At 32.7% G+C, this 144,179-nt stretch overlaps 12 protein-coding genes across 14 annotated transcripts in view; 7 read left to right on the top strand and 5 right to left on the bottom strand.

The window, feature by feature from the left end:
• Nucleotides 1-11,515, top strand: part of LOC123661746 (putative glycerol kinase 5) — a 21,045-nt gene extending 9,530 nt beyond the window's left edge. The window contains exons 7-11 of the mRNA XM_045596689.1: nt 45-276; nt 1,683-1,777; nt 2,638-2,801; nt 10,512-10,645; nt 10,749-11,515. Of these exons, the coding sequence (XP_045452645.1) occupies nt 45-276; nt 1,683-1,777; nt 2,638-2,801; nt 10,512-10,645; nt 10,749-11,002 (879 nt within the window). The 3' untranslated portion in view covers nt 11,003-11,515. The remainder of the gene's footprint in view (nt 1-44; nt 277-1,682; nt 1,778-2,637; nt 2,802-10,511; nt 10,646-10,748) is intronic.
• Nucleotides 11,516-22,312: 10,797 nt separating this feature from the next.
• On the top strand, nt 22,313-26,438 carry LOC123661850. Its single transcript, XM_045596790.1, has 2 exons — nt 22,313-22,615; nt 24,899-26,438. Exons 1-2 carry the CDS (start codon nt 22,313-22,315, stop codon nt 26,372-26,374), a joined length of 1,779 nt encoding a protein of 592 aa, XP_045452746.1. The 3' UTR covers nt 26,375-26,438.
• Nucleotides 26,439-53,144: 26,706 nt separating this feature from the next.
• LOC123661471 (glutamyl-tRNA(Gln) amidotransferase subunit B, mitochondrial) lies at nt 53,145-57,241 on the top strand. The gene is made up of 5 exons (XM_045596426.1): nt 53,145-53,564; nt 53,881-54,057; nt 54,585-54,737; nt 56,140-56,312; nt 56,570-57,241. Exons 1-5 carry the CDS (start codon nt 53,160-53,162, stop codon nt 57,222-57,224), a joined length of 1,563 nt encoding a protein of 520 aa, XP_045452382.1. The 5' UTR covers nt 53,145-53,159; the 3' UTR covers nt 57,225-57,241.
• Nucleotides 57,242-61,609: 4,368 nt separating this feature from the next.
• Nucleotides 61,610-62,599, bottom strand: LOC123661849. The gene is made up of 2 exons (XM_045596789.1): nt 62,215-62,599; nt 61,610-62,151 (listed from the first exon to the last, which is right to left on the bottom strand). The coding sequence occupies exons 1-2, from the start codon at nt 62,597-62,599 to the stop codon at nt 61,610-61,612; spliced, it is 927 nt and encodes a 308-aa protein (XP_045452745.1).
• An 8,023-nt stretch (nt 62,600-70,622) lies between these two features.
• LOC123661493 (ejaculatory bulb-specific protein 3-like) lies at nt 70,623-71,970 on the top strand. The gene is made up of 3 exons (XM_045596449.1): nt 70,623-71,005; nt 71,277-71,451; nt 71,595-71,970. The coding sequence occupies exons 1-2, from the start codon at nt 70,708-70,710 to the stop codon at nt 71,441-71,443; spliced, it is 465 nt and encodes a 154-aa protein (XP_045452405.1). The 5' UTR covers nt 70,623-70,707; the 3' UTR covers nt 71,444-71,451; nt 71,595-71,970.
• On the bottom strand, nt 71,851-75,089 carry LOC123661495 (ejaculatory bulb-specific protein 3-like). Its single transcript, XM_045596453.1, has 3 exons — nt 74,817-75,089; nt 73,634-73,760; nt 71,851-72,133 (listed from the first exon to the last, which is right to left on the bottom strand). Exons 1-3 carry the CDS (start codon nt 75,019-75,021, stop codon nt 71,974-71,976), a joined length of 492 nt encoding a protein of 163 aa, XP_045452409.1. The 5' UTR covers nt 75,022-75,089; the 3' UTR covers nt 71,851-71,973.
• Nucleotides 75,090-79,441: 4,352 nt separating this feature from the next.
• LOC123661494 (allergen Tha p 1-like) lies at nt 79,442-88,530 on the top strand. 3 transcript variants are annotated; one of them, XM_045596450.1, is made up of 3 exons: nt 79,442-79,510; nt 87,009-87,199; nt 87,931-88,530. In XM_045596450.1, the coding sequence occupies exons 2-3, from the start codon at nt 87,010-87,012 to the stop codon at nt 88,122-88,124; spliced, it is 384 nt and encodes a 127-aa protein (XP_045452406.1). In that variant the 5' UTR covers nt 79,442-79,510; nt 87,009; the 3' UTR covers nt 88,125-88,530. The 3 variants fall into 3 exon arrangements, with proteins under 3 accessions (XP_045452406.1, XP_045452407.1, XP_045452408.1); XM_045596451.1 differs by lacking the exon at nt 79,442-79,510 and adding an exon at nt 86,690-86,751; XM_045596452.1 differs by lacking the exon at nt 79,442-79,510 and having other exon boundaries at nt 86,991-87,199.
• A 7,532-nt stretch (nt 88,531-96,062) lies between these two features.
• On the top strand, nt 96,063-100,573 carry LOC123661672 (allergen Tha p 1-like). The gene is made up of 3 exons (XM_045596621.1): nt 96,063-96,127; nt 97,538-97,746; nt 100,306-100,573. The coding sequence occupies exons 2-3, from the start codon at nt 97,560-97,562 to the stop codon at nt 100,488-100,490; spliced, it is 372 nt and encodes a 123-aa protein (XP_045452577.1). The 5' UTR covers nt 96,063-96,127; nt 97,538-97,559; the 3' UTR covers nt 100,491-100,573.
• Nucleotides 100,574-103,696: 3,123 nt separating this feature from the next.
• On the top strand, nt 103,697-105,270 carry LOC123661651 (allergen Tha p 1-like). Its single transcript, XM_045596603.1, has 3 exons — nt 103,697-103,950; nt 104,193-104,386; nt 105,029-105,270. The coding sequence occupies exons 2-3, from the start codon at nt 104,194-104,196 to the stop codon at nt 105,220-105,222; spliced, it is 387 nt and encodes a 128-aa protein (XP_045452559.1). The 5' UTR covers nt 103,697-103,950; nt 104,193; the 3' UTR covers nt 105,223-105,270.
• A 727-nt stretch (nt 105,271-105,997) lies between these two features.
• On the bottom strand, nt 105,998-107,419 carry LOC123661650 (allergen Tha p 1-like). Its single transcript, XM_045596602.1, has 2 exons — nt 107,105-107,419; nt 105,998-106,227 (listed from the first exon to the last, which is right to left on the bottom strand). Exons 1-2 carry the CDS (start codon nt 107,286-107,288, stop codon nt 106,040-106,042), a joined length of 372 nt encoding a protein of 123 aa, XP_045452558.1. The 5' UTR covers nt 107,289-107,419; the 3' UTR covers nt 105,998-106,039.
• Nucleotides 107,420-110,512: 3,093 nt separating this feature from the next.
• LOC123661360 (allergen Tha p 1-like) lies at nt 110,513-112,534 on the bottom strand. The gene is made up of 3 exons (XM_045596329.1): nt 112,426-112,534; nt 112,131-112,323; nt 110,513-110,841 (listed from the first exon to the last, which is right to left on the bottom strand). The coding sequence occupies exons 2-3, from the start codon at nt 112,321-112,323 to the stop codon at nt 110,636-110,638; spliced, it is 399 nt and encodes a 132-aa protein (XP_045452285.1). The 5' UTR covers nt 112,426-112,534; the 3' UTR covers nt 110,513-110,635.
• An 8,431-nt stretch (nt 112,535-120,965) lies between these two features.
• On the bottom strand, nt 120,966-136,111 carry LOC123661848. Its single transcript, XM_045596788.1, has 6 exons — nt 136,002-136,111; nt 135,687-135,879; nt 134,624-134,828; nt 122,446-122,488; nt 122,131-122,323; nt 120,966-121,272 (listed from the first exon to the last, which is right to left on the bottom strand). The coding sequence occupies exons 2-6, from the start codon at nt 135,877-135,879 to the stop codon at nt 121,067-121,069; spliced, it is 840 nt and encodes a 279-aa protein (XP_045452744.1). The 5' UTR covers nt 136,002-136,111; the 3' UTR covers nt 120,966-121,066.
• Between the last annotated feature and the right edge of the window lie 8,068 nt (nt 136,112-144,179).

The following is a 144,179-nucleotide window of genomic DNA, read 5'->3' as shown; positions in this document are numbered from 1 at the left end:
GTATAAAAAAAGAATTGAATATAATTGTAGTTCTATATTTTTAGATAGCAGACCAAACAGCGTCAATGTGGGGTTCATGTTGTTTTAACGTTGGTGATGTGAAATTAACCATGGGTACCGGGACGTTTTTAAACATCAACACTGGATCAACACCACACGCGTCTGTGTCTGGACTATACCCTGTGGTCGGTTGGAGGCTGGGAGATGAGTTGATATATTCAGCGGAGGGAGGAAATAATGATACAGCTAGTATCATAAAATGGGCACAGAATTTAGGTATATACTAATTAATTTTATTAATATTTAATTAATTTTATATATATAATAAGGTCTTGTCTTGAATGAAACTTATATATAAACAGAAAAAGTCCACTATCATAACGATCAATTTAAAAAAATATTAAAATCTGCATTAGTAATATCACTCGGTCTTATTTTGAAACTTAGCAATAGCTTGCTTGCAGTCTCGAGATAAACATGTTTTTAATATTTGCCTACACGTCTAGAATCCGCTTTCAGTTAAAACAAGAATCCTCAAATCGTTTCACCAAGTAAAAAGTTGAGGTAAAACACCTCGTTTTTTTGAAGTCTGGTTAACAAAATGGTATCTAGAAGTTAAACCGGTAATTTTAACATCTATCACTATTGACTGTGAACGCAGTGTAGACATTTGATTATTATAGTATGCATTTTTAAGACTAGACTCAGTAATTTTTCATTGCAATATAATACATAAAGAATGATAAGTTGTCAAAGAAATAATACCATGACACGTATTCGATAACGAAAATGTAAACTTTATTTTTTACACCGTTTATAAACTTAAAACGAACTTATCGTAAACAAAAAGGAAACATTGATCATTATTACAGTTGACCCTTCACTTATAAATACGAAATCAGTTTTTTAATGTCACTTTACAATTTTTGAGCTAGTTACTACTTTATTGTTGATATATTATGTATTTTATCTGTCTCTCGAATGCACTACAATTTCGATAGAAGCCAATTTCTTTCTTTTTTCGTTTTGCTCATTCGTGATCATAACGAATCGTGTTTTTTTTATATAGAAATGGGGCTAGAATCAATTTAGCTAGGTCTCATGTTTGTAAAGATTCGTTTACTCTATGTATAGAACAAAAATTCGTTCACTTCACGTATAGAAAAATGGAAGAGGTAATTTTTTTAGTAAAAAATTAAAAAGTAACCATTCAAAAAAGATCTAAGTCTACATATCTCCCCTCTAGAAAATTATAGCGACACTGGACAGCTCGGATGTCCACGTAAGTTCTGAGGTAGGGCTTGAAATACCTGGCTCAAAAATCAGAACTGTTTGACTGGGGAAGTACGTCAACCTTAAAAAGGTTACAGAAAATAATCCCGCACTAAAGTAATGTTGTGTTCTGTGTTAAGTAAGGCGGTTAGAGCTCTTGAGAAGGGTAGAGCAAGGGTCAGCAACGCGTTTGCGATGCGTCTTGTGTTGCTGGCGTCTATAAACTACGGTAACTACTTACTATACAAAGTACCCAACGATTATTTACGACATTTGTAATATTAAAAAGTACCATTTACAATAAAAAAGTCAAAGGCTGTGATAAATAGTTTAGTTCTTTTCTAAAGTCAGAAATAGACATCCTTGCTGTAGACACGATTAATTTATTCTGTTTTTTTTTCAATTTGCAGGTTTATTTGACAACCCACAAGACACAGCTGAAATTGCTATGTCGGTGCCTGATACTGATGACGTGTTCTTTATACCCGCTTTCAGTGGTTTGGGAGTAAGAATTCTTGCATTTTTTATTTTATTTTGAAAATCGTTATATTTAATTATAAGGAAAAAAATGTAAAATTGCGTTTTTAGTGTTCTTTAAATGGAAATTTAATTTCACGAATTTTAAATTAACTTGAAATGAAATTTCGGCATTAAAAACCTGTATAAACTTTACTATTTAAGAAATTACTATCCATTAAAACCTTTTTTATCGTTTTTATATTTTCATTCGTATGAAATATAATATATATATATATAGATTATATATATATACCGTAGCGTGCATTCCATATAGGCAGAAAGGCACTGTCTACCCTGGCATGTTACTAAAAATGATATATAAAACATGAACATTACATATTTTTAATACATATTTTTGAAAAAGACATAAATTATAATTCAATTTAAATCCGCTTCAAAAAAACTCGACGTCATATACGCGATATCAGCGCTTCGTGCGCATCGACGACGGGCCTTTTATGAAACTTCTGCCTATAATGCAGTTGCTGTGCGTGTATTTGTATGCCTGCATTATTAGTATAAATGCACTTTACGTGTCCAATAATGTACTTATCTGTTCTTTTAATTATCTAAAAGCCTCTAGTCCCAACAAAATTAAAATAAATTAGGAAAAAATTGCGAGAAAGTAATTGCAGTGTGGCTGTTCAAATTTTTTTTGACTGCCTACATTGTCTAAAAACTTTATGCACGCCACTGTATATATACTTGATTATATTTCGTCTATTTACGTTGTATCACTCGTCTATGTAATTAAAGTCTGTTTCGTTTGCGAGCACACACAATTTTGACACTGGATATCACTGCCCAAAAGACACATTAGATATAAAACATGAACGTGTACCGCAGCCGCCGTACAACGACGGCACGGCGGCGTCGGGCTTCGTGGGCGTGAAGCCGTCGACGCGCGCGCCGCACCTCGTGCGCGCCGTGCTCGAGGCGCTCGCCTTCCGCACCGCGCAGCTGGCCGCCTGCGCGCGCCGAGAGACCGCCTTCGACTTCTCCGCGATCAGGTCGCCGCTCCTACGCCGCTCCTACGCCGCTCCTACGCCGCTCCTACGCCGCTCCTACGCCGCTCCTACGCCGCTCCTACGCCGCTCCTACGTCGCTCCTACGTCGCTCCTACGCCGCTCCTACGCCGCTCCGCAGGCGGGCACGGCCTACCCGGTGGCTACCGTGGATACGCCGGGAGGAGCTCTGGCTACCTTACTCACCACGGGAATACTCCACTAATATTACTTGAGAGCAGTATTAATTTGCTGTCTGTGTTTTGTGTTGTGTTGACGGTTACAGCCATGGATTGTAGCTGTTGCGCTGGCGGTTGTGGGTTCGATTCCCCGCACATGACAAACATTTGTATTTGCCATACAGGTGTTTGCCGTGGTCTGGGTGTTTGTGCAGTCCTTGTGGGTCTCCCCACCGTGCCTCGGAGAGCACGTTAAGCTGTCGGTCCCGGTCATTATCATGTACACCTGATAGCGGTCGTTACTCATAGTAAGGAATATATCCGCCAACCCGCAGTGGAGCAGCGTGGTGGATTAAGCTCTGATCCTTCTCCTACATGGGGTAAGCGGCCTATGCCCAGTAGTGGGATATTACAGGCTGAAGCGTTTTGTGTTTGTCTGGACCTCCGGTCGAAACGAAGTTCCCTTGATAAATACATGAATACAAGTGTGTACAAAAGGCGGGCTTAACGCTAATGCATTTTCTACCAGCCAACCTTCGTATGTGCAAGAAAGTGTAGTGTAGGTGTACAATAATAAAAAAACAAATAATATAATAAAACATTACATAATTATCATAACATAAATACTATATATATAGTGAAATTTCTAATATTTTTTTTTTTATTTCTATACAATGATTTAATGTGGAGTAAAGGGTAAAGGTGTACATGGAATAAATAAATAAAACAAAAAATAAAAAAATGTCGCAAGAAATGTCGAGAAAAAGTCTTGCAATTTTGAAACTTCGTTTCAAAATTATTGCTATAATGTTCTCGTTATAAAGATGAATAATTGTCTTTGCAGTCAAACGAAGAAAAACCGACTATGCTTATTAACATAATAACAACAACATTCAAATATGCGTCGTTAGATTACACGTTGTTACAGAATGCGTTGAAGAAATAAAGGTTCACTGCTCGTTCCCCGTAGGTGATAGCGTGATATTATGTAGCCTATATGTTGACCTGACTTCTTAATAATATTCGTGCCAAATTTGAAGTAAATCCATACCTACCCCACCCCAGCCTGCAAAATAATGATATTTGTAATCAAAAAAATACTAACTGATAGATTTTGAATAGCTTAATTCAACTACGTTGTCCATTTAAATTGCTCACCTTAAATTATATAATTAAAAATCATTTTTTTTAAATCAATTATTTTCAAACTCCTATATCTTTTGATGTATACAATATTTTAAATTGCTCAAAGTGTTAAAAAACTACTCAAGTTGCATTTATAATTGCTCAAGTATAGTTTGGAACAGATCCACTTCCCTTAATTTTTAAATAAATATAAATAGTTTGAACCAATAAAATATTGATATTTGTAAAAAAAAATACTAATCGATACATTTTCAATAGCTCATTTCAACTACGTTGTCCTATTAAATTGCTCACCTCAAATTATTTAATTATAAATCAAAAAAGTCGTTGAAAAATATTCTTTTATCAATATTTTCAAACTCCTATATCTTTTGATGTATACAATTTTTTAAATTGCTCAACGTGTTAAAACCCTGCTCAAGTTGCATTTATAATTGCTCAAGTACAGATTTGAACAGCTCCACTTTCCTTAATTTTTAAATAAATATATAAAGTTGGAACAAATTTAACGTTTATATCGATAAAGTGAGCGCTGCAGATGCGCATAGACAATGATGGGAAGCCAAAAAATTTGCAGATATTCGAAATAAAAAGATGCTAATCGTTCGATTTTCAATAGCTCAATTCAACTACGTTGGTCTTTTAAATTGCTCACTTCAAATTATTTAATTAAAAATCAAAAAAGTCGTTGAAAAATATTCTTTTATCAATATTTTTAAACTTCTACATCTTTTGATGTATAATAATAATAATAATAATAATATAAGCCTTTATTCAGACGTATACAGTTTCCAATAAAGTTTAACTTAATTTGACGACTGCTGAGTCGTCGACATCGACAGCACGGTCTGTCTGCCTTTTGGCAAAGGCCTCCTCCATTTCCTTCCACTCTGTTCTATTAAGTGCTCTTCTAGTCCATGTTTTTCCTGCCATATTTTTTATCTCATCTTCCCACCTCCTGAACTGTCTACCTCGATTTCTTTTCCCATTCCTCGGATACCAAAATATTGTGCTCTTATTCCATTTTTCGATCCCTCTTATTAGGTGACCAGTCCACCTCCACTTTAGCGATCTCACTTGTGTGGTTACACTCTTAATTTTTGTGCGTCTTCTGATATTTTTGTTTTGTGTTCTTTCAGACTTTCTTATACTTAGCATACTTCTTTCCATAGCAACTTGACACGTTTCTAGCCTTTTGTATTGCGCTTTAGTTAGGGCCCAAGTCTGACAGCCATACGTTAAGACGGGGAGTATACATGTATTATATAATTTTGTTTTGATAATGGTCTTAGTTTCTGTGTTCTTCATTATTTCTTTAAGCCCCCAGTAACGTTTCCATGCATTTCCGATTCTTGTGTCTATTTCCTTTGACATTATATCTGTGACTGAAATTTGTTGTCCTAGGTAAGTGTACTCTTTTACATACTCGACTGGCTCGCCATATACAAAGATAGGGTCTTCGATTGCGTTTGTCAAGGCTTTAGTTTTCGAAGTGTTCATGGTTAAGCCTATTTTACGACTTTCTTTGTCCAAGTCTATGAGCATGTGTTGTAGTTGCTCTTTCGTGTTGGCAAATAACACAATGTCATCGGCGAATCGCAAATGTGAAAGTTTCTCACCATTTATATTGATGCCATACTCGTCCCATTTTAGTTGTCGAAAGACCTCTTCCAATACGGATGTGAATAATTTTGGTGATAATGGGTCTCCTTGTCGTACTCCTCTGTTTATTTTTATTTCTTTTCCCTCTTTTTCTAGTTTTATTTTAGCTGTGCTATTAGTGTATATGTTCTTTAGAATCCTGATGTATTTATGTTCTATTCCTTGAATCTTTAAGCTGTGCCATATACTGTTATGCTCTATAGAATCGAATGCTTTATTATAGTCAATAAAACAACAGTAAAATGGTATCCTAAATTCCTTGCTCTTCTCTAAAATTTGTCTTACAGTAAATATGTGATCTAGTGTCGAATATCCCGCGCGGAAGCCAGCCTGTTCTTTGGGCTGATTTTCATCCAGAGTTCTTGTTATTCGTCGAAGAATAATTTTTGAAAATATTTTGTGGATATTCGACATTAAGCTAATTGGTCTATAATTATTAATGTCCATCTTGTCGCCTTTTTTGTGGATTAAGATAATTGTTGATGTGGTCCATTGAGTTGGAATTTCCTCAGTATGTAATATACAATCAAATATGCATTTTAACAATGGCGCGATCTCGTTTTTGCAGTTTATAAGTAACTCATTATTAATTTCGTCGGGGCCAGGAGCTTTATCCTTCTTTTGTGTTTCGATTGCCTTAATTATTTCTTCTATTAATATAGGTGGTACATTGTTCTTGTTGTTTAGGTCAGTGTCGCTTATTAGATTTTTGCTGGTGTAAAGATTTTCGTAGTAGTTTGTTGCTATTGATAGTATGTCGTACCTTTTTGTCTTTGTTTTGGAAAATTGGTCTTTCATGCTAGGTATCCAGTTTGTCTTTTCGGTAAGAAATCTAAGTGCCTTTTTTATACCTCCAGTCTGATTAATATGTTTTTCGAATGTATTTAGCCTAAATTTCTCTCTCTCTTTTTTTATTTGAGTTTTTATCTGTTTGCTTATTTCACCTATTTGATTTCTAATGTTTTTTGTTTTATTTGGCGTCTTAATTAGTTTTAGTCTTTTTTCCATAAGTTCAATAACTTGTTCTGATAAGTGTCCTTTGTCCTTTGAATTATTTTTAGTATTGGTGTCTGATCTTGCCGTTAGTATCTCATGAACTATGTTGTATTTTTGTTGATTGTCCAAGTTTTGAAGAGAGGATTCTGTCACTAATTTGAGATTTTTCTTAATGCTGTCTATTCTTTGTTTGTTGATTGGCATTGACTTTTTAACTTTGAAAGGACGATTTAATTTCCAATTAGTTGATGTGTTCATACGTGCTCTGAGCATTCTATGGTTACTATTAAAATTTAAATTTGCTACGGTGCCACATTCCTCAAATGACTTTGGTTTATTTGTCAAAAAGTAGTCGATTTCATTTTTATACCGGCCATCTGGCGATATCCATGTCCATCTCCTAGAAGCTCTTTTTTTAAACATGCTGTTCATTATTTTAAAGTTATTTTCAAACGCCATTTCCATCAGTCTTTGCCCGTTTCTTGTTCTTTTCCCACTGCAGTAGGGGCCCAGTATAACTTCTTCTCCCTTTCGTGGCGTTCCAATTCGTGCATTAAAATCACCCATCACAATGCAGTTTCTGTGCGTATATTCTTTTAAGGCATTGTTAAGGGATGAGTAAAATGCATCAATTTCTGAATTAGTTGCCTGTTCAGTTGGAGAATATATTTGCACTATAGACCACGTTTCTTTACCCGGAGGGATTTGAATATTCAATATAGCAATTCTGTCTGATATACCTATTATTTCAACGATAAAATTCCTGAGTTCTTTCTTAATCAAAAATCCTACTCCATTTCTCCCAGGAATTTCGCCTTTGTAATATAGTATGACTTGATTATACTCTTCTATAGCTTCGCCATTCCTTCTTACCTCACTCAAGCCAATGATGTCCCATTTGATATGTTCTAGGGAGTATAGAAGTTCTTGCAGGTTTTCATCGTTTCTTAATGAAAGTATGTTATATGTAGCTATATATATTTGTTTTGATTTTTTGTTTTCCTTTTTTTTTAATAATGTTTCCGTTTGCAGGAGTAGGGTAGTATTTGGAGGGTAGTGGTCGTCATTCCCCACGGAGACCAGCCGTCTTGGGGACAGAGTTTTGGCTGTTGCGTTGGATAGATGTTTCCTGTAGCTCCGGTTGAGTTCCATGTTGTCGATGTCTATTGAACGTTTTTTGATGTGGAGGGTGTTGAAAGCGACACGGATCTATTTCGTGCCACGTAGTCCAACATACTTGTTTTATTAATTTTTTTTGGTGCCAAAGTAGATGGTTGATTCGGAGTTCTTTTGATGTATACAATATTTTAAATTGCTCAACGTGTTAAACAACTGCTCAAGTTACATTTATAATTGCTCAAGTTCAGTTTGGAACAGCTCCACTTTCCTTAATTTTTAAATAAATATATAAAGTTCGAACAAATTTAACTTTTATATCATAAGACAAGGTGAGCGCTGCGGATGCGCATAGACAATGATGGGAAGCCAAAAATTGCGGATATTTTTAATAAAAAAGATGCTAATCGTTCAATTATCAATAGCTCAATTCAACCTCGTTATCCTTTTAAATTTCTCACCTCAAATTATATAATTAAAAATCAATTTTTTTTTTAAATCATATATTTTCAAACTCCTATATCTTTTGATGTATACAATATTTTAAATTGCTCAACGTGTTAAAGAACTGCTCAAGTTGCATTTATAATTGCTCAAGTACAGTTTGGAACAGCTCCACTTTCCTTAATTTTTAAATAAATATAAATTGTTTGAACAAATAAAATAATGATATTTGTAAAAAAAATACTAATCGATACATTTTCAATAGCTCAATTCAACTACGTTGTCCTTTTAAATTGGTCAACTCAAATTATTTAATTAAAAATCGAAAAGTCGTTGAAAAATATTCTTTTATCAATATTTTCAAACACCTATATCTTTTGATGTATACAATATTTTAAATTGTTCAACGTGTTAAAACCCTGCTGAAGTTGCATTTATAATTGCTCAAGTACAGTTTGGAACAGTTCCACTTTCCTTAATTTTTAAATAAATATAAATAGTTTAAACAAATTTAACGTTTATATTATAAGCCAGGTGTACGCTGCGCGTGCGCATAGACAATGATGCGAAGTAAAAAAATTGCGGATATTCGTAATAAAAAAGATACTAATCGATAGATTTTCAATAACTCAATTCAACTTCGTTGCCTTTTTAATTGCTCACCTCAAATTATTTAATTAAAAATCAAAAAACTCGTTGAAAAATATTCTTTTATCAATATTTTCAAACTCCATTTAAATAATTTAAGGTGAGCAATTTAAAAGGACAACGTATTTGAATTGAGCTATTGAAAATTGAACGATTAGCATCTTTTTTATTACGAATATCTGCAATTTTTTTGCTTCGCATCATTGTCTATGCGCACGCGCAGCGTTCACCTTGTCTTATGATATAAATGTTAAATTTGTTCAAACTATTTATATTTATTTAAAAATTAAGGAAAGTGGAGCTGTTCCAAACTGTACTTGAGCAATTATAAATGCAACTTGAGCAGTTCTTTAACACTTTGAGCAATTTAAAATGTTGTATACATCAAAAGATATAGGAGTTTGAAAATATTGATAAAAGAATATTTTCAACGACTTTTTTGTTTTTTAATTAAATAATTTCAAGTGAGCAATTTAAAAGGCCAACGTAGTTGAATTGAGCTATTGAAAATCGAACGATTAGCATCTTTTTATTACGAATATCTGCAATTTGTTTGGCTTCCCATCATTGTATATGCGCATCCGCAGCGCTCACCTTGTCTTATAATATAAACGTTAAATTTGTTTAAACTATTTATATTTATTTAAAAATTAAGGGAAGTGGATCTGTTCCAAACTATACTTGAGCAATTATAAATGCAACTTGAGCAGTTTTTTAACACTTTGAGCAATTTAAAATATTGTATACATCAAAAGATATAGAAGTTTGAAAATATTTGATTTTTTTAAAAAATATTTTGATTTTTAATTATGTAATTTGAGGTGAGCAATTTAAAAGGACAACGTAGTTGAATTGAGCAATTCAAAATCTATCAATTAGTATTTTTTTGATTACAAATATCATTATTTTGCAGGCTGGGGTGGGGTAGGTTAAATCCATGCGGTACTTTTTGAGTTTATCCAGGACATATATACAGACAAACAGACAAAAATTCTAAAGACTACATTTTTGGCTTCGGTATCGATTGTAGATCCCACCCCAAGTATTCTTTTAAAAAAATATTCAGTGTAGTTTTGACTTTCCTGCCATTTTATTATATGTATAGATAATGGCGCAGTATCATTTTTTTTGTATGGTTAATGCAACATGTTGCTAAGCTACTAGTAATTATTGCGTTATTATTCTAAGTATGCGATATTTGATAAAGACCAATTTAATTATAGGTACTTTACTGCAATTAGTGGAGTGCAAAAAGTTTACATGACGACATTTTGTCGGTTCTATTCATTCATAAATTGACTATATGCCCAAATGTCGTTAAAAGTGGTTTTCGTGAATTAGATGTTTCACTTGGCCTACAGTTTTTATTTTAGTTGCATTATTTAAGGCATACTATCTATTTTTTTTTTTGTATTGATACATTGATTGATTGATTGATTTGGTAATAACTACATAAATACAATAGGCAGAACCCATTTTTACCTGATTAATCAAAATTTCAATTATAAAATGTAATTTATTACAGGTTAGATGGTGGCGTGTCTAATAACGATTTCATAGTTCAATTAGTAGCGGACTTGACAGGCTTATGCGTTGAACGACCAGCACAAGTAGAAATGTCTTCCCTTGGGTGTGCTCATATCGTTGGTTTACATTTAGGTAAGTTCTTATCCTATTAAGTACCTTGATTATACTTTTGGATTTGTGGATCTATTTTGCCTTGATAATATTCCGCGAGTTGTACAAAGTGCTTTATTTTTAGGTATATTCTCATCAAAGGAAGAATTGAAATCTCTCCGTAAGGTAAGCACCGTTTTTACTCCTCGACCTCACGTCAAAAAGGCGTATGAAGGTACGATAGCTAGATGGGAGGATGCTATAAAGAGAATGCGTGGTTGGTATTTAGGAAATAAGTCCTCTCAGTCACAGAGCTCCGTACACGATTCGAATAACTCGATCAACTCGCAAAACAGTTTCAAGGTCACGTCATTGAAAAAAAACGGACGCTCTAAATAGCGGTGGCTTTTACATTTGCTTCTGTTCATCGCGTGCGTACCTGTATGCAGATGATATTTAGCATATCCAAATAGTTTTAAGACATTTTGTTATATTTATAAATATTTGATGAAATTTTAATTACTCATGTCGGGTTGTGGTTTTATACGGTTAGGACTGCATTGTCGTGGATGATTTTTGTAACTTGCAATTGTAAAAAGTAATATTTAGTTATAAGAAAAATGTTACTCGCCCAAAGTGTTACGTAGGTATGTAAAAATTTGTTAAAAAATTCTAGATTGGTAAACGATTCACTATGTTGTTCTAGAATTACGAATTAGAAAATTAAACGAGTTAAAACTAATTATTCCTAGACGTTTAAACTCGTTCCTTTTACTAATAATGGTGGATCGAAGCGTGTTCGAAGTAAGTTAATTGACTGCTAGTGTTTGTACCTAGTTTTGTTCCTATAAATGTGCATAGCTTAAATGTTTTTATTCTTCAGATATAGCAATAAAACCACCTGAAAAAGTATTTTGAAATATATTTGATTCTTCATATGACATCGTGCCATCGCCATATTGGTTGAACCCTATCTTTAAAAAAAATACATTTTATTTAAAATTCCATTTTAATGACTGTTTCTTACCGAAACGGATACCTTTTTAACATTATGATAAGCTATACTCTTCTATGATCAGGCAATCTCAGTCAAAGATCTTTAAAAAAAAAATGAAATTATTTATTGCATTTCAATCTATTTTTGTAGATTATAATGTACTATTTTATGTAACGTGCTTATAGCAAAATTTACTAAGTCACTAATGTTGCTAATATATAAGGTAAATGTTGAATAAAGCAATAAATTTGTTTTAATCCTATGTTTAGATTATTGTAAATGAGATATCATGTAAAATTTATTGTTTAAAATCTAAAAAAGATAGACATTGTTACAATATATAGACACATTAAAAAATCTATCACGATATTAATTTATGCTCTTTCATTCATAAACTTTTTGTAAGGTTTGAAATTTTGTTTTTCTTAAGTTTGTTATTTTATCTTTAAATAATAATTATAAATTATTTCAATGGTTTAAATTTCTATATAATATAATGATATTATCCTTATCCTTAGATAAAACTGAAGACTTATTAGTAGTATTAAAACACAGTAAGTAATTATTATATTCTGACGTAATCATATCACGTATACGTTTTATAATTAAATCTATGTATTGATTTTACGAGTATAATAGACTTCATGTATGAAAAAGACAGCTTGAGATGTTCTACGAGTGTTAAATGAAATATGTTATAATCTTCGTTATTTATTTTAATTTGAGTAATGGTTATTTTTAGATAATTTTGTGAAATAGCACATATATACCTTACTGTCACTATTATGAAGATAATTAACTTCTTATTATAATATTTTATTTTTATTAAAGACATATCAATATATTGTGTTCGATAAAAAATAATTTTAATATAATATTTACTTAAATGATGTGTAGTTTGATATATTTATAGTTATCATTTTAAATTTTTATTATGTTTTCAATTTTCAAATTATGATAAAGGTGTTTAAAAATATACCTAGTATAAGGAGTTTGGTAACAGTACGACACATACTTGAATAAGTTACGTCGTGTAGACGCTAATGTGCTCTAAGTTTTCCTTTGTAGTGAGCAACACATGACAATTTTTCATCATGTTAGAACGTGACAGATCAATATACAAGTCTGTTTAAACTAGAATTATTAAATTGTTTATTATTTGATCAATATATTTCCACACTTGTGAGCAAAATATATATATTACAATTATTTTTTTAAGATAAGCGTAGAACAGTCTGAAATGGCGAAGGGAATAGTGTTACTCATATTATTTTTGCTCATTAAAAATTTATATGGATTATTACGAGACGGGATGCTATTATATCCTGAATTTTTGAAGACAAGCGCTAATGTTTGGGAAGGCAATGATTATATTGATTATAATCCAGACCAAAATCATGGAATTGTTTTTGTCGAAGCCGCTGTGGGGAGTTAGAGTAATAGCGCCAAAAATGACATTGTAATCAATACATTTAAACCAATTTTATAATTTTTGTTATATATTATAATATGATTTTGTATTAATTTTTAAATGTATGTTGGGTTTCAAACCCACACTGAAGTATAAATCGCTCATGACTATTAAAAACGTCGGATGTAAAAAACAGAAACTTTACAGGAGAGCGATTCAAAGTGTAAATTTCGTGTATCTTTTTACTTATTTTAAGCAGGATCATGAAATTTTAAACTAATGCTGTACAGGCTATTTATGTTTAATATTATTACTAGCTGGCATTTAATGTGTAAATATTAGAAAAGTCACTTGTTACATTTTTAACAGATTAAGACTAATAGGTACTGATTTGTCAGAAGTACCAAAACTGAATAATATATGCATAAAATAAAAAAATTCTCGTCAGCTGATGATAGACTTGGTTATTTGGGAACGTTTTATGAAATAAACAAAAAAATGCAATTACGCAGTTCAGACGATGTTAATAGTCACTAGCGAAATACTCGATTATTTTATGTAATTCTATTGTTAATTAGTTGATTAAAATATTATTATTTAACATCTGATGATTATAATTCCTAATATAAAGTTCATTATAAAATATGGATTACGCAAAATTGTATTTCTTTGGTACAGATTGTTTTTATTTTATTGCAATGTATTATTATAATAAATGGATATTGGACGTACTTTATTAGCTGTATATAATTATATGTAAATATTTAAGAATTGATTAAATGCGAAGCTAATGATTATGAATATATAAAAAAATTGCAACTAATACCTAGTAAAAAATTAAAAACTATATAATTAATCATGAATAAATAGAATTAAATTTTTTAAGCTCGTTTTATGAATTTTTACATCCCTCACTGTAATATAATAAATTTCTAATATAGTCAAAAATAGTACCTACATTAATACTGAGGTAGGACACACCAGGATATATCCTACTCAAAATCTGGAGCAGCCAGTCTGTGAAAGTACCTCAACCTTACAGAATATAAATAGTAAGCACAGCTAAATAATACTGGTAATGTAGTGTTGTGTTCCTGTGGCAAGCGAGGTGGCCAGAGCTCGTGGGGAGGGACCGGGGTAAAGTCGGCAACGTTCTTGCGATGCTTCAGGTGTTGCAGACAATAATACCCCACGGTAGTCGGTAACTGCTTTCTAATAGATGGGTCGTACGCTTATTTGCCGATTAAAGTCGTATATAAAAAAAAATGAATAAAATGTTTTTCATGTCATCGATATAATACTACTGCGCTATCACAAGCTATGAGTACAAACTCATTTTAATACTAAAATTGATTTAAAAATTTTGCAATATTTATGAGTATCTAAAAATTCATTGCTAATTAATTCCTTTTCGTGTTTTGATGAGAAGAGTTAGACCGTTATTTTTGTACAACGCGTAATTCAAAAATGTTTATTCCGTAGAGTCTTCACTAAATTCCTGTTTCCCAACGATGATTCCATCGTAAAACACAAAAAAAAAAAAATAATAATTAATGATCATTTTAACACTTAGAAATTCAGCTGTGGTAGTTGAAACCGCGACCTTTCGTTTCAAATTAACGTTTTTTATCTGTCAGTGCTTCTCGTCTCACATGTCATAATTACATATTATCTGACATTACATTTTGACAACGTGATGGCGCAGCGATCACAGCACTGCATGTTGCGCTAGCGGTCGCGGGTTCGATCCGCGCACATGACAAACATTTGTATTGGCCATAAAGATGTTTGTCGTGGTCTGGACATTTGTGCTTGTGTATTGTCCGGACCGACACAGAAGAAAATCCAATTGAGAGCCGTTAAGTGCGAAGAGTTTATTTATTATTATTAATTAGATGTTAATTAATTAGTTATATATCTATTCTATTCAACTTATTTTTCACAAGCATTCGATACCATATTCTTCGTAAGATTAATTATTACTATACGCTTAAGATTTATCCCCTTTTTACATTATTAATCTTATCCTTATGACTTCAGTTACTATGATATGGATTAATCGTTTTGCGTATGACCTGTTTAAGATTCTGAACTCCAAAAAAATAATAAATTATTAACAAATAGTCTAACATTAAAATTTTACCTAGTCTTAGATAAATGAAAAATATACATTTAAAAAAATATTTATTAATAATAAATACACCACGGAGTAGTATACAATTGAATTTTAAGTAGTACCTAAATGTTTACTTCAGTTATTTTTATTAACATACAATATATAATTCGAGCTTTGGTTAGGAATTTCTTACACAATCGAAATACTTATTTGGTCTTACACTCACCCAACCCATGTCGGCAATGTTTTAATTCGCCGTTCCAGTCCTGTGAGTGAGTTTTCATAATGCGACCCTTCGAAATCTGCCAAAAGATCGTTGCTTGGATTGTCACCTCTCAAAGATCTTCTTTGAACGTTGTGAACGGATTCATTTTCTTGTATTTTTGATAAATCTTTCATGTCTTCTAGCGGAAGTACTACAGGAACAAAACCAACTAATCCCTCTTCAATAAGCGTTTGTACATCTGTCTTGTTTTTTTGATCACTTGAGATTGGTATCGCTTGAACCGTAGCGATGATTACGAAGAAAATAAAAATTTTGATGACCATTATATATTGGACAATATATATCTTTGCGATTGAAATGCGAAGTAGTATTAACTTGTTGACAATATTTTTCAGAATAAAAATACTCTGGCGTGTTAAGGTTTTATACAGAAATTGGAACTTGAAAATAAATGTGCTAACAAAGTTGTCTCCAAAATTGATGCATAAGCGCTGCGTATGCGTGTGTCACGTCCTAATATGATAAATACATAATTTCAATGATACAATGACCATGAATAAGATTTGTTGATTGTTATTTTTTTCTGGAAACTGCGTACAAATAACGTTCTATTATTTATTCAGTCAGATGATTTTTGTAGATTCAGTGATTCAAATATGGCGATTTGAAATTTAAATCTTATGATGTAACATATAGTTCAAATATTAATCCACTACGATAAATAACTAGTCAGTAAGTTTAGAGTAAACAATCAGTATAAGTAAAGTGACTAACACCGGTGGCTCTAATGACGACGTCGACGCGCGAAATAAAAAAACAAAAGGCGCCTTTGCCCAAATGAAACCGGTCTGGGATTCGAACGTGCTCACCCGGCGGATCAAGATTTCCCTCTTCGATTCCATAGTGAAGTTTGTTTTACTTTTCGGTTGTGAGACCTGGTAGGAGACAAAGGGTCTGACAAGCAAGCTACAGGTTTTCGTCAACAAATGCCTAAGATCCATCCTGCGCAGATTCTGGCCGAACACTATCAGCAACGAGGATCTGGTATCGATGCCACCAAATTCTGATCAAGCAAGAAATTGCCAAGCGGAAGTGGAAGTGGATAGGGCACATCCTCCGAAGACCAGAGGACAACACTGCCAGGGTCGCGTTCACGTGGCAGTGAACTGTCGACGCCGAACTATGAGCAGCTAAGGGCTTAGTTGGAGGAACGCGGAGCCTTCTGTTCCATCGGGGTACCATAGGAGATGAACAACAATAAGTGGAGTGTAACAACCGCTCTGGTGTAGTGGGACATGTGCCGTGTAGGCGCCTAAACACCTGCAGTTTGTGGGTTCACTTTCCGCTCGGGATGGATATTTGTTTTTGAACAAATATATTGTTACGAACACACAAAGAAACTAGCGCCATCTAGCGGTAACCATCGAAACCACACAAAGACAGCGATAACATGAAATTCTCTACTCAATACTAGATGGCGTTAGAGGTACTATTGTGGAACTATATAGAAGTATAGTCTCGAAAACCGGGTACATGCGCGAACTTTCCAGAATGGTCTGGGCCTCGTCTCGGCCGATATAAATAGCCGCAGCGAGGCGAGCGAGACAGTTCAGTTCAGTTTGAGCGATCTTCGAGGCGACTTCAAGAGTGAAAACTAGTGATCAAGAGTGGTACCAGTGAAACCTACGACATTGGCTACGACTGAGGATATCGTGAGTGCTTAGTGTTTGAACTTAGTGCTTAGTGTTTGAACCTAGTGCTTTGTGTTGGACCTAGTGCTTGTGAATAAAGTCTTGAAAAGAGTCAGCAGGTCTTTCTCTCCAAATCCTTCGAACCCTAACACGTAACAACTGGTGTCGGAAGTGAGATTTGGAGATGCCATTGACTCCGAGAGAAGACTCCAAGGACTTCAAGGGCGTCAGGACAAGGGCACAACGAGCTGCGGAGGCCACACCTACTGGGGACCAAGCTCCGCCCACTCGGGCTCAGGCCCCGCCCACTCGGGCTCAGGCCCCGCCCACTCAGGCTCAGGCCCCGCCCACTTTGTCTCAAGCTCCGCCCACTGGATCCGCCTACCTTACCACGTCCACCAGCGACACCGTAGCTTCTACAGACTCTCAAGTGGCTCTTCAATTAGGAAATTTAATTAAATTAATGGAGCTGCAAAGGGCTGAAATTCGTGCTTTGCAAGAATCACAAGAGCAGCAAAGGGTTGAAATTCGTAGTGCTTTGCAAGAATCACAAGAGCAAACAAGTTTCAAATTGCAAGAATCACAAGAGCAGCAAAGGGTTGAAATTCGTAGTGCTTTGCAAGAATCACAAGAGCAAACAAGTTTCAAATTGCAAGAATCACAAGAGCAGCAAAGGGTTGAAATTCGTAGTGCTTTGCAAGAATCACAAGAGCAAACAAATTTCAAATTGCAAGAATTACAAGAGCAACAAAAAGAGCTCCAAGAAAAAACGCTTTGGGCTGTAAAAGATGTTAGCGACGCGGTGACTAAGCTTCGAAAAGATGTCGACGTAGTGGAAGAACGAGTTGCCGGGTTAGGATTGGATCTTGAAAATGTGAAAACCGGCCTCACTGAACTACAGAAGAGAGTAGTACGCCTTGAAACCATGGTAATCGTGATGTCTAGCGGAACTACCGTAGTGGCGCAAGGACCAAAAGTGAAAGTGCCTCCATACGACGGCACTACTTCGTGGAACGCTTATCGTCGACAATTCCAGGCTGTTGCTATTGCCAACGGATGGACGGAAGAACAATGCCTGACCGCTCTCACTGTTGCGCTCAGAGGGCAGGCTTTATCGGTTCTGGAAGCACTGCCACATACAGGAAACGGGTTCCAAGACTTGATGGAGGCACTTGAATCCCGATACGGGGAGCGACACCTGGAGCACGTATTCCGTGCCCAACTGCGTGACAGAGTCCAACGCTCAGGGGAAGGGCTACAACAATGGGCGTTGGAAATTGAGAAACTCGTCAGAAAGGCATACCCAGGAGCAGACACCAAGATGGTAGACACGAATATTGTTCAAGCATTTGTCGACGGAATCAAAGACCTGGAGGTCAGAGCTGCAGTGAGGCTTCGTCACCACACCTCGTTAAAGGAAGCATTGGCGCATGCTTTAGAGGTCGAGGCTGTTCGCCATGACATACGGCAGACCCATAAGATCCACGAGGTTTCTGAGGAAGTCAAAGAGGCGAAGGCTCCCACGAAGAAAAGCTATGGAGTCATGTGCTACAAGTGCGGCGAGAGGGGCCATCTTCAGCTCAACTGTCCGCAGAAGAAGACCCAGATAGCAAGGATGAAGAGGATCGAGGAACAAATAGAGGAGCTGAAGAAGCAAGGGGCTTCGCCCCCTGCCCGGGATCAGGAGTATGACTTCAAGACGAAACACCGCAGCGGAAAAATGCATGGGAATGCCGACGCACTCTCACGAAGGCCGTGTTCGGAAGACTGCAAACATTGTGTTAAGCAAGAATCTAATGAAGTCACATTAAAGCTAACAAGAACAAGTCCTTTGGGTATCTGGGAGAGTGATGCTATGAGGGAAGCTCAAGAAAGAGATGACGACCTTCGGCACATCATCACATGGAAGAAACGGGGTGACGTAAAACCTATCTGGAGTGAGGTTGCACCCACTGGCGCTGTCACTAAGGCGTACTGGGCTCAATGGGACAGTCTGATACTTCAAAACGGAATACTCTACCGGAAATGGGAGAAGACTAACGGCAGAGAGTTCCACCTTCAGATAATTGTCCCAAGAAAGAGAGTACCAGATGTTCTCCGCGAAATACATGATGGCGTATCAGGAGGTCATCTAGGTGTCAAGAGGACGTTAATAAAAGTGCGAGAACGATTCTACTGGTTGCATTGTCGAGATGATGTACAGGATTGGTGCCGCAAATGTACTACATGCGCTGCTGTAAAAGGACCTCAGACCAGGAGCCGTGGGAACCTGCGGTTGTATAACGTCGGTGCACCGTGGGAACGAATTGCAGTTGACGTAGCGGGGCCATTTCCTGTAACGGAATCAGGAAACAAGTATTTTATGGTCGTCATGGACTACTTCACCAAATGGCCCGAAGTGTTCGCCATACCAAACCAAGAAGCTACAACAGTCGCTTCTAAGTTAGTCGAAGAAGTGATATGTCGCTTTGGTGTACCTCTAGAAATCCATTCTGATCAGGGCAGGAACTTCGAATCGCAAGTATTCCAGGAAGTGTGCAGAATTTTGGGTATGCATAAGACGAGGACCACCGCGTACCGTCCACAGTCTGATGGAATGGTTGAGAGATTTAACCAGACCCTTGAGAGGCATTTAGCGAAATTGGTAGACGACAAACAAAAAGATTGGGACAAGTATATACCGCTCTTCCTTCTGTCGTACCGAACCGCCGAGCATGAGAGCATAAAAGCTACCCCGGCGTATGTCAATTACGGTAGAGAATTACGAATACCAGTAGACCTATTGACTGGAGGGTCACCGGAGGAACCAAATACCGTACAAGACTATGTCAGCGATTTAAGGGAAAAAATGCGCTATATACACGCCTTGGTTCGGGAAAATGGTTTACAGTCAAGTGAGAACATGAAAACCCGATACGACCGGAAATCGAACACGAGCGGCTTCAAGGAAGGGTCACTGGTGTGGCTGCATAACCCGACCCGCCGGAAAGGGAAATCTCCAAAGTTGCAGACCAAGTGGGAGGGTCCATACAAAGTGGTTACCCGACTGAATGATGTGACTTACAGGATTCAAAAGCAACCAAGAGGGACATTCAAAGTGGTACACATAGACCGTCTGGCGCGTTACCATGGCAGTAACAACGATGCTCGGGACGAGCATCTCTAAGAGGGGAGTAGTGTTACGAACACACAAAGAAACTAGCGCCATCTAGCGGTAACCATCGAAACCACACAAAGACAGCGATAACATGAAATTCTCTACTCAATACTAGATGGCGTTAGAGGTACTATTGTGGAACTATATAGAAGTATAGTCTCGAAAACCGGGTACATGCACGAACTTTCCAGAATGGTCTGGGCCTCGTCTCGGCCGATATAAATAGCCGCAGCGAGGCGAGCGAGACAGTTCAGTTCAGTTTGAGCGATCTTCGAGGCGACTTCAAGAGTGAAAACTAGTGATCAAGAGTGGTACCAGTGAAACCTACGACATTGGCTACGACTGAGGATATCGTGAGTGCTTAGTGTTTGAACTTAGTGCTTAGTGTTTGAACCTAGTGCTTTGTGTTGGACCTAGTGCTTGTGAATAAAGTCTTGAAAAGAGTCAGCAGGTCTTTCTCTCCAAATCCTTCGAACCCTAACACGTAACAATATGTTTCCGGTTTGGATATCTGTTCATGTGGGTATCTTCACCGTGTCTTTGAGAGCACGTTAAGCTATTATTCCCGGTTGCTATTATATACACCTGATAGCGATCGTTACTTATAGTAGGAATATATCCGCTAATCCGCAGTGGAGTAGCGCGCTGGATTAAACTCTAATCCTTCTCCTACACGAAGAGGCAAATGCCCAGCAGTTATATTACAGGCTGAATCCTGATCGTGAAGTTTAAATTAATTAGTGCAAATATATTTTTGCATAACACTATATCGTTTTTAATATGAATATTTCATAAAGGGACAGATTTTTTTCTAAGATTTTTAATAATAATAATATTTTTTCGTCATCCAGTCTTCCTTCTCAGTACTGTTGGAGTCGGCTAACTCGAAAAAAAGAAGTCTGATACTGTTTAAGTAAAGTTAAATACGAGTTTTAACTACTCTTGCCCTAGGTCCTATTAGCCACCGTTGGGTGCGGTATACCCGAACGAGTGTACTGACTAAAATTATCCCAATTACGGCTTACCTCTTGGCTTCTTGGTCTGTGGTCAAGGTGTTTCGCACTTTTCTTTATCTGACAACGTCTTAACCATCTTCAGAGACAATATGTTGCTTTTTTGATTTCAGTTGCAAAGGCGTTTTCCAGACCCTATAGAGGCCGCTCAACATTGTCCACTCTGATAAACCAAAAACTGTCAGGAACGACAGAGGTAACGCATTCTCCTCCCTGCTATTAAATTTATGCGTTATCCATAGCATCAAAATGAAGAAATTAAATTGTTCCCATGAAATAACTACTCTAATTTTAACAAAACGTAGTCGTGCAGTAGGCATACCATAGCGTATTTAAATTATACAGAACAATACGTAAATTTAAATTACAATTTAGATTAATGTTTTACAAGCACCTAAAGCATATAAAACAGGCTGAACTGACTGTCTGACTGACTGAAGTACTTAAAGCAAGTTAATAAATGATGGTTGGATGGTTTTCATCATCATCATCATCGTCATCATCATCATTATATCAGTATTTTGCAGTCCACTGCTGGACGTACCTAGGCATCTCTAAGTTCGAGCCAAACATCCCGGTTTTCTACAATCCTCACCCAGTCTTCACCGGCAATCTTACGCAGATCCTCGGTCCAGCCAGCCGGAGGACGTTTTACACTGCGTTTCCCAACACGCGGTCTCCACTCTAGAACACGTCTGCTCCAGCGGGCCACTGGCATTTCAACTTATTGCTTATTTACAGACTATATCGGTTCTCTCACGGATAATCTCGATAGATAGATGATAATATTGTGCTTTGTTAATTGTTGTTTTTACGAACTTCATCAGCATCAAGGTTGTTAGTGTCCTATTAGCATCTTGCTGTGATTCAAGGTTCGTGCATCATTGATTACTTTACAATTTGTTTATTGAATTTATTTTCAAAGAATCGTGCGTCAATTCTAAGTTAACGTACTCACATAATATATTGTTTAAGTATACAATTTCAATGAACTTTAATATTTTCTGTCATCATGGGGAACTTTAAAAGGTTGATGGATTTATTTCCGATGCAGATTAGTATTAAGTGTTAAGCAGAGCAACATTGGATCCATTGGACATGCGTTCACTATTTTTCGCCGGCGCGTTACTAGCGTTACTGGCAATTTGCGTTTGCGCTCCAGAAGGGGATGCGATCCAGCGCATCCCTCCAAAAGCCGTCGCAACACCGTTAGCTACAAAAAAGGATGCTGCGGACTCTGGTGCTACGGCAAGCAATGTTGGTTCTTCTAAGCCTCTGACAGTAGCTCGAGTTCGCAGAGATATCAGCGGTCAAGAAAGCGATCTTCTACCTTCAGCTAACGATGTTGAAGTGTCACCTTTTGGAGAAAATTCAAACCTTCTTGGACGCGGTCGCATTAAGGTGCTCCCGGCCTACCTTGGCTAAAAAGATAAAATTTCGTACAAATTAACAATGAATAAGCGCAACGGATAAAGTTTCTTAAGCATAGTAGGTATCTTATTAATATTGTTAAACGTTTAGAGTATATTATCATTTATTTCTTGTTTATTACATAGGAATATACAAAGTTGTGTATTATTAAAAAAATTAAACCAGTATTATAATTATGTGACTAGCGATCGATGGCCTTTAAGTATTTATTTTTACGACGAATTTAAGTAGGTATTTGTTTAAGTAATTAATGTTTAGATTAAAAAAGACCCATATGTATTTTAATAGCATTTACATCAAATATATTTGTTAGTAAAAAAAAAATATATATTTTATTTCTTAAACCGACGAAGAAAAGTTAGCATAATTAGGTTCATCGGTAGGTATCTTTATACACAGAATCAAGCAAAATTTTTCGCTATGATTTTTATTTAGTAACTATTTATTTTTCATTAACGGTGTACACATAAAAAATAGTCGAACTTCTTTTAAAATCATTCCTGATTGTATTTACCTGATATAAAAAATCTGTAAATGAAATGTATTTAAAAAAAATGTAAATATTATTAAAGAAATTGTCTCCTTGGAACAATAATTGGAAGCCTTTAAACCAAATGAATGAATGAAAGAAAAAATTGTACCTATGTACTGATTGTGAATACATTAAATAAAACGCGGCATTACATCTATCAATCACAATAGTTTACAATAGCTTCCCATACAATCATCGTTTTTTATTTGGAACTTTCCACAGGGGTCCACGATTTAACGATCTAGTCAAATTTAGTTGGCCAATTCTCGAGCATTTCACGATGTGGCATACAATACCTATGGCCAGGACGTATACCTACATTACGAACTTTTTAACATACAGTATGTTACATATTAGACAAAAAACTCCAAAATTAAACAAAAAAATAAATTAATAAATTCTATGTTACATACTAGACAAAAAACTCCAAAATTAAACAAAAAAATAAATTAATAAATTCTTCTTAAAGCAAACCTGTTGTTTGTAAAGAAAAAACAGGTTAATTATTAAGATAAACTAAGATGTATAATTTTAGTAGACAAGCCTAAGAAAAACTTCAAGCAATCTTACCCTAAGAAAGAATGATTTGAAAGAAGTGAAAGAATGAACTATGTTTTTTTAATATATTTTTAACTTTGTTGTACATTCTTCAACATAATTGTGTTTACTCGCAAATGAAAAAAAATAACGACTGCAATATACATAGACATGTGTAATATAAAGAGTAATTGAAAAAAAAATGACAATTAAATACGAAATATTAAGGATTCATCAAATTTAAAAGTAAAAAAAAAAAATAGAATCGACATTAACATTCTCCTCTTTGAAGTAGATAAAATATTATTCGTTTGAAAGTAGTTTTTAAATATGTTAAAATATACAAAATAACCATGCCTCTACAATTATTTATATAGATATGCACTATTGTTTTTTGTAAAAGTTTTTTTCACAGTTTTTCTATAGGTACAATAATAGTTAGTGCGAATTAACTCTAATTAGTCAGCAACGTCTAATTGAAACCCGTACTTATAAATAGGGGAATTATTTATTTTGCGCATTTAGTCCTACTTTATTTAAACATGAAGGTATTAATAGTACTTTTAATTTCTTGCTACATTTACGGTATAAATTCCTCGCCAATTAATAATGACGGTAACTTTGGACAAGAGAATAGAGACTCTTTGAAGTCGAACAGTAACCGAAAGGAAGGAAATATGGATGAAAATTTAAAAGTCGATATTAAATTAAATAGTAAAGAATTATTATCTACTGCCGAAAGCAATGGTTATGTCTATCGACCTCTTTTTGTGTACAGAAGGATTGAACACAGTAAACGTAGAATTACTATGTACAACTCGTTTGCTGGATAGGTAGGTTAATTTTTTCTAGTTTTTGTAGCATGTTAATTAATTTTATCAGATTTAGCAATTGCAACTAACGACGGCAATAAAAAAATTCTCACCCAAATAACAGCTGTGTTATTATTGTTAGCTAAAGCTAATAACATTAATAGCCAATGAGAATTGCTTGGACTTCAGTTGAAAGTTGTTGTTTGTCCATTTAAGAAACATAAAGAAGTGTTCGATATTAATAAAATGCATGTTTACTTGCGAGATACCTATGTGTTATTTTCATTACTACATGTAAGTTTTTTCTTCAAAACTGTTATTTATTGATATTGTTACTATTAATTAATTTACTTTTTTTAATTTTCATTCTAGAACATTGTTGTGATGGCTGGTATATCACCATTTCATGATTTTACAAATAAGGTGAATTCTATCAATGACAGATTTGTTTTAAATTCTCCGCACAAAGTTCTTAAACACTTGGATAATTCAATTCTAAAAGCGACTAAAAATCTTACTCAAAATCCTGAAATGGAAGAAAATCTCTACCAAATTTCCAAAGATTTAGTTTCTTCTATTTTGACAAAACTGGAAATTCAAGATAAAATAACTAGAATTACCCGAGAAGCTCTTGATGCTCCCGGGAAAAGTAAGGGATTGACAGCTATAGAGACAAGACGTATATTGGATTACATATCACGAACCTTATCGGGCCATATTCTTACAATAACAAGAGCGTCTACGGAACCTGAACTACACCGTCTTGTATTTGGTCTAGCACAAATAGCGGCTGAAATATCAATTATCTCAGCATTAAAAGATATAACATATGCTACTTCATTATCTAGAAAACAATCAGTAGATTTGTCTCTTCGTAGAAAGAGATCTATTTCCTCTTTTGGTGAAAAACTTCATACAACACCAGCTCCAACCCATAATTTATTATCTACGGTATATATTGCAATATTAAATAAGTCAATTAGTTCTATTGGATCACAAAATATTATTTCCACTATTAATAGTAAAAATGTAGCAGCAGAACAAATAAGCCCATATTCGGTAATTTCAAAAAGTGATAGAAATATTCTTCATATATTGTCTAATAAGAAAAAAACATCGGCCTTAGTTCCAAAAGGTTTTTTAAATCAAACAGCTCTTGATATTGAAAATGACAGTACTAATGTTACTAAAAATGACGCAATTATTTTAGAAAATAATTTAAATGGAACTCATTTAGTAACAGTAGATAGTCACACTTTGGATACTCAAGAATCCAACGTACCCAGTCTTGTAGACGACTGGATAGACTCAAAAAATATATATGCTTTAAATCCCGATGTAATTGCTGAAATGGAAATAGATCAAACAGAAATAGATGACGAAAACTTAAATGAAAAAAAAGTAAAACAAAAACAAGAACGCCTAGAATTAAAAGCTAAAAAAGCAATTCTTTATGCTGGAGATGTTGCTTATTTGACAGCTGCTAGTGTAGTGGCCATGAGACGTGCACTTACCGCCTCTATAGAAGTTCGTATGTCTGTAAATTATGCCAAGAATGGTATGGCAAACCATCAAGACTTAATGATGAATTTAGCTAAAACAGCAGCACAACAAGCTGGAAAAGAGGCTAAAAGTGCCACTTCTAAATCACTTGCCTGTGAACGCGTTATTAAAGTAGCTTTAAAATACACTGCTCAATCAAAGGGAGCAAAGCTTAATCATGTAGCGAGTAGAATCGTTATGGATACATTATCTCTGTCAACGCTTGCCAAATCGATGGCGTTTGTTTCATCTGATATTGCTATTAATTCTTTATATCAAGCTACTGATGTTAAAGCACCTGCATAACTATTCGTGGAAAATTTGTATTAATATATAATATGTAATATTTTTTTATTAATATTATTAAGTAAAGAATGTGATAGTTCAGTCTTGTAATAATAAATTATTATTATTATTTATATTATATTATAACCCTTCAGCCTGTAATATCCCACTACTGGGCATAGGCCTCTTTCCCCATGTAGGAGAAGGATCAGAGCTTAATCCACCACGCTGCTCCAATGCGGGTTGGCGGATATATTCCCTACTATGAGTAACGATCGCTATCAGGTGTACATGATAACAACCGGGACCGAGCGTGCTCTCCGAGGCACGGTGGGGAGACCCACAAGGACTGCACAAACATCCAGACCACGGTAAACACCTGTATGGCCAATACAAATGTTTGTCATGTGCGGGGATCAAACCCGCAACCGCCAGCGCAACAGGTACAATCCATGGCTGTAACCGTTGCGCCAACGCGGCGTCTACATATTATATTATAATTATATTATTTTTTCTGAATGTTAAGTGTTGCTTATTGTTTAGCTCTTCAAATTGCACATAAACTGATAGTATGAAACGCCTGATAAATAAATATGGCTAGAGTACATTTCCACGTAAATAGATTTGATTTTTTATATCTGTCAGGCGTTAGGTACTACAAGTTAATATTGTTATTAATCACTTACACAAACTTCACAATAACATTTCTGAAGACTTGAATATAAACATAAATATTTATCTACTGTGTGGCTACGGTAGTAAAGAATATAGCGACGCCCTCTCTTCCCGAGGGTGTCGTAAGAGGCGACTAAGGGATAACACAGTTCCACTACCACCTTGGAACTTACAAAGCCGACCGATGGCGGGATAACCGTCCAACTGCTGGCTTTGAAATACACAGGCCGAAGAGCAGCGTTTTCGGTGCGACAAAGCCAGCCCTGCGGTCACCAACCCGCCTGCCCATCGTGGTGACTATGGGCAAAACACACGAGTTCACGCCATTTTTGGCGTAACTTATGGAGGCCTATGTCCAGCAGTGGACTGTGATCGGCTGAAATGATGATGATGATGATTATAAATATTTATAATTTGGTTATTTTTTAAGATTTACTGAAAATTTTTGAGAAACTGTTGTGTAGTGAATAAAGTTTTTATTTATCTATCTTTCTACCTATTAAAAACAAATATAATATGGTGCCTGAGGCTTTTTTTAGATCGATAAATGCCGAAATTTGGTTTTAATATTTTGTATGAATGTACAGCATATCATTATCTCAATATAAGCGGATACAGCGGGGCAGTAATGTTTTTTAAAACTTGTTTCAATACATTAAAATTTTTCGGACTGATATTTTCAATTATGATGAAAAATTGCAAGTACCTACTTACCTAACTACCAGTGGTCATATGCACAGCTGCCCAATTCCAAAACACAGTAAGTGACAAAAATTTAATTCTTTCAGAAAATCAATAAAACCTATTTCCTTTTAGCCGCAATAAATTTTGAAATGACAAATTAACCGTTTGTTATTGTAATAGAATGATGACGACATCTTAATATATATATATACTAGCTGACTCGGCAAACGTTGTCTTGTCGCTAAACGCTATTTAAAAATATAGGTTAGTGGTTAGAAGGGTGAAAATTTAGGGTTGTTTGTTTTTTTCAACACCTAATAATAATAAAATAAAAAATAATAATTTATCTAAAAGTTAACAAAAAAATTAGGGGAGGGACTACCCTTAACATTTAGGGGGACGAAAAATTGTTCGATTCTCAGACCTACCCAATGTGCACACAAAATTTCATGAGAATCGATTAAGCCGTTTCGGAGGAGTTTAACTGCAAATACCGCGACACTAGAATTTTATTATATATAGGTATATCATTTTTACTTTTATAGCGATGTTTATTGCACTTAAGCTGTCGAAACATAAAACAAAATTATATTTAACCAATTAAAAAATACAGTAAGTGCACTTACTTGGTTATTTATTTGAGATTAGTGCAGCAAATCAGTAGAACAAAGTTAGTGAATGAAAAAAAAGTACTTAGGACAATTTTTTATTTTATTTAAAAAAAACATCTGGTAATTAATAACTAATAACGGTTAAACAACGAACAGAAAATAAGAAACAAATTAATTCAAAATCATTGTTTTTCTAATTCAATTTTTTCTATTGACATCTGTCTCACACTAAAATGCAGCTGACCAGAATTTAAAAAGTTGTTTTGAGCGTTACTTTGCTTTAAATTTTGTCGAATTAGACAAAAAATGTACTGACTAGGTTTATCAAATTTGATATATACATGAAAAAAAATCAAAAGGAAAATATATGCGACTTTGATATTTATACTACAAAAATTAAATTATTGGAATACGAGTATATCCATCGAATCATGTTCACAAGTCTCCATTGGAATGAAAAATGCTAAAAAGTCGATTTCGAAAAATTTGTCTCTTCCTGTGGTTTGAAATTGGGCAGGCGTACAATTGAGATGCATAAAATGTTGCCAAAAGTAAAACTAGATGGCGTTTCATGCGCTATGTAAGAGTAGATCGCGACCTATCATCACGATTATAAAGATAAATGGATACTAGTAGCGTCGAAGTTCGAGTGTAACAATAAGATTAAAAGAAACTATTCCAAAAAAACAATATATTTATGCTATTTTGTCAACCCGCCTGGTGACAATCGCGTTTACTGATCTGCTTTCAAGTTTAGTAAATTTGCTTGGCTCTCTACTAAAATGTAGAGTTTTTAAAATCAGTGGGATGAATATCATGATAATGCGAATAAACAAACTCTTCTACATTTATTACATTAGCACATAATAATCGATTACATACTATATCTAATGACATAATCAAGACATGTGCGTTCTTTAAGCAGAGATTTGTTCTTGTTATAGAGTATTAAGATAGACATTACGTGTGGTATTGAACTATACGTGCATATCGCTACATCGAGTCGAGTCATTGCGACAGAGGGATAACATTTATGATAATAGAATCGATTCGTATTCCATGTTGCAACGAGGCTAGAACGTTTGCTTTTTTATTAGATTAAGTGAATGATATTAAAAAAAAAATTAATTTTTTACAAAAAAATTTAATATTTTTTTTACATTGTTATCAATTTCAAAAGTAATGAGAATAGCTTCTGTACACACTAAGTGTAGCCTGTATTTCGGCTATCAACACTATTCATACAATAATTTATTTTTATTTTTATTTCTCGTTTTTTGACACAAAGCAATATTCAGTAAATATCAAATCAAATAAAATAAAATATGGATTTATTCATAGATTCTTTTAAGTTTTCGTATATGTCCACCCCTAGTAATTGTGGGAAAAACACATGTTTAATCGCATCAATACATTGTCAACCCGTAACATAAGGGACGGAACAATTCCTATTTCAAATAAGTCTGATATGTCAATACTTTATTTCTAAATCTATAGAAATAAATAAAATTGGAGTATCTGTTTTTAATATTAAAATAAAATCTTTTTGCTAAATGCGTATGGATGTATACACGATGCATATACCAAAATAACATTTTCTATAATTTTTGTCTGTCTGTCTGTCTTTCTGTTTGTTCCGGCAAATTTTTGAAACGGCTGGACCGATTTTGACGGTACTTTCACTGGCAGATAATAAATAAATGTAATAAGGAGTAACTTAGGCTACTTTTATTTTAGAAATTTATTTATTTTATAACTCTGCAAAGTGAACAATAACTTTTTTGTTAAATTCCACGCGGACGAAGTCGCGGGCACAGCTGTATAAACATATAAATCGATCATAATATATATTCGAAATTTAAAATTGAAATATTTGACTGCATTGGCGACTCACACCTATAATAAGGACGGGAGAGGGGCAATCATGGAGGGGCATTAAAAAAGTTTTTGTAACGTAATTTGTTAATGACCTCCTAAGTTATTATATCTCTTTACAACACGAAACATATACACGTTATTGGCCTATACCGACGCTATGAATTAATATTAGTATTTCATATAATCAAAAGTAGGTAGGTAGCAGTAGTACATCGAGTACTAATATTGATTTAGAGAGTATGGACGATAAATTAATAGATCTAATTAAAGTGATGTATGTCATATAGTCCATTTATTATTAGAGCTTATATGTACTTGTTATTGTATTTTTAAGAGATTATCTCATGGAAAATGTTTAAGATAAGATTTAATATCTTTTAAGTCTTTACATATATTAAAAAAATAAGGGTTTTGCTTGCTCTGTGTCCGAGGCTACAAATATTGATATAGTATCTAATATATAAAATTCTCGTGTCGCAGTGTTTGTAGTTAAACTCCTCCAAAACGGCTTGACCGATTCTCATGAAATTTTGCATATCGGGTTGGTCTGAGAATCGAACAACATCTATTTTTCATCCCTCTAAATGTTAAGAGTAGTCCACCCCTAATTTTTTTTAATTTTTAAATAAATTATTTATTTTTTATTTTATTATGATTTGGCGTTGAAAAATACACACAACCCTAAAATTTTCACCCTTCTACCACCAACCCCTATTTTTAAATAGCGTTTAGCGGCAAGACAACGTTTGCCGAGACAGCTAGTAAAAATATATAAATTAACGTATTATCATATAGATATTTTTACTATTGAAATAAAATGCTTAATTAATGGAAACACGTATGAATAATTAAGAATTAGTGATAAAATAACTGCAAAAATCAAGATGTAAATCCTATATTCATGTGCATAAATATTAAAATTAAACTAAATATAAATAATTTTCCCGTTAATAAAGCAAATCGTATAGGTAATATGTTGCGTAGTCATTAGTAATCGCAAGCTATTATGTCGTGCAATGTTATGTATCTACGATGTGTGAGTAAAATGTACAGAACCTTGGTGAACGTACTAGAAGGTTGATGCAGGTCATTGCCCAACGAGAAGTGTAAGAAATGAATGAGAAATGTTACATATTACTATTTTAGCAATTGATGTGAGCTTTACTTATTATGTCTTTGGTGTGCAAACACATATGTGCTATGATTTTTATTTATTTATTTATAAAGAATAATCCTCAAAGTATTTATAAATAAGAATGTGCTTATGTAAATTATACAGTGATCATTTACCTCTACGTACCTACAGATTTTAAAAGTTAAGGTGGTAGAGAAATTGCTTGTTTAAATTTTTTAACCGACTTCAAAAAAGGAGAAGGATACTCAATTCGACCATATATATACCTAGTTCAGCCATAAGTTCTGTTACAAATGAAAATGCATTTTTTTTAAATGAAGTAATGTAATAGTATTAAAATTTATACCTACATGTTTATTAACGTCTCTGCAAAAATAAAAAAATATTCAATTCGAAATGGCCACCTTTGGCTTTTATATAGGACTTAATCTGTTTGGCCACGAATTTATGGATTTACGCACTGTTTCCAAGGGAAATTTCGCCACTGCTTGCTCCAAAGATTTTTTAGGAGACTCAATGTCGCCGTGTCGTTTAGAGCAGGCCATGTCCTCTAAAACTGACCATAATTTGAAGTCTAAAGGGTTGAGGTCTGGGCTAGATGAGGGCCAGTCTTCAACTCTTATAAAGTCCGGAACGTTGGTTTCATTTTGCTTATTGTAGTGCTCTTCAATTGTGAAATTCTTTTCATCGGTAATGAGGATATTTCTGTGCCTTTCACCTGCGTATCGCGACAGAAGACGTTTTGATCGATCCAATTTCTTTAGTTGTAAAGATTGATTTAGGGCATGTCCTCATAGGGCTGTATCGGCGATAAGCACAGAGTTTCAGGTCTTGTTTTATAATACGCGACAGAGTCCTCGCGGGAATCTTCATTTTTCGCGATAAGATTTTTTGCTTCCTAATGGGATTTCGACGAATTCTGGCTTTAATAGCATTAACAGCCTGATCTTCGACAGACGAAGTGTTGCTGTATCTGTTGATAGTACGATATACGAACATACGGCAGATACCAAGCTTTTGAAGTGTCTGGAATATGATCGACAGCTCCATGCCCACTTTGTGCAAGGCGATCACTGCAATCCTATTTTCTTTAACACCCCATTCCATATTGTAATTTGATAATGAACACGAAAAAATATATGAAAGGGTGCAAAATCGAAATAAGTATAATATAATAAGTATAAGTATAGTAAAAATAATAATAAACGTGTTCCGATTTTAAAATAATTAAAAAGTTGAAAAAAAGAAAAGTTTTTATATGTATCCTAAGTGTTGTACTCGTATCATGATAAGGAAACCAGAATTTGATTCCAGAGAAATCGAGGGAAACCCTCGAAAATCCGCATAACTTTTTACTGGATGTACCGATTTTAATGATTTTTAATTTAATCGAAAGCCGATGTTTATCATGTGGTCACGAGATCTGATTACAACTTTTGGTGTAATCTTTGATAATGCGTGGTTTACTTGACTATTTATATCGTCTACATTGTATTACTTGTCAATGTAATTGAAGTCTGTTTTTTTTCGTTAGCCAGCAAACACAATTTATTGATTGTGTTACTGATTGTTAATTATACATCGGTTATCAATTTAAATATTTAGTAATTTTGTCTATTTAAATAAATTCATATTTGCAAACGATAAAAACTGAAATATTTATCGAAAAATATACGTTACTCGTATTAGCAGATGTAATGTTTAAGTTGATAATTTGTAATTCCAAATCAATGATCTTAGTTCCAAATACAATTTTTGATAACCTATGTAATTTACTTTCCAAAGAAATTTAATGATATAATCAAAATTAAAAATGCCGAATAAACGTATATCATGCTGTTTTTATATATAATTTTTATTTTCAGATAACTCATACACTAACGACTATTGAAGTCTTGAATATATTTTTGCTTTTCTTTTTTCACAAAAAATTTTTACTACTAATTTAAATAAATGTAGCTTCTGCTTATTTCATTTTAGATGTTTTTTTGTGACAACAATTCAAATTTAATATATAATAAAAATAAATGAAATATTTTGAAGTTTTTTAGTATATAGTTTTGGCGCTATAAAGCTGCTAGACTTGAAAATAATGACAAACGTGGTAAATAATAAAACATCCCGTTTCAAATGTAAAACACAGTGTACCATTTTTTTTAGATTATTCAGTTTTGAAATCTTGAATTAAAAATGGATTTGCGAGTTCAATTTTTTTGTTCCTTTTATTTTACAGTTTTTATCTATTTAATTTACAGCTTTAATAATATAAATTAAGTTTATTTCAAACTATTTTATAATAGTAAAGTAAAGAGAAGGTACGGAGTTTTGTAAGTAGATAAAAATTTATCAATTAATGTTGTTAGTTGGTATTCACCAATCATAAAAAAATAAAGTTGTCAATTTATTTTTATTGATATTATATTTTAATTTAAATATTATTAATTATTGTATAATTACTAGTATAATAAAAGTAAATCAAAAATATATTTATTTAACTTTTGAAAATATAAAAATATAAATTCTGTGGCTCAATAAGTGTGATAAATGTACAAAAAATATTACTAAAAGAAGCCCCGGATTAGAATATAACAAATTTATGTGGAAAAGTGGTACATGCTAACACAACATGTTCAGATTGAACTAATAAACAAATTGTCGCAGTACGCAGAATAGAAAATCGAATGTTCAGATTGCCATAATTCCTCTCTAAAACGAAGTTTTTTCTCCACAAGCATTATGACGATGAGAATGATGAAATACCTCGATTCACTGACCCTAGCAATGAACTGAAATATCTAATAAAAGAATTAACAAAATAGATGATAAAGCTATACAAAGAGAGATGAAAGATTTTTTATATCATTACCAAACATTGTAATAGAGGAAACAATGCTTATTGTTAAGAACATAACAATAAAAATAAAAATGCCTTAGGATGATATTGTTCACGTAAAGCTAAAAAGAAAGACAAAACAAAACGATCTGCCTGGAACAATACAACTTAAAATGAGAAATGCGGACACTCCAGAAAGGACTTTTTTTAATGCATTCAAATCTACCAAAAGAGCTTGTAGCTAATGAACATAAAATATCCTCTAACAAAGCAGTATTTATGAGAGAGTCCTTTACATCATGTAATAAAAAATCTTTTATGTAACGCTAAAGAGAAACTACAGGAGATGTACAAATTCATGTGGTGCAAGAAAGGTGTTATACGTGTTTTTTTTTTTTTAAACAAAATCATCTTACGGACTCATGCATTATAATACCACAGGCGATTTATCATTAGACCTACATATCGACAGTACTGTGACTGCCTTGTGAAGCTAGGACTCGGAAGTAGTCCGACACTGACGGTTTTTTTATTTGTTTATTATATATTATATACCTTACCTTAGAATCTAACTTAGAATCTAGCTTAGAACAAGTAATAAAACATTGTAATATAGTTCTGGATGTCATAATTGTATCTAACTGAAGCAAATATTTCGGACTCCATAAGTAATATATTTAACTTAGATGGCTATGGAATGTACACAGCATTTCGTTAACTTACTTTACGATACTAATATATATATACTTACGATATTAATATAAATCTCACTAGGCCAACAACTAATACCTTTGAATGTAATTTAGCGTCTATAACAAAACCCAAAAAAATATTCTGCAAAACTGTGTGCAATCTAACGTCCACCGAACAATAATATCTAAATATTTATTTATTAATGAACTGGAAAAACTTGTAAATACTATACATTATAAACATGAACTGTTTTTAATAGTTGATGCTAATATTGACTTACAATCAGACAATCAAACAGAAACAAGATCAAAAATGTTACTCTTGCATTTCTTGCAACAAAAACAGAAATGTAAATCTCACATTGGCCATATATATGTTAAATCCCGCAAACTAAACATTTTAACAACAGCACTTCTTGACACAGTACTTTCCGACCATAGAATGATTGTAATGGCTAGCCTTAGCACAATACCCATTTATGACAATAGAATAAAAAATAAAGTTATTGATTAAAACGACCTTATCAAGAGCCTTTTTAAAAATATTAACCGGAAAGCGATTAAAATATAAAATTTCCATTAGAAATTTACACACAACTTAATAAAAGCATTAATGATTGTTATGATAAATCAAAAGTCTAAATAAAATTAAACACCAATCCGAATCATTGTCATAATAATTAAATAAATAGAAGTGTAATCAAAGCATGTAAATTTAGAGATTAATTATTTAGAAAATGGAAAATAGACGTTAATAATATGATATTAATAATTGAGTACAAGAAAGTAAGAAATTATGCTGACAATATTTTATTATCAGCATAATTTCTATAACTATTTCGCGCTGAGCGAAGCCACGAAGTTACGCCACGCGAAGCGGACGGGAAACAGCTGATAAGGAATAAACAAGTTAAAAATGCAACTAGCATCAAAAAGTATCTGTGTAGTTGTGCTGTGCCGAGTGCCCGAGCGAAAGAGTAAGTCCGAAACTGTAGACATGCGCAGATCGCGCGCTAGTTTGTCTCTCTTACTTCCTTACAGAGGACCCACGAAAGAATTTATTAATCCTGGCGGTCCTAATAAGGATATTGGAAAACTGTTATTAAATTATTGCATTGTCATCGGTCCTTGATACGTGTGCAAAGTTCCAAACTTCTGGAAGTTGGTGAAAATTATGCTCAAAGATTCCATTACATACAAACATACACACGCGTACGCACGCACGCACGGACGCACACGCGCACGCACGCGCGCTCGGGCGCACGCGCGCACACACACACGCACACGCACACGCACTCGCACTCGCACATGCGCACGCACACGCACACGCACACGCACACGCACATGCACACGCACACGTATACGTAAATACGTACGCGTGGTAAAATAAAAACAATTGTACTCATATACATAAAAGATTAAAACAAAAACAACTCCATAAAATTATTTAACTAATTAAACAATATTTTAAATAAAACATTCAAATAAAAATGAGTCTTATTAAACTTACAAGAAATATTATAAATCACATGCTATAAATCCCTAGATATATTATTTTTTATGGAAAACGTACGCTTGAATACATTATTTCTTTCAATCTGCCATCGGATTTAAAATAAAAAACATCAAAAAAGAAGCTATAAAAAAAAAACACTTAAAAACTCTCTTTACACCAACATATAGAGAAAGAATGAAATGGCTGCATTTATTATTTTTATTATAATTATTATTATTCTTTAGCCACTTCATGTTCATTTTTTTCCAATTATATTCACTTGTATAAACGATTATTTGTGTAGTTTAATGCCATATTTTTATATTAGTTTAAAATATCAATTAAACTTTGGTATAAGTATTTCAGAAACACAGTGCACTGTCAACCTGTTAATTGTTTTTGCTGCACTGTTTATTGCAATTATTACAATTGTATTTTTTTTCTGTAAATAAATAAATAAATTACGTGGTTGATAAGCTTGAGTTTATCTGCATTATAGTTTTAAGGGTCTTGTGATACTAATATTTCAGTATTATTTAATATTTCAAAAGAAAAGTTTTTCCTAATATAGAGTAAAATTAAACATCATAACGGTAAAACAGCCAGGCCTATTAAACCTATTACACACTAGTAATGTCTTGCAATTTTTACATAATACAACCGTTGTTTCTATAATTTCATTGTTATGATAAATTTACTAATGAAAGAGTAGTTTATCAAACAATCAAAGTTAGATGAATTAAGTTAATTAAAACAATTTAATTGCCAAAACAACCTTAAAGCCCACGAATGTTCATTTAGCATTATATTTTGTAATAAAAGAATTATAATTATATCTAAATAATATATTATAGTTAAAAATAATTTCCAGTGCAAAATTTGCACAAAATTGAGCAGGATATATGAACACATCGACGGGTCCCAAGAACAAAATCTTATGGAAAAATAAGATGAAATCTGTTTTATTATTGATTCGTATTAAACATGCAAAAAGCTACATGGCAATATTTTTTTTTAATTTATTGGTCTTTTAGTTTTCTAAATACTCAAGCGAACATCATCTTATCTACAATGTACTGCAGCGAACAAACATGTATTCACATATACGAGCTTGTTCTTTACACCCCGAAACCGCGCGTGCCGCGACCCATCGTCATTTACGTGTTTGTACTCGGCAAAGTCGAACATTTTAGCAAGACATCAAGAATTCCTCGAGAATTCGGTTTAATATCATAATTTCAGGTTTCGTGACTAATAAGTGACTGTAACAATGTCTAGTGCATCTAGAAAGAGAGAATATTAAATTTAGCCCTTTTTTTGGATAAAATCAGTGACGATCCAACTCCTTGTAGCAACAAGGATGAAGAAATCTCGAAACAAGGTAAGTAATAGATATTTTTTTTTCATTAAGGTAATTAAAAAAAATAGTTACTGGTGTTACTTTATAAGTCTAGAAACTAATTTACCAAAATTATCTAAAACGCGTATCTTTTGGTCGTTTGTTAATTTACAATGTTGTTCTACAGAAATCTATAACCCATGTAATTGTTTCTTAATAATCAACATATTTCATTTACTTATATTTTATAGACACTAAAATACTTAATTGTGGTGTATTTAATTTTACCGCAGTAGTTTCACATAAGTTTTTATTCGACAAAAATCAGTTTAAAGTCATTCATCGCTTAAGCACATACGATCGTGTTGTACGAAGTTGTACCCAAAAAATGTTGCTGTATCGGAATAAACGATTTTGTTTGTCGTATAAGTTTTAACATGCGAGCATGTTCCACTCAAAAGTATCTAATTTAACCTCTTTTTAAGAAAAAATATATAACTAGAATGTAAATCAATAGTTTTTAAATATAATACCACACAAATTATATACATTTTTATTTTCATTTTGACAGAATCTGCCGGTCAACGTAACACCAACACGTCTCCTTTGCCGCCAGCGGCTCAGAATATCGACGTCGATATGGCAGAAATTTGGCATGATGTTTTTGATTAAAAGGTTCACACAAATGTATTAGGCTATCAACACGAAGTTAACACCGATATTTTTCAGGCCAACTGTGAGCATCTTGATTCACCACCTCCTCATTTAGTACAAACCTCACATCCTGACGAAGTTCTTACACCATTAAATATAGAAGTAACCTCTAGTTTCAATAACTCACCAACTGTTTACATTGAAGAATTTGAAGATCCTAGAATTTCTGCGCCATATATACACGTATGGTTTTAGCTACTCCAATGCCTTCCCCCGTGAATATACACATAAAATGTAATGAACCTTTTTGTCCCGATCATACTAGTTGGGTTGATTCAATTCGATTGCTAAACATTAGTGCATCTAACTTAATACCAGAAATGACGCGAAAGCAAAGATCAAAGAAACGCTTGGTACATAAGCAAGACTAATCTGACGTGAAAAGAAAAAGTTTGCTTGGAAAGAGCTATGTATCAAAGCGAGGTAAATTTGTTGGTGAAAAAATAATGGGAAAGCCCTGTAGTTGTAGTAATAAGTGTGTGGATAAAATAACAAAAGGACAAAGACTTGAATGATTCAATAAACAACCACGCGTCAATATCGCGAAATTGTAAATAAAAACTATAGAACTAGGAGCCAAAGAATTTCGTTTCTGGTCAGATAGTTTTGCTGGCCAAAATCGGAATAGATTTGTCTTTTTTTCATATTTGTATGCAGCCAAAAAGTACAAGGCATCAATCACACATCGATTTCTTGAAAAGGGACATACACAGAACAAGGGAGACAGTGTGCATGCCCTTATAGAGCGGCCCTCTTCTTCAAAAACTATTTACACACTAGATGAATGGCGTTTACTTGTAAGATGGGCAAAAACAAAAGGAGAACCGTATGTAGTAAAAATATGACACAAGAAAATTTTCTTAATTTTAAGGTTCACGTAAATGACAAATTGTGGAACAAGAATTTTAGACAACAGAAAATATTGTGGACTAAGATTAAGGAAGTTTTCGTTGATAAATCGGAACCGAATAAACTGTATTATATGTGTGATTTAAACCAAAGAATATAGACACGCCCTCTCTTCCCTTGAGTGTCGTAAGAGGCGACTAAGGGATAACAAGGTTCCAGTACCACCTTGGAACTTAAGAAGCCGACCGATGGCGGGATAACCATCTAACCGCTGGCTTTGAAACACATAGGCCGAAGACGGGCAGCAGCGTCATAGATGCGATAAAGCCAGCCCTGCGGTCACCAACCCGCCTGCCCAGCGTGGTGACTATGGGCAACACACATGAGTTCACGTATTTTTGGCGCGAACTTGTGGAGGCCTATGTCCAGCAGTGGATTGCAATAGGTTGGAATGATGATAGAATGATGAAACCAAGAAACTTATGAATGCTTAATTGTTCGCAGCGATACAAGAAACTCAGGTAATATTTTACCTGTATTAGAAATATGCTTATTCGTCACCTCTCAAGCTAACAAAAACTAAATATAAAGATTTACTGAGCATGTGTGATTCTGGTGTCATAAATTCATGCAATGCAGTATTCTTTAAATCTTTACCTATTATAATTCTGATTGCAATGATGAAAGAAACGATATATATGACGATGGATCTTAACCATAATATTGATTTATGTAATAATGAAGCTTGAGATTGATTTAATTTTAATTTGCTGTGATTAAAAAAACTAATATAAAATATAAAAACGAAGTAGAAAGTTTAGGACTTAACTAGTAATCGTAATTGAAACTGTGATTTTAAATAAGTAATCTCCTGAATGGATCAAGAAATAAGAGTAATAGTTTATTTTTTGTTATAGTTTATTTTCTTTTATATTTTATGATGATTTATCTAGTAATAATGAGAGAATTTTTAACACCTATTTGACGTTTGTTTTGTAACGAAGATCCCTCTGTACTACTTTTATATTATTAAAGCTTTGATTATTAAAAATAAATGTGTTTCTTTAATATAAATGTGCACATACTATTATATTGTCGACTAAATTATCTGAGAAAAACATCATATGTTCACATGGGTTACTATTTTTTTATTCAATTTCCTAAAACAAAATCGTATATTTAGATAAGTGCTGGGTAGTTCCGAAGAACAAATACCTATAATATTATAAGAATTAATTTTAGCCTAAAATAAAAGTTAAAGTCTTTATAAACATGTAGAAATAAATAAACAAAGTTCCTGATTAGCTTTTACAATGATTTTCTAAACATCATCTTTATTTGCGTAAGTAGTAAATGATTGTATTTCAGCAGAACTTCTAAGCTTCGTACTGTAAATTGGTAATTTTGCAGATACGATTTTGTTCTTCGGGCCCGTCGACATGGTTAACAATGGAGTTAAATATAATTTTTTTTAGTAATTGCTAACTTATGGCAATAGTGATTTGCTGGCTTGCTCAAGAATTAGACATTATGAATGAGACAAAGGAGGAGTGCTTACTTCCGGTTCATTAATTTCTTTAACAGACGAAGTATATACTAATTGTATTATTATAATCGTATTTCTCCATACGCATATATATATATATATATATATATATATATATATATATATATATATATGTATATATATATATATATATATATATATATATATATATTATTTTATTTATTGTTAAAGTCTGTGGTTAAATCATGGTCGAATTTCGACAACTGGCCGGCCACTAGTACGCATTATTAGATATAACTTGAAAAGTACTTGTGACTGACGCACCACCTTTCGGTTAAAAAAAATATCACATTTGGTCCACCCAGTCAAAAACATACAATCAAATTGAGAATTTCCCTCTTTTTTGGAAGTTGGTTAAAAATATACAAACATAATAATACTAAGTAGTTTTTATTCAAGTAAACAAGCTTATCAACAAATTTTGTGACGTACATGTATGTGTGTTTAAGTATAATATGCAAAATTAGACAAAGAAAATATCACTAAACAGTTTCTCAAAATTAAAAAAAATATATATATATAGTTAAGTTGAATCGATTTCTCCTTTAATCTACCTATTGCATACGTTACGTATTTATGTACATAGGTACTAATTCTTTGTCGCGAATTCACCTGCTTTTATAGTTTGCCTATGTAACTTTGTGATAATGTAATTTTTGAAGTAAAACTTCTTTACGCACACTTGACTTGGGGAGTAAGCTGAGAAATGCGTGACGAGAACGTTATGAAAAGTGTGATCCGACGAGGCGAACGGAAGTTGAGAGGGAGATATAAGTGAGAGGAGGTAAGGAAGTCTTACTTCAGTCGTGTGGTCTAAAGCACACTCATTTTATTTGAATCAATTCATTAGATTCTGTTTTATCAATTACGAACAAACTCATCTTTCCTTTTGGTATGATTCCTATATAATACCGGTACGTCTCCCTTGGCTCTCGGATTGCGACGCAGATTGCTGGTGGACTTTGAACGGCCTTGCGTCTGTCAGAGCGTGTTTGTAAATGCCAACGATCGTTTCACATATTTTCTTTACAACAAAAAAAAAAAATATAAGTACGGTTCTTACTCCGTACGAGTTTTATGTATTAAACTTGATTTATGAATTTGTGCAATTAAATTTTTTAACGTAAAATAATTTTTAGAGCCACAGTTAATTAAAAAGTTCTAAAATAAAAATGATGAAAAGATCGAATTGAGTTTAAAATTAAAAACTTACGACTTAAATGCTGTGTTCCTATTTTATCTTGTATCTAATGATTGTAAAGTATATGTTGTATGATATATTACTATTATTAGTATAAATTGAAATTAATCTTCGTAATTTTAAGTTTTAACAACGGTTAAAGTTTTAACAACACATTATGGTAGGCATATTTTTACCTTTTTATTGACATATTTTATGACCCTGGAAAATATTGTAGGTATAACATGTAAATATGTAACGGTAAAAAATAAGTACATAAGGACAGTGAATTCCTGTAGCGCAAGCTTCATTTCAATGAATTATAAAAGTTCGTTATTGTTTTATTAACCGAATTCAAAAAAGGATGAGGTTACTCAATTCGACCATATATATAATTATGTATTTGTGTTCGGGGATAACGTCGTCGTTTATGAACCGATTTTAATAATTCTTTTTTTGTTGGAAAGGAGATATCCTAAGTGTGGTACCATGATAAGTAAACTAGGATCTGATGATGGAATACCAGAGAAATCGAGGGAAACCCTCGAAAATCGTAGTGACGAGTTCGTTTGTTATTTTTTTCGTCTACTTACGTTGTCTTTGTCGATGTGATTGAAGTCGTTTTTTTTTAGTTTGTGAGCAAACACAATTATTATATAGATAACTGCTTGCTCTACTGACATCCACGACTAAAAAAATTATTTCCTATTGCTTTTGTTTTTGTAAATTAATTAATTATTAAAATTATTTATATGACGGCTTTAATTTTGAAACAACGTCAACATGATTGACGGTCGGTAATTTTTTTACATATTTAGTGCGAATTGTTCTCACGAGTATAGTTAGTTTCTTTAATAATTTAATATTAAATTAATAGGCATAATACGATTACAAATTACTAATAAACGTTAGAACCTTTTGAATGTTGATTGATCATTATAGTAAACGATAAAACAAGTCCAATCGTTACTATAGGTATAGATTTAAATCTTGCAAAATTTGCAATTATGCAAAATTTGTAATTATGTAAATCTAAAATTGTTGTCAATTTCTAAAAATGTTTGCACTAAGATACTGTATCAACTGTTTTTTCGAAGTATCTGTGGCCTATGCCCTTATCGACTTGTTCAGCGTCACCCGTGGTAGAGCCGAGTATTGAGACCTAGCTGTGAAAATTGGAAGCTCAACTACTAAAGGTATCTCCTACCGAGATCGTACCTCAGCTTAGAACATCGTTGAATTAAGCTGTATCAGATTGATAAATGAATGTCGTAGAGCTGGTCAAAGCTCTTTTCTTTTTCTCTTTTTCTTTCTCTACCTTCTAACTAAACAAATCTCAAATTAAATAACTTATTACTCTTACTAGATAAGTCCTAGATTCCTAGGTATAAAACCTTAAAACCACATCAAGAACCAATAAAAAAAAAGATATTATTGTTATTGTGATTATCAATATATTATTATTTTGTTTTAAACAGCTTGTTGCTTGTTACTTGAGTATTAATAGGTTAATAACAGTTGTAGAATATAGATTATTGACAAGAAGGCGATAGTAGATTTTTTTTAAATAAATATTATTCAAATGACAACTATTACAAGGATTTTTCCGCAAAACGTATCACGTATTGAAATATAGAGACCTGCTTAAAGTAGTCACAGACTCATAGCCGCCATGTTATCTTTTCCGTGATTAAATGGCGGGATTTATTTAATCGAGTCATCGGATTACGTTACGATGATTACGATAAAGTGAAAACAAAGGTAAGGAATTAGGATAAGCTATTTATTTCGATACTATATAATACCAGTAATCAGTATTTTCGATATGATTATTATTTACATATGTATCACAGCTTTTGTTTTTTAAGTAATAATTCTTCATCATTACAACCTATACAGTCCACTGCTGGACATATGCCTCCAAAAGTTTAAAGACGCTGCTGCCCGTCTTCGGCCTGTGTATTTCAAAGCCAGCAGTTGGTTGGTTATCCAGCCACCGGTCGGCTTTTTAAGTTCCAAGGTGGTAGCGGAACTGTGTTATCCCTTAGTCGCCTCTTATGACACCCACGGGAAGAGAGGGGGTGGCTATATTCTTTAGTACCGTAGCCACACAGTACAATAATTCTTAATACAAATTAATGTTTTCAATTTACTCCCGTTTTCCGAATATATCTTAAAATGTAATATTTCAGTTATCTAGAAAAGTGCTATTTATAATTTTAGTAGGTATCGCATCTCTGTAGCATCTGTCACAATAACTAACAATTTTAATACATTTTCGGTCTTACTTATAAAAATCTCGCTAAGCAATACTTAGCCACCGCTTAGTTAAACCGCTCATAAGCTACAAATCCATGTTTAACTTTTGTTTACTTATAAACGTTGATTAGCTGTTACTTAGTTAAGAAACGAACAGAGAATGATAATTTTTTTTTCTAACAAACACACGCAAGTAGTAGATCAAACGTCACAATAGAACAGCTGATTTATGTGAAATCCGCCATCTTGCCGCTTAGCAGGAGTTAAATAGTGTTTAAATTTGACGGCTATTTAAACACTACTTAACGACTTCTTAACGCTAAATAGTGTTTATAAGTGAGGTTTTTGCTAATCCGTTGCTAAGCAATTGATTAAAAATTAAGAAACGTTTATAAGTAAGACCGTTTATGTTGGGCAAGCCATATAAGGTCTCTCATGTCTTGATAATTTTGATTGCCGACATAAGAACAAAAGAAATAACAGTAAAAGGTATTTTTCGAATAAAAAAAAAGAATTATTCAAATGGGACACGTGGATTAACGATTTGAAACAAGCACACAACTCTTCTTATTTTATTGGTATCTAGATTAACACGCATTAAAATGTTTTCGTAAGTATAAAATTATTGTAGAAGTTAAGTAGGTCGTAGGCAGAGATGTAACTTATCTAAGATAAAAGTATCTGAAATACAGATACAAGATACAAAATACGTATTTTTATCTTGTAACTAAATACCTTTTTTAAAAATTCATTTTGTATCTTGTATTTAAATAACTTTTGTTTGGTATCTTACGGTCTTACTTATAAAAATCTCGCTAAGCAATACTTAGCCACCGCTTAGTTAAACCGCTCTTAAGCTACAAATCCATGTTTAACTTTTGTTTACTTATAAACGTTGATTAGCTGTTACTTAGTTCAGAAACAAACAAAGAATGATAATTTTTTTTTCTAACAAACACACGCAAGTAAGTAGATCAAACGTCACAATATAACAGCTGATTTATGTGAAATCCGCCATCTTGCCGCTTAGCAGGAGTTAAACTATGCCTCGGCAGTGTTTAAATTTGACGGCTATTTAAACACTACTTAACGACTTCTTAACGCTAAATAGTGTTTATAAGTGAGGTTTTTGCTAATCCGTTGCTAAGCAATTGATTAAAAATTAAGAAACGTTTATAAGTAAGACCGTTAGTATTTTGTAGATACTATGTTTGCTAAGATACTTTTAGTAACAGATAACTAATTCTATTGTGACATCCTAGGTGACATTAATTTTAAATATTAATGTCGCAGAAACTGAACGCGCTATTGAATCTTTAGTCCCGTGTTTTAGTCTTTAGAGTTTTAATGCTTTTCCTACAATAAAAAAAAATATTTTTGAAATACAACACCTGTTTGCTAAGTTCTACCCCTATGGAGCGACTCTTCTCATTTGGAGGCATGATCATGTGGCCTCATCGAAGGAAAATGAGTGATAAACTTTGAAGGACTAGTTTTACTAAGTTCCAATTAAAACCATAAAAATGTAATATTATGTTGTTTCACGGATGCGCAATCAACGCGATTTATATGTAAAAAATTAAACTTTCATTAAAAATAATGTTGTTTTTTTACAAAAGTATTTTATCTATAAAAAGTATTTGAAAGATACGTATTTTATATCTAGTATTTCAGATACCATTACAGAAAGTTATTTGTATCTGGTATCTGAAATACTTATTTTAAAAGTATTTTGTATTTGGTATTCGAGATACTTTATTTGAGGTATCTTGTACATCACTGGTCGTAGGTATAAGATATATTGTGTATGATGTTGATTAATTTTATGGATCGAGGAAAAATATGCGATGTAATTTATTATAATGTAAATAATAAAATAATTTTATGTATCATCTGATCATGACAGTCAATTGTTTGTGTCTGTTTGTAAAGATTATACGTTTTTTTACAAAATAAATATTATAAAAAATGAACATTGTATATGGATACAAATCACATTTTATTATTCCAGATACTGTTTTTTTTCCTATAAGTAAGTAGATGATGTATGTATCGAATTATTTAGGTTTTAAAAAAGAAAATAACAAGTTATTTAAAATAATTATTTGGTCCTGAATAAGATAAATAAACATATTAGTCGTATTTTAAAGATAAAAATGGTTCTTTCATTTTATCTAAATGGATAGACATCTACCTAATTTGTATAGATTTTAACAAGTTTCATTTTATATATAACACTAAAAAAAAATTGTTATAGCTTTATACAGTGGCGTAGCGTAGGTGCCGGGTGACCAGGGCCCGGGCGATACATGAAAGGGGGTGGCAAAATCACCACAATTTTTTCAATTGACAAAAAAATAATTTCAAATCGCGTCCGTAATTTAACACATAAAAAAAAGAGAGAATAGAATTGAGAACCTCCTCCTTCATTGAAGTGGGTTAATTAGCATAATGGAAATTGTGCTTGCAATGAATGTGTGACACTAATTTGAAAAAAATAAATAAATGATAATAATAACATTTCATACATTTTTAAGCTTCGTTTGGTGAAAAATGGCTTTTCAAAAATATTGTTTCGTATATATTGCAAAACTTTAAAGTTCTGCTGATTTAAATGTGCGATTTGCCAGGAAATTACGCATAGGTACATATTTTTGTTCACTATATTATATTAACTACCATTTTTTGTTAAACTTAATATAGGTATATATGTATTTGATGTTAATACGTAAGTCACTTCACCGTGACTAACGTCATTACTCGTTAAACACGGACTTTGATACTTATTTATATGTTACGTAAATATAATATTTACCTTTACAACAAGCATTTTAGACTTTTAAGCTACGGACTTTTTTAAAGAGGTGTACACAGATAAAAATGTCAATTGAATTCATAGAAGTATCAGTTAATTAGAAAAATAATTAAAAAAATATTATCTTATCTAGGCTACTTTGATAAAGCAATAATTTTTTTTTCTGTCATGCAGTTAACGATTATCATAATTTATGCGTATTTTATAGGATTTTTTACATTTAGATGTGTTTTAAATTATTTAGAAGATACTTAAATCATATATCAAATGTATTGAATTGATTTTAATATATTTTTCTTTTATTTCGAATAAAATAAAATATTTTATCGTTACGTTTCAGCCTGTCCCATATCCCATAGGCCTCTTTCCCCACGTAGGAGAAGGATAAGAGCGTGTTATAAGGACCCGGTGGTCCAGAATCTCAGAATTAAATGAGTTTTTACAAAAAAATATCTCAATAACCACCGAAACTTAAGAAACTTTTAAAGGGTCATTTTATTACTATTTAAGTATACAAAAACCATTATTACAAAGAAAAAATATTTTTACTTTTATAAAGATGGCGTTGAAATCAAAAAGAACCTGATGGGCGGCGCGCGATGATTTACCACTTCCATGGCTCTGAACTAAAAACAAAACAAAACGAATTTTTAATCATTGTAAAAAAATCTACCGCAGAACGTAAAATGAAAATTTTTTTTTTTTTTTTTTTTTGATAATTGGCGCGTTGTTGAAATTTGTATTCCGTAAATTTCTCTCCTTATAACCACGTTTTGCATGTAAAAAATAAAAATATTCAACGCGAAAAAAATATTTTTCGTTCTGCGATAGCTGTTAGTGTAAATAACATATTAAAATTTGAAACGAAAGACCTAGTAGTTTTTTTTTTTTTGCTTTATGCCAGGCAGTAAAAACATGTTTTGAGATAAACGCGCTTAAAATTTTAGTAAAAAAATCTCAAGAAAATTAGATTTGAACTTATACTTACGATTAATAAGCTATTTTAGCACCATAAAGTATACCCTCAGTCCTTTTAGACTCTGCAATGTCTTCGGTTTTTTCAGCTATCGAAACTACATATTTCCCTTTACTACTTACTACAACTCAGGTAAAGTAACCGAAGAAGATGCGTTTTACCGAACAATAGAATTACTCTCTGGGCCGACCGGCTCGACTACCTCCTTTTATTATTGGTTTAAATAGGTTTTACAGCATGATATACTCAAAATATCGTCACCAAATTTTAAATGTGTATTTTTGAAATAGTATACTTTCGAAATATGAAAAAAAAAAAACGATTTATCGATATTTCTAGACCAACGGGTCCCAGGTTGGCGATTTTTTCGTTAATTTTGTTACAATACCTCAGTACAATACCTGTAAGCAAATATTTATTTAAGTTTTGTGTATGTTTAAAAGCAAAAAACATTATCAAATACTTAATTTAATAACAGACATTAACATAACAGAGATTGAACAAAAAGAAAAACAAAGGAAACCTCATTACTGCGCATTATTGTGCGAATTTATAATCTTACAAATGGTTTGTAACTATAGGTATTATATACTTATTAGTATATATAGAGTATATACTACTAACTATAATTATAGGTTAGCACCTACATGTGATTTTTGTAAAGTAAATAAGTATTTATACATACTCGATAGAGGTAAATAGCTTAATCTTGAACATTCTATTTGTGTTTTTCCAGTATCGAAAAAGTTCCAAACTTGTTTTCGTGTATTCATGTTTTGTTCGACATCTACAAAAAATTAAAGTAATTATTGTGTTGTGTTTTCATCACATTCTAACGATGTTTGTGATATGTGTTATGCTTATGACCCAGTGGAAGAATTCCACCAATTAGTTAAATTGTTAAAAACTTAAAAATGTTGCCATTAGAAAATAATATCATATTTTTGCTACCATGCTCAGTTGAAAATATAATTTGCTACCTTGCTCAGTTTGAAATATAATTTTATTGTCAGAAATCAAAATACACAGAAATCAGAATACAGAGTTGGGGCGAGTGGGTATATTTCAATCTGAAAACTATTAAGTTGTATTGATAAAGAGTAGAGTTAATTTCGTATCTTTAATAATATCAATATCTCTAACTGTTAAATTGAAAAGGTAATTATTTTATAGACAAGTCCCGTCAGCGGATATCATGGCCAATCAATCCTGAAAACAATCGATATACACATACATACTATCGGTTAACAAAGATTAATACATATTCATCAACGAAATGATGAATATTTCAAATTGTTAACCGACAATAATGAACTAATAAACAATGTGAATTTTATTAGTATAATTCCTTTGTTTTAAAATTGTCTAGGAAGAAAAATAAGTCAAAGCAAGCATTAATAAATATAATTAATTATAAAATATATTCCTTACACAAAAAAGAACGAATGTGCTTTAGACTATACGACTGAACTAAAACTTATGAAACGTAACTCTTTCTCTTTTGCCTAGCCCGTTGGCGCAGTTTGTAATGATCCTGCTTTCTGCTCCGAGAGTTGTGGGTTCGATTCCCACCTTGAGTCTGGGTGTAATATAAATGTTTATTTATATATTCATATATGTATTATTTATTAGTGTTTATCAAAAAAAGGTAGTTATAACAGTCGGCTGTTACCTGTAACACAAACATTAAGTTGCTTACTTTAGGAACAGACGACCGTGTGTGTATTGTGTCGATATTTATTTATTTTTCTATCTTCAACTTCCATTCGCCTCCCCCGATCGCATTTTTTGTAACGCTCTCATGACGCATTCGCCAGCTTACTCCCCAAGTCAAGCGTGACTGAAGAAGTTTTACTTCAACAACGGCATAAAATAACGTTTGTACCCAAATTTGTCGAGAGTTTCTTTCAAACATGCAACAGGGTTTATTGAAGGTCAATCTGGGGAGAAAATGCTGTTTTGTATGCTGGTAAGCAGGCCAAGATCGTTATAAAACCGTGATCGGTATCAAATACAAAACAAAAATCGCGGTATACAAACGGTAACAATAAACTAAAGGTTTGATGGTTTTCAGTTTTTTAAAAAAATGTATTTTATTTTACCGTGTATTTTTCATCTTTATTCATTCACTTATTTGAATTATGCAGGTCTTCTTACGTTATAAGCTTATGAAAAATTTAAAAGGGAAAATTCTATTCGAGGCACTATCTCGGATTTTTATGTTTGATCGTTACAAAATCAATCAGTCGATTTTTATGGTAGTTGTATTGTCACATTCCTTCCCCATTTTCCAAAAGTACCATTATAAAAAAATCATAGACTAAGATACCTTTAAACAAAATAAAAACGAAAATGACGCTTGAATTAGTCCATTGCAAATTGAGAGAAGTAAAATACACTCGCAAACAAACAATAGCGTCAAACTTTTATCGTAATAAATAATGAAACACCAGTTTGTAAACAAAAAACTTGTTGCCGTTTGAATTTACTTGATCTGATCTGATGATATTATAATATGTGTACATCACTTAATTTTTATCTAATTTTGTAAAATTACCTAATTCCTATTATTTATTTTTTGTTTTTATGACGACGCGCGACGGAACTCCAGTGCAAAAACACCGTTCTTTTTCCGCAAGTCTCATTTTAATCAATCTTAGATTAAAGACCCATTCATGTACAAGTGAGACTCGTATTTAAAGGTTTTTACTGAATAAAAAAAAATACACAAGATATAGGTATTAAAATTTTTACATTTGACTGACGTTACAAATCAAGATTTTCTGTAAATATTGTCTCATATACTAGAATATATTCTTTCTTAGGCACGTAATTAAAGAGTATTAAGCTTTATTGAAATCGTATAGATTTCTCGTATTTTAATTACCGATCGTGTACTACAGATCGTGGCCTCGCGTGCATTTTATGTGTGGAACATAATATATTAAGAACAATGCCTTATTATTATGTAAGGAGAATAGGTTCAACATGTTTGCTCAGAAAAAAAAAAACAATCAGTGAACTTTATACTTATTTACTATTTAGTTATAGCAACATACATTGTCTTTGTTTATGTGTACATCGTGTTACATTTATTATTCAATTACAAAGTAAAGATGTAAAAAAAAACATGAATATATGTGTATATACTGTATGATTTATTGGTTGTTTATTTTGATTGTCTTATTGTCTAATACGCGTCCAAAAATAATCTGTCGTCTGACAAGTGGTAAAAGTTGGATATAACTTTAGAATTTTTAGATACCTACATCAGTTCCTATTCATGAAAAATGTACGTACTGAAAATTAACTGTAAAATTAAATAAAATCGTAATTAAATCACAAATACACAAACTAATTAATTTTTTTATTTTTCCGAGAAGTATAAAATAAGGATAAAATACACATTTTGTTGTTCAAAAATTTAATGTTTAAAATCGTTAAGGTTAAAGTACACATATGCCTAGATTTCAGAATAATATGTTGAATTGTAGAACAGAGTGTGACGCAAACGGTATATTGATACCTGCATAATTTAATTAATCAGTCGGACATGTGGGTGTGTATGGTTGGAATGGGGCAAAATTTCGTAGATTACCGTTAACGTCAGTCGACTTCGTTGTGTGGTGCTATTTTATTTCGTCGCATAACATTTTGATTCGTCAAGGTTTCGCGCACACCCACCTCGCTTGTTTTATATTTTCTGTTCATTCGCCGTCAGTCAGTGAGTGGTAGTGACCGTACGTTGCACGATATAATATTTACGCGCGTTAAATTGCGTGATTACCAAAACATTATTGATTTTTTTACTTCCAAAAATCAACAAAAATGTATTCCATTGCTGAGGCTACATTAGCTTTCGTCGTTCTTTATTTTGTTTCATTTTTATTCGAAGTTGTAACGGGATTAGTGTCTTAAGCAATCTCGCATAGAATTAAAAAAATGTGATATTATATTTAATATTATGTTAGTTTTAAGTTAATTAGTCAAAATATCAATGCAATTATAATTAAGTTCAGCATAGTCGTATTTAAATTATTAAGTCCATATTTGAAATGCAACTTTCATCACAGCAAAGCAGTTTCAATAAATACTAGGGTAAGTAATTATTCTATTTGTCAACATATATATCTAAAAACATTATACATACATAATTATATCTTAAATCAAATCTCGATATAATTAAAAAATTTATACAGTAAGTAATTATAATTAATTCTAATCGAAAGTAGTTGAAATATTGAAACATAATGGCTTAATTATTATTAAAAAAAATAATTATTTTGATTTTGCAACTATATTCATATAAAATAATGGTTTGTGAAAGTTGAATCTTATTCTTAAGCCGACTTTAAAAAATTACGTTAAATCTTGTATTTTTGAATGCCGCTGTATGTAGGTACTGCGTTCAATGCCTCAATTTCTAGAAAAATATTTTAATAGGCCTCGAGTCCTTGACGTTATAGTTTTTGCATCACATTATTAATATTAAATATAAATAACAAGTCTCAACTCTTTTAATTTAAAATTAATTACGTCAATAAAATAATAATCATATGTAGATTTATAAGTAAGTATACAAATAGGCGGAACATACATTGGAACTTTGGAAGTCTTAAAAAACAAAATTTACGGTGTGAGTGGTGATAAATTTTATTAGTGTTTCCGATATGACCCAGTGAATTGCTTCAAATCTAAGCTTGCAACACTAAGTTTTTCAGCTTTATATTTATATGCAAATTGCGAAATTTATTTTGAAATGTTATGTTTGATACAAGTAAGCTACGTGGCGAATTGCGTTTCAAACATACTCCTATATAAATCAAGAGACCCATACTTAAAAGCAGAACGTTTATAGGTAGTTATAATATCGTGTAGTAAAGTTAATTACGTTTTACAAAATATTACAAAACATGCAATAATTTTTATCAGTTCAGAAACCACTAGTACGTGATTGTATTTTGACGTTTTACAAATTACTCGAGTTCAGTACCCTTTGGTACCACTAAGCCAACGGCTAACAAATAAAGTCAACGTCAATAATGTCAAATTGAAATAAGTAAAATGTCATAATTCTAGGTAAAATACGATCTTTAATTTTATAATGAAGTGTTCAATGCTATTAAAAAGACTTTTATACAACTACAATAGAATACATAAATGCGGCAAATCGAGTGATAATAAAAATGAGTGGCAAAGTGTCGTAGGATTAGAAGTGCATGCTCAGTTGAATACCAAATCGAAACTATTTTCGGGTGCTGAAAATACTTTTGGTGGCTTAGTGAACAATTGTGTGTCGTTATTTGATGCTGCAATACCAGGAACATTACCGGTTTTAAACAGAAAATGTGTTGAATTAGGCGTTTTAACTGCGTTAGCACTTTCGTGTAAAGTAAATGAGGTGTCCTCTTTTGACCGAAAACATTATTTCTACGCTGATTTACCCGCCGGCTATCAGATAACGCAACAAAGAGCTCCATTAGCAAATGATGGCATTATTAATTTTCAGGTATATCACATTGCCATACTATAGTTTATTGTTGATATAACTGATTGTTTTGGTAATAGCTTCAACCATTATGATTCTACTACTATTTCATTAATTGCATACAAAAGACATTTGCTCATATACAAGTTTATTTATCTCATTAACTAATTAATCTAAATTTCTGTATAATGAATTAAACATTTACAAATTTAATTAAATTTGAGCACACAATGATGCAATGAAATTAGTATTTGACCGTAAATTATTATTATTTTTTTTATGATGAAATGAATGAATATAAATAATTTTTGTCATACTTCCCTATCAATTTTTACAGGTTTACACACCGGGTATTCACAAAAAGCCATATAACAAGAGTTCAAAAATAAAACAAATACAATTAGAGCAAGACAGCGGTAAATCTCTTCATGATGAGGAGTTAAAGCGGAGCCTCATGGACTTGAACAGAGCTGGAGCACCACTCATTGAATTGGTTTTCGAACCTGACCTTGAGGTAAATTTTATTATTACAATTTTTATGATACAATTTTTGTCAAATAGTAAAAGAGCTGCTATTACTTACACTTTAACTTTTTTTAAGTATTTTTTTTTTAAGTCAGTATAATACAGAAAAGAAAAAAATAATAATACATATACTGTAAGTTTTCTTTCATGTTGTGTGCTATGATTGGTCTTCTAGAAGTAGTACTAAATATTTTTTAGCCTATATACATTTCTGTTCACCTTACAGATTTTTAATAACAAAATGTTAATAAAATCTGTTTAGTAGCTTTAGAGTTTAGAATTTTGTTATTACAAATAAATAAACAAGTTTACATGTATTCCCTTTGAGTATATTTCTTAGTAGAAAATAGATCCATCGACCTCCAGCGGAGCAGTATAGATTAAGCTCTGACTTTTCTCTTACATGGAGAATCTTCCCTGACAGATGTCTTTCTGCCTGTTAGAGGCATGTTACACTGAATTTTATTGTATCGTAAATATAACGATTGTGTAAAGTGTATTTTTTATTATTTCTAGGATGGAGAAGAAGCAGCAGCTCTTGTCAAAGAGCTTGTGTTAATAGTACAGAGGTTAGGAGCATGTACAGGTCGGATGGAGGAAGGTGTTTTGAGAGTTGATGCCAATGTGTCCATGCGTCGTATTGGCAGTCCACTTTCAACACGCACTGAGGTAAGATTATAGTAAAAATTTTATTTTTTGTACCGTATTCAAAAAGATTAACCAAGTACAAGTTTAACAGAAAAAAAATGATAAGAATGACCTAAATATAATTAATAAGAAAATGTAAAAGTTATTTCATTTTTAAACCAATTTACCTTTACAGTATATGTATAGTAATACAATACTGTATATATACATTGGGCATAAGCCTCTTCCTCCATGTAGGAGAATGATTGGAGCTTAATCTACACGGCTCTATTGCGGGTAGGTGGATATGTTCCCTACTATGTGTAACGATTGCTATCAGGTATTTATGATAATAGCCAGGACCGACGTCACAACTTGCTTTCCAAAGCACAGTCGGAAGAACCACAAAGACAGACATACAACCCTTACGCTTCAGCCTGTAATATGCCACTTTTGGGAATAGGCCTCTTTCGGGAAGGATCAGAACTTAATCCACCACTCTGCTCCAATGCGGGTGGGCCAATATATATCCTACTATGAGCAACAGTCATTATCAGGTGTACATGATATCAACCAAGACTGACGGCTTAACATGCTCTCCAAGGTACGTTGGGGAGACCCACAAAGACTGCACAAATACTCAGACCACGACAAACATATGTATGGCCAATACAAATGTATATACAGACGTCCAAACCGAAAAGAAATATTTGTACAAATACAAAAATTCATCCCGAGTCGAAATCGAACCTTCAAACCATTAGAGTTTCAGGTGACTACTTGCACCACTACACCAAAGCGGTTGTTTATATTTACTAATTAGGTATTATCTATTTAGACTGTTTTCAAAAGATTTATCTTTGTACAGCACATTGCTAAATGTTTTAGTAATCTATACATATAATAAAATGGTAGGAAAGTCAAAACTGTACATTGAATATTTTTTTTAAAGAATACTTGGGGTGTGATCTACAATCGATACCGAAGCCAAAAATATGGTTTTTAGAATTTTTGTCTGTTTGTCTGTATGTATGTCGGGGATAAACTCAAAAAGTACTGCATGGATTTACTTCAAATTTGGCACGAATATTATTAAGAAGTCGTGTCAACATATAGGCTACATATTATCACACTATCACCTATGGGGAACGAGCAGTGAACCTTTGTTTCTTCAACGCATTCTGTAACAATGTGTAATCTAACGACGCATATTTGAATGTTGTTGTTATTATGTTAATAACCATGCTATATAAGCTAGCTTCACATTATAAATAAAGACATTCTGTAGTATATTTAGTATCAGCATTGCACCCGTGCGAAGCCGGGACGGGTCGCTAGTGCTTGCTATAGTCATCATTTTTTATTATTAAATTTTAAACTTAAAGTAATTCTAACTGAAATTTCTGTTATTGTCAGTTAATCATTCAATTTTTTTTTGTTACAGATAAAAAACATAGGATCGGTTCGTGGTGTTGCTGGTGCTATAAGACATGAAATAGACAGACAAAAATCTATATTAGAAAATGGAGGCCAAATTGTCAATGAAACTCGAGCTTGGGATGCTACAGCAAAGATCACTATTCCAATGCGAGACAAGGAAATTGTACAAGATTACAGGTAAAATTCTAAAACCACACTTTTTAGTTTCAAGATTAAATTTGTTACTGTGATTATCGATTCAGCAACATTTTCTTCTGTCTAATATAAAATATATAACTTTCAATTAATAGTCGTAATCATTTATTTTGAGTTCTCATTTGTTTTAATTGCACATTTAAGTAAGCTTAGCCACAATTTTTCAATTGAATATTTTAGTAACACAACGGTAGCTAAACATTATAACCAATATTTTTTTATATATGAATTGTTTTTAGATTTATGCCTGAACCAAACCTTCCTCCTTTAAGGCTGAACGTCAAAACAAAAGAAGACAATGAAGATGTTATAAGTGTGCTTCTTATTAAAGAAAAAATACCAGAATTGCCAGAAGAATCTAGAAGAAAATTAATCACAAAATATGAATTACGTCCAGAAATAGCAGTGCAACTTGTAAATGAACCTGTCTTGTTAGAATTTTTCGAAAAAATCACCTTAGAAAATAGTAGAAATCCAACTAAAGTCGCTAATCTTTTACTTAACGATTTGTTAACTGTACTTAATAAAAAGAAAATTGATGTTGCGTATTGTCCTATAACAGTAAGTTATTTAGAGGAGTTGGTCGATTTGTTATTAGATAAGAAAATAAGTTTAGATGTGTGTCGTAAAACTATTAATGAGCTTGTTGAAAATGAGAGTTCTTCGCCTATTGACATAATAAAACAAAAAGGCTGGTTATTAACATCAGATGAAGAAGATATAATAAAGTATTGTATTGAAGTCATAGAAAACAACCCAAAATTAGTTAAACAATATAAAGAAGGGAAAATTAAAGTGTTTAGAGCTTTACTCGGAATTTTATCTAAAAGCACTAATGACAAAATTGACATGTCAATAGCATCCAAAAAGTTAGAGGAATTATTAAAGAAATAAAAATTGATAAAAAATTATATCATTTTGTTTAATTTCTTACTTTACTTTCTCAAAATAAAATGGTATGATTTAATTAAATCTTAAAAAAACAATTAAAATTCAATGAGAAGTGAAAACTGATTTTTAAACAGTTTTATCTTAAGTTTAACAAAATTCTTTGTTAGCCATAAATCAGCTTCACATGGGGTAATATGGCAATGTACTTAGTTACAGTTCTGTATCAGATTTCAAAGATCTAATATGGTTGAGTAATGCATTGAAAATTGAAGTTTACTTTGCGTTTTTGCTTGTAATTTATTTATTTATTTATTTATTTATTCAGAAAACCAACAGCTTCTTATATACTATTCATATCATAAAGCATATTACAAAAAATCAAGCCAATAACAGGTTTCCCTAAAATTAACAAATTGTGGAGATATCGTTGACAAAAAAGAAAACAACAGTCACAATCAGTACATTCTGATACACAAAAAAATGCTTATAAGAGATGCAGTTAACTTACACTTAACAATATACATATATAAATACATAGTAAAAGAGGCATATATAAAGAGAGCTACACATCATACATATACAGATACATAATATATACTTATAGTTTATACATTGTTACGGTGACTCAGATAGTATTTTTATTATATTGGTTTTAAATATCCTTTTAGACTTTGTGAAGATGTCGACGTTTTTAAATAATGTGTTGTACGTATGAGGGAGTCTCAGTAACAGCGAGTTTTTTAAATAATTCGAAAAATGTTGAGGAACTTCTAACATAGATGTATTACGGGTACGATATTTAGGAACTCGGAAACCTATTTTAGATACTAGGTGTGGGCAATCAAGCTTACTATTTATTATGTCATAGAGCAGACCCATATCCAAAAGAATACGTCTCTGCTCCAACGAAAGCATTTCATGTTCCGCGCAACCATCTTCATAACTCTCACAAAATTTACGACACCGAAAGTTTAAATGTTTTATGAATTTTTTTTGTATATGTTCTAGGCGGTTAAGATAAATGCGGTATTGAGGTGACCATATAGGGCTAGCATACTCTAAGATGCTCCGTACATAAGCAAAATAAACACACTTAATAGCTGATATATTTGTAAACGGTTTACACACGCGAAGAACAAATCCCAGGTTTTTATATGCTTTCACTACTATATTTTCTATATGATCTGATAGTATCATTTTTTGATCAAAGTAGACCCCCAAATCTCTCAAACTTTGTTTCCTGTTAATTTGTTCGCCATTAAAATGATAGCTATATAGAATAGGCTTTTGTTTCCGCGTAAATGAGATGCATTCACACTTGCCAGCATTGACTGTTATATTATTATCTTTATAAAAGTTATATAAATTATTAAGGTCGCATTGCAACGATAAACAATCCTGTATGGTATTAATTACATAAAAAATCTTTTTGTCATCAGCGTACATAAGATAGTTACAATGCTTCAAACTTGAACCAATATCAAACAAATATGCATTGTAGAATAGTGGTCCTAAATGTGAGCCCTGCGGAACACCTGTTGGAATTTTGACGTAATTTGAGCGATATCCAGCCATGACTACCGCCTGAGAACGATTAGTCAAATATGACTTTACCCACCGAAGTAAGTCCCCGTGGATACCCAAAATTTGTAATTTATGTAACAGGATCACGTGATCCACACGATCAAAAGCCTTCTCAAAATCAGTGTAGATCACGTCAACCTGTCCCCCCCTGTCCATTTTTTCTAAAACAAAGCTTGAAAAACATGCTAAATTAGTAGTAGTGGAACGTCCTACCATAAAACCATGCTGCTCTAAGGGAATCGATTGAGACAGCGTACCATAGATAGAATTATACACGATTTTTTCGAGTAATTTTGCTGCAGTATTCAGAATCGAAATTCCTCTGTAGTTTTTAATATCCATACGCGATCCCTTTTTATGTACAGGTACTATATGAGCGCATTTCCATACGTTTGGGACAATACCCTCACGAAGAGAACGATTAAAAAGTATAGTTAACGGGAGAGCTAGTGATTTAGCACATCGTGACCAAAATACCGCAGGCAAGCCATCACTGCCAGCTCCCTTATTTATGTTTAAAGATTTTAGCATTTTTTTAGTAGTAATTAATGATGTTTGAGCACGAGAGACAATGTTATTAATACATAAGGGGTTCTCAGATGGGAGTAGATAGTTTTTAGAAGGCTTACCAAATACATTCTGAAAAAACCTACTAAATGCGTTACATATGTCCTGACCAGCCGTATATTCTACACCTTCCAAATTAAAATTCTTAGGATAAGCTGAACCACCCCTCGTAGCTTTTACAAAAGTCCAAAACGTTTTAGGATTATTTTTAATGTTAATTTCGCAATTCGACGTAAAGTTCTTAAAGCAATCTTTTTGTACGCGCCGTTCTCTTGATCTTAATAAAGAAAATTCATCGTAATCCAACCTATTTCCATATTTTTTCCACCGTGAATGAGCTTTTGTCTTGTCTTTAATTATACGTATTAATGCAGGCGAATACCATTTGGGATAGCAGCGATTACCAGACTTACGACTATATGGTACATACAAATCCACAGACCTATTAATAATTTTGTACATGACTTCAGTCGCTTCATCAATAGTACCTGTACTTAAGAGAGCGTGCCAGTCATGTTGTAGCAAGTATTTATTAATATCTTCATAATTCGCTTTTTTAAAGTTACGTATTAACGTAGGAGCTTCTCGTAAAGGAATAATATTTACGTCTAAAACGGTAAAACTAAATGAAGGGTGTGCACAGTCCTCTTTAAGGAGTGGCATCGATTCTGGTTTAACAATTACGGGTAGATTTGAAAAAACGAGATCTAATGTATTCCCAGCGTGATTTTTAAGAAAGTTATATTGTTTAAATCCATAATAGCTTAAGTTTTGCACTAGTTCTAAGCCCGCCTCCTGGACTTCAGTTGCACCCTTTTTTAATAATGAATAACTATTAGCATTCCACGACAGGCAAGGCAAATTAAAATCGCCTGCTAGTATATAATTATCATTAGGACAACGCTCAATTGATGTTCTAAATATATTTGTAAATATTTTTAAATTTAATGAGATTTCACGCAAATCAGGGGGAACGTAAACAGCGCAAAAATGTAAGTCAAATTTAGAGGCGCAAGTACGGGACGGCACAGTAACCCATAATATTTCTGCATTTGCAAGCGACACGTCAAGGTTGTGAGATTTAGCACAGAGTGAACGCCGTATTAATATTACTACTCCTCCGCCGGTACACTTACCACTGGCCTTTAGGTCTCGGTCCGCCCTAAAAACATCATATCTATCATCACATAATTCGGCGTCAAAAATGCCGCCATGCAGCCAAGACTCCGTCAGTATTATTACGTCATAATTATTATTCAGAACACTTAGTCTCAGTTCATTACACTTAGTTCTAAGACCTCGAACATTCTGGTAATAGATATTCAAATTTTTAGTAGCCATTTATAACAGAAAAACTAAATATAGAAGTACAAGACATATAAAATAATCAGAATCGTTTACACACCCGATATATATCTCAAAACAATAGCTTAATTCAATTAATACAGCGTTGTTCCATAATTTTATATTAAACAGTAAAAATATATTGAATAGATTACATTGACCAAACACTTTGAAATGACGGATGTCGTAGCTATCACAGAGGCATTCAAACGCATAAGAAATATGTAAAAACAAAGTAATTCGTCGACGACTGTGAACAAAAGCCAGAAACACGATAAAGAAACTTGTAGGGTAGTGTGCAAAACATATAACAAGCCGGACTATCATGATACGTTCAGCAAAAGAGGTTGCGTTATTAGTAAGTTGTTGTAATTTCATTATTCCGTAATCAATGTAATGTAGGTGTATAATAAAATAAAAATAATAAGATCTAGTTTGGATGTATATAAATATTGTTTTGATGTATTTTAATATAGTTTTAACATAGATAAATAAAATATTTCGATAATGTATATTAATGAGGTAAGTACATATGATTTTTATATTACGTTTAATTATTATGTTAGAGTTAAAATAAATTACATATAAGCATATAGTAAATATTAAATATAAGTCAAACAGTGCAATTATATACGCGTAGTTAAAGTTGCGATTTTGAATTTTGCGAGCAAAACGTCGCACCTGCATTAGTCGCATCACCAATGTATACAAAATGCAAGTCATTCCAGTCAAAGACTTAAGTTTATAAAATATCAAAGAATATGTATCAATAGAGAGGCAACTTTGTAGTAACTGATTGCGACAAAAAATTATAACAATTAAGAATACTTTTAGTAATAGTATAAAAAATTGAATATATAAAAGGTTAACATAATAAGTAGTCTTACTAAACATTAAACAATTCTTGCAATATCCTCTTCTTGCTTTATTTGTACAACAGGCGAGGTGTCGTTTCGTCTCACAAATATTCTTCCGTTTTTTGTCCAAACGTACTGGTAGCTCTTGTGATTTGCCGCCTCTCTGCATTTCTTAAATAAAATCTTATTGAACTGAGTAAGGTGCTCATTAACGTAAACCCTGCTGGTATTACCGACTATACCAAGATCCTGATTCATTATATGTTTTTTACGAATACCAGAAATTATATTTTCTTTTAGGAGACGAGATTTCATCTTAACTATAATATTTCTGGGGCGTCCCTGAACATTGTTTTTGGGGGTAATACGGTTTACTTCTAGAATGTCATCAGAGTCGATTTTCACGCAGGCATGCTTTGCAATCGACAGAATTAAGTCTGGTAAATTCTCATTTCTTGTCTCAATGACACCGAAGACCTCCAGATTCAGAAGACGATCTCTTTGGTAGTTGGAGTTCAGCTCTATTTTTAATAGCTTGTGCTCATTCTCCAAAAATTTGATTCTAGTTTCGAGGGATTCTATATTAATTTTATTATTTTCTAGTAACTTCACTTTTTTATTTAGGTCATCGTATTGGTCACTATGGAACTGCACCGATTTTTCCAGATCTTCAACCTTTTCAATCGTTTCTTCTTGTTTCAACTTAAGAGATTGCATTGACTTTTTAATCTCCTGGTATTCTAGACGAACACAACTTATTTCCGATTTCACTTCAGAGAAAGATGTGTTGAGTTTATCAAAATCAGTCTTTAGTACTGATTCTAAGTCCTTTTTGATTTGTGAGATGTTATTCTGGATTTCAGCTTTCCAAGTATCCAATTTATTTGCTATATTCGATGTTAGATGCTTCAGTTCCTCCGAACAGTCGTCATCGTGCTTACGCTTCCGAACTGTTATATTGTGTGGTTCGGATAACCTACTGATGTCTGGGTCAGAGCAGTATTGCTTGTTCGGTGAGCGAAGCATTTTAAGACCTTTAACACCTCTGGGCCTTGTTTATTCTTTGATATAGGTCGTGAATTAGTCAGTTTATAATAATACACCACAATGCACACGGAATATGACTTATTTTTGAATGACTAACATGGAACAAAAATCAACGATACGTCCACTCTGATCGAACTTCAAGCGCATAATGGAGTAATGGAGCCTATTATATCATATGAATTCAAATTTTCTTTCGACAAAAAAAGTTAGTAGTAAGATTCAGACTTCAATTAACACCCCACACATCCCGCCGCTGGGCCTCTATCTCCATGTATAAAAAGGATCGGAGCTTAATCCACTGAGCTGCTCTACTGCGGGTTGGCGGATATAGTCACCAGGTTTGTATAATAACATCCGACGGCTTAACGTGCTCTCTGAGGTACGGTAGGAGGTCCACAGGTAGTGCTCAAACACCCAGACCACGGCAAACATCTGAATTGGCAAAACAAATGTTTGTCATGTGCGGGGATCGAACCCGCAACCGCCTGCGCAACAGTCAGAAAAAAGTGCTGTGACCGTTACGCCAACAGGTCACAAGCTATAAGATTAATTATTTGAATAGAAATATCTCATAAATATATGTAGGTATTTATTAGAATTTGATGGTAAAAAAGAATGATGAATCAAAATCTTTTTACTGCCGGATACTGTCATCCGTCAAATTGCGTTATCCACATCTGGATGCTGATGCAAGATGGTAACAACCGCTGTGGTGTTGTGGTGTAGATTCAATTAAAAAATTACTTATTATATTTTTAATTTGTACGATTTTATTTTTGTGTTAACACCACATTAGGAAATTCTAAACATTTTTTAATATCGTATCAAAAATCGACCGTTCCAGCGGGGATCGAACCTGCATCTCCAACTGTCCGTGTCGGTGTTCTAGCCGATTAAGCTATGGAACGATGTAGTCACGACCGAAATTTTTGATATGATAATTTTATATTCATTCATTATAATTATTTCTGTTATGACATTATATTTTTGTTATTATAATTACAGGCTAAAGCGAATCTTAAAGCAGTAGTTTATTAATTGAGGAGAAACAGGTCGTACTGGTCGATTCTACCACCCGTTGTTAAAATCATCAGCATAGGTATGGGTGTATTTCTAATAGTCATTTTGTACTATACCAAACAATACTTGTAAAAATGTTCTAAGCTTGTATGATCTACATATATAGCAATTAAAATGGAAAGTATGTACCTATATAGTAAATGAAACGTTTTGAGTAAACAAGCACGGGAGATGTCATATGACGTCGTCAAGCGCGCGCGAAATTGTGGCGTTTGAGCGGCTATTCGTACCTATGTTTTAAATGACACTGAAAAATAATTTGAATATTCTAAAAGTCTATTTATATTTATTCTACATTATAAAGATGTAAATTTGAGAGATAAAATACTATGCATATTCTCATTGCACATTGTAAGCGATAATATAATATAATTCGACATTGGAAGACAAAAATAAGGGAAAGCTATTTTGCTAATACAACACTGAAGGCGCTTATTACACATACATACATACATAATTATAATTATTATTAATAATAATAATTAACAATGGTAAATGATTGCGAAATGATGGTTTAATGGTTCTTCTAATTTATAGTTGATATATTTATAAAGTAATTCATTATAAATAATGTTTTGTTATCACTTGACATTTTTTAAGATATTATTAATAATTACTCGAAAAATGTAAATTTCCATGTTACATTGATATAATAAATAATTGAAAATCGAAATACACTACTATAATTAACAACCAAATAACTTTATAAGTCATCTATAATATGTTCAGAAAGTTATTGGATAGTTTTTAAATTATATGCGTACGTGCCTACTTACCGTGCTACTTTAATCATACAATTTCAAGTGGGGAATGCTATCCAGCACCTAAAAGACAATATTGCAAATCGCAAGATTGAGACCACCAATACCGCGTATCCGTAAGATTGCAGGATTGTACAATATTTTAGAATTATTAGTCTACAAAATTATTTTCGAATTCAGTAAATGAAACAATAGAATTTACTTAGAAGTAACAAATATTTAGTATTTAATTATATTGACTTTAGAAATAGTGACAAAAATCTAAATTATTATATGAATTAAGTCTGAGTTTTTTTAAATATTACCTACGTTTCGTTTTCCATCGATTTTGTGATAAAAAAAAGCGAAAATTGTCATTTTGAGTGCCTACTGTCGACTTGCGGTAATCGCAAATGGATTGATTTGTACATATCATCGTCTCACTCACACTCATACAAAAAATACATCCATTCTACTTTGTCACAACGACCGAGATAGTAAAACACAATTTGTTTTATTTTGTTGTGGGCTCGGTTTTCCGCATTTAGACACAAAGGTAGTCCGTTATGCGTGAAAAGAGGGCTGACTAATTCAGCTAGCCCAGCTCCTTCCAGAAGCTCAGAAGCCTCCTGGGGCGTTCACAGGCTTCTCGGAGCGTCCTTATTTCCTTAAGGATGGTAGCTCGGTGTGCGGCCACTCCCTCGCATTCCAGGATTACGTGGGCGGCTGTTTCTTCAGCAGCCACACATCCCCTGTAAAGAGGACTGTCCGTTGCATTCATAATGAATAGTTAGTGATTAAGTGCCATGTAGCCAGTAATCGTGCCAACAACTATTCTGATGTCCAGGCGGTTAAGACTGAGCAGTCGGCACGATAGGTGTGGTGATACTTCTGTGAGTATCATTTTGGACTGTCTACAGCCAGTTTGGTTTGCCCAAAGGGCATTGTGAGTTGCACGCGTGCGTTGCCTTATCCACGAGCGCAGTTGTCCAAATGGTAGCGGCATTAGGATGGTTGGGCCGACAATCTTTGTATTGGACCCCTGTCTTGCAAGCTCTTCGACGGCATCGTTCCGTGTGATTCACTATGTCCTTTTATCCACTGGAGGATTACTTCATTATGTTAGGTCAATACTTCCAGGGTTTGATGGCATTTGTATATAAGACTAGAGTTGGTCGAATCGTTCCCTAGTGCTTTACAAGCTTAAGTACAGCCATGTTGTCCGACAGAATACGGATGTTGCAATCCCTAATGCTTTTTGATAGGACGGCGGTGACTGTGTGGGTTATCGCAACACACTCACATCGGAAGATGGAGCTGTACTGGCCCAGCGTTAGTGATAAATTGATATTAAGGTCTTGTGAGTACACTCCGGCACCAGTGCCAGACCCCATTTTGGAGCCATCCGTGTAAATGCGGACCTCGCGTATGCCGGACTGGACTTTTTCAGCCTCAAATGGTTGTATATGGTATTTCCTTTCGAAAATATGTTGTTTGGGAATCCTATCACATGGAGCAGCAAGTAGTGGCTCATAGCTCACAAGTCGCTCCAAAGTTTTTTGTGTGGACCCTCCTGGTTGCACCACAAGCCCAAGTGTTTCAGCCTGATAGCTGACATAGCCGCCCCCTGTTGTGTAAACAGATCAAGCGGTGCCGCATGCAGCCAGTGATTGCAGAGTATGCTATTCTCTGAAACCGCTGGAGCTTATTTTTAACGGTTGTAATTTCTGTTCTCTGCCACCAGATTACCGCATCGTAGGTGATTATAGGCCTGACAATGGTTTTGTAAAGCCATAGAGTAATTTTAGGTGATATGCCCCAGTTTTTGCCGAGGAACCGTTTGCAAGGCAGAGGATTATGCTGGCTTTGTTGATTTTTGAGTCTAAATGCCTGTTCCAAAGAAGTTTGCTTCTAGGATTACTCCAAGATATTTGACCTCCTTGGTTAGGGCAAGACTGGTGCCAAATAATTTAGGAGTTTAAGGTTCCCTAATATTCCAGTTTATTTATGAACATCACAAGTTCCGTCTTTGCGGGGTTCACTGCTAGTTCGTGGTCCATACACCACTGTTCAACAACTTTTAATGCGGCCCTCATTTGGTCGCAGACTGTCCTCTCAGAAGGTCCACTGACGAGTACAGTTAAGTCGTCTGCATAGCCCACTGTGAGAAACCTGCGATCACTGAGCAAGGTGATCAGTTCGTCGATCACTATGTTCCACAGAAGTTGGGAACCCCCCCCTGCGGACACCCCCTCGCTACAACGCCTCTAGTTGTTTCTCTTGTTTATATCAGCAATTATGAAAAAAAAAATATATAAATAAAAAGAAAAACAAATTATGGAAATTCGTATGTAGGATATGTGGATGTTATATCGTGCATATCGTTTTGTGATCTATAAATAATAATTGTATTTTTTATTAAAAAAAAATGACTAGGTTACATAGACAAGTAATAAAATAAGAACATTAATAACGTCACTCTAGTTTCCCTTTAAGTTGATGAAATACGTATTGTTTAGGATAACTCAAAAACTACCTATCAAAATGGAGCCACAAGCACCAGCTTCCGATTAAAAACAAGAAAAATAATCACCAAAACTGGTAAAACCAGTAAAAAGCTATAAGATAACACATATAAAAAAGTACCTGTTGAATTAAGTTTTTTTTAAAATTATCGTTTATAAAAGTAGTAATACACGAAATATTAAAAAAAAATAGCAACAAAAAACCAATAAGGTTTCAACCTGTGCTATCTTAGTCTAATTATACACATTCATTATTTATAACGGTTACAGACAATGTTCAAATTCTTTTAATAAGAAAATACGACAACAATTTGTACTATTAGTAAGTACTTCCTTTTTTCAAGTAGGTTGAAAATGTGTCTAAGAAAAAGAACTTTACTTTATAACAAGAGCAAAGACAATGTTTTGTGTTTACGATCATACTTGGCATGCAGAATAAATAAATGAAGGTTGTTTGTTGACGATGCCACACGCGCCCCGAATATTGGAATCGTCAGAGGCTAACAACAATTTGTAATCTATACATATAATAAAATGGAAGGAAAGTCGAAACTGTACATTGAATATTTTTTTAAAAGAATACTTGGGGTGTGATCTACAATCGATACCGAAGTCAAAAATATAGTTTTTAGAATTTTTGTCTGTTTGTCTGTTTATCTGTTTGTGTATGTATGTATGTATGTCTGGGATAAACTCAAAAAGTACCGCATGAATTTACTTCAAATTTGGCACGAATATTATTAAGAAGTCGGGTCAACATATAGGCTACATATTATCATGCTATCCCTTCCGGGAACGAGCAGTGAACCTTTATTTCCTCAACTCGTTCTGTAACAACGTGTAATCTAACGACGCATATTTGAATGTTGTTGTTATTATGTTAATAACCATGCCATATAAGCTAGCTTCACACTATAAAAATCACGCAATATAAGTAACTAAGCCGATAAACATAATCAAATGAATATAAGTAGACGAGACAATTTTAAAGCAACGCCATGTATGAGATTTTTCTGCAGATATGAAATGTAAAGAAGAAATGGGTAAATGAATGATATTTTAAAAGGTATAATCGTAGGTATTTTTGGTGCTGTATAGCGTGTATCGTGCCAAGCCAGAGCCAAGACTGCCTTAGCCGAGTTTGCACCGTTCGTTTTATACTCGTCATAATAACTCAAGTAATATAATGAATGAGGGTAGGTGACTATCGAACGATGAGTTAGGTGGCGCGATCGTTGCATCTGTTGTTTATAAATTCCTTTCTAATTGCGTACGACAGCGCTAGTGCCGACGTATTCATTTGCCTAGTCTATTATTTCTATTCATTTACAAAATATATTTATACAGATTTTTTTTACAACCGAATAATCCCTACTAATATTATAAATGTGAAAGTAACTTTGTTTGTTACGCTTTCACACGAAAACTATTCAACCGATATATTCATCATGAAACTTTGTACACATATTTAAAAAAAAAATTCAATGTGAGCGAAGCCGCGGGTATAAGCTAGTTACTTATATTTTTTTTATTAAGAGGGTATCTAGCGAAAAAAAACAATTGCGATACATTGACAGTTTCGTCTAACTTTAACAATAACGTTGATGAACCGTCGGCACCGCAGTCAGATCGCTGTTGTGCTTGTTACGCGTATTCAATCACTGTCCATGAAACACTTTTGTATTAGACATATACATTTTTAATATGCACGATTTTATTTTTGTGTACCCACACATTAGGAATTCTAAACATTTTTGAATATCATATCAAAAATTGACCGCTCCAGCGGGATTCGAACCCGCGTCTCCGACTGACCGTGTCGGCGCTCTAGCCAATTAAGCTATGGAACGATGTGCCCGCCAGAGCGAAATTCTTGATATGATGATTTCTATTTTCGGTTTAAGCGAACCGTGGCGCCGTCTATAGTGAGTTCTTTACAGAGACCCGTAACTATTCAAAGTTTCATATTACAATGAAAATCTTTGACAGGAGACGACACCATGCTATTTTTAATATGCACGATTTTATTTTTGTGTACCCACACATTAGGAATTCTAAACATTTTTGAATATCATATCAAAAATTGACCGCTCCAGCGGGATTCGAACCCGCGTCTCCGACTGACCGTGTCGGCGCTCTAGCCAATTAAGCTATGGAACGATGTGCCCGCCAGAGCGAAATTCTTGATATGATGATTTCTATTTTCGGTTTAAGCGAACCGTGGCGCCGTCTATAGTGAGTTCTTTACAGAGACCCGTAACTATTCAAAGTTTCATATTACAATGAAAATCTTTGACAGGAGACGACACCATGCTATTTTTAATATGCACGATTTTATTTTTGTGTACCCACACATTAGGAATTCTAAACATTTTTGAATATCATATCAAAAATTGACCGCTTCAGCGGGATCCGAACCCGCGTCTCCGACTGACCGTGTCGGCGCTCTAGCCAATTAAGCTATGGAACGATGTGCCCGCCAGAGCGAAATTCTTGATATGATGATTTCTATTTTCGGTTTAAGCGAACCGTGGCGCCGTCTATAGTGAGTTCTTTACAGAGACCCGTAACTATTCAAAGTTTGATATTACAATGAAAATTTTTGACAGGAGACGACACCATGCTATTTTTAATATGCGCGATTTTATTTTTGTGTACCCACACATTAGGAATTCTAAACATTTTTGAATATCATATCAAAAATTGACCGCTCCAGCGGGATTCGAACCCGCGTCTCCGACTGACCGTGTCGGCGCTCTAGCCAATTAAGCTATGGAACGATGTGCCCGCCAGAATTTGAATAGTTACGGGTCTCTGTAAAGAACTCACTATAGACGGCGCCACGGTTCGCTTAAACCGAAAATAGAAATCATCATATCAAGAATTTCGCTCTGGCGGGTACATCGTTCCATAGCTTAATTGGCTAGAGCGCCGACACGGTCAGTCGGAGACGCGGGTTCGAGTCCCGCTGGAGCGGTCAATTTTTGATATGATATTCAAAATGTTTAGAATCCATAATGTGTGGGTAACACAAAAATAAAATCGTACATATTAAGAATAGCATGGTGTCGTCTCCTGTCAAAGATTTTCATTGTAATATGAAACTTTGAATAGTTACGGGTCTCTGTAAAGAACTCACTATAGACGGCGCCACGGTTCGCTTAAACCGAAAATAAAAATCATCATATTAAGAATTTCGCTCTGGCGGGTACATCGTTCCATAGCTTAATTGGCTAGAGCGCCGACACGGTCAGTCGGAGACGCGGGTTCGAATCCCGCTGGAGCGGTCAATTTTTGATATGATATTCAAAAATATACATTTTTTCTGATTTTCTATGTGTATTTATCAAAAAAATATTCAGCTATATCAGTTGGCTATTATTCATAACATAAGCATTAAGTTGCTTACCTTAGGAATGTTATGTTATATATTAGTTATGTTATAAGATAATTTTGTTTATTTATTAAATTTATAGACTTGTCGTGTTTTGTACGTTTGTGCGTGTGTATTGTGTTTTTTTTCGGACCCCAGATCGAGGCAAAATTTTAGTCAGGGGCGTTGAGTCTATAACGTTTTTAAATCTTAAAACGGTTTGCGACACCTGATAACCCTCTATTTCCAAACAAAACAAATGCATATGCCACTCAATTAGTATGTAATCACGTTTTATTGCAGCATTAGTCCCATCTCATTTCTTAGCGATCAATTGAACGGTAATACGTCTTCAGAACTGACTCAGACATGTTGGTGCCTACGTTTTTGACTATACTGTCCTTACATTCGACTATTGTAGCTGAAATGACTGCACCAGGAATTGACAGAACAGTGAGTGATGGAGTTAGAAGTATGGGATACAATGTTGTGTATGGAGACGAAGATTTGGTAGTTATAAACCAGGTCGTAAGTGATTCAGAAAAGTTAGATACAATGAAGAGAAATTCTAATTTAAATGAACTTATTCCGCCTTTACCAGCACTAGATGTTAAGTGCTTGATGTCAGTTGATCGATACTGTACTAAAGAAATGAGTGAAATTAAAAGTAAGTTTATTCAGCTAACAATAACTTAGACTATGTGTGATACTCTTTGCGGAAGATAAGTTGCTAATTATTATTATTTTAAATCCGAATTAAAGCAATTTTCGGTGATGTTTTTTATTTAGTTTTTGAATTTTTAAATATTATTAAAATATCGCCCAAGCTTTTATGGTTCCTGTACAAGCGTCCAAACAGAAATATAAAAATTTTGTCCCTAATTTTTATTATACATAGGTAAAAATAATATTATACAAAAAAAAATTTTTTTTTATAGATGTACTCATAGAAGCTTTAAAAGACGATTGCGCGAAGTGTACAAAGAAGCAGAAAGAAAGAGCAGGCAAAGTAGTCGCTTCGATGATGGCTCACGATCACGCGGCCTGGAAGCTCTTCCTCACAAGGTACGACAGTCTCAACAAAATTCAGCGGATTCTTGGATAAAATGACACGTAAGAAATTTGTGAAACTGTATTATAGCGTGTTTAAAAATAAATATATATTTTTAATGGTTAATTATTTCAACAGTATTTGATATTATTGAACATTCGTTTTAATACTTAATTTGTGTCCTTAAATCTAAGAATGGTTTTAGGTCCGCGTTACAAATTTTACCTCAAAAAAAGCCACAAATCGAAGAAACGTCTAAATTTAAAGTAAAAGGTGATCCAGTATATATTGAAAATGCAAGAAATAGGTACACACTGCCAGGTGTAAAAGTACGAGTAAAAAGATATGCTATGGAGAAAATAAATTAACACTTCCTTAGTCTTACCTACCTTTTTTTGTATTTGATATTGTTATAAAATATATTATAAGTGATGCAAACGTAGTTTAAATAAATCAATAAATTGCTCCCCAAATATTTATTAGCGACTTTCTTAAATAAAATTCATCATGTTTTTTTTTTCCAAAATAGTTTGTCCAGTTCGTTGTATTGTTAGGTTGAATAAAACAGATTTATTCTCTAATGCTCATTTTAATTGTTGTCCTCCCTGATGATCTTTGTCATTATCATCATCGTCGTCATCGCCATTGTCACCATTACTTACATTTTTATTTTCTTGTGAGTCTAAGCTTAGTTTTTGTTTACTTAGTAAGTAATTTAATTTGTATGAACCATCAGAGTGGTATCTGAAATTATAAATTATTTCGATAATTCTCATATTGAAGAAATATTTGTTTAGTAACATATTAGTTGCTAATAATATAAGGTGCTTTAAAATTTTTTGATATAATTATTAGATTCGTAAAATCATTTTCTAGTATATGGTAGTTATGGAGTTAAGTCAGTATAGGCACATACGAAAAAATAATAAGAGAGTAAATTAATTTTATTAAGGAGCACTTAAGGATTCTTAATTACAAAAGGTAGGTAAAGAAAAAAAAATGAAAAATAATAAAAAAGTTTTTTGGAGTTTATTGGAGCTTACTCCTAAAGAATCGATTTGTATATAAGGCCTGCGCTATGAAAAAATATGAGGAGTAAAATCTACTGAACGAATGATCTCGTTACGTTTCTCATAACGCCATCTATCGCGTAAAGTCTAAAGGCGTAACGACGTTTTCTAATAACGCCATCTCGCAATAACATATCATCGATAGATGGTGCTGTTGATTCGTTTATTTACCATTTGATATGCTATTAATATTTTCTTAGACTTGTAAGTCTATTTGTGCCTTGTCAGACAGTCGATCTTAAGGAGTAAACTTCTTTCATACGTCAGAGCTGATACACACACATTTTTAATTTATGTGTTTTGTAATGTATCTACTGATATTTTCAAAAATTTAGCGCTATATAATTATAACTCTAGCGCTATATAAGTGATATATGATGAGTGATATATGTTTGGAAATAGTCTTCCACATACACACGATTGTATCTATAATTATATTACGCTACAACACATAAGAGCGGTATCCAAGACTATTTAGCATTTCTTGCACTATATACATTCTCGTTGAAGATGTCGATTTTTTCATTTGGTTTTCATTATTTTATTTCTTTTTTTTTTTGATGTGTAAGTTGCCGAATTAGTAGTATACAACGAAGTATACAACGTAAATTATTTAATTGTTTGAGCAGATATTATTTATTATTGACTAGTAGAATCTGATGATATTATAAATTATTTTTCCAGGCACATGCTATGTGCCGAATTTATGTGAAATAAACATACGAAAACTTATATGCCGTAATAGGTAATACGCAAAAAACATATCGTTTTAAAAGGTTAACGTGAAATTTGGCATGTATTAAATACAATTATCATGTTGGAGACAGACTAAACGCCTGTAGGTATTCACGTTTCGCCTCGAGTATTCATGTTACGTAGTGTTGCTTACCCGAAAATTTCAGGGTTCTAGCACTGGCTAATGGAATATTTTTTATTTAAAAGTCATATAGATACATACTAGTAACCTGCCCCGGCTTCGCACGGTTGCAAAAACTATCAGTATTCCTCTACTATATTATGCATGTATTATACATGCAAATCTTCCTCTGGAATCACTCTATGTACTAAAGAAAACTGCATCAAAATCCGTTGCGTGGCTTTAACGATCTAAGGATACAGACAGAGGGAATTGACTTTGTTTTATACGATGTAATAATATAATGAATGAACTTACTTTTTTTCGAGTTCTTCCCACTCTTCCGGCTTGTGATCAATAATGTAATGCATAACTTTGTCTGCGCCTTCACGCTGTCTTTCTGTGCATTTGCTACAGTCATTTTCAATCGCATCTGGTAGATTATCTAAAAATACACGGAGTCGTAAAAGAACCGTTTATTTTCAAATTTTTTCATACAAAAATCAAAGCAAAATCTTTAATTTGACTTTTTACAACAATTCGAAGCACGAAAGTTGCGCCTTGATTTGACAATGAGCTAGTTACGATATTTTACATTGCAACATTTAAGCTATGTCACAGATAGGATTGCCTGAATCAAGCGTGGCACTTCCGGGACAATTCGAGGATCACGAATTCCGTCGGTTGAAAATATACGAAAAATGATAAATTTTTTTGTCAATCGCTAGAAAACTAGTAGTATTCGAAATCCGGGACAATCAACCATAATTCCTGGACATGGGACATGACACGTAATTCCGAGACAATTCCGGATTTCCTGGCCATCTGGCAACCCTAGTCACAGAGGTCATTGTAACTCATTTTATATAGTTTATTAGTTAACAAATTTATTCTTCTACATTTATCTTTACTATTTAATTCATTCAAATTGCATTATATATCGTCAATACTCACAGGTAGGTTAAGTGATTTAATTAAAATTGGATTGACATGGTTAGATTTAGCCTACAGAATAACTAATTTTTTATTAGATTAACGCTACGCGCTTCAGCCTGTAATATCCCACTGCTGGGCATAGGTCTCTTTCCACATGTAGGAGAAGGATCAGAGATTAATCCACCACGCTGCTCCAATGTGGGTTAGCAGATAGTAGATTAAATTTATTGTTTTTTTTTAATTTGAGTATTTTTTTTTTTTATTAGATTAATAACATTATATTGAGAAACACATGCATAAGATAAAACACACGAAAAAAATAGTTTAATTTTCATAGGTAAACTTAGGTCTTTAATCACATTGTAGCTCTTAGAGTATGTTGATTAAAATCGATTTCGGTTTTGAAGTTTTTAAATTCTATCCAGTGTTTGGCATAAAATAGTCTCGTGAGGAATTCTGCATGTTAAAGTAGCATGGCATCATATAAAAGAGGCTTGTACTCAATTGTCTGAGCTTATGTGTAGAGCAATAAAGTACAAGTAACAAAAATAATAACATATCTTACTTTTTAATTCTTTTCCATCAGGAGTACATGGTCCTTTTTCTAGTAGACAATTGACATATCCTGCTAGCAATCTATCGTTTGTTAGGATTTCATCTAAATCTATACCATCATACATTGTCGTGTACGTGGAGTTTTCACAATTGTATTGGTAAGCAAAACAGATAACCAAAGTGAATTGAAAACACCAATGAATGAAGAATTTCATAGTGTCACTGAAATTCAAATTTTGCTTTTTTATATATGGTATAAAAAATTAAAAAGAAATTGCTTATAATTGGTATATTAAAACAATACAGAAAATTAATGATGACAGTAAGCTTTAACACTTACTTGATATATATATATAAAAAACTTTACTTGATATATATACATAAAAAAGGTTTTCTGCATAGTTTCAACACTAGGTACAATACCTACGAGTAAGTTTGTAATGTACCTGTTTAGATGTTGAAATTTTTAAATTAATTAATGATTTTTCTACCTAAACTTTTTTTTGTTAGTCTTTTTTTGAAAATAGACATATTTTTTATACTTTCGTTAGTGTGTATTATCACCTCATGGCGAAATAAATACTTTTCATAACATTTTCATTTAATTTAATTTAAGTTAGTATTACACTTAAATTGAAACATGATACATCATTATGTTTATACATCTGCATATTACTATAATATTTGTAGTTTTTCATTAGTTCCTAACATTTCAAATAATTGAAAACAAATCTTACTGCAAGACTTTAACAAAAAAACAAAATAAATAAAAGAAAATTGCAAATTAAAAGAATAATAATAAATTCAAGTTTATAATAATAGGTAAAAGGTTTCGTACCTGATATCTATTTCAGATGATCAAATTAGTTAGTAAAACTTTTGATTGATTTAATAAGAGAAAATATTATACGAAATGTTTATAAAAGTGCACATACTGTCCTTTATATACTTAAAAACATAATGCTGAGACTATCATACAAGAAAATTGTGCAATTGTGAAAATTAATATACCAATTTTCTTGATTCTTTGATTTATCTTGAATTACGACATGCGATTTTACGACCCATTTTTTTTCTTTTATATTTAATATTTTACTGTATTTTAGTTAATAAAACCAACTAACAGCATAAAAAGATGAAACCTAAGATTTATACATTTAGCTATTTTTACTGACTTCCAAAAAAGGAGGTTTTCAATTCGATTGTGTTTTTTTATGAATGCTAGCTCAGAACCTTTGCCTGTGATCTGATCGATTTTGATGATTTTTTTAAATCGAAAGGCTGTGTGTTGTGTGGTCCCATTTAAATTTAATTGTGATCTAACAAGTAATTTTCGAGCTATATCTAATAATGTATATTTACTTGACTATTTTCTCGTCGACTTACGTTGTATTATATCGCATAACTTTTCACTGGGTATACCGATTTTGATGATTTTTATTTTAATCGAAAGCTGATGCTTGTCTATTATTTATTTATTATTTATTTTATAGGCAATCCGACAGCGTTATGTTACAATAGTATGTTACAATATAATGTACAAATATGGCCAAAATAGGATCACACTGATATATAAAAATATTAATCTTTATAAAATACATAATTTAAAAAAATAACAGAAAGTAATAAAAAGTAAAAAGTAAACGGCTATGTTCCGTCCCCTCCACTGCAGTTAGAGGTGAGTGTAAGACATGAAAAGGTGAATGCGTGTTCGTGTAGGTGTGTGCATGTAAGACGAAGGTGTATTAGTGTGGGTTTGTGTATAAATCTGTAGGTGCTGGTTTTGAATATTTTTGATGATACTACGAAAAATGCATCATTTTGATTTCTTTTTTAAGTGCCGTCTTCGTTCTTAGGTGAAACAGGTCTAAGTTTGGATACTGCGTGTTATACGTATTGACAATACGGCAGAGGACCGAGTTACGTGCGTAATTAGTTCTTACTCGAGGTGTATGGAACAATGGTTTAATATGTCTAGAGCGTCTTGATGCTATTCGGAATTCAATCTGGGATAAAAGCTCACTGCAATCTATTTTCCCACTCACGATATCACGTAATAAGATAATATCGTACTGCTTACGACGTTGGGATAGGGATTCAATTTGGTAGTGTTTGTCTAGTAGTCTCATTTAAGATTCAGTCTTCATTGGGATCTGATGCCTACTTTTTGAGTAATCTTTGCCAATTATTATTATTTTTATTCAAATGGCAGTATCGTCTTTTTCTTATTTGAAATAAGGCTTGTAGAATACGGCATTATAACCAGATTTAGATGTGGTTAGTGCCATAATTATTATTATTGCTGCTTTATTAGCTAAAATGGGTAACGGTTGAAACATTTCTTTGTAGACGGTTGAAACAACGTATTTGTATGTTTTTTTTCTTCTAAATGCCGAAAGTAAGAATGATCTCTGGAGGAACTTTTGTAACACAAAGATGCTTATAAGAATCATCATCATCATCATCATCATCATCATCATTTCAGAATATTACAGTTCACTGCTGGACATAGGCCTCCACAAGTTCGCGCCAAAAATGGAGTGAACTCTTAGTAGTGTTCTCTTAAGAGTGTTTGCTTATAAGAATGAAAATTTAGAATCGTAATTTCGATAACCAGTAGCGAAACAAGGAGAAACCCTTGTTTCATTGTTTGTACTTATATTTGAAAGTGCGAGCAAGAAACTCAAGACAAGGAATATAAATGCCTGTAACTGTTTTTTTTTTTTGTTCTGAGGTGTAAAAGATATAAGCAAAAATACCTGTTTCAAATAAAACACAAACTGTAGTTATTTAAAAAAAAAAGCGCGTGCGTACAAAGTACACATATCAGAAGTGAAACTTCTTTGGCAAACTAATTTTTAAGTCTCGTTTATATTTATACAAATTTAGATTTCCGTTCCAGCGCCATCTACAAAAACTTTGCCGTTTCATCAAAACGTTGCCGTTTCATCCGTTAAAAATTTTACCCTCAGGCGCCTAAAGAAGTTTCACTGCAAAAATACATTGAAATAAATCCTGTGTAGATCCTTAATATATATAGACGTAACAATTTGTTTAAAGGATAACATTTCTATTTTATTTAATGTTAAAGTAAATGTTTTTATTTCATTTGCATTGTTTCTCAGTGCGTTTTAACATTTATATAAGCAATAAGGAATCGATATAGAGTGCTCTTGAAATATTATGATGTATTGACAGAATTGATGCCATTTTTACTGTTGTCCAACAGTGAAAATATTTTATTATACTTACACGACGTTTTACCTGGTATTACCGATTTACCTGTTATTCTTGAAGTAGTATTTTGAAATCTTTTATCTTTTATCAAGTACAAAGTGGGATAAAGGTAAACTAGTACTGACATAAAAAATAATGGCTTACGTTCAGTAATTGTCCATTAGAAAAAATATTTTGACCATATGAAATGCAAAAATTTTTACGATTCCTTTTTTTGATTAATTTTACTGAACGTAACGAGAATATGTTACGTTTTACGAGTCTCATATAAGTGCGAAATACATATTTTGTAGTTAAAAAATTAGAAGAACAACTTTTTAAAGTAGTAAAAAGTTAAAAGTAAGTCCTATTACTAGTAGTAAAAAAGATAAAATGTTTTATGTTGTAATGGAACCCTAACTGTAGATGATTTATACACATCTAACTGCTTAAGTAAACGACCATGTCACTTATGACCATGGCACGGTCTGGTACTGTAAAGGTTTCTACGTACTAGACGCGATGCGGTGCTATGCGGATAAAGATAGAGCTGGGTCATTGCGTATTAATTAACAGGCTAGATGCTGTTCTAAAAACTTAGAACTTAGAACTTAGAACTTTAACAAGTCTTACTTCGGGTATAATTCTTTATAGGTTATTAGTGATGTTCTTAGTTTATTAAATATATGAGTTCATATGTATCTACAGCGTATGATTTTTATTAGTTAACGAGGTATGTTAAGTTTCAATGCAACTTACTACGCTTGACTTGGGGAGTAATAATTGTGTTTGCTCGCAAACGAAAAAAAACCGACTTCAATTACATCGAAGAGTTATACAACGTAGATCGACGAAAAAATAGTCAAGTAACTACGCGTTATCAGAGATTACTCTAAAAGTAGTTATCAGATCTCGATAAAATTTATATGTGACCACATGATAAACATTAACATTCGATTAAATTAAAAATTATCAAAATCGGTACACCCAGTAAAAATTTATTACGGATTTTCGAAAGTTTCCCTCGATTTCTCTGGGATCTCATCATCAGATCCTGGTTTCCTTATCATGGTGCCAAACTAGGGATATCCCCTTTCTAACAAAAAAGAATTATCAAAATCGGTACATCCAGTAGAAAGTTATGCGTTATAATACAACGTAGGTCGACGAAAAAAGCGTCAAGTAAAAACGCATTATTAGATATAACTCGAAAAGTAGTTGTTAGATCTCAAATAAATTGAAATGGGACCAATTGACACACACCACCTTTCGATTAAAAAAAAAATTGTCGAAATCGGTCCACCTAGTCAAAAGTTCTGATGTAACATACATAAAAAAATACAGTCGAATTGAGAACCTCCTCTTTTTTTGGAAGGCGGTTAAAAAGTAAAATAAGTCGGCGAGAGAATGAGATAGAATACATTACACAGTATTTAATATTCTCGATCTCTTCTCTGTGCGATGCTTCGTAGCGTCCTCTCTCGTTTAGTAAGCATTGTTTTTTTTATTGGTTTACAAATATTATATATTTTTTATTTTATTTATTTATTTTATAATTTATTTTATACCACAAATATATTACAAACAAAGCATAAAGATAGTTACAGACAGTGAAGTACAATGGGCGGACTTATGGCTAAATACTTTTTTGTTATATTATAAAGATTAATTACTAAACTATTCTATTCTATTCTATTTCTATTATATAATCATATGTGTGAGGTCAGTCACAAATTACGAAATATTCAAAACTGCTTGAAGTGTTAAGATACATTTTTACAGGGAGGAAGTTTCTAGTTAACAGGCCCGGCCGCTAAGAACGGATCTTGAGAAATTCTACCCCTAAGGGGGTGAAATAGGAGTTGGAGACTTATATCTAATTAAGTAAATTCGTCGTTTTTTAAGTAACACACATAATTTTTTTTTAAATAACTGATTAAGAATGAGTAAACAGTGTTTCAGCGTCGTCGTGGAAATTCTGCCTTTAAAGGGGGAAATAGAGATCAAAAGTTAGTATTCAAAGTTCGTCATTTTTGAAGTATGAAATAATTTTAATATTCTCCCACACATATTGTAAAGAAATAACATTTAATACGTATAATAATTTAAATTTATTTAGTCGTTGATTAACCGTCTGCTTGTTAACTGTTTAAGTAAAAAAAATACGAATAGAAATTAAATGTATTAAATTATACTAGCTGACCCGGCGAACTTCGTATCGCCTAACACAAACTTTATCGTATGGTATTAAAGTTCAAATTGACTTTTAAGTATTATCACAAATCTTTTGTATGGGAGTATAGAAAAGTGTTGTTTTTAGACTTTTTCAGGAAATTTAAAATTTTTTTTTTAGAATTTTTCTCTCCGTAAGAACCATCCTCGTACTTCAAGGAATATTTTTAAAAAAGAATTAGCGAAATCGGTCCAACCGTTCTCGAGTTTTGCGCTTAGCAACACATTCAGCGACTCATTTTTATATTATAGATAGTTATAGTAATTTTATTATGTATAGACTTGTATCTATGTGTGAAAGTTTAATCTGAAGAAGCGTGCGTGGTAAAAAATTCTTGATATGTTTCCTATTGCTAAGCCAATGTAGCATCATAATATGATACCATTTAATAAAAAAAAAAAAAAAAAAAAAAAATCGGCACAAACAACACAATGTTAGCTCGACAACACAGCAGTATCATTGACGTTGAGGGTTTTCACAAGAATCTCTGACGCAAAATCCGACCGATCCAGACCGGTTTCATAAACACCTTGATTGCTAACGTCACAGAAATTAAGTTGAACTTTAAGACCTCATAGCGTAGACATGTAATTACGTAGAGTTTTTTATATATATTTAATCGCTAATTGAAAAATTGATGATCCCAGCAAAACGATATTTTTACTGTATTTAAGCTAAGATCAATTATTAAATAAAACGTAGAATTAGGTATAAATGTGGTTAAGTTAGGTTTTAATTCATAAACAAACCACCAGTCTCCTTATTTTACTATAAAAAGAGCTATACACGTATAGTATAATTGTTTTATTTTTACGCGTATCTAAATTTAAAACAAGTAATTTTACTTATTAATATAAAATCTATTTTTATCACAGAAAAGTCACGAGTCACAGTATCGGTAATATTTTGATTCATAATATATGGAAGGAAATATAGAAGTTACTGTACACTTTATTCTCTTTATGGGTATTAATAATTATTATTATTATAAGTATATTCTTTATTTTAAGCAGGAATAAAGAAAAATGAACAACAACAAAAATATAAAAGGCCTTATCGCATAAAGCAATTTCTTCCAGGCAACTTTTGGATAGAAACTTGGAAAAATAAGAATTTACTGGGTGCACTCTATTATAGCAAATAGGTATAAAGAATAAATATAAAATAATCATTAAAAAACATATATTTGCTGCTTAATATGATATTTATTCTGTCATAGACATACTGATGTCAGGAATATTATTACGGAAGAAATTAACGAAGTATAAGTAGATAAACATCATCATTATGGAAGTTTAAATTTGAAAAAGCTAAATAATAAAGTTTCATACGATAGTTTCGAGAAAGAGTAATTGTCAATTTTCAGTCCCTTTACAATATCGACTTAAGTTGCATTAAATTTATTTTTTATAATAATTAATAAACGCTTCTCACTCAAAGGATCCCCCAGTAGGATTTTCTCCTGTGTTCGGGGTCCGGAAACGCACACAATACACAAACACAACGCCACCACGACTAACATCTGTATGGTCGATACAAATATCTGTCGTGAGCGGGAATCGAACCCGCGACCGCCAGCGCAACAGCCAGAGCTATTACCGCTGCGCCAACGCATCGTCTAAATAACGATAACTTTGCATACGGTATTTCATACTACTATTATACGACTTGTTTGCGACACGTGATTTACGCTGTGATTTATATTTAATGGAATTATCGGCCTTGCACTATGAAACTCAAAGATGACTAATTCATAACCGTTTACCTTGTAAACAAGAATTAAATATGGAAAAAAAACTTTTGGTAAATAGTACTCTACATATCGGTTGGACAGTTCGATAGGCGTTGATCGGCAGATATTTCAAGCATTGCATTGCCCGAAGGCAACGAATATTTAAAAGAAAAATCTATACTATTTTAAAGTTTCCCTATTATATTAAGAGAAATTCGTTTACTAAATTAACTAGTCAGTAGAGTCTGTCAGATTATATCTCGAATAAATGTATGTATATAAATTTATTTATTTGCAGAAAAAAATACTATTGATTTTTAGCTATATATAGGTATTTTACTAGTGAAGTAGTAGATATATCTTTGTAATCTCCACTGACTTTTTATTAAAGAATAAAAAACTCAATGGATAAGTTGGTAACCCCAACGTGATGTACTATCTATACATCTATACATCTATACTCTATACAATAACATCTTTGCGAATGAATGTTTACCAAAATTACATTTTTTTTTAATTTTTGTCTGTCTGTCTGTCTGTTTGTTTGTTCCGGCTTTCTGAAACGGCTGGATCGATTTTGACGGGACTTTCACTGACAGATAGCTGATGTAATAAGGAGTAACATAGGATAGTTTTATTTTAGAAATTTATTTATTTTATAACCTTGTGAACTGAAAAATAACTTTTTTGTTAAATTACACGCAGACGAAGTCGTAGGCACAGTTAGTATGAAATATATATAAATATAATATACAGAAATAAATAATGAATGTTAGGTAGCCTACTCTGGTAGCCTCTTCTGATATATAAAGTTTGTATACGTGTGAATACCCCACAATATGATAAGCAGTGCATCAAGACAATGTATTATGTACCTACAGAAAAATAAATAAAATGTAAAATAACGTAATTTGTGTCCTCTTAAAATACTGCATAGTGATTATTAAAAAAAGAGAAAAAAACCTGATTCGAATTATCAAGAGTTTAGAAAAAAAAAGTATTAAGGGGCTACATACACTACCTCAGCTCGAATTCAGATTTCACCCGTACTAAAAACACAAGAGAATTGAGAGCGCTTGGTTGTTCATCGCGCGAATTATATGTATTTTCTCCCCACAAACATTACCAATAGTTATTTTTTTTAAAACGCAACATATAAAATGTTCTTCATACTTATTTCAATTACCATGTTTAATCTCAAGTCCATAACTTCTATATACACTGAGATATTAAGGTTTTAATACAAAAATAGAGGTAACTTTGCGATTTTTTTTTGTATCGAGAAAATTTTATGGAATCGTGTTTTCGAAACATATGAAAGATAGTTTATGTCCTGAACTTTACCATACATAAATTTCAAACTTAAATATTCAGTAGTTTGGAAGATATGGACATCCTGCCGAGTGGAAAATAAGCAATTTGAGGTAGCATACACTCTTAAAACTAAACTAACAAATAAATCACATTTTGACCTTTTTTTCATGTTAACTTTTTTATCTGCCACATATGTGTTTTAGATTTTATTATTTACTTGCATAAAGTAAGAAGAATCCGTACAGTTAATTAGATTAATAATTTTTTTTTCGAAGCTCGTGTAAGCTACGATTTATAATACAAAGCTGCAGTTATAATACGTACATCGATTTTCTATTAGAAAACATGGCAATGTATAATTATATTTGCTCGCAAACGAAAAAAAAAAAACCGACTTCAATTATATCGACAAGTAATACAATGTAGGTAGGTCGACGAAAAAATAGTCAAGTAAATACGCGTTATCAAAGATTACTTAAAAAGTAGTTATCATATCTCGATGAAATTTAATTGTGACCATACGATAAGCATCAGCTTTCGATTAAATTAAAAATCATCTAAATCGGTACATCCAGTAAAAAGTTATGCGGTATAATATAACGTAGGTCGACGAAAAGTCAAGTAAAAACGCATTATTAGATATAACTCGAAAAGTAGGTGTTAGATCTCAAATAAATTTAAATATGACCAAAAAACACACCACCTTTTGATTAAAAAAAAATTGTCGAAACCGGTCCACCCAGTCAAAAGTTCTGAAGTAATATACATCAAAATCCGCTTGCCAAGCGTGGTGACTATGGGCAAAACACATGAGTTCACGCTATTTTTGGCGTAAACTTGTGGAGGCCTATATCCAGTAGTGGACTGTAAAGGCTGTAATGATGATACATAAAAAAAATACAGTCGAATTGAGAACCTCCTCCTTTTTTGGAAGTCGGTTAACAAGCCGCAAAACTTATTGTGGTCGTAAAGTGTTCATTTTGTACTAAATGCTGAAAAAGTGCTTTTATTACATATTAGTTACTATTTCTAATTCTTGTAAAACGTTAACGAGTCACTTAAATATGTAGAAAATTAATTAAAATATTAACTACATATTATGAGTAACTGTTGTTTAATGTGTAACTGTTTGTTTTTGAATATTCCCGGTGATTATTATTGATTTAATGATTTATAATTAAGTATGCACGTAATTGTAGTATGACTAATACTGTATGTGGTTTTTTTAGTATTTGAATTCTTTGATTAAATTAATAACTTTTTATTGGATATTGGTTCATATGCATCTTTATATGTACAAGGGGTCGCCCAGCGGTCGAAATTCAACTATAATTAAAAATTTAAATTACTAAAAATTTAAAAATTATAAAAATAAGGAACCTTTAAAAAAAAAAAAAAACAATTTGACCACAGACTTTGACAATTCACAAAATAGTATAATATGCGTGTGTGTCAAATACATTAGGTAGTGTGTGTGATGTTTTTTTTATTGATTTAATATATTTTTAAGCATGATTTAAAAAAAAACATTAACATTCTGCACTCCTTCTCTATATAAACTATAAGTGTACGAAATTTCATACTCCTCCGTCCGCGCAATTTCGGTAAAAAGGGGTACAAAGTTTTTGCTTCACTTATGAATATATAGATGAGTAGGATTTTTTAATTTATTGCACAGCTTTATTAAAACAACCTCGGCCTTCTCTCGTGTCTAACCTCGGCTAGTGCGAGCAAAAAAGCATCAACATATTTTTATTTTGCTTACAATACAATTCCTACCACAATAAAAAAAATTAAAGTCTGTCATTTTATAAGAAAATGTCAAAGAAAAAAAATGTTAATGTTGTTTTAAATGTAAGCCAAGCAAGTAAAATTATTTAAGTTTGTTTTTTTAAGTTTTTATATAACTAACAATTAATAAACAAAACATTGATAAAAATAAAAATGTAGAGAATAATATGCCCAACTTTTCAAAAAAAAAAAAAAAAATAAATTTGGACGTTATCGTAAATACATACGATACAATAAAAAGGTTTAAGGTTTTTTAACTTCCCTTAAATTATGCGGTAGTTATCCCACAGTGGAGGTAAATGGTGGTTTAAGCTATGACCATTCTTTTACACGGATAAAGAGATCTTTGCCCAGCTGTGATTAGTTATAGGCTGCATATATATTAATTTAATTGAAACATGGCCATTATTATTTATTTTTGAAAATATGAAATAAAATAACGATTCCTTCCATTATCAGATTGTCTGGAAGAGATTGCTTTTTAGCAACCCTTTCAACTGGTTTTACAATTTGTGACTATAATTGCTTGTATCGTTAATTTTGTTCTTTGTTTAAATGGGGTATAAATTATATTATTATTATTATTATTGTGCTGAATATCACTCCGTCCGCTTAATGTATAATAGATGCATGTACAAGGTTTTGGCTGTAGGCTGAGAAATCGGCGGACAATTCTAGCCGAGTCAAGTTATACCGCTTTCTGTATCTAGGCTGCGAGCAAACCATCATAGATTATTATTCTTAAATGACGTTAATTTTAGCTGCTTGTTGAGGCTTAAGGATTTTTCGAATTATAAAAATATTATTTTCACTCAGAACACCTTCTTTTTTAGTCCAATTGACATAAATCGCGCTTACCTCTCTTGTTTGATGTGAAATTAATAACCTAACGTAATAAATATAATAATCGAACCAATTAGGATTTCACAATCAAATTATTATGAAAAATTGTAATAATATCTAAATTACTAAATTTCATTCATTAAAATAGCATTACATATACTTTGCAATGAGAATCATTATTTAATGTTCATTTAAGATTTCGACATCGTCTTTCTATTATACAAATTAAAATAAAATATTCCTCATATTTCAAGTCACAAATCACATAAAGTTAATATTCTTTTTTTTAATAAAAACCCATATTTCTTATTACAATATGACATGAACAATTCATAAAAAAATATCGGTTTATTTTTACTTTTTCGGTTGTTATACGGTTGTCATACCTACATAAATAAATAATATATTATTATTATTATTATCACTGTGCGTTATATGTACAGACACAGGTATCAGAATCAACATTTCGACTTATGTAGCCAAACCATTATAATTTTTAGTTATAAGTTCATTGATATACTTGAATCTTTATTTAATAAAAAAAGAATTGTCAAAAATGACCTCAGTAGACAAGTCAAGTACAGTACAGGAAAAAAATATATTATAAAAAAAATGTTGTTAAAGTTAGTAGATAAGTTAACGACATCAATGACGAAACGACTTATTACTTATTCCGCGAATTACTTAGAATCCGAAACTAGTTTGTCACTTCCAAAAAATCTTGTATTTTAATAGTATAAAAAGTGAGCTCATAGCTTGCCCTCTAGACTTCGTGATCAACTTGTAACGTCGAAAGTACTCTTAACCAAAATTAAGGTATTATTTTTTTGTACCTCAAATTTTAGTGAAAAATAATTTTTTTTAAACTTTTTTTTTTTTGTATCTGTGTTTGTATGTGTTTTGTATAGGTACTAGTTTTCTTTTTGTGTGTTTTAACAATTTTTTTTAATTTTATTTAATCGTTGATTATTTTTTTTTTTTTATTTATCAGAGTAAAGTCTTTAGGAAAGTAATGATGATGGTGGTTATCACATCTATATATGTTATATACAATAATATCTTTTTTTTTTCAGAATGAGGACCACAATTGTAGTATGTTTCTTGGCGCTGGTGGCGTTCGCCGCTGCCCGACCGGAGAAATACACGGATCGCTTCGACAATGTCAATGTTCAAGAGGTTTTAAGTAACCGAAGATTGCTCTCAGCTTACATCCTGTGCGCGCTTGATAAAGGCAAATGTACAAACGAGGGCCGTGAACTAAAATGTGAGTAAATATAATAGTACCAACTAAAAGTAAAAAAAATCTTTTATTCTTTAAAAAAAATAATAAATATATCTAAAAATATTAAATTTCATAAATTTAGAAATTCTATGGACCCTAAATTTTAGTAGAGTTTAATTACTTAAAAAAAGCTCTAAAGCAAAAAGTCTCAAAACACACATTTTGTGACCTGCAAAGTTTATCCGTTACATTCAAAAAGATAAAGTTATAAATACAAGTGATGTCATCCACAGTCATGTAATCGTCAACATTGATGTAAGATTGTATTGATTGTGTATGTAGTGTATACACAAGCGCCCGTAGTAAAAGCGTAAATGACAGACAAATGCGATTTTATTAAATTGCAAACAATATAACACAACAATATAAATAGAATTAGTTTTTAAAACCAAGCTTTATTTAACTAAACATTAAAACGTCTGAGATCAATAATTTCTGTTTTTGATCGTAGTCGTAGCTCCTATACGAATGAAAATATCATAATTGGATCATTTGTGTAGGAGCTACCATTAAAGTTGCAATAATGAGAGTATTAGATTGGTTATAGGCTCTATATAATTCGATTATGACTTAAGGAGGTAGTCAAAACCTATCTGACATGCATCGAAATCGAGAATGAGATTCATTACGGCGAGTGTTATAGATACTTTAATTAGAGTTATTTAGTTTTTTGGAACAAATTTAATAATTTCTATAAAAACTGTTATTTTCAGCTCACATTAAAGACGCATTGGAGAATAATTGCGAAAATTGTACTGACAAACAACGCCGTGGAGCAAGAACCGTTATTGCCCACTTGATCAACCATGAGAAGGGTTTCTGGGCAGACCTTACCGCTAAATACGATCCAGAGCACAAATACGTCGTTAAATATGAACAGGAATTAACAGAGATCAAAAAGGAGTAAAGTTGATGTTCCATATACATAAAAAGCCCTTTCTTCCTTAAGTTAAAACTGTGATAGAACTTCATTCATTATTGTACAAAAATAGCTACAAATAAACTCTTAATATTGAGTTTGAGATCATCAGTAAATTACATATTTTTAGGGTACATTTATTAATTACAAAAGCTAATAATTTTAATACTTGTTGAGATTAAAAAAACTTTCAGGGTATCTTCCTGTCGTAATAATATTTAATTAATTTGCAATATTAAATGTTAATCGCTTAGGATATAAAATGAGATTATCAGTTGTCATTTTAAATCAGATTTTATTTTACCATTGTCTTCTGTGCTTAAGTAATCAATGGATGATTTGTCAATAATTTTAATGTAGTGTTAGATAAGTTTAATAAATTATTTCATTAATATGTTTTTTTCTTATAACTTAAATAAACCAAACTAACTTAAACTGAGGATTGATTGATGATATGTCGTAATAAGGTTTAAAAAAAACATTATGTTAGAAATAAGTATTATTTCCTTGTAGGATTTCTTCTAATATCTACATTGAAAAACTTTCGGATTGTTTTCTTTATAATAATGAATGATATTTAATGAAAAATATTTTATTAATATAATAAGATTAATAAAATATTTTTGATAAAATTATATTATAACCAAAAATTTTAAAATATAAAATTTTAAATTTTTTGTTTACAATTACACATATGTTTTTTAGTTTTACTGTTTATTCTTTTTTCTCCTTTACGTACATATGTCATAACAATATGAAATTATTGATTTATGTACAAAGTTTTGGCATAATTCTTTAAGCACATTCATGTTTGTCTTATAAAATGTTTTTGCCATTGAGATTTTGAAATGAAACTTATTTATGAAAAGAAAGAAAAATATATTTTAAACTATTTGTTACACAAAGCAAAAAAAGAAAGGAATATAATTAGGTAATTCTTTTTATCTGTAATAGCACGCAACGCCTATGAGAATGGAGTAAACTAGTGATTTTAAAATATGTGTTTCAAATATGAGTTAAAATAATATATGAAATGTTTGCAAGGAATTAATTATTATTTTTTTATCTTATATACATCTCTCTATCATACTTCGTCTTTTAGATACTGCATGAGTTCCGTAACTAGATTTTAGAGATAATCATGTTCTTTTAGAGGATGGGTTCTTAACCTTTTAGTGATTAGGGGAACATTTGACAAAATGTATGTCTTGTCCACGGAATTTCCACGAACCTCCAGGTGTTTGGAGGTACAATCTGGAGTACTTTGTTATTTATTGCAAATAAAGAATTTCGTAGGTGTAGGCAGAAACTGATTTTTGAATTTTACTATCAAACAAAGAAAATGAAAAACAACTATTGAATTTACATTTATATTTAATCTTAAAAAATGAATAATACAACATGCGTCATGTTAACGGAATATAACGTCAAGGATACCACTTATTTATTTAATAACCTTAATTATGTAAAAATAAAAACATTTTGAGATAAGATTTTTATTTTTAAAATACGAATTTTTTTTACAAGTCTTTGAAGTAAACTAAACTCACAATATTGTACGTACTAGGTGTAAATGATATAACTTTCCGTGCCACTGTATCACAATCGCTTGCTTATTAATATCAAAACACATAAATGGCTGATTCCGAGATTGTCTACTTCTAACAATGAAAAAAGTTATGTTACGTGTAATATTATTACACATAACGTATTCTACAAGTATAAAGTTAAAAAATTATTAAGTTATCACTTACAAATATCCAATCACGTGTTTGAAACAACATTTTCTTAACATAACGATTAGCTGCTTTGCTACCAGCCTTAATACCTGTTTTTTTTTTAAATCAATCAATCATGATTAGCTGTTAAAGAATTTAAAAAAGTTAATTACATTAAAACTACGTTATATTTATAAAATAATCAAAGCATAGAGTTTATTGGCTTTGTGAGAAATGTTCGAATGTTGGGTTTATTTGATGTGTGTAGAATGTAGAAATGGTAATTTAATACATTTTGTATTCTCTGTTAAAGATCGAAACTTTCAATGCTTCCATAAGAGATCCTTAGGTTACATCCTACATTTTAGTGACTTCCATATTTGCTGTAGTACCAATCAATGCTGAAAATATCAGACGACAAAAACGTAAAATGTCATAAGAAGCTCTATATTTTTTGTAGTTTTGCTGCAGAAATCATTAACTCTGATGCAAGGAAACATATAATTTCATAAAGAACTATCTTTTATTTGTGTTGAAAGTACCAGTGAACCAAAGAGCTAGATTTTCCTGTATGGACATATATCTAAGTTACTCGAAGAAGTAATATCGCTGAAGTTTTGTGTATAAATGTAATATGTATATATGTTATGTATTTACATACTATGATATAGTACATAGAAATTTTATAAGTAACTAGCTAACCCGGCGAACTTCGTACCGCCATGATTTTTTTTATTTTCTGATTATATATATATATATATGACACCTTGTCTTGAAAAAAAATTAAAAAAGTGCGTGCGTACCAAGTACACATGAAACGTCAGAAGTGAAACTTCTTTTGCAGACAAATTTTTAAGTCTCGTTTTTGGTTATAGAAATCTAAAGGTTTAAATTTCCGTTCCAGCGCCATCGATAAAAACGTTGCCGTTTCATCAAAACGTTGCCGTTTCATCAAAACGTTGCCGTTTCATCCGTATAAATTTTACCCTCATACGCCTAAAGAAGTTTCACTTCAAAAAAAAAAAGAATTTTTTAATTCACTGGAGTTGGAAGTTAATCGCGTACGTACATTTTGGCGATTACTTTTCAAATACATTAAAAAACAAAAAAACATATGAAGCAATAAAAAGCATTTAATATAGTAAAATTTGTTCTGTTGATTGTTGTTAAAATAACACTTAATCACGTTTTCAATGTCTCGTCTCTAATTTAGCTATACGATGACAATGATATATTTTTAGCCTTTTAGTTTAGCAAAACGTTACTGATTACAGGAGACGAGATAACTTAAGCTATCAACAATCAAAATTTGTTTGGTGAATTGTGGTTTTTTATTCAGCTACTGTAAAACCCAAAAAAGGTTTTTGCTACAATTTAAACAAATGATTTTAACCTTTTAAGTAAAAATTTATCTTTCGTACCAGAAAGTACCTTTTTACGTTGTAACTATAAAGTACATGGAGTGCAATCAACCTTTGTCACATAAAATGCGGACGCACTTACTCTTATTCAACAGGGTAAAACCATATTTTGTCAGAGTTTTTTATGTTTGTACTTGATTAAAACGATATTTAGACCTATGTATATGTACAATGAATTTTATAAAAAAATATATAATCTGATCAGTAATTTTTTTTTTTTTTTTTTTTGAGTACCATATCAAAAATCGACCGTTCCAGCGAGTTTTGAACGGGGGATGTGTGGGTAATACAAAAACAAAATCGTACAAATTAATAATTATTATTGCAATTTTTTTTTCAAAAAGTAAATGTTATGTTATTAGCCGTCTCTTTGGAAAATAAATATTTTGTGGTATTTATATGTATCTACTAAGAAAAATTGAGGAGGAGGTAGCTTTATATTAACTGTAATAACATTATAAGTAAATAAATATTTTCCTTATAGTGAAAAATAATATTTACGAAGGTTACGAAATACCTTCTTAAATTATATGCTCAACTTATTACACAGGTGAAGTAATTAGTAATGTACATACAAAGGTCGTAATGTTATGTGAATTATCTGTATATAAATAAACTATAATTAACTGACATCTCTAGGGAAAATTGATAATCTAGTTACTATTATTCAAATGAATATTATAAAATTTATTCAAATGAACTGTTGGATGTATCAAAACTAGCTAAAGTAGCTAACTTAGAACAAGATATGCTAAGTTAGCATATATAATCATATTAACCATTTTTTTCCGATGTAGGCCCTAACAGGAAATATCCTGTTCAAAATTTGGAGTAGCCCGACTGTAGAAGTACCTTCATCTTACAGAAGATATCTGCTAAATAGCATAGCTGTCAAGTAGTGTTGTATTCCTGTGGTGAGTAAGGTGGCCAGTAAGTAGTCTAGTGACTAGTAAGTAGTTTAAACGTAACTATGGTTGATTTTTAGTATACAAAAAATTATAAGTAAAATATAACTATGCTTTATTATTAAAAAAATAATAATAAATAATAATATATTAATTTATTATTTACTAGCTGCTGCCCGCGACGTCGTCTGCGTGAACGCTATACAGCACCAAAAATACCTACGATTATACCTTTTAAAATAACATTCATTTACCCGTTTCTTCTTTACATTTCATATCTACAGAAAAATCTCATAGATGGCGCTGCTTTAAAATTGTCTTGTCTATTTATATTCATTTAATAATGTTTATCGGCTTAGTACTTATATTGCGTGATTTTTATAGTGTGAAGCTAGCTTATAAAGCATAGTTATTAACATAATAAGAACAACATTCAAATATGCGTCGTTAGATTACACGTTGTTACAGAATGCGTTGAGGAAATAAAGGATCACTCCTCGTTCCCGGTAGGTGATAGCATAATAATATGTAGCCTATATCCGACTTCTTAATAATATTCGTGCCAAATTTGAAGTAAATCCATGCGGTAATTTTTGAGTTTATCCCGCACATACATACAGACAAACAGACGAAAATTCTAAAAACTATATTTTTGACTTCGGTATCGATTGTAGATCACACCCCAAGTATTCTTTAAAAAAAAAATATTCAACGTACAGTTTTGACTCTCCTACCATTGTATTACATGTATAGATTTATTGCTAAGTAAGCTATCTTTTCCACCTATGGGTACAGAACACAAGATTTACGACGGCGAAAAGGCTGTGTAAAAATATTAATATATATATATTAGATAAACAGACTGGGTAAAAAAAAGTGTTAAACATTAAAATGAAATAAATAATGTTTTTAATTAGCCAAGTTTTGAAAGGGAGATTGTCTTCACGCCAAAATTATATCTCTCGTATTTTATAACAATATCCAGTAGGGATAAGAAAAATTGGAAGTATCTTTGTAACTCTTCCTGTAGAGACAAAGAAAGACGCCCGAGATTTTTACGAATGTTAATATCATACTTTCTGTGGTGTATTTTTATACGTGATTTTCCAATTTTACTCAATTTGGAAAAAACGTCGACTACTTTATTTCTAATCTGTAAAAATACCGGATCTAAAATAAGCGCCATAAAAATACTGTGACACAAAGTATATAATATACTATGTATAGAGTATTCATAGAAAAACACCATTTATAGAATTTTTAGATTATTTATAACTATTAAAATTTTCCTTTTATAGTAACAAAGTAATAATAATTTGCAGACGAAGAAAATTTACATTTATTCTAATTATTTACGATAAAGATGATAAGGATTTCTAGACTTAGTGACGATGCATTTCATGCACGATAGGATAAAATTTATTTCAGATTTATTATTAATTTATGACAGACAGACACGCTTTTTTTCAGAGTAATTTCATAATTTCTTGTCGATTATTTTCTGCTGATATAAGCCTACCCAAGTTCACGCTAGACCCGGTTTTTCGCAATCCTCATCCACCCTACACCGGCAATCTTACGTAGATCATCGGTCCAGCGAGTCGGAGGACGTCCTACACTACATTTGCTAACACGTGGTCTCTACTCCAGGATACGTCTGCTCCAACGGCCATCGGTCCTGCGACACAGGTGACCAGCCTACTACCATTTCAACTTGCTAATTCTGTGGGCTATGTCGATTACTTTCGTTCTCTTTTGGATATTCTCATTTCTGATCCTGTCATTGAGAGAAACCTTAAGCATAGCCCATTCCATTGCACGTTGAGCAACTTGTGGACTAGTCCTTTCGTCAGTGTCCACAGCTCAGCTCCGTATGTTTATTTATTTATTTTTATTGCCATAAATATACTACCATTACATGTATATTACCTAATGTGATAGTACATACTAAAATATTTTAACAAAATAACCACTAATCATAACATATTATAAATAAAACAGCTCTTGTGAATTCATTCAGAGTACAACAGAATAGGTCCACCTGATCTAATAGCTGATTCATAAGGCGTGTGGTCTAGTAAGTGGCGCCTCTCGCAGCAAGTTAATGCGCGTGCAAGACTCCGCTAGCAGCTGTCCGGTTCAACAGCTTCATTTTAGGTGTTGTGACCATGGTTGCTGTAAAGTATCCTAAACGTCGGGCATGTAAAAAAGCTAATGAATCGTGATAAAATCCAAAAAAGTCGTTTCATTATTACCTAATTAATTCATTTAAGCAAATATGTCTTTCATTTAATTGTAAAAAGTTGATTTGAAAGTGTATAGAAGTGTTTGAGCATATAATTCTCTATATTTGAGCTAAGCACTTATAATTTAATTAACTACATGATTCTGAAATAAGGGAAGTAGGATCAAAAGATCTAGGTTGAATTCGCAGTATTCTAACTTTAAAATATTACTTACATTGCTTTGGCGGATATATTCCCTACTATGAACTGACTGACTTAACTGAGGTAGGGCACAGCAGGAATTTCCTGCTCAAAATATGGAGCAGCGCGACTGTTGTGTGTTCCTGTTGGTGAGTAAGGTGACCAGAGCTCCTGGGGGGATTGGGGATTGGGTCGGCAACGCGCTTGCGATGCTTCTGGTGTTGCAGGTGTCTATAAGCTACGGTAATCGCTTACTATCAGGTGAGCCGTACGCTTGTTTGCCGACATAGTGACATAAAAAAAAATATGAGTAACAATCGCTATCAGAGGTGTACATGATAACAACCGGGACCGAAAGCTTAACGTGCTCTCCGAGGCACGGTGGATAGACCCACAAGGACTGCACAAACACTCAGACCACGGCAAACACCTGTATGGCCAATACAAATGTTTGTCATGTGCGGGATTGAACCCGCAACCGCCAGCGCAACAGGTACAATCCATGGCTGTAACCGTTGTGCCAACGCGGCGTTTACGTTCGTTTGGCCTCACCCTAATAGCTTGATCTAACTGAGTTCAGCGCCATCTAGTGCCAAGTGCGTTACTTGACAATTTTATATCTTAATTTATAAACTACATCATTAAATATTAATAGTGCTAGTTGCTACAAGTTGTAATGTAATAAAATCTACAATCACGCGTATAATTAGACAGTAGAGTACACATTATTAAAAAATAAATAAATACTACAAGTACTTTTTGAGATACCGAAAAGTAAATAACGGACATCAATTTTTACTATTTACTCATTATATAAAAAAATATTAAACGTATAGAAAAAAGTTCCTAAAATATAGTTTAAAATACTATTTACTATTCTAAATCGAAACAGGCCTTAAAGAAAGCACTCTACTTTTACTAACTACCTTCCTTATAAGCTACTCTTCCGACCTTTGTCGGACTTAGTCTACGAAATAAGAGTAGCTTATAAGGAAAATGATATATGAAGATGTCTGGTTACAGCGTTAAAGAATATAGTCACCCCCTATCTTCCCGTGGGTGTCGTAAGAGGTGACTAACGTATAAGACAGTTCCACTACCACCTTGGAACTTAAAAAGCCGACCGATGGCGGGATAGCTATCCAATTGCTGGCTTTGAAATACCCAGTCTGAAGACGGGCAGCAGCGTCTTCGGTGCGACAAAGCCAGCCCTGCGGTCACCAACCCGCTTGCTCAGTGTGGTGACTATGGGCAAAACACATGAGTTCACGCCATTTTTGGCGCGAACTTTCGGAGGCCTATGTTCAGCAGTGGACTACGATAGGCTAAAGTGATGATGATAAGGAAAATAGGGCGAGCATTTGTTCAAACGTCACTCGGAGAAATTATAATATGTTTCTCTAGTAATCCAAGTACCATTTAGGTTTTGTACGTACCCTACACATCGTTATATAAAGTCTTATACAAGCAGTCAGTTAATCAGTAACGAACTTTATATCGAAGATAGCAGATCTTAGTCAGGTAGGCGAAATTAAACACACGTTTAAAAATTTAGGCGATTTAAAACTATTTTTTTATCATTTTATATCACGAGCTCATAAATTATCTGTTTGTTTTTCATTAAGGAGAATTAAATAGGATACCAATTTTTATGTGATTATTAAACCGTATTTTATGATTTAATTAATATAGTATTTTATTTTTTTAAACTATGTTCATCTAAAATGGAAAGTTCCATCTTAGACAGTAGTTATTATAAAAAACTATTCACTGATATTTTTATTTTTATATTTATTTTTTACTGTTACATATTAAAATATTAAGTGTTTTTTTATTATAGACGTTTCGCTAAAAGGTAGTATGTTTATAACGCAGTGTCCATTTCTATCTGCATAGTATAAGGTGACAACCTTTTGTCTTTTGTTTATTTCTATGACAATTTTTTTTTGTACTGTGGTGGCTACGGTACTAAAGAATATAGTCACCCCCTGTCTTCCCGTGGGTGTCGTAAGAGGCGACTAAGGGATAACACAGTTCCACTACCACCTTGGAACTTAAAAAGCAGACCGGTGGCGGGATAACCATCCAACTGCTGGCTTTGAAATACATAGGCCGAAGACGGGCAGCAACGTCTTCGGTGCGACAAAGCCAGCCCTGTGGTCGCCAACCCGCCTGCCCAGCGTGGTGACTATGGGCAAAACACATGACTTCACGTTATTTTTGGCGTAAACTTGTGAAGGCCTACGTGCAGCAGTGGACTGTATAGGCTGTAATGATAATGATAAATTTTATTTTACCTAAATAAAAAATATTTAAAATAATTTTATCACTTAATCTATACAAATTTAATCATTATTTCAAATATTATAAAAAAAAAACAAAAACATTTGCAAATGTAGGAAATAGAAAAGGCATACGTTTTGTGTATATTTTTTTCCGTTTCATTGAAATATCAACGGTGTAACAATTTGTATTTTGAAAAAAAAGTCCACCTTAATAATAAAATTTTTGTGAAAATGTAATTAAGTAAAAACTTAATTACATTTTCACAAAAAACGAGTAATTAAGTAAAAACTTAATTACATTTTCACAAAAAACGAGTAATTAAGTAAAAACTTAATTACATTTTCACAAAAAATTTATATATATAAATAAATAAAGAGTAAAGTAAGTAAAAGCAATTTTATGGCAAAACATACCATAACATATTTTAGCAATAGATTTTTGACTAATTGTTCTTTTTTCTTGTCGATTCTTTGATAGAATTAAATTTTTTAATAATTTTTAATATGATTATATCGACTATATGTATTATTATTTTGTATTAATTGACCCTAGCTTATAATAAGGTATGGACCTTATTATAAGCTATGTTTATTTTATGGAGATAGTTGTGAAACTTTACATAAGAAAACATTTATTCGTTTTCAGTAAACGCACCAAAGTAATTACCATGAAGACATTTTTGTGCCTGTGCGCATTAGTCGCCATCGCTTTCGCTCTTCCTGAAGACAAATACACTGACAAATATGATAAAATCGATGTGGATGAATTACTTTCCAATCGCCGTCTTCTTATTCCGTACATTAAATGTATTTTGGATGAAGGAAAGTGCTCCGCTGATGGAAGGGAATTAAAATGTATGTATTTAACTTTTTGTATTCTAAAAATACATACGTATAGGTAATAATAGACTTAGGCTAGAACTAATTTATTTAACGAGGTTTCATAGAATTGTAGATGTGCATGCAAAAGTTTGTAGGACGTATATAAGCATACCGTTTTCTTCCATTAAAAGATTTTGATCTTAATACTATTAATACACGAGTAAAACAAATGAGCTGAGATCTACGTGTTCTATTCATTAAGAAATGTCTGTTGTCATAGGGTCATAGGGTATTTACAACATACAAAATTATGATATGTCATTACTTTTTCAAAACCTAAATTGATAAACACGTGAGTGTAGAACAAAACCAGTTTAATGATATAGCTCGAGAAATAGAAACAGTAGTTACCAAAATATGGCAGATTAATGACAGGGCTTCGTTCTAGCTCTACTAATTTTCCGACTGATAAAGTTTAAAAATTTATTTCATCCCTTGTGGTAAAGAACTATGTTGTAGAAGACTATGAATGTCTTGAAATAAAATTTACGATTTGTATATCCACTAATATACAGTTGAGAAACGTGACGTATAGAATTCCGATCCTTTTCCTTAACAACAGAACAGTTTTTTTTTACACGCAGAAGGTAAAGGTGGTAGTAGTAGTAGAGCTAAAATAGTGTTATTATTAAACACGTTTTTTTTTATACCACTAGGTCGACAAACAAGCGGACGGCACACCTGATGGTAAGAGATTACCGTAGCTTATAAACGCCTGCAACAACAGAAGCATCGCAAGCGCGTTGCCGACCCAATCCCCAATCCCCCCCAGGAGCTCTGGTCACCTTACTCACCAACAGGAACACAATACTGCTTGAAAACAGTATTATTTAGCTGTGATCTTCTGTAAGGTCGAGGTACTACCACAGTCGGGCTGCTCCATATTTTGAGCAGGAAATTAACCTCAGTTGAAATTTTACGTTTTAAAAATAAATTTTTGAAATTTATTTTTAAAACGTGTTAGATGATTCATAATTATTTCCTTATTACATACGAGCCGTGTCCGCGACTTCGTTAGCGTGGAATTTGACAAAAATTTTATGGTTCAGTTTGCAGAGTTTTAAAATAATTTTTTTTTTTAAATAAAGTAGTCTAAGTTACTACTTACTACAATAGCTATCTGTCAGTGAAAGTCCCATCATAATCGGGCCAGCCGTTTCAGAGATAAGCCGGAACAAACGGATAGACAGACAGACAAAAATTGTAAAAAAAATATTTCCGTATATGTACCATTCATATGCATAGGTATAGTAAAAAGCAGTTATTTTAATATTACAAACAGACACTCCAATTTTATTTATTTGTATAGATTTTACTATTATAATTTTAGATCATTAGGATTTTATGTTGATAACTTGTTTATTACAATCATAAAATACAACATTGTCACCTTAGTGTCTTTAATTTCGTAAGACAAATTTTTATTCTAGGAAGTAAAATGGTTACTACAATCCAGCAAGTATAGCGTATAGCTAGCTCACTTCTCTGAAAAGCAGATAGTAATGAAAATCTATATTTATTATAAATAAACCAATTGCTACTATTTGAATTTCTACAGTATCCGGCCATAAATAGAACACTTAGGAAAGAAACACTCGGCTGATTTCAACTTCGTAGCGCGTTATAGTCCAAGATCCCAGACCCCGACCTGCCTTATTAAGGCATTCGAACTTTAAAATATAATCTTATTAGAGTCTGGCAATAAATATTGCTGAAGGAAGGTGTGTGGCAGTATGACTTTCATTTTTTTACAATATTCTATTAATATTATACGTAATGTAAAAAAGGTCTGGATCGTCTGGAATCTTACACTATTAGATCTGTTATACAAAATGGTGACAGTCCGATACGTCGCATAGGTAATGTGCATCAAAGACAACGCTTTAAGAAGTTTAAATTAGTGGATTGTCTCTTTCTAAAGGCCGATGTGCATTATTTGTAGTCGGGTACTTCAAATGACTATTTACAGTAGGTATATAGAAAATCACACTCACACACACACACACACAGGCTATACTGTTGTTGGGCCATCCGTAAGTTTTATAAGGACTGGTTGTCCAACCAAACGGCGGTTTTAACTACGTAGAATGCTGTGGCATTCATACAATTCTGAGAAAAAAGGTAACGTAGGTGTTAACGACTAAATAAATTATTCATGACTGCAAGGAACAAGAGCTATTGTTATTACTCATTATAGTTATATAATGATTTTTATAATTATTTACTTTTTACAAGTCTGTACCTATACATAACTTTTGTATAGAAATTAGATACGAAAAAACTTTTCAGTCATCGTCTTCGATTATTACTCAGATTTTTATCATAAGATTTATATCTTTTATAATTTTTACATGGAGACACTTTTAAGATATATTATATTCATTTGAAAAATCACCTTTGAATCGGATTTCAGTAGACAAAGATGTCTTGTAATCATAAACCCGACACCAAACAGAATATCACGTATAAGAAATCTTGTATTTCGTTTCTTTACAACATTTAATTGTACGTTTACTTTTTTTTAAATTTCAGCTCACCTCGAGGAAGCACTTGAAAACGATTGCGCCAAATGTACGGATGCTCAAAAGAAAGGTACTAAGAAAGTAATTCGACATCTTATCAACAACGAACCGGATTACTGGAGCCAAATTGTTGCTAAGTACGACCCGGAACATAAATACTCGGTCAAATTTGAAGAGGAATATAAAAACCATTAAGGCTGAGTAATTATGTATATGAGTTTTTATGTATTCTTTTTATTTATTACTAAATAATAAATAAATTATTTAATATTTTTTAATAATTTGTTTTTTGTTTTCATGTATATTATGCTATGATACCCAATAAAATATACATTCAGACGTTTATCTGAAAACATTAAGAAAATGTACTTATTGACAAATATTATATAATATTATAGATATATCCGTTTGTTATATCTATGATTTAATTGCTGCAAATATACTTCCTGCATCAAAGAAATGCCCTCTATTTAGGTGGAGTGGTAATTTTAATAATAATATACACCCCCCGGGGACCATCTTGCCGTGACGGGCGGGCTTTAGAAAGGCGTGAATAAACTTTCATTCATCTGGTCTCCATCCGTGTACTATTTCCTACTTCTATCAAATCTCTTCTTTCGTGTTCTAATCCTGATATATATACAGCTTTATCTATTTTCCTGTTAAATAATAATTTGAAATTATAAACCCTTATACTTATCCTATTATAGTAATCCTATCTTATCCTTTTCCAATTCCGTGAGTAATGTCCTTTTAAATCGTGATAAACGTTTCCCTGCTTTTGTTAGTGGCATATGCGCAAACCGAGCGATGCCAAATATATATATATATAACTAATTGTATTCTTTGTGCTGTTTGTTTCCCAATAAAGAGAAAAAAATATACAAATATGCGTCGTTAGATTACACGTTGTTACAGAATGCGTTGAGGAAATAAAGGTTCACTGCTCGTTCCCGGTAGTTGACCCGACTTCCTAACAATATTCGTGCCAAATTTGAAGTAAATCCATGCGGTACTTTTTGAGTTTATCCTGGACATATATACAGACAAACAGACAAAAATTCTAAAAACTATATTTTTGGCCTCGGTATCGATTGTCGATCACACCCCAAGTTCTTTTAAAAAATATTCAATGTACAGTTTTGACTTTCCTACCATTTTATTATATGTATAGATGCTATAGCCTATAAAATCGTATTGTTTGACTTACAGAGTGCATGAGTTCAGTTTTCGTCGAATAATAAGTGTGCCTATAGGTATATTATGACCACAGATGTATAGAAAGAACAACTAAAAAATATCTTATTTTGACTAAATCTAAACAGTAAAGGGAATTCGATAGTAACTGCTATTGAATTGAAAGGCATAACATTTCATAAGCCACAGACAGATAAAAATGTAAAACATTTGCGAAATATTTTTTAGTTCGTAAAAATTTAAGTTGTAGTTTAAAAATATTTTAAGCTTAAGTATGGTACAACAAAATCATCGTTATTTCCTGGATAAGAAATGACTCATTAATGGATTTTTGTAAATGAAAGAAAAAAATAACTCTTTTATTATGAAGTATGAGCACTTTGTAATCTTTTTGTAGCTTATAAAATTTGTTATAAAAAAAAATGTACGAGTTTTAGTTTTTACCTATGTTCTTACTCCTACTACGAGTTATATTTTGGGATTCCTAATGAATACAAATTTAAGTTTTACGGAATATGAAATATAAAATCCGACAAGCACTTTTAGAATTATCTCGAATAATGCGTATTAAATTGGCTGTTTTACCGACTACCTGCGTCGTATTACTTGTTGATGTGATTGAAGTTGGTTATTATCGTTTGTGAGCAAAAAAAAATATTAATACATTTTTCAAGTGAATTATGTTTGTTTGAAAATAAAAATCTTGTTATTATAAATATTAAAGTGTAATTAAAATTATATTCGACACTGAGCGCATCTTTTATTTTTGCGACGTTTAGAACAACATGCTATTTAATATATTGTGATTTTATTTGGTAAAAAAAATATAAAACACTTAGATTTAATTCTTTAGTCATACTAATGATAAGAAAAGTTAAGCAATTTTTTTTTCTTCAAATTTTCGAATGATATTTCATTATCTGATTACAATTGACTCGAAGATAAACTAAGTCTGTTTTTCGTTATGTAGTGTAAAAAAAAATCTTGGAAGAATGCCACTGCTGGGCATAGGCCTCTTTCCCCGTGTAGGTGGATATATTCCCTACTATGAGTAACGATCGCAATCAGGTGTACATGATAACAACCGGGACCGGTGGCTTAACGTGCTCTCCGAGGCACGATGGGGAGACCCACAAGGACTGTAAAAACACCCAGAGCACGGCAAATATCTGCATGACCAATAAAAATGTTTATCATGTGTGGGGATCGAAACCGCAACCACTAGCGCAACAGTCACAGACCAGTGCTGTGACCGTTGCGCCAACGTGGCGTTATTTATTATTACATGCAAATAATTACTTCTGTTTCTTACTTCTACCCATTTCCGTTTATAATTTTACCTTGTTTAAAAGTAAGTGTTAGTACTTTCTGTTAAAACACAAAAATGGCAGATGATTATTTATAAAATATGTGAAATTAGGCCCGTATGCTACTGTTACATTCCTGTAACAAAACAGATACTGACAATAATTGATATAGATATGTATTATTTTAATATACTGAACGTGTGGAGGGTGACGAGACGAGACAAACGACAAAATAGGGTGTAAAGTGTCCAAAGTAAACCTTTCGTAATTTAATAAATATCAATCAATAATAATATTTCATTGAGATAGAGATTGGAATGAAATATCTTGGTCAAAACGCGGAGCAGTTCGATTGGAGAGTTAACTTAACCTTACAGAAGATCACAGCTAAATAACTGCTCTCCAGAAGTTTGGTGATTCTGTGGTGGTCAGGGATAGAATCAGGGGTAGGGTCTGGTGCTGCAGGCGTCCACAGGCTATGCGCTTACCATCAGGTGGACCTTACGTTTGTTTGCTACTTCGGTGATATAAAGAAAATAATAAATTATTAAATAATTAATTAATAAGAAGAAGCGCGAGTCAATTTGGATCACGGGTCACAGATTACGTGCTTTATATTTTTTCTAAATCTTGCGTAGTTAGTACCACGTGATTGATAGATCCTATGACACCACTAAGTATTCATGTCTGACAATTCGTAGTATTATCTCTCGATTATCTGACTTGACTGTTGTTTTATGGCTCTCTTCATCAGCTTAGCAGAAAAAATAGGATAAATGGAAACAGTGAGGACAGAATGATAACTGAAGTGAATTGATGACAAAATGATTATTTACAATTGTTAGTTCAAAATTGTTATAAAGCAAAATTATGCATATAAATGAAACGAAAAACAACATAAGGATAAATAAATGGGTATTTAAGTTGTCGTAGCTGTAGAAGACGGAAGTGAACAGTAGGTACAATGAACTAAAAACCAAACAAACAAACCCAAGGGCCGATTCGTATGCGTTTCGATACTTTCGAATATCCAGTACTTGATATATAAAAATCCTGCCCTTCAAGGGTTTGTAGTTGATACTTGTGTGTGAAAGCTATCGGATATAATAGAGCGTACTTGTAAATTTAATTAAACTATAGAATATATTCAAGTAAATATTGTTTATTTATTACATACAAAATAAAATCTACGTGTTTTGTGTCAAGTTATTTGGAAGACACAAAAACACAAAACCTTATTCTTATACAAATTTCAGTGCATATTTTTGAAATACATGTGTTTTTTAAATTGAAAGATTACACAAATTTCTCGATTTTCTAAGCAAAACTATTTGATTGTTTCTACAATTTTGTAACAGAACATTAAGTAATCTTGTTTTTTTTTCTTCTGCAGAATGAAAACTTTATTTTTAGCCTGTGTTTTGTGCTTTACGACGTTGGTTTTTTCGAAACCGGCAGAAAAATACACAGACAAGTTCGATACTATTAACCTTAATGAGATTCTCGAAAATCGACGACTCCTCCTTCCTTTCATTAAATGTTTGTTGGATCAAGGAAAATGTTCTGCTGAAGGAAAAGAATTGAAATGTAAGTATCAATTATTAGGTAAATATGTTTCTATCTGAACTATTTCGTTAAGTATAAAGCCCCTTTATCTGAAATTTATACCTAGTGTTATAAACGCTAATTGATTTGTTTAATCGCACTAACTTTACCAATCCGTAAAAAGTATTAAAAAAATTGTTAATTGCGTCAGGTTTTTTTTCCACTGAGCCATCTTGGCTTGTTATGTTTATTTCTTGTTGCAAACTTTACTAACGATTATTTAAATTGAGCCATTATACAAAATATACTATTTACACGGAACTTCAATTTGTCCTAATATTTTGATTGTAATAAAACGTGATTTGTACGAATGCTCACGTTTGTTTCATCTGTAATTTTGATTTTTAAAGTATCATTTAAAAGAATGCTAGGTATCTGTTTATTGTCCGTATAATATTGTCTTGAGAAAACTAAGACATAAATAGATATAAACATACGTTTGTATTTATTTTCACTAATTAAAAATGATCAGCTCAAATGTAATATATTAGGATTCACAGTCTTTGCAATAGGCAATTCCTAGCATATGCCTCTGCGGTTATTGACAACAAAGAATCAAATACTTTAAATGGCTTTCTCTACATTGTTTCTTTGAAAAAATATAATGTTTCTTTGCATTTACAGCTCACGTCCAAGAAGCTTTAGAGAACAATTGCGGTAAATGTACCGATGCTCAGAAAAAAGGAACCCGCATTGTGATCAGCCACTTCATTAACAATGAACCCGACTACTGGAATCAACTCTCAGAAAAATATGATTCTCAAAAGAAGTACGTCACAAAATATGAAGAGCAACTTAGATCAATTAAGGCTAACTAATTACATATAAAGTATTGCTTACATGTAAATAAAAGAACATATTTATAATGTTTTTTTTTCATTATTCAATTAATTACTTCAAAATACAAGTTCTATAAAGATGTCGTTTTTGTAATATTGTATTGTGTGAATTAAAGTAGACATTTAAATGTGACAGAAACAAAGACTTTGTTATGACTGACATAAAAGAAACTTAAATTGATCTTCATACACACCATTGAAAACTTTTGTTTTCTAAATAACATAATTATGTTTTGTTAGTGTATTTACCGTCGTCACTGAGCGTCGTATCATAAACGAATTCTTCCTAGAACGATAGATTTGATAGTGTACGTAAATACGTCAAGGAAAAATATGAATGAAATAGGTAAAGATTATTGTTTATTTCAACGTCAGAATCAACTTTGAATATAATATAAATCACAATATTTTTATGAAATTATAATAAATGCTACGAACTTGTTAAACATTTTTTTATTTCTGAATACACTGTTATTAACTTATGTGCTATTTTGAATAATACTTAGTGCACTTTATTATTTTTTGTAACGAAAATTAAAAAAAAAAATATATTATTAAAGTCTTAGTTGTTGATCAATACCAAAGTTTTTAGTTCTCAGCATTAAGAAAAGCCTCGTAAATTTCTTTGAATTTATCGCCGGGGTCATATTTCTTCTTCATATCTTCCCAGTAAGTCTTCTCGTGTTCTCGAATGTGTCCGACAACTTGACGAGCTTTTACTTTTTGGGTTTCAGTATTATTTATTAAAAAAAAAATATATTATTAAAGTCTTAGTTGTTGATCAATACCAAAGTTTTTAGTTCTCAGCATTAAGAAAAGCCTCGTAAATTTCTTTGAATTTATCGCCGGGGTCATATTTCTTCTTCATATCTTCCCAGTAAGTCTTCTCGTGTTCTCGAATGTGTCCGACAACTTGACGAGCTTTTACTTTTTGGGTTTCAGTACATTTCTTACATCCAGTTTGCATAGCGTCTTTTATATGCACTGAAAATATATAGTAGTATTTATATATGTATTTATATATTTTTGAGTGTACACCAAAATCAAAATATACGCAATAAAAACACGTACGCAATGGTGATCTTATCGTTAAAAGAATAGTTTCTAGACTTCTTTGATGTTATTATTCGAAATTAATATAAATTTAATTTTTTTCAACACGAACAAAATATTTTTTTTTATTCAATGGAAAAGAACACTGTTACATCTGAACAATTAAGAAAAAATAATAGCAGGAAAAGATTTTGCATAAGCATTAAAAATACATGACTTATAAATTTATTAAACCGAATTTGTTAAAAAAATTTTTTTTGCTCTGATATTTTATAACGGAGGTTTATAATAACAGTTGCAGTTAATTTTATTTCATCCTTTTGTTATTATAAACTTAAATACCATAAAACATTTATTAAAAATTTTTTTAATATTTTTGCATAATGTAAGATCACTACTGATTACGAGTATGAATATCTCTGCTTAATATGGCGATATTCTTCTTTATAACATTCCAAAAAAAAAGACTGTCCCAACATCAAAGATCAATTTGTTATTTTAGGCTGGATTTTATTCTACTCTTCGAAACAGGTCAATAAGTGCTTAAACTAGAAACATTTTCTTATGAAAAGTTTCTAGTGTTATTAGTATGCATGTCAGAAGAAACCAATCACTTAATACTTCGGAGAGTGAAGCACGATGTTAAGATAAAGAAAAACTCCAAAGTTATAACAATGAAATTTTGAAAAAAGAGTGAGAAAATAATTTTAATTACATATTATAGAACTTGATTAGAAATATTTATGTTATCAGACATATCAGAAAAATGCTTGTATTTTAATGTAGAAGTATTTGTTGTACTACTTACACTTGATTTCCTTCCCTTCAGGTGTACAGCGACCCTTGTCCAATACACATTTAATATAAGTTGACAATAACCTTTTGTTTGCTAAGATCTCGTTTACGTCAAGATCATCGTATCTATCCGTGTATTGTTCAGCTAATGTCAAACTTAAGAATGTTAAACCAAAGATAATTACAAAATACTTCATATTGCTGATTCGTCGTCAAAGTCAGTAAATGTAAATAATAATATAATAATAATAGCTATACCAGATGTATCTGCAAATGTAATTGGCAATAATACCAATCGATACATTTTCATCTTTTAAATACCCTAGTTATCTTTGTATTGTAATAAGTTACGCAACACATTAGACATTTATTCTATTGTTGTTTATTATTAATTACAATTACACTATTTTAATCGTCATGATAGTGGTTTCTTAATAAATGACTAGGACAATATATATTTAAAAAAAAAACTTACTTAAAAACCCTATACTATGAGCCAATGTAATTGATTACTGAAAAATTCAGATACCCTAACAGTAACCCTAACAGTAACTAATGTACAATATAAAGTATAAACAGTGATAAATAAATAAATAAACACCTGACTGACTGAATGACCACCACTAGAATTTTACTCTTATGTCGGGGGCCCGGAAACACACACAATACAAGAGCACAAACATAAAAAGCATGGAAAACATCTGCATGGTTAATAAAAATGTCTAAAAAATGATCGAATCCGCGACCGCCAGCGCACCAGCCTTAAGCCAGTGCTGTGAACGTTGCGCTAAGTCGTCATCATATACAAATAGATAAAGGAGAAAAAAAGAATTTTGTCTATTGGATACAGTTGTATGGCATGTATCATGTGTGGTTCAAACTATGTTTATATGTTTCATGCATTGCTGGCCAGGATCTTTTTTCAAAGTAAATAAAAGTAATTGTTATCCATACATCTGTATGGATAACAATTATTTTTGAGATGGGCGAGGGTCGTTTCTTGTTCAGATCTCTTACTATAACCAATTAAACAAGCTTTGTTTTAATAATTTAAATATTTAATATTCGTATAATTTTTTTATAATTAAAACATATAATGCAAAAGATTTGACCTTAAAAAAATTTACCTATAATAATCCTTCACTCTAGCATAATATATAATATTGACATTCTTCTTTAAATACAAAATAAGTAATAGAAAAACCTATTTCAAATTTCAAAAACAATAATTTAAAAAAAAAAACAATACTATCTAGGCTGTTGTATCACTTTATTTCTCACAGTATTGTATTGTACCGTAGAAAGCTGTAGGCTAAAGGATGGTAAAATTTATATCATTAATATAAAATAGTTTAAGTTTTATAAATTTACGTTTTTCAAACCGCGAAGGACTTTTAGTAAAAGATATAAAACATCGTATTAAAGTATAATCAAATAATGCTTAACAATTTAAAGTATCAGTTGTTTATAACTGTATTTGTGAGCTTAAAGATAGTCTGGACTGATAAACATAAACGAAATTAAAACATTGTCTTACAGAAAATGAGTTATTGTAACCTAAATTAACCCGATGAAGTATTTTCCCTTTTTTCCTTCAGTTTTATAGCTTCGTATCTATGATTTACTAACGGAACCCTATTACGTATTAAGAATCCGCTGTCTGCCAGTCACAGTCCAGTGACTTCATAAGCGTGTTGTTTTGAAATTTCACGAAACGTTATAATTCCAGAATATTAAAAAACACTAATACTTATTCTTTTTTTTTTCTTCTTTCAACATTTCACCAGCCAGTAATGAAGAAAGACACGAATGTTGAAAAAATGTTAAAAAAGTTATCTCATAAACGAGCTATAGATGGCTCTAACCAACAGTTTGATCTCCGAAAATGAGACTTCTATAAATTGTACTGTTAGCCATACAGATTACAGAGGTGTTTCTTGGTATTATTTTGGACAGGGATTTTAGTTTTGCCGCAAAAAATCGTAAAAAGTCGTTTTCTACTTTAAAATATCCCTTCCTCTCTCCACTTTACGACCTCAAATTTCTAGTAAATTATTAATAGTTTTCTTTTTGTTATGTTTTCTTACTTTTATAATGGGTTTCATCACTCACATCAAACACTTAGGTTGGCCGTGGGTGCAGTTGCGAAGTAATTTCATACGCCTTTGATACCTAGTAGCAGCCAAAGTAGCTATGAGTTAAACTTCATATTTGGCCATTACTTCTATCGGTATTGGGAGCATGCACTGAGAAATTTTCAGCTTTTATGAAATGACTAAAGTCTGGCTCTGGGCTACTGAAGAAAAATGGGATTTATGATTATGTCACAAAGATTTCTTAGTCAGACGAAGACTTCACTTCGTATGTCTACAAGAATAATTTTAAATACTTATTCTTCCAAGTACTCGAGGAACTTCAAGCTATTAGCAAAGTTAATTCAATAATTAAATACTGCTATTGTTTGTTCGTAATATATAACCTAGCCGGCGTTATTATGCACTATTCATGCGACTAATGCGTCATGAGCACCTATTGTGTTTTTTAGACGTACATCACGATACGTGGTTCTCCTTATCTATACTCTATATATATAAAAATATTTGTTTGTATGTAATCGACGAAATTTGAAAGTTATAAATCGTTGTTTAATCTATGACCAGTATATATATTCTTTTTTTAAAGGTTTTTTACGAAATAGTTGAAATTTATAGAATTTATTGTTTTATATATTTTTTATTCTTTTTTTGTGTTTAATCATTCGATTTTTTAATAATTGTCTTTACTTGCAAACGAAAAAAACTGACTTTAGTTACATCGATAAGTAATAAAACGTAGGTAGACGAAAAATTTGTCAAGTAAACACGCGTTAGAAATACCTCAAAAAGTACTTGTCAGATCTAGATCAAATTTAAATGGTAAACTATATGATAAGCACCACTTTTTGATTAAGGAAAGAATCGAAATCGATCTAACCAGTGATAAGTTATGAGCTAACATACATAAAAATACCGTCGTATTGATAACTTCCTCCTTTTTTGAAGTCGATTAAAATTAAAAATACAGACAAAAGACAGTGGTACATCTAACACATGTATTTTGTTTATGTTATTAAATGTAGGAAGGAATAGCCCAAATAAGAAACTTAAGTAGTTTTCAAAATATGTCGTCAAACTCAAGACTATAACACGTAATTGTATTTTTTGGAAGTTTTGTAAGGATTTTTTGGAAGTCAATTAAGCAGTCATTTTTTTTTGACTACACCCCGACAATTTTTAAAATATCTTAAAATATAGGTTTTGGTACCAATTTCTTTACGAAATAATCAAATGTACTTGCTAATTAAAACACAATTATTTTTCCAGTCAATAATTCACATTTAATATTTAGAAATTTTGTATGATGATAACAAAACAAAACCATATAAACGTAATAAATTATGTGATCTTTTTATTACAAAAACCCACAAACTATAGTTCATTAAAAATTATTTAAAGCGATCCAAACGCGATAGAAAAAATCTTTGTAGCAATTTACATATTTTTGCTTAATCTTCGGGAATAACAATTCCTTTTTCTTTAGCGATGTCTTCATACTTCTTCCTCCACACACCCTCGGGGTCGTACTTCTCACACAGTTTCTTCCACATGTCTCTTTCCTTGCTGATTAGATGCTCGATGACAGTATAAGCTCCGTCTTTTTGGGCTTGAGTACATTTTTCACAGCCGGTCTCAAGAGCGTCCTGCATATGCTCTGTAAGACGTTCCTTATATAAGTGCTAATATAAATAATTTTGGCCTATACTAATATTATAGTTCTTATTAACATAGCTTTTAATTTCGAATCAAGAATTCTGTATAAATTTATGGTAATCGATATAAAGGTCTCACGATTATGCATGCTATTATTATGTACTGTGTGTATTTATGTAAACAACTTAACAGATCTAAGTCACGATAATAATTAACTAAATTATTGAGATCTAACTGAGTGTCAATATAAAAATATTAAACTATGACGTTGATGACTGATTGAAACATAACAAAAATCGTCGGAAAAGTAGCAAACTATAGTCCTTTTGCGCTAAGAAGAAAGTGCTGCATCGCTGTCACTTAGTAGAGCAATGTCCCTTGACCAATTAAATAGTATTGTACAATAGTTTAGAACGCCGTATTGACCAATTTAAGTAATTAGGCAGTCGTTATTTTACTATGATTTAATTGGTCAAGGGGCATAACTAAGATAAGTAAGAACGATCAATCACTATTTTTAACCGACTTCTAAAAAAGGAGGAGGTTCTCAATTCGACTGTATTTTTTTTTTTTTTAAATGTATGTTACATCAGAACTTTTGACCGGGTAGACCGATTTCGACAAATTTTGTTTTAATCGAAAGGTGGTGTGTGCCAATTGGTCCCATTTAAATTTATTTGAGATCTAACAACTACTTTTCGAGCTATATCTAATAATGCGTTTTTACTTGACGCTTTTTTCGTCGACCTACGTTGTATTATACCGCATAACTTTCTACTGGATGTACCGATTTTGATAATTCTTTTTTTGTTGGAAAGGGGATATCCCTAGTTTGTTACCATGATAAGGAAACCAGGATTTGATGATGAGATCCCAGAGAAATCGAGGGAAACTCTCGAAAATCCGTAAGGACTTTTTACTGGGTGTACCGATTTTGATAATTTTTAATTTAATCGAAAGCTGATGTTTATCATGTGGTCACATATAAATTTTATCGAGATCTGATAACCACTTTTTGAGTAATCTTTGATAACGCGTAGTTGCTTGACTATTTTTTCATCGATCTACGTTGTATTACTTGTCGATGTAATTGAAGTCGGTTTTTTTTTTCGTTTGCGAGCAAACACAATTATGTTAACCCAAGTAGACTATAGGTAACTTAACTGTAAGTTTACCTTAATGTACAAGTTAACAAATAAACACAAGATTTTCACAAATTTTTTCTTATGTTTTTGTTTCTACAGTAAGTGTCTGAAACAGGCTTAGTCTGAGCTAAGATGAGGAACTCACCCTTCAATTCCTTGCCTTCGCTGGTGCACGGGCCTTTATCCATCATACATTGGAAGTACCCGTTTAACAATCTCTTGCTTTCCAAAATCTCCTTAATGTTCAGGTTGTCATATTTATCGGTATATTTCTCCGATGGCTTGGCAAGCACAGCCACTGCGAGGCAGCATAGCACCACTATTGGTTTGACAATCATCTAAAAAAGTATAAAGTACTTACATTACAAAAATGTTTAAAAATTATAGGAATATAATATTTATTCGAGAAATTTTAAATAATGGATGGATATCAGACTGACCGTCAAAGATTCACGCAGATGCTGTTCTGCAAAGCACAAGTGACTTATGATTCAAGACGTGAGCGCTCGAGTATTTATAGTAGTTACCTACATGTAAAGCTGAAAGGTCTAAATTGCTTCGCGTAAGACAATTATTTTTTTTCCCTGTTTATATAAATATCTTGATGCATCGGAAGCTCATTTTATATAAATGTGCAAAAAATTTAACTGTTGTCAGTTAAATATTTTGCAGTCATAAATTTTATATTTTAAACAGATTTTAAAACATATAAAGTGCATAAATGGTGTTTGAATATTGTGACGGCGGATATACATAGTTTTGCCCTAAATATTGTTAATATAGATGGCGGCGGAGCAAGGATAACTAGTTTTAAGTGTTATACAATTAATTATTTGTCATTGTTTTAATAACTTGTCGCAACAATCTGGTGAGTCGTTTTATTACATTACATTTTCAATTGTTCGTAAACAAGATACAGATTTTGCTAATTTACATTGTACTGACCTCATAAGGCTAAAATAATTAATTTTAAAAATAATGTAATGATGGCCTATTGACATAAAATGATGACTCAAGACATTAAATCTTTTTTTCGATTTAAAGAAAAGTAAAAATCTAAGTTCTATCAAAATATTATCAACTTAAACACATCTTTAATTTTAAAAGAGGAATATATTAAATCGACTTAACTTGTCATAAGGTGGTACAGCAATTGCCCCGAAAGGGAGTCGACTTCTCGCACCGAAACTAGAAATGTTGCCCTTCAGAAGAATTAATATTATAGATTAACTTATTAAAAGTATTAATTCATTTTAAAAGTTTAGTTCTGTTACGTTGAATTTAACCAGAATAATTTCTAATTCGATTTTCCGTAATTTAAAGCTTTTCTTAATAATTTATTTCTTTACATAAAATCAACCAGGTTATCGTCACATATGATCTATAAATACATTCATTTTTTTCGATTTTAACAGTTTATTAAACATTATACATATTTACAATTCACAACTTAAGAACTAAATATTTACAGATAGTTTTGGTATAAATCATGTCCGCGTGGAATTGTGTCAAGAATGCTGGCAGCATTTCCTCGTTGAATCGCTATGCCGATTCTCTGGGCAAAAAATGCACCAGCCCTCTTGTCACTAGTGGAGGCAATAAGGCGAGGAGTTATCTCATTTCAATTTTTTTTAGCACTGCTACTCCAAGGTCCAAGTGCTTCAATTGCAAACGGCACAAACATGTAATTTCGAATTAGTGACGAATATTTGTGCCGTTTAGTCGTTTCAGCTTTTTCCGCTGCGGCTTTTTTTCGTGGGATTCTTCGTTTCACAAGTTTTTGACGAAAAACTTTGGAGGTTTTAAAACATTAATGAAAAGAAAGAAATATAACATTTCTATCATTTTTAGAATGCCCGTTTTTCTGTTTATATGTTTACGCATTACTGTCAAAGTACTACATTTATATTTAAAATTCATATAACGTTTACTCTTTATTCTATCAAAATAATTGTATCATTAGTTATTGTTATTATAGCCTACTAAAATTATAATACATCAATATTAAATTTCGCACAACTATACTCTATACAAATAAATAAAATTGGAATGTCTATTTGTTATATTAAAATAACCGCTTGTTTCTAAATGCATATGAATGTACACGGTATATATATATCAAAATAACACTCTTTACAATATGTCTGTCTGTTTGTTCCGGATAATCTCCGAAACAACTGGATCGATTTTTATGAGACTTTCACGGGCAGATAGCTGATGTAATAAGGAATAACTTAGGCTACTCTTATTTGAGAAATTTATTTATTTTATAACTCTGCGAACTGAACAATAACTTTTTTAAATTTCATGAGGACGAAGTCGCGGACACAGGTAATAATAAGCCTTGTCCCAACGTGGGTGACCCCATGTTTGCAGAATTTGTATTGGCCATGCAGATATTTGCCGTGATCTGGGTGTTTTTGCAGTTCCTGTGGGTCTCTCCACTGTGCCTCAGAGACCACGTTGAGCCGTCGGTCCCGCTTATTATCATGTACACCTGATAGCGATCGTTACTCATAGTAGTAGCTGGTGGTGGATTAAGCTGCGATCCTTCTCCTACACGGGGAATGGCGGCTTATGCCTAGCAGTGGCATATTACAGGCTGAAGCAAAATAAATTATAGTTCAAATAAAACTAAAAAACCACGCTTTTATAGCTAATCGAACTAAAAAGTAGAAAATAATTTTTAATGGGTATATTTAACAGATAAATTACATTAAACTAAAAAAAAAAAAAAAACCTTAAGTATATATATACATCATTACAGCCTATACAGACCACTGCTGGACACAGGCCTCCACAAGTTCACGCCAAAAATAACGTGAACTCATGTGTTTTGCCCATAGTCACCACGCTGGGCAGGCGGGTTGGTGACCGCAGTACTGGCTTTGTCGCACCGAAGACGCTGCTACCCGTCTTCGGCCTGTGTATTTCAAAGCCAGCAGTTGAATGGTTATCCGCCATCGGTCGGCTTCTTAAGTTCCAAGGTGGTTGTGGAACCTTGTTATCCCTTAGTCGCCTCTTACGACACCCACGGGAAGAGAGGGGGTGGCTAAATTCTTTAGTGCCGTAGCCACACAGCACGGTGTATATATACAGTATATATATACATAATATAATAACTAAAAAATATTATTAAAAGGAGTCCCTTTAGGCAAGGTTCCGAAGATACTGGCAGCGTACCCCCTTTGAATAGCTAGACTAATTCTTTGTCCGAAGTAGCTGCAAGCTCTTCGGTCTCCTGTGACGTCGACTAACCTTTTTGCTATTTCCTTAAATAGTGTTATAGCACTAGGACCCCACGGACCAAGGGTCTCGACACCGAATGGGACAAAATCATAATCGAAGCCGAGAAGCCCCTGTATTTGTCTGCTTTTGTTTTTGCAGGCGCTTCACAAGCCGCACCAGCTCTGTTGTTTGTTCCATGTAGATGGGAAGGGGTTAGCGTGTCTGAACAGGTTGCATCCCATACCAGCACCCGGCCCATCTTCCATGGAATCAAACTCATACCGTCCGGTCTCTTGCCATCGTCTCTTGCAATACCAGTCGGCTCAAGTAGACTTGGCACGTTGACGGTGGCAAGGGACCGGCGTATGATATCGTTAAGTGCGGGATGTCTCGAGAAGCGGCCTGCACTTTTTAGGCATGATAGACCGTGATGTCCTAGCTTATTGACATCACTGCCACAGGGACATTTATGAGGAGCGCAGACCGGAACCCCAAGCCGTATACAGGTTGCGATTCGGAGCGTTTCAGGCTCAAGAAATGTTCCTGTATTTGTTGAAGGGTACGCGTGAAGCCAGTAGCCAGCCTCTTGTGTACCCACGGCCAAAAGCCTAGCACGCGCCGAGCCTGTACTACAGCTTAAAAGATTGTCATAAGTCAATTTGCAGTTTATGTCGTCCCAGCTCCTCTGTGAATTTGGAGAAACTGGAAAACTTTGACCTGGGCATGCAATTAAAAAAGCGTTTCTAGCTTCTTCCAAACCAGCAATCTCAAAGTTTGAAGGGGATGCCCTTAAAATTTTACTTATGAGATTTGCTGAACTATGGACAGAAGATAGGAAGGCTGGTAAAGCGACACTGGAAATTTTGCGAATCCCTAAACCACCATAACGGATAGGTAGGGATGCTTGGATCCAAGATTGCTCGTTCATTTGCATATTAAGAATCGATTCTAAGCTAATTTTAATTAAGTCGTCTACTTGTGTTAAAAGATCTGGGTGATTCCAAAAAGGGCAGCAACGGAGCGCATACGTAAATTTAGGGACAAAAAGACAATATTTTAAGATGCAAAGTGCATAATGTGGACTAGTTTCAAGGAGACTGTCAACTGAATTTTGAAATTTAGTGATTGTATTATTAATATATTCAGAAATAGATTCATCAAAAATTGGAGAACCTAAAAGGTAAAGGGAATTACTGTTAACTATTTTAATATTTGGAGCCAAAATATTAAATTTTTGTTTTACGTCATTTAAATTTAAGTCGCTGTTATTTATAAAAAGTTCGCATTTGCTAAAATTAATTTCCAAACCAATGGCTTCAAATTTATTTTTGATTAAAAAAAGGTCCGAAAACACCGTATCCACATCACCTCCTAGGGTTCCGTCGTCCAAATACCAGACGTTGAATTTAGAATTTAGATTTTTAATTATCGGATTTATAGCTAAACTAAAAATTGCAGGCCCAAGGGGATCACCCTGTTGACAACCTACTTCCGAGGACAGCTCATTAGAATGATATAATAATTTTGTTGGTTCAGTGTAACTGAGAAGAAGATAATTGTATACTTCCGGTATATGCTGTTTTATTTCTGTCAGCAGGGTATCCCTATTTACCGAATTGAAAGCATTTTTGACGTCAATTTTGAGCAACACGTCGGGCTGGCCGTAAGTTAGGAAAGAGCGTAGGGCATGGACGGCTGCCTCACAGCCTCCTTTTACACCGAAGCCTAACTGTACGGGTTCAAATTCCGAATTTAATTTTGGTAAAATATGTCGAACAGCAATTTTGGAGGCCAGACGTCGAAGTGTTGATCCAACAGCAATTGGTCTCACCCCTCCGTCCTTTTTGGTGAGGGCGATGAGGTTCGCGCCGAAAAAAATGGGAACAATTTCTGGATTGACATTACCGGAATACATAAAATTGATTAATTTAGTGATCGAATTTACAAGTTGCTCACCTGCATCACCCATTTTTAATTATAAAGAGTTTATATTACAGTAGTAGAAGATCGAATAATCAATCATAATTAATTACTTCAAAATAAAATTATAATAAAATTTAAGTTATTTAGAGGATAATTAAATTCAGAGTAAAAAAGTGGGGTGCATTTTATGATATTTTCATAATTTTTACTATGTTTTTATAACTCTCCGCACATAGATAGTTGCAAGTAGAATAATTGTTACATTTAATATATCAAGCACCCCACGCTTTTTACTCTGAATTGAATTATGCTCTTAATAACTTAAATTATTACATATATTTTATTAACATATATGCACACAAAATTTCATAAAAATCGGTCCAGTCGTTTAGGAGGAGTGTGTTAACTAACATTGTAACAAGAGAATTTTATATATAAGATATATTTATCTCTATCTTTGTAGGTTTACAATAACGCTTTATATACAATCTGCGAAAAAACTTTAGCACAATACTCGCGACGACTCGTTGGCGCAGCCGTCACATCGCTGGTTGTTGCGCTAGCGGTTGCGGGTTCGATCTCCGCACATGACAATCATTTGTATTGGCTATACAGATGTCTATCGTGGTCTTGTACCGTGTGTTATGGTGTTTGTATTTGTGTATTGTGTGTGTTTCCGGACCCCGACACAGGAGATAATCCTACTGGGCGCCGTTGATATTTTATAATAACTCGTAGTAAAAAAAAAATAGCATTTCGATTCTACAATTAAAGACGGTTAGTCAAGGCATTCATGTCACTGTTAGAAAGACTGAAATTTGAAAGTATTTCTACGATAATTTGAAGCAACGACCCTTTTTTTGGCCGACTGAAATTTGAAAAAACAAGTCCAATGTAATTTACTTAAAAACTTGAATTTGAAAAATAAAATAATTTATAGAAGTTTTTAATTTTTATTTTAATAACAAGTACTCATCCTCCTCTATTTTTCACAACTTTTGTCTGGGAATTGAAATCATCGGATCTTTTCTTAAATCGTGGTAGTAAAACTTATATCCATCAGGCCCATCCAAATTAAATTTCTTTTCATCCGAAAATATTACATGACTATTGTGACAGTTCGGTGGAGGAAGTGTTGTGTTGGGCTGCTATAGGTTTTGAAGAAAAAATAATAATAATAAGATAAAAACGTGTGATGTGCTAAAGTTCTGTCGCGGAGTGTAATGATAATTATACTGTTATTGTATTCAAACGAACAGTTTCACATTAGCTTCAATTTTTATTATTATTTGGCTGTAATTAATATTTCAAGACTTCGAAAAATAAATATGCAGGGCGTTAGAAAAACGACATTTTTAAATGTAACATTTTTATTTATTAATTAATATATACAATAATAATTTATTATATAAATAATAATTTATATATAATTATGTGTAGATACTTATTATTATTTATTTATAGTATTTAAATTAATTATTCATCGCAACTATCTGGCGAGTCCTTCAATTTTTATTTCGTCTGTAATGTCAAGGCTCTCTTACAAAATAATATATATTTCATGGACAGATATTAATTCAGAAAGAAAAAAGAAGTTTTGTGCGGCGTCCTGAGATTGGCAGTAATGTTGCGCTAAGCGGTCTTTAGGTCTCTAACGTACTCTTTGTAAGTGGTCAAGAGAACAAGACGTCGACGTGTCGCACGATTAACAAGAAATTTATAAAAATCATTAAAACAAAGAATATGCCAATTATGATGTAGTTAGAAAAACATACAATTGTAATATTAAATTTGGTGTCAAACATATAAAATAGGATTTTTTTACGTAAATACGTAAATTATTATTGATATTCAGGTATATAAAACGTGCATCTAACCAAAATAAATATGCGTACAATATTAGTGGAATATAAAAAATGATATTACATTAGTCGCTATGTTTAGACCACTTTAGTCCCAATAACAATGAGAATTTGCGTGAATCGCAGTACTATAACAATATATGTGGTAGGGTTGATTAAGAAAACGCTTACTAAGACTTGACCACCTGACGGTTGTGCGCTTGAACCTACCTTAATCTGGCTCGCGGCGGGGCCTCTTACCTTCTCTGATTTTTGAGATACTTTTATTTTTTTATGTATGCTAATTACTTAAATATAGATTGAATATACATGGGATGATCAAAAGCTGCTTCTATAGACAACTCTTAGAAGTGGTTTATTTATTTATTTATTGTGTTACATATAACACATTAAACATACATATATATCTACTCATTAGTAAATTATTATCTAATATTTATTCCATTACGGAGTACACAATATTTTACAATATGTTAATGTCACTAAATTTATAATTATTTCACATCGAAATACAAAATAAATGTCCCCCTAATTAAAAAAGAAAATTCTTAAAAGAAAATCATTAATTATATTTTTTTTAAATTAAAAAATTAAGTCAAAACTTGTTAATAGAAAATGTACTTATAGTCATGTGTACAAATTATATTTATACTTATAATATTGAGTAAAATACAAAGAGATATTTAATTCAACGAGTTAAGTGTAGTAGTGAAGTAAAGTAGTTAAAGTAATAGTTATGTAGTTTTATTTTATGTCTTAATAATTCATTCAACTTATGATAAATAAAGCTCTAAAAGAATATCATTAATTATAAGGCAACGTAAATTGACTTCTAACTAACTAGACGAAATCGCGAGCCAAGTAAATAATACTAGTGGTCGTCCAGAGGTCGAAATTCGACCATGATTAAAATTTTATATTAAAGAAAAACAAACAAAAAAATGAAAATGAAGAACCCTTTCTAAAAATTTTCATTTTGACTACAGACTGACAATCAACAAAAGTATAATATGCGCGTGTGTGTGTGCATGTGTGTGTGTGTGTCAAATACATGGTAGTGTGTGTAATATTTGTTTTATTGATTTAATTATTTTTATGCACAATTTTAAAAAATATATATTACATTCTGCACTCCTCTCTATATAAACTATAAGTGTACGAAATTTCATACTCCTCGCAATAGTCTGCGCAATTTTCGTAAAAAGGGGTACAAAGTCTTTGCTTCACGTATTAATAAATAGATATTTTAATATTACATTTTGAGTACAATCTGGTTTATACATACATATACATATAGTATGTTATGCATAGTTAAATATACGGGAGATTATATCAGTCGACAATTAAAAATTTGTTTCAATGTCAAACTTGAGATTGATATTTACATACTAAAGTATATGTCTGAACAATTGTGTTTGCTCGCAAACGGAAAAAAACCGACTTCAATTACATCGAAAATAATACAACGTAAGTAGATGAAAAAAAAAGTCCAGTAAATCCGCGCTATCAAAGGTTACTCAAAAAGTAGTGATCAGAGCTTGTAGAATGTTTTTAATGGGACTACAAGAATGTCAACTTTCGATAAAAAAAAGAATCATCAAAATCAGTACACCCAGTGAAAAGTTATGCGGTATAGTAGTACAACGTAGGTCGACGAAAAAATAGTCAAGCAAACACGTAAGTACTTGTTAGATTTCAATTAAATTTAAATGGGACCACGTGACACGTAACCACCTTTCGATTAAAAATTTATCATCGAAATCGGTTAACTCAGTAAATAGTTCTGAGGTAACGTAATAAAAAATACAGTCGAATTAAGAACCTCCTCCTTTTTTGGAAGTTGGTTAGAAAGCTACATACATATTTCCTTAATATCTCTAACCTTACATTTATTATAATTATTGTTTCATTAATTAAAAAACAAAATCACAAGGAAAAAATACGAATGTTGTTCATTAAAACAAATATTTACATAAAATTTATTTTATTAAAAATCATAAAAAAATTATTTTATTAAAGTCATAAATGAATAAGAAAAATCACTACAACCGCTGGCAATTTTTTCGACTTAGTCTTCGGGGATAACAAGACCCTTTTCTTTTGCGCGTTCCTCGTACTGCTTCCTCCACACACCTTCGGGGTCGTACTTCTCACAGAGTTTTTTCCACATATCTCTTTTCTTGGTAAGTAGGAAGTCGATTACAGTATAAACTCCATCCTCCTGGGCTTTAGTACACTTTTTGCAGCCTGTCTCAAGAGCGTCCTGCATGTGACCTGTAAGGCAGTCTTTATGTAAGTGTTAAGCTACTAATTGTTTATACGTATATCTCACTATATATAATACAAATATTACACCCAGATTCAGGCGGGGATCGAACCCGCAACCCGTGGAACAGAACTCAGGGCCACTACAAACTGCGTCAACGGACTAGTACATAAGTAGTATAATATACTTAACCCTACAATTCCTAGATCTACTGATTCTATTAAAATAAATCATATTACAACGGAATAGTTATTTTCAAAGAAGTTTTTATTGTCGTATTTTTTAATTTACATTAGAAAACACAGTACAATGATTTTATGGTAATTACGCAAACAATTATGATTATTTGTACGTACATTTTAACAGCTTGATAGCTAAAAGATTATGATTACATAAATTGGCTAACCAGCTTAAAACCAACTCCTAGCGTCACCTCTTACGTTGATATTAAAGATCAAAATGAGTGTAAATATATAAATTTTAAGCACAGATATTTTCTATTATAAATGGTATATACAATTTATAATAGAAAATTTATAGTAAAAAAGTGAATCATCGCTGTCACTTTGTAGAGCAACGTCCCTAGACCAATTAAATAGTATTGTACAATAGTTTAGAACGCCGTATTGACCAGTTGAAGTAAGCCCTATTAGACATTCGTTTATTTTACTACGATTTAATTGGTCAAGCGGCATAACTAAGGTAAGTGATAAAGATCAGTCACTATTTTCTTAACGCGAATAGACTATAGGTAACTTAACTGAGGCGTATCTAAACTTAAAAGTTAACGAATAAACACAGAAAGTTTTTGTTTCTACAGTAAGTGTCTGAAACAGACTTAGTCTAAGCTAAGATGAGGAACTCACTCTTTAATTCCTTGCCTTCGCTGGTACACGGGCCCTCATCCATCAGACAGTGGAAGTACCCCTCTAACAATCTATCGCTCTCCAAAATCTCCTTAAGGTTGACGTTGTCATATTTTTCGGTATACTTCTCCGATGGTTTGGCGAGCACAGCCACTGCGAGGCAGCACAGCACCACTATTGGTTTGACAATCATCTAAAAATTGTAATGGATATTAAAACAAGTATAAAGGAAAAACGTAAAAAAAAAACAATAAAGTCCGAGTAACAATAGTTAGTAAATTGGGTTATACAAATGTAATTTCATATTAAACTAACCGTCGAAGATTTACGCAGACGTGATTCTACAAAGCACAAGTGGCTTATGATTCAAAACGTGAGCGCTCGAGTATTTATAGTAGTCACATTCAAACCTAAAAAAAAGTCTAATTTGCTCCACGTCATACAATCATTTAATTTTTTCCTGTGCATAATATTGTTAGCTTGACGCATAGGAAGCTTTTTGCAGACGTATAAAAAATAGTCGATTTAAATATTCAAAACACAATTTTGAAATATATAAAGTGTGTGTCTAGTTGAAATTTTTTATTTTATTAATCTTTCTAAGTATTTTTCTTTCAATGCATTGCATAGAAGTTGTAGAATACTAATTTTAAAATATTTGATGTAAGGATTTGTAATAATTTTGCTTACTCGGTTTATATTTGTACGTATTGCAATAAGAATATAAATTACAAGCTATGTTACGGTTGCTTTCATTTTTTTATATATACACAAAAACAAGCCTATAGACGTCAGTAGTAGTATAAGTAGCATTGAATTATTATCTGTCATTCTACATGACGGAGATAACATGAGATCTTCACGAGGTTGGCAACTTTGTTAAGGTTTTAGATCAATTTTGTTGTAAAGAAAGCTATTTATAAAGATAAATTACCACCTGTACGGAGGGTGGACCTTCGGCCCACACTTCGCTGTGGTGGGACCGAAGGTCGTGAAGGTGCCGAGTGCACAGAGCAGACTCTTCCCGAACCTTGGAGGACCCAGCGCCGCCTGCAGCCAGCTATATTCCGGAGTCTGCCGGAGTATGGCGATGTACGGTGCCCCGATTTAGGCGGATCGCCTCATTGCGAGGAATAAGGCCGCGCTGCGGTCTGCGCAGAGGATCATCGCGGTGAGGGTGATTCGGGGGTACCGTACGGTATCGTGGGCTGCAGCTACTGCTCTAGCCAGCATCGTCCCTTGGGAGCTCGTGGTGGAGGACCTTGCCGAGACCTACTCATACGTCTCGGGTATGAGGGCTCTCGGTGAGAACCCCACGTTGGACGAGATCCTACGGGTGCGCCGGACGGGGCAAGAAGCACTATTGCGCAGGTGGGGGGAGGACCTGGTGAAGCAGCCGTATGGCACACGCGTAACGGCTGCCTTGCGCCCGGTTCTTGAGCGGTGGATGCGACGTAAGCGCAAACCTCCCACCTTCCGTCTGACGCAAGTTCTCACCGGGCACGGCTGCTTTAGTGAGTACATGTGTCGGACGGCCCAAAGGGAGCCGACGACTGGATGTCACGATTGTGGCGCGTCGGTGGACTCAGCCCAATTAAAGGAGCTGAAGGCTCCCGCAGGGGTTTTGGTCGGTATTGTACCCCCAAGGCTTGAAGCTGACATACGGTCTAGGAATGCCGGGCATCCTGGATATCACCCGTAAATGGGTTCCCCTGCGATAACAAAAAAAAAAACATCTGTATAAAATTAACAAAAACATTTATGGGAACCCCGCCAACGTCATTTTACAAAATGTTTGACGTCAACATCAGCTCAATATTGTATTTTTTTTAGTTTTTTGAATATTATAATGCAGCTATCAACTGACTGACTCAGTTTTAATGATGTATATTTTTTTTTCAAATTCTCATAAAAAATAGTTGTTTGTCGTTCTGGAAAATTACGCTAATGTATGTTTATTTACACTTTATATTTTATTTATAGAATTTGCTCACGATTCCTTTTATAGAATATGTTAAATTACATGCTCTTTTATTATTCTTAGAAATAAATCAAACAAATAACGATTAATCTGTTAGATTAAATGTAAAGCAGTTTGTTGATAATTTAAAAATTGTTTCAATGTTAGTGACGTATATTGACTTGCACAATATATATATAATATATATTGTGCAAGTCAAGTATATATATAACTGAATGTTTGTCTTTATATCATGTAAATGATCTTCAGTAAAGTGTTGTGCATGAGCCCACAAAGGTTTCTGAGTTGGTACGCCAAAAGAAAGCGTAGCAACGCGCGCAAGGTAGATCATCATCATTACAGCCTATACAATCCACTGCTGGACATAGGCCTCCACAAGTTTACGCCAAAAATAACGTGAACTCATGTGTTTTGCCCATAGTCACCACGCTGGGCAGGCGGGTTGGTGACCGCAGGGCTGGCTTTGTCGCACTGAAGACGCTGCTGCCCGTCTTCGGCCTGTGTATTTCAAAGCCAGCAGTTGAATGGCTATCCCGCCACCGGTCGGCTTTTCAAGCTCCAAGGTGGTAGCAGAACTGTGTTATCCCTTAGTCGCCTTTTACGACACCCACGGGAAGAGAGGTGGCGCAAGGTAGATACAGCTAGTAAATTATATTTATAAATGTCATTAAGTTGTAAAGAAAAATTTTACTTCTTACGATATTCACTTGTGATTATGATCTGGAAGATAATTGTTCACTATAACAGAAGTATATTTTCATTGTATTCATCAATACAAGACATAACTAAGATATTAATAATTGTGTTTGGTCGCAAACGAAAAAACTTATTGGAACGATTTTCCTTACGGCAGGCTTGACATTTAGCTGGGCGAGCGAACTGAAAAAAAGTGATTTTTAAACCGTAAGAAAAATATGTAACGGAAGTGACGTAATATCAGTCACACGACTGTATAATATGACGTTTGTAAAACTAAAGTATTACTAGTAAAAATTTTTTTTAATTATTTATGTGTTTTTAAACTGTCGACAAAATATATAAAGACATATGTTTTGTTATTTCACTTAATAGTTTGAATTATTATTATTATTATTATTTTGTTTGATTTATTTTATTATACGGTATTTGTTATTTTCAAAATACTAAATTTCCTAAACACTTTTATGTACTTAATTAAAAACCAATCAACAAAATTTAAAAAAAAAAATCAAGAACTAGAAAATATATATAAAATTCAACATTTTTTTTTTTCAAATTGTGTTGCGTCTATACTATCCGAAGGAACTTCGTTCCTACCTGGTGTCCCATGACACCACATAATTTTTTCAAGTAACTCGACAAGTAATACATATTAGTTAGACGAAAAAATAGTCAAGTAAATACTATTAATACAGATGACAGAAAAAGCGCTTGTCAAATCTTGATTAAAATCGGTACATCCAGTAAAAATTTATGACGTGATGGCAACACATAAGAAAAAATACAGTCGAATTGAGAACCTCATCCTTTTTTAAAGTTGGTTAATAAAACATGAAACTAGCCAAAATAAATATGCGTACAATATTACTGGAATTAACAATATAATATTACATTAATCGCTATGTTTAGACCACTTTAGTCCCAACAACAATGAGAATTTGCGTGAGCGAAATACTATAACAATATCTGTGGTAGGGTTGATTAAGAAAACGCTTGCTAAAACTTGGCCACCTGACGGTTGTGCGCTTGTCGTCATATAAAATGAACCAACTGTAATTTGGCAGGCGGCGAGGGCTCTTACCTTCTCCGCTACTCTCATTTTTTTATATATACCAATTACTTAAATATACAAGGATGAGCAAGAGCTGCTTCTATCGACAACTCTTACAAATTGTTTATTTATTTATTTTTTGGGTTACATATAACACATTGTACACACACACACACACACACACACACACATATATATATATATATATATATATGTGTGTGTGTGTGTATATATATATATGCTGTGCGGTTACGCCACTATAGAACCAAGACGAAGACGGGCAGCAGCGTCTTCGGTGCGACAAAGCCAGCCCTGCGGTCACAAACCCGCCTGCCTAGCGTGGTGACTATGGGCAACACACATAAGTTCACGCCATTTTTGGCGCGAACTTGTGGAGTCCTCTGTCCAGCAGTAGACTACAATAGGCTGTAGTGATAATTATAGTGATATATATAATCTACTCATTAGTAAATTATTATCTAATATGTATTCCATTACGGAGTACACAATATTCTACAATAATTTAATGTCACTAAATCAAGTATATTTAAAATAATTTACATAGAAATACAAAATAAATGCCCCCTAATTAACAATGAAAATTAAAAAAAAAATCATTAATTATATCTTTCTAAAAATTAAAAAAGTAAGTCAAAACTTACAGTCATATGTACAGATGCGGTACAGCAGACCAACCTTGATAATAGGCATATCGTGGGAGTTGTCTTGCACGCACCGAAACCCCAAGGATGTCGCTTTCGCCATCAGCGAGGTTTACAATGATATTTATAGCTCAAGCCCAATAATCCGTTCCCTGCGCGTGGAAAGCTTCACGGGCGCGCGAATCTCTGCAAGACAGAACTGGACCCTATACCTGGTCTTCACGCAGGAAGAGAAGAAGTTGCTGGTGGACCGGGGATACGGGAAAGGGGAGGGGTCGCGTGTCTTGACTATCCACGAGGCGCAGGACCAGACGAGTGAGAGTGTCATCGTCATCCAGACGAGGAATGGGAGGCTGCGAATACATGACAGCGTTTCGCACGCGATAGTCGCGGTGACTAGACACACCAAGGCCTGTGTCTACTACACCGACTACAGAGATGACGCGATCTGTCGTTTCGTCAGGAGGGCGGCGGAGGCTACAGAAAAAGACATCTTCGGGCATAGTTTCAAGATGGCGATTTATAATAGAGACACCGCCGTCGTCGAGAGTATTTTCGAGATGTCAAAATAAAATTCGAATAGGTTGCTTTGCTTGGGAGGAGTAGGTGGTGATATAGATAATATTAAAATATATATATTTTAAGAAAACGTTTACGCATGTAAATAATGATTAAGCTGAAAATGATATAAGTATATTATTATAAGGAAAAAAATAATAATAATAAAAAAAGAAAAAAAAAACATAGATAAATTGTACCATACATTTGAATAAGAACCGGTCGGTGGAATCACGTCTCTTTTGGAGACATTAAGTTAGTCTAACTTGAACAGCGATGTTGCTGAGTAATGCCTACTTTGAAATAAAAAAAATAAAAATAAAAATTGCATGTTTTTAGAATAAAAAAGGACATGGGTTCATAATGTATATCACTTGTATAAAAAAAGTCATATGTACAAATTATATTTATACTTATAATATTGAGTAAAATACAAAGAGATATTTAATTCAATGAGTTAAGTGTAGTAGTGAAGTAAAGTAGTTAAAGTAATAGTTATGTAGTTTTATTTTATGCCTTAATAATCCATTCAACTTATGATAACTAAAGCTCTAAAAGAATATCACTAATTATAAGGCAATAATAAATTGACTTCTAACTAGACGAAATCGCGAGCCAAGTAAATAATATTAGTGGTCGTCCAGAGGTCGAAATTCGACCTTGATTAAAATTTTATATTAAAGAAAAACAAACAAAAAAAAAATGAAAATGAAGAACCCTTTCTAAAAATTTTCATTTTGACTAAAGACTGACAATCAACAAAAGTATAATATGCGCGTGTGAGATGCAATATACCTAATTAATTAAAAATGAAGAATAAGTGTAAAATAATTTAAATATATATATTAATAATTATAATAAATATTAAGACATATTATAGAAATATTTTTATATAGTTTTCGATTGTTCTTTTTGTAAAAAAGTGTTGTTAATATAAAGTGTCACATCCGGTAGTCAGAGGTGGGGCAGAGTGGGGTTGTTTAATATTCAGTTTAAAGGACGAAAATACCAATGCGGAGACACTTACCTGTGAGACTTGAAGAGAGGACGTCACTCTGCCCCCTGTCGGTTCTACCTGACTCTGAGTACCCACTTTTTACTTCAGATAAGTATTTTGTTATTATGATGTTAAAAATTTATATTTAATTGAAAATAAATAAAAGATTAAATATTAAAACATATAAATGATAAAAATTATTTTGTCGTAATATGTGAAATAAGTTAATGAATAATAATTATTGTAAATTTAAATAACATGATTAATGTAATAAATATATCTTGTTTGTAATTAATTGTGCTTTAATTATTTTTATATATATCTATACACCACTTCTAACATCAGAAGTGGGATCGCCCACTTGCTTTACTTAATTTTCTAACCTACCCACTTTTTATTTTAGTGTGAACCATGGACGCGGAGGTTATGAAAAATTTATTGGAGACTATCAAGATGGCAATTGCGTCGAATCATCGTCAGGATGATGTGATGCTGCCTGTATTTCATCCTGAAAAGATGCATAATGGAGCTGAGAGTTGGTGTAAGAACATTGAAGATCTTGGTGCAGAATTCAACTGGAGCAGTTTACAAATGGTGGCCAAGGCTGGTAAGGCCCTTAGGGGATCTGCTTTTACTTGGTTTGAGACATGGGAACCTGAATCTCGTGATTGGGAGACATTTAGACAAAATTTAATAGATTTATTTCCGATTAAGAAAAACTTGACAGAAAATTTAACAAAAGCCGTTATGTATAATTCAGAATCTGCAGAAACTTACGCCGAATATGCCAGGGAAAAAATTTTGCTTCTCAAGAAAACTAGAGTACCTTTTACTGAGGAACAGCTCATTGAGCTTGTGTGTGGGGGGGTTCGCGATGTCAATATTCGTATGGCCTCTTTTAATAATTCAGTGTCTTCAACTAATGAGTTAATTACCCTCTTTTCTAGTTATGTTAAAAACCCACGAAAACGCTTTTTTGATAAAAATGAAACTATTGATGATCAAAATTCTTCCCGTTCTGCAAGTGTTGCCAAAAGATCTCGTTTTACCCACACTTCAGATTATTTTACTCAGAAAAATTGTTATTTTTGTGGACAAAGGGGTCACATTCAATCTCAATGCCCAAAGAAACTATCACCTGCTAGAAACTCCTCTGGTAATGAGGCTACACCCAGACCAAAAGAACTTTCACTTGTCAATAATAAAAACAGGTGTACATTCTGTAAGAAAGAAGGTCACAGCATTGAAAAATGTTGGTCGAAACAGAGAAATGATCGTGAAAAACAAATTACTAAGCCTATTAATTGTATGACTCAATCTGACCTTCATTTAACCAAAGTTCTGATAAGTAATATCCCTGTTAATGCTTTGATTGATACTGGTGCTAACTGTTCAATAATTAAGGAATCCATTGCATTTCGGTTAGGCTGTCACGTTTCACCTTGCTCTGTAAGATTGGATGGTATCGGTTCGGGTCACTTGAATACTTTCGGAAAAATTACGGTACCGGTTCGCTTTGATGATGTTTGCATTGAATTAGACTTACATGTAATAGACGATGATAAATTTGCTTATGATTGTATTATAGGTCAAGACGTTGTCAAATACGCTGACATTACCATTATTACTGATATATCTGGCACTAAATTAATACGTAAAAATTTAAATTGCTTCACTGAATGTAAAATAGACAAAAATCAGAAAGATATATTATTAGAACAAATTAAAAGTTTAGATAATGACTTACAAGCAAAAATTATGGATGTTTTTGATAGATACAATAACGTGTTACCTACTGAAAGCTTTATTGGCAATGTCAATACTGGTAAATTAGAAATAAAACTTAAATCAGATAAAAATATAAATTATCGCCCATATCGTTTAGCTGTAGTAGAACGTGAAAAGGTGAAAAATATAGTTAATGACCTTTTGCGAACCGGCATCATTCGAGAAAGCGATTCTTCCTACGCTAGTCCTGTATTATTAGTAAAGAAGCGTGACGGTGGTGACCGAATGTGCGTGGATTACAGAGCTTTAAATTCTATTACTGAAAAAGAGAGGTACCCGTTGCCTTTAATTCAAGATGAGATTGACCGGCTAGGCAAGGCAAAATTTTTTATATCCATAGATATGAAAAACGGTTTTCATCAGATCCCAGTTTCCCCTAATAGCATTAAGTATACAGCTTTTGTAACCCCTGATGGCCACTATGAATATATTAAAATGCCTTTCGGTATATGTAACGGACCTTCTGTATTCCAACGCGCAATATCAAAAGCAGTAAAAGATCTGAAGTTCATTAGAGTTTACATTGATGATTTGCTTATACCCTGTGAAACTATTGAACAGGGAATTCAATACCTAGATTTATGTTTAGCAGCACTTGTAAAAGCCGGTTTCACTATCAATTTACAGAAATGTCGATTTTTCGTAACATCCATAGAATATTTAGGCTGGAATATTTCGGCTGACGGTGTGCGACCCAGTGAAACAAAAGTTAAAGCTTTGATCAATTCTCCTATTCCTAAAAACGTGAAGCAGGTCAGACAATTTATGGGTCTTGCTAGTTATTTCAGAAAATTTATACCAGAATTTGCTTCCAAAACTGCCTGTATAACTAAACTCACTAAAAACGGACAAAGTTGGGAATGGGGGAGTGACCAAAATGCGGCACGTAACTATATCATAGACAAGTTAATATCAGAACCCATATTAACCATTTTTGATCCCTTACTACCCACAGAGTTGCACACCGATGCCAGTTCGATTGGTTATGGTGGAATGCTCATTCAGAAACATGGTACAAATAATAAGGTTGTCGCATATTTCAGTCGCCGTACTACTGAGCCGGAGTCCAAATATACATCTTATGAATTAGAGACACTCGCGGTATATAACTCATTAAAAAATTTTCGTGTTTACCTCTTGGGTCTACGCTTTAAATTAATTACCGATTGTAATGCAATTAAATCGACAATGTATAAAAAGGACTTATCACCTAGAGTCGCAAGGTGGTGGACATTTATGCAAGATTTTGATTTTGAGGTTATCTACAAAAAGGGCATTTATGTTGGACATGTCGACTACTTGAGTAGAAATCCAATTGAATTCAATGTTTCAACACCAAGTCACTTAGGGACTTCACATAATATAATAAATATAATAACTGACCAGTCATCTTGGTTAGAAATTGCACAACAAAAAGACTCTGAAACGTTATCATTAATACAGAGAGTACAGAGTGGTGACATTGGTAACGATCAATATGTATTTAAAAATAATTTATTATATTACAAGTGTCCTTTAGATAAGAAACTTAAAGCGTATGTCCCAAAAGGCAGCCGGCTCAGTATCCTGCGTTTGTACCATGATGAAAATTGTCATGTTGGGCTAGAAAAAACGTTACAAAAGGTAAGGGAATCTTTTTGGTTTCCCGGTATTAACAGATTTATCAAAAAATATATATCGCATTGTTTAGTCTGCATCAAAGGAAAGTTTCACAGTGGTCCATATCAAGGTCTCTTACATCCAATAGATAAGGTTCCAATTCCTTTTCATACAATCCATTTAGACTGTACAGGTCCTTTCACCCAATCCAATGAAGGTTATAAGCACATTTTAGTTATAATTGATGCTTTTACAAAATATTGTATCCTTAAACCTCTTAAAACAATGTCTGGCGAAGAGGTACTTATGGTAATACGCGATGCTTTAACAATGTTTGGGATTCCATCTAAAGTTATCACAGATCGGGCCACTAATTTCTCGAATACGAATTTAACAGAGCTATTTCGCGAATGGAATATAGACCACCATATGATATCAACGGGTACACCACGTGGTAATGGCCAAGTCGAGCGGTACATTGCTACAATTATAAATATGTTGACAACTATTTGTAACACTGAGGCAGAATGGCCGAACTCCTTGTATAAGGTTCAACAGACACTTAATAGCACGGTACAAAAGACTACAGGTTTCTCACCTTTAAGGCTATTGATAGGTCGTGATGTTAATATCCCCAGCATACAGGCTCGACTAAATGATATAGAAGAACCGGGTACTTCTAGTATGGAGCAGATAGCCGACATTAGGGCTGATAGAATTTTGGCATATAATAAAATGAAGTCTGCAGCACACAAATACAAGTTACGTTTCGATAATACAAGACGGAATAACATGAATTATACATTAGGTGACATTGTTTATGTTTGTCAAGATCATCGCCGCCATAGTAAGCTCAGCCCCAAATTTAAAGGGCCCTATGAAATTATAAAAATACTTGATAAAGACAGATATACATTACGTGGACAGGGAAGATTGCACAACATTACAGTTGCTAAGGAAAAATTGCGAAAATGGGATGGTGAATGGACAGATGAGAATCGAATTGTGGAACAAGGTATATATATATACCAGTTTATTTTATTTTATATACACTTAACCATATACTAACCATATTATATATTAACCATATAATGTATGTATAGCTAGGCAATGATGAAATTGTTATAACTATGACCGTGTGAGATGTGGTGATAATGTAAGATGTTGTGCGATATCATGGGTGCTGCAAAGGTGGCCTGGTGTGAAGTCTAGACACCACGAGGCAGCACGTGGTGGGACGGATCACGACAGCCCAACCTGAGAGGTAATGATGGGTGCTGCAAAGGTGGCCTGGTGTGAAGTCTAGACACCACGAGGCAGCACGTGGTGGGACGGATCACGACAGTCCAACCTAAGATTTATTGAAATGTGTTAAAGTTGCTGGAGTAATTGACCTGGTGATAAGTTTAGACTCCAAGACCAGCACATGGAGGAATTGATCACGACAGGCTCAATTGAGTTTTCTTTTATTTTCAGCTATAGGTGAAGATTCATCAGACGACGAATAGATTACTTCGAGAGCGAAGTAATTTTCAGAATGGCCGTGTGAGATGCAATATACCTAATTAATTAAAAATGAAGAATAAGTGTAAAATAATTTAAATATATATATTAATAATTATAATAAATATTAAGACATATTATAGAAATATTTTTATATAGTTTTCGATTGTTCTTTTTGTAAAAAAGTGTTGTTAATATAAAGTGTCACATCCGGTAGTCAGAGGTGGGGCAGAGTGGGGTTGTTTAATATTCAGTTTAAAGGACGAAAATACCAATGCGGAGACACTTACCTGTGAGACTTGAAGAGAGGACGTCACTCTGCCCCCTGTCGGTTCTACCTGACTCTGAGTACCCACTTTTTACTTCAGATAAGTATTTTGTTATTATGATGTTAAAAATTTATATTTAATTGAAAATAAATAAAAGATTAAATATTAAAACATATAAATGATAAAAATTATTTTGTCGTAATATGTGAAATAAGTTAATGAATAATAATTATTGTAAATTTAAATAACATGATTAATGTAATAAATATATCTTGTTTGTAATTAATTGTGCTTTAATTATTTTTATATATATCTATACACCACTTCTAACACGCGCGTGTGTGTGTGTGTGTGTCAAATACATGGTAGTGTGTGTAATATTTGTTTTATTAATTTAATTATTTTTATGCACAATTTGAAAAAATATATATTACATTCTGCACTCCTCTCTATATAAACTATAAGTGTACGAAATTTCATACTCCTCGCAATAGTCTGCGCAATTTTCGTAAAAAGGGGTACAAAGTCTTTGCTTCACGTATTAATATATAGATATTTTAATATTACATTTTGAGTACAATCTGGTTTATACATACATATACATATAGTATGTTATGCATAGTTAAATAAATATACGGGAGATTATATCAGTCGACAATTAAAAATTTGTTTCAATGTCAAACTTGAGATTGATATTTACATACTAAAGTATATGTCTGAACAATTGTGTTTGCTCGCAAACGAAAAGAAAAACCGACTTCAATTACCTCGAAAATAATACAAGTAAGTAGATGAAAAAAAAGTCCAGTATATCCGCGCTATCAAAGGTTACTCAAAAAGTTCATCAGTGATCAGAGCTCGTAGAATTTTTAATGGGACTACAAGATAAACATCAACTTTCGATAAAAAAAGAATCATCAAAATCAGTACACCCAGTGAAAAGTTATGCGGTGTAGTACAACGTAGGTCGACGAGAAAATAATCAAGCAAACACGCAAGCACTTGTTAGATCTCAATTAAATTTAAATGGGACCACGTGACACGTAACCACCTTTCGATTAAAAATATATCATCGAAATCGGTTCACCGAGTAAATAGTTCTGAGGTAACGTAATAAAAAAATGCAGTCGAATTGAGAACCTCCTCCTTTTTTGAAAGTCGGTTAGAAAGTTACATACATACTTCTTTAATATCTCTAACCTTATATTATTATAATTATTGTTTCATTAATTAAAATACAAAATCACAAGGAAAAAATACGAATGTTGTTCATTAAAACGAATATTTACATAAAATTTATTTTATTAAAAATCATAAAAAAATTATTTTATTAAAGTCATAAATGAATAAGAAAAATCACTACAACCGCTGGCAATTTTTTCGACTTAGTCTTCGGGGATAACAAGACCCTTTTCTTTTGCGCGTTCCTCGTACTGTTTCCTCCACACACCTTCAGGGTCGTACTTCTCACAGAGTTTTTTCCACATATCTCTTTTCTTGGTAAGTAGGAAGTCGATTACAGTATAAACTCCATACTCCTGGGCTTTAGTACACTTTTTGCAGCCTGTCTCAAGAGCGTCCTGCATGTGACCTGTAAGGCAGTCTTTATGTAAGTGTTAAGCTACTAATTGTTTATACGTATATCTCACTATATATAATACAAATATTACACCCAGATTCAGGCGGGGATCGAACCCGCAACCCGTGGAACAGAACTCAGGGCCACTACAAACTGCGTCAACGGACTAGTACATAAGTAGTATAATATACTTAACCCTACAATTCCTAGATCTACTGATTCTATTAAAATAAATCATATTACAACGGAATAGTTATTTTCAAAGAAGTTTTTATTGTCGTCTTTTTTAATTTACATCAGAAAACACAGTACAATGATTTTATGGTAATTACGCAAACAATTATGATTATTTGTACGTACATTTTAACAGCTTGATAGCTAAAAGATTATGATTACATAAATTGGCTAACCAGCTTAAAACCAACTCCTAGCGTCACCTCTTACGTTGATATTAAAGATCAAAATGAGTGTAAATATATAAATTTTAAGCACAGATATTTTCTATTATAAATGGTATATACAATTTATAATAGAAAATTTATAGTAAAAAAGTGAATCATCGCTGTCACTTTGTAGAGCAACGTCCCTAGACCAATTAAATAGTATTGTACAATAGTTTAGAACGCCGTATTGACCAGTTGAAGTAAGCCCTATTAGACATTCGTTTATTTTACTACGATTTAATTGGTCAAGCGGCATAACTAAGGTAAGTGATAAAGATCAGTCACTATTTTCTTAACGCGAATAGACTATAGGTAACTTAACTGAGGCGTATCTAAACTTAAAAGTTAACGAATAAACACAGAAAGTTTTTGTTTCTACAGTAAGTGTCTGAAACAGACTTAGTCTAAGCTAAGATGAGGAACTCACTCTTTAATTCCTTGCCTTCGCTGGTACACGGGCCCTCATCCATCAGACAGTGGAAGTACCCCTCTAACAATCTATCGCTCTCCAAAATCTCCTTAAGGTTGACGTTGTCATATTTTTCGGTATACTTCTCCGATGGTTTGGCGAGCACAGCCACTGCGAGGCAGCACAGCACCACTATTGGTTTGACAATCATCTAAAAATTGTAATGGATATTAAAACAAGTATAAAGGAAAAACGTAAAAAAAAAACAATAAAGTCCGAGTAACAATAGTTAGTAAATTGGGTTATACAAATGTAATTTCATATTAAACTAACCGTCGAAGATTTACGCAGACGTGATTCTACAAAGCACAAGTGGCTTATGATTCAAAACGTGAGCGCTCGAGTATTTATAGTAGTCACATTCAAACCTAAAAAAAAGTCTAATTTGCTCCACGTCATACAATCATTTAATTTTTTCCTGTGCATAATATTGTTAGCTTGACGCATAGGAAGCTTTTTGCAGACGTATAAAAAATAGTCGATTTAAATATTCAAAACACAATTTTGAAATATATAAAGTGTGTGTCTAGTTGAAATTTTTTATTTTATTAATCTTTCTAAGTATTTTTCTTTCAATGCATTGCATAGAAGTTGTAGAATACTAATTTTAAAATATTTGATGTAAGGATTTGTAATAATTTTGCTTACTCGGTTTATATTTGTACGTATTGCAATAAGAATATAAATTACAAGCTATGTTACGGTTGCTTTCATTTTTTTATATATACACAAAAACAAGCCTATAGACGTCTGCAACATCAAAAGTATCGGAAACGCGTTGCCGGACAGGACCTCTGGTCACCATACTCACCACAGGAACACAATACTGCTTGAAAGCATTGTTATTTAGCTGTGATCTTCTGTAAGGTCGAGGTACTTCCCCAATCGGGCTGTTCCAGATTTGAGCAGGATATTTCCTGCTGCGCTCTACCTCAGTTAAACTTTCCTATGGATAGTCTTATTTCTGATAGTATCTTTAAGAGATTTTGCTCTCGGTGTGAAGACTCAAATGGGTATATGTTACAAAATCAGAAATACAGCTAACTGAGAAGTACACGCAGTAGTAGTATAAGTAGCATTGAATTTCTTGAATTGAATCTGTCATTCTATATGACGGAGATAACATGAGATCTTTACGAGGTTGGCAACTTTGTTAAGGTTTAAGACCAATTTTGTTGTAAAGAAAGCTATTTATAAAGATAAAGTACCACCTGTATAAAATTAACAAAAACATTTATGTGAAACCCGACAACGTCATTTTACAAAATGTTTGACGTCAACATCAGCTCAATATTGTATTTTTTTTAGTTTTTTTAATATTATAATGCAGCAACTGACTGACTTAGTTTTAATGATATATATTTTTTTATTAAAAATTCTCATAAAAAAATAGTTGTGAAAAAATAGTAACTGAGGTAGGGCACAGCAGGAATTTCCTGCTCAAAATATGGAGCAGCCCGACTGGGGTAGTACCTCGACCTTACAGAAGATCACAGCAAAATAATACTGTTTTCAAGCAGTATTGTGTTCCTGTTGGTGAGTAAGGTGACCAGAGCTCCTGGGGGGGATTGGGGATTGGGTCGGCAACGCGCTTGCGATGCTTCTGGTGTTGCAGGTGTCTATAAGCTACGGTATTCGCTTACCATCAGGTGAGCCGTACGCTTGTTTGCCGACCTAGTGACATAAAAAAAAAAAAAAAAAAAAAAAAAAAAAGTTGTTTGTCGTTCTGGAAAATTACGCTAATGTATGTTTATTTACACTTTGTATTTTATTTATAGAATTTGCTCACGATTCCTTGTATAAAATATGTTAAATTACATGCTCTTTTATTATTCTTAGAAATAAATCAAACAAATAACGATTAATCTGTTAGATTAAATGTAAAGCAGTTTGTTGATAATTTTAAAATTGTTTCAATGTTAGTGACGTATATTATTGACTTGCACAATATATATATTATATATATATATATATATATATATATATATATATATATATATTGTGTAAGTCAATAATGTATGTATATATATATATATATATATATATATATATAACTGAATGTTTGTCTTTATGTCCTTTATAGAATCGTAAACTATGCATTTGATCATGTAAATGATCTTCAGTAAAGTATCGTGCATGAGCCCACAAAGGTTTCTGAGTTGGTACGCCAAAAGAAAGCGTAGCAACGCGCGCAAGGTAGATACAGCTAGTAAATATATATATTTACATTACATATATATATAAAAGCAAAAAGTCACTCACTCATCACGAAATCTCCGAAACTATAACACCTACAAACTTGAATTTGGGTGGTAGGTTCCTTGTAGGGTGGAGACATCTGCTAAGAACGCATTTTACGAAACTAGACCCCTAAGGGGGTAAAACGGAGGTTGGAAGTTTGTATGAAAGTCCTATGTTTTTGAAGTAAGAGACTTGAAATTTAAAATGTATGCTTTATAAATGGAGAGAAGGTGTCTAAATAATGTTTTTTTAGAAATAAACTCCCTTTTGGAGTTAAAACGGAGGATGGTAAGTTGACTCACTCATCACGAAATCTCCGAAACTATAAAAGATATAAACTTGAAATTTGGCTGATAGGTTTCTTATAGGGTGGAGACATCCGCTAAGAACGGATTTTATGATAATCGACCCCTAAGGGGGTAAAACGGGGGTTGGAAGTTTGTATGAAAGTCCTATGTTTTTGAAGTAAGAGACTTGAAATTTGAAATTTTTGCTCTATAGATAGTAAGATGTCCAAATAATGCATTGTAATATATATTATAATGCATTATATATATATATATATATATATATAAAAGAGAAAGGTCACTGATTCATCACAAGAACTCAAAACCGCTGGATAGTCCATCCATCCAGAATGGATTAAGATGAAATTTAGCAGGGAGGTAGATTATAGTTAGTAGACGTCCGCTTAGGACGAATTTTGCGATATTCCACCGCTAAGGGGGTTTAATTGGAGTTTATAGTTTGTATGAAACATATACAGCAGCTATAAGTTCGCCTGATAGGTTAGTTATACTGCAGCCTGAAAATAAAACTAAAAATGTGGTGTTATAGAGAGGTTTTATAAAAATAATTATTAAATTATACTAAATTGTGCCTTTTAAAAAGTTGCTCAGTGTGATAAGCATTTCAAGTGACTGAAATAAAAAAATAATTTGCCTTAAACATCTTGATAGTAATGCATATCTTCATAACCACGCGGACGTAGTCGCGGGCAACAGTTAGTGTTAAACAAAGTCCCCAAAGTGTATGTGATCGATTCCCTCAAAATCTACTGAACGGATTTTCATGCCGTTTCACCAATGGAGAGAGTGCTTCAAGGGGAAGGTTTACAGAACGGCTAAGCCAATTTTGATGAGAGTTTCACCGGAAGTTTACCGGGAAAACTTTGTGACACACTGATTTCACCGCGGGCGAAGCCGTGGGCACAGCTAGTTATATTTATAAATGTCATTAAGTTGTAAAGAAAAATTTTACTTCTTACGATATTCACTTATGATTATAATCTAGAAGATAATTGTTCACTATAACACAAGTATACTTTTATTGTATTCATCAATAGTACAAGGTATAACTAAGATATTAATAATTGTGTTTGGTCGAAAACGAAAAAAAACTTACTTCAAGTAACACGACAAGTAATACATATTAGTTAGACGAAAAAATAGTCAAGTAAATATTACTAATAGAGATGACAGAAACAGCGCTTGTCAAATCTTGATCAAAATCGGTACACCCAGTAAAAATTTATGACGTGATGGCAACACACAATTAAAAATACAGTCGAATTGAGAACCTCCTCCTTTTTAAGTCGGTAATAGTAAGTGAAATAGTAACGCACCAGAGACTAAATAACTAAATCTGCCTTCATTGTGCTTGTGTCTTTTTATCTTCATTTGTGTTTTTTATGTTTGATTTGAAAATGTACAGAACATTTTGTCAATCTGTATTTCATAATTGAGTGTGCTCGCAAACGAAAAAAAAAAACCGATTACAATTATATCGACAAGTAATACAACGTAAGTTGACGAAAATATAGTCAAGTACGCGCTATTAGAGATTACTCAAAGAGTCATCATCAAATTTCGATCAAATTTTGAGGACTATATGACACACAGCTCCTTTCGATAAAAAAAATCATCGAATTTGGACCACCCAGTAAAAAGTTGTGAGGTAACATACATTAAAAAAATATACAATCGAATTGAGAACCTACCTTTTTTGGAAGTCGGTTAATAATTCATTTGTTTATGACGTACGACAAAACTTAAACATTGTTGACTAATTTGTGTAAAAAACTGTTTTGGTGGATTGTTTCTACAGGTAATAACGAACATAGGTGAAGTTTTTGCACGAAAAATGTAATCGTAGTTCCTGGCTGCATACAAAACTACCTAATAACTCAGACATAGCACAAAAACAAACTTTATAAGAATAACAGTTCTTTGTGAATTTAAGCTCTACCTCTACTACTACTTTAACTGAGGTAGGGCATAGCAGGAAATATCCTGCTCAAAATCTGGAGCAGCCCGACTGGGGTCAGTTGCTGGTCTTTTACCTTGACCTTACAGAAGATTTACACAGATAAATCATACTGCTCTCAATCAGTGTTGTGTTCCTGCGTGAGCAAGGTGACGCTATAAATTATTTCAGTCGGCTATTACCTTATACATGTGTATTAATTTGTTTATTGTAACGAAGTTCCTTTCTTAGACCTATGAACGAGTGTATGTGTTATTAAAAATGCTTAAAAATAAAATCAATAATGAACAATTAGCCTTTAGCCTTATGGAATCTTATGAAATATTAATACTTTTAACGAATGTATTCACACTTTTTGTATAGAAGTCAAAATAGCAACAATACCACAAAAAAATTAAATTTTTAATATACCTCCGACAAATGACGTTTACGTTACAAAAAAGATAATGTATGAGCATATTATGTCATTCATTAATTCTCAATGACATACGTACACAATGATTGCCAAATAATATGCAAATAGTAAATTATTTTTATTTTTTATAAATACACAATTTTTTATATTATTTTTTTTTATCACTTGTGTAACAAATAAGCAAACGGTCAGATTGTTGATTAGCGGATCGGCGGAATAGACGCTTGTTAACATATATTATAAAATATTTAATTCTTTTAATTTAAATATATATATATATATATATATATATATATATATATATATATATATATATATATATATATATATATATATATATATATAACTATCATTTATTTAAAATAATTATACAATTTTTAAAAGGAAAAAAAACTTACAAACTTAAAAACTTAAAAATCAATACTTTCGTCGAACTCGACAAGTAATTCAGTTTTTAATTAATTTTATATAGTCAACTTAATCATTTTTTTATAGGCTACAGACGTCTGCGACATCAGGAGCTTGCGCTTGACGTGACTTAATGCTGCTTTATACTAGCATCTAGGACTAAAATCTATGGGTAGCGTGATGGAAACACGTGTATTTTTTATTATTAGGTGGAAGTGATGAGTACTTTATTAAATAAAATACAATTCTTGTTATGAATACCTCTGACATAAATTAAGGACACATACAGTTAATTGAGGTAAGACACAGTAGGAAATTGTGTGGCTACGGTACTAAAGAATATGTATAGCCTCTCTTCCCGTGGGTGTCGTAAGAGGCGAGTAAGGGATAACAAGGTTCCACTACCACCTTGGAACTTAAAAAGCCGATCGGTGGCGGGATAACCATCCAATTGCTGACTTTGAAATACGCAGGCCGAAGACGGGCAGCAGCGTCTTCGGTGCGACAAAGTCAGTAATGCGGTCACCAACCCGTCTGCCCAGCGTGGTGACTATGGGAAAAGCACATGAGTTCACGTTATTTTTGGCGTAAACTTGTGGAGGCCTATGTCCAGCAGTGGACTGTATAGGCTATAATGATGATGATGACAGAAGGAAATATCTTGTTATAATATAAATCTTCAGCCGCCCGACTGGGGAAGTAATAAACTACCTAAACTTTACAGAAGAGTACACGGTCATATAATACTGCTCTCAAGTAACATTGTGTTATTTTGGTATATTTTGTAAGCAAGGTATAGCCTGGAGAGTTCATAGGCTATGGTACCCGCTTATTATTAGGTAGTCCGTGCGCTTGTTTGCCTCCTTTACAGTATAAAAAATATCAGTCTACGTACCCCTACTGAAAAAGTAACGGTCATTATGATATAATAGACAGGGAAGTAATAGTGAGATAGATTTTGAAATTTTGAGAGGATATTCATTTAGTACTGTTAGTGTCATTTAAGAAATGAATTCTTAGGGGAAGTTAAAGATTAAATGAAGTTTTATCGTTTCTTATTTGAAGACAATGGGTAAACAATACAGTGTTTCTGTCTCTTAGTACTATATTAGAACACTAAATGTAAAGTAACGTATGGTGTTCTAAAACAACGGTTTCTATGGTTTGGTTTAACATAAATGTGAAGACAGCTTTTCATATGTGTATGTTTTTAGATAATATCCTTCTAGTATATACGAGACATACTAGACGCTACAGTCTACACTCTGATGTGTGTTTGGTAGCGAGGAGAACATGGTGTGAAGTATCACGTCCGCCATCTAACAGGGAGGATCCTCCGACCAGACGGGTGTTGTGTCTGGCGGGCTACTGCCCTAACGGTTGCTGTCGGGTTCTTCTATATATACTCAATCACTGATAACTTTGATAGCGTGATGTAGGTTACGTCAGTTTTCTCTAGTTCCGTAGTTCGTATGCTGCTCGATAGATATCGCTACATGTGCATAGATGCTATATTTAAAATTAGATACAAAAATCCCTCATTTTAACGGACTTCAAAAAAAGGAGGAAGTTCTCAATTGGACTGTATTATTTTTATGTATGTTACCTCAGAACTTTTGATTGGGTGGGGTGATTTCGATCATTCTTTTTAAATCAAAAGGTTGTCGTGTCATGTGGTCCCATTTAAATTTAATTAAGATCTGACAAGTATTTTTTGAGTTCTCGCTAATAATGCGTATATACTTGACTATTTTTTCGTCGATCTACGTTGTGTTTTACCTCAGAACTTTTCACTGAGTGGACAGATTTCGATGATTTTTCTTTTAATCGAAAGGTGGTACTTGTCATGTGGTCTATTTATATTTGATTGACCTACTTGTTAAGTAATCTTTGATGTTGTGTATTTACCTAACTATTTTGTCGTCAATCTACTTTGTATTTATTACTTGTCGATGTAATTCAAGTTGGTTTTTTCCGTTTGCGAGCAAACATAATTATTTATTTGAATAACAGATATTACAGTTTTTTTTCCCTTTCCACTTGCGTTGTTCACTATTCTGCTTGAATTGCTCACTTTGTTAACAGCATACATCTTTTGTTATCATAATCATAAAATTATACCTAGATATTTAAATTTATGATCATGTGATCACGTTTAACCTGCCTTAGAAAATGGCTGTGAAAAATGTATTGAAGTTAAAAAAAAGAACGTGACGTTGTACCTCATTTCCAAAAAGCAAAAATAGTGCAAACCCTATACAATAAATTGTTAAATAAATAATATTACAAAAACAAATTACATAGTTTGGAATAGCAGAATATGTCAATGTGCTATTACTTTTGCATACTTTTCGGCAAGGATGTATATATATTTTATATGGAGGTAATATTCGTGAATGAATTTGTACGAGTATGTACGTGGTATTCTTTCAAGCTACTCGTTGGGACCAAACATAATAGTCAAAATCGTGTAAACTCCGCAAGTAAAGACAAAGATGGAAGACTTTTTGCATAATAGAGATGTAAGCCTCTTGGTTCCTATCCGCATTGGATACAAATTTAGAACAGTTAGCTTCTACAATGCTAAGAAAACAAACGCAAAAGACAGTAATGGGATCCACAGTGCTGGCGAGTTTCACACTCCTTCCACCTTTGACGACGGGGTCCGTAAAAGGCGAAAGCCATATTACACTTTTATTATTATCATGAAATATACACGTAATTAGAAGTTAAACTACGGTAAAATATGTAACTACTTAATAGTAGTTAGTTCCTACACATTACATATAAGTATTAGGTAGTAAACAATTAAGAAAAAAATTAAAATGTAAAAAATGCACCGTGTTCGGATCAATGTACCGCAATTAGGTATGTATCATAACTAAATCTTTACGATGATAAAATAACCTTCAGTAATATTCCAAGCCAGTTTATACAACAACCTTGCCGAAACGCGTTAACATTAAATGGGTGGAAAAACCTAGCTATTAATTAACTTTGTTACGTATTAACCTATTATCAATTGAATACTGCACACTTGAAGTTGACAACTATGGACAACATAATGGGTCTGCTTAGCCTTCAATTGTATCGTAAAGTACAAAGCCTTTTTTTTTATCGAA

Source organism: Melitaea cinxia, chromosome 17 (assembly GCF_905220565.1).
Source record: "Melitaea cinxia chromosome 17, ilMelCinx1.1, whole genome shotgun sequence".
NCBI lineage: Eukaryota > Metazoa > Arthropoda > Insecta > Lepidoptera > Nymphalidae > Melitaea > Melitaea cinxia.
The sequence above is the reverse complement of the archived record's forward strand: the minus strand, read 5'-3'. Positions and strand labels throughout refer to the sequence as shown.

Excerpts from the sequence above, each read along its gene's own strand:
- LOC123661850 (XM_045596790.1), top strand. The coding sequence starts at position 22,313 with ATGCGTTCACTATTTTTCGCCGGCGCGTTACTAGCGTTACTGGCAATT. Across the intron at positions 22,616-24,898 it reads TTGGACGCGGTCGCATTAAG|AACATTGTTGTGATGGCTGG; the intron begins GTGCTCCCGGCC and ends TTTTCATTCTAG.
- LOC123661471 (XM_045596426.1), top strand. The coding sequence starts at position 53,160 with ATGAAGTGTTCAATGCTATTAAAAAGACTTTTATACAACTACAATAGA. Across the intron at positions 53,565-53,880 it reads ATGGCATTATTAATTTTCAG|GTTTACACACCGGGTATTCA; the intron begins GTATATCACATT and ends CAATTTTTACAG. Across the intron at positions 56,313-56,569 it reads GAAATTGTACAAGATTACAG|ATTTATGCCTGAACCAAACC; the intron begins GTAAAATTCTAA and ends AATTGTTTTTAG.
- LOC123661849 (XM_045596789.1), bottom strand. The coding sequence starts at position 62,599 with ATGCTTCGCTCACCGAACAAGCAATACTGCTCTGACCCAGACATCAGT. Across the intron at positions 62,152-62,214 it reads AAAATCGGTGCAGTTCCATA|AATCCCTCGAAACTAGAATC; the intron begins GTGACCAATACG and ends AAATTAATATAG.
- LOC123661493 (XM_045596449.1), top strand. The coding sequence starts at position 70,708 with ATGTTGGTGCCTACGTTTTTGACTATACTGTCCTTACATTCGACTATT. Across the intron at positions 71,006-71,276 it reads AGAAATGAGTGAAATTAAAA|ATGTACTCATAGAAGCTTTA; the intron begins GTAAGTTTATTC and ends TTTTTTTTATAG.
- LOC123661495 (XM_045596453.1), bottom strand. The coding sequence starts at position 75,021 with ATGAAATTCTTCATTCATTGGTGTTTTCAATTCACTTTGGTTATCTGT. Across the intron at positions 73,761-74,816 it reads TGATGGAAAAGAATTAAAAA|ATAATCTACCAGATGCGATT; the intron begins GTAAGATATGTT and ends GTGTATTTTTAG. Across the intron at positions 72,134-73,633 it reads TGGGAAGAACTCGAAAAAAA|ATACCACTCTGATGGTTCAT; the intron begins GTAAGTTCATTC and ends TTATAATTTCAG.
- LOC123661494 (XM_045596450.1), top strand. The coding sequence starts at position 87,010 with ATGAGGACCACAATTGTAGTATGTTTCTTGGCGCTGGTGGCGTTCGCC. Across the intron at positions 87,200-87,930 it reads CGAGGGCCGTGAACTAAAAT|CTCACATTAAAGACGCATTG; the intron begins GTGAGTAAATAT and ends TGTTATTTTCAG.
- LOC123661672 (XM_045596621.1), top strand. The coding sequence starts at position 97,560 with ATGAAGACATTTTTGTGCCTGTGCGCATTAGTCGCCATCGCTTTCGCT. Across the intron at positions 97,747-100,305 it reads TGATGGAAGGGAATTAAAAT|CTCACCTCGAGGAAGCACTT; the intron begins GTATGTATTTAA and ends TTTAAATTTCAG.
- LOC123661651 (XM_045596603.1), top strand. The coding sequence starts at position 104,194 with ATGAAAACTTTATTTTTAGCCTGTGTTTTGTGCTTTACGACGTTGGTT. Across the intron at positions 104,387-105,028 it reads TGAAGGAAAAGAATTGAAAT|CTCACGTCCAAGAAGCTTTA; the intron begins GTAAGTATCAAT and ends TTGCATTTACAG.
- LOC123661650 (XM_045596602.1), bottom strand. The coding sequence starts at position 107,288 with ATGAAGTATTTTGTAATTATCTTTGGTTTAACATTCTTAAGTTTGACA. Across the intron at positions 106,228-107,104 it reads TGAAGGGAAGGAAATCAAGT|TGCATATAAAAGACGCTATG; the intron begins GTAAGTAGTACA and ends ATATATTTTCAG.
- LOC123661360 (XM_045596329.1), bottom strand. The coding sequence starts at position 112,323 with ATGATTGTCAAACCAATAGTGGTGCTATGCTGCCTCGCAGTGGCTGTG. Across the intron at positions 110,842-112,130 it reads CGAAGGCAAGGAATTGAAGG|AGCATATGCAGGACGCTCTT; the intron begins GTGAGTTCCTCA and ends AACGTCTTACAG.
- LOC123661848 (XM_045596788.1), bottom strand. The coding sequence starts at position 135,879 with ATGATTGTCAAACCAATAGTGGTGCTGTGCTGCCTCGCAGTGGCTGTG. Across the intron at positions 122,324-122,445 it reads GTCTGCGTAAATCTTCGACG|ATGATTGTCAAACCAATAGT; the intron begins GTTAGTTTAATA and ends TACAATTTTTAG. Across the intron at positions 121,273-122,130 it reads CGAAGGCAAGGAATTAAAGA|GTCACATGCAGGACGCTCTT; the intron begins GTGAGTTCCTCA and ends ACTGCCTTACAG.